Source organism: Telmatherina bonti, assembly GCF_933228915.1.
Source record: "Telmatherina bonti genome assembly, chromosome: 14".
NCBI lineage: Eukaryota > Metazoa > Chordata > Actinopteri > Atheriniformes > Telmatherinidae > Telmatherina > Telmatherina bonti.
In genome coordinates this window covers 26380667-26524845 of record NC_136612.1, presented here as the reverse complement: position 1 = coordinate 26524845, position 144179 = coordinate 26380667, and the positions used below count along the sequence as shown (strand labels likewise).

At 37.6% G+C, this 144179-nt stretch overlaps 1 protein-coding gene across 1 annotated transcript; it reads right to left on the bottom strand.

Annotated features, from left to right (window-relative positions):
• Positions 1 to 64490: 64490 nt before the first annotated feature.
• On the bottom strand, positions 64491 to 143408 carry hs3st4 (heparan sulfate (glucosamine) 3-O-sulfotransferase 4; the record flags this gene model as incomplete). The annotated part of the gene is made up of 2 exons (XM_079252340.1): positions 142783 to 143408; positions 64491 to 65145 (listed from the first exon to the last, which is right to left on the bottom strand). The coding sequence occupies exons 1-2, from the start codon at positions 143370 to 143372 to the stop codon at positions 64491 to 64493; spliced, it is 1245 nt and encodes a 414-aa protein (XP_079108466.1). The 5' UTR covers positions 143373 to 143408.
• Between the last annotated feature and the right edge of the window lie 771 nt (positions 143409 to 144179).

Here is a 144179-nt window from a genome sequence, read left to right as displayed (position 1 = left end):
ATGATTAGATTATGAAACTTTAATGTTGGCCACGTCCACATCGTCAGTATCAACAACACAATTAGGGTAAACATTTCCCGTTGGGATCTATTAGCATAAAGAAAACTAGTAGAAATAATATTACAGATATATGGTGTGTAAAAAGTAATATATTGAAGTCAAAATTACTGCACAAAAAGCATGCAGGGGCTTACATTATTCCATTATCATTAGCATTAGCGGCTCTGTAGGAAGTCAAACCAAAAGAAACGTTGAGTGAGTGCTCATGGAATACATTTTCTAATAATGTCACCATGTACTGATAATATGGATGGCACATGGTTTAGATAAAGAAAATGTGACAGCACATTTAACATTCATTGACAAATGCACATTGAAAACACATTACTTATGCAAGCAGAGCTTCAGAGTTGCCCTGAGCAGAGAGAGCGTTTGCTGACATCCTGCTTCAGCACACTCCTGGCTGGCTGAGGCTGGGGGCAGTGGGGCAGGAAGCTCTGTACAATCTCAAGTCTGATGGCTGTCGGCACAAAACAGAGCTTGAAGTGCTCTGTGCAGCAGCTTGGGAGAAGATGCTTTGTAGCAGGTCAGCACACACTACAGGGGGTGGCAGGTTTGTTGGTTGGAGTGAAACATAAGGTTCTGAATTCAGCAGTGATGACACACACACTCCTCTTGGCATTCCTTTAAACAACAAAAACAAACAAACAAACAAAAAAAAACCTTTGGCATAACTGGCATCAACATATTGGTCAAACCAGGCGTGAAAGCAGGGATCTTCCCTTAAACATGACACATAATTTGGAATGGACTCTGCAGCAAACCGGGATTTCTCTCACACAACAACAAAATAATGATTTGGCTGTTTTGTGGCTTTCGGGCATGTTCGTCTGCTTAGTCTTACAAAAACTGCAGTACTTCAGGCCTTATGAATATGGTTATACATGAATAAGGGATAGTAGCTATTGGAAGTCGCAAACATGAATGGATAAAGCTGCTGTTCCGCTTTAATTCCTCTGTCGGCAAATGTTTGGCACTCAATTTGTGTTTTTAAAATGTTCTCTGATCAATTTCCCCATCTCACTGAGCTTCCCTCTGTCCAGAATTAATACAACATTAGACACTGGGACAGTGGGTGGCCTGATGTTTTATATTAATAAAGTTGATTTTGAATCCATTCATGTGTTGCAGTTCAAATTCTGTGTATAAATCTCCAATAACTTCTTTTTTATTATTATTATTATTATTATTATTAAAGAGATAAAAACAAAGAGAGATTAAGCAGGAATGCAGCAGGCATGGTGGAACCGAGTGAAAATGTGTGTTACCAGGAGTGTGTGCAGCCACAGTGAGAAATTAAAACTGATTTTCAAAGGGCACACAGTTAAAGATGCGACATGTCTTTAATATTCCAAGCTGTATTGTTTTTTCTGTGTTCATAACTTACCGTTTTAACAAAGAAACAAAAAGGAGAAAAAGGCCAGAAGCAAACATTGCATGGTCACTACTTAGTAACAACCCCTCTGGCAAGTATCACAGCTTGTAAATGCTTTTCGTTGCCAGCTAAGAGTCCTTTTAGTTTCGGTGTGTGGGATTTCCCCCCCGTCCTTCCTGCAAAACATTGCAGTTATGAGATTCTTGGGGCTTTGTTGCATTAACTGCTCTTTTGAGATGTATTCACAGTTTTCAGTGATGTTTATGTCAGTGGACTGAGGGCCAGATTGTTTTTTTTTCCAACAGCCCTGCTTCCAGAGTTTGCCAACTCCACTCCCTGCTCTGTTTCAGATTTCAGTATCTTCAACACAAGTTGAAAGTGTCATTTATCATTTCTGAAATGTAAAAGTTTAAAATGGGGCATTTTCTCTCACTTTTGAAAGAAATTTTCCTCAGGGGTTGTCTCTGAAATTCATCAGTCTTGTTTAGATATTTGTTTATTAGGATGGTGCCTGAAACTTCACACCTTCACAGTACACCATGTCAAGCAGTACCTAAAAACAAAAACTGAAATTTGACTAAAATTGTGACCAGAAATGCCCAAATATTTGCATAAAACTGCACCAAGTAAGAAGGAAATCTTGATACAGAACTATGACTTTGATAAATAAATGAAATGACAGATGTATTCCCTTGCAAGACTCACAAAAAAGACCATTTAGAACAGAATAAATTCTCAGAAAAATAATGCTATTGTGCTCGAATGTGCAGACGATGAAATAATTAGTCTCACAGCTTGAGGAAATAAAGTGCTCTGAAATCTGGTGGCATGCCAGCCGATACTTTTGTTTTGCTTGCCAGACGGCAGAAGGGTGAACAGGCAGGGGCGGGTTTTGTGTTTTAGTATTCTTTGAGCTGTGTGCAGTCACCTCACCTCACCGACATCACTAATATTCCATAGATAGGCACTGATGATGTCCTCTTGGAAGCTTTTGATTGCTGCCATGAAGAGGTTTGCAGGAGACCTGGCATGAGACTTCACTTTTCTTTGGTTTTCCAGACAAATTTTGAGTTTTCATCTCGCTTTTGTACGTTAGCTTTGCATCTTAGCTGGCTGTTTAGATATAGTTAGATATACGATGCATCAAAATAATGCAGTTTTTGATATTAGCAAGGCAGTTTCGGCTAACTATTCAATGAAAACAAGATAAACTAGGAGGCCATTTTTGTGCCTCAGCCTTATTTACACTCTGAGAGTCACATTAACTGTTAATTATTCCACCCTACCTTCATTAATGAGTGGTGCAGAAAAAAAATGACAAATTACTAACACACTGTGACATTCAGACACCACGGGTGTGTTCGCTAAAGAGCATTTTAAAGGCTGCAGGTTACCAAAACCTGTTTACCACCAGTTCACAAAAATGCTCCCCTCCTAAATCTAACAAATGACAAAGAGAACCAGTTAGAAACAAATACTGGATATTATTTTAATTCAGCTTGAACAAACAAAAAAAAAAAAAATCTATTTTAAATAAGTAATGAAAAACTTAGAGTGTTTTCTCACACTGACATGGACGTATAAATTATTTAGTATCTATATTATGCAGGGAACCTTCCCTCATTTTATCAAAGGTGTTTTCAATTTCAGTTAATGCAAAAGGTAGAGCATCTGCATGTATGAAAGGAGGCCCATGCCCTCTCTCCTCTTTGAAAGCGCCAAGACCATAAGGTGGATGCATTCAAACAACATGAAGCCTTTCAATCATAATTCTAGATGTAAAACTGGCTTTGTTATAATAGAATTTCCTCCCAAAGTATTTGTGCTCTCATTTTCACCCCTATTGAATGTGGGTTCCAAACCCTCCATCTTTTTGTAGAGATAATTATGCCTGGATACTAATTTTTTAAAATATATCAGTGACAGAAATCCTAATAAATAAAAAAAAAAAAAGAAGAAATTATGAAGTGAGGTGAGCCGTGCTTTTGAAAGGATTATGAAAAGAAAGCCAGCCATTCTCTAAAATACTCTGAATCAATCCTGTGTAATCAGTGCAAATGGATAAACTAACAATATGAAACAAACAAAACAGTTTAACAAATTGGGACCCTTTACAGTTTCGAGGTGATTCTGAGCTTCTTGCCTTTGTGGTTTTTATGATAATAGAGAATGAGAGAGAGAGTAAAAAAAACAAAACACATCCTCAATTGCTTGAATAAACTATGGAGATGATCAAAAATAATCTGTGAGGATAGAAAGGGCACATCTGCACACCATGAGATTTCACAGAATATGGTTTGACAAACCTTTTCCTTCACTTGTGCATCCAAACAACACACAATCTGCTCCTTAATTATCTAATTACCCACTATTTTCCTCTCAGGTGTGTTCCCAGGGAGACATGAAAAGGTTTGCATTTGCATTCTTACCAAACGTCCTCAGCTCTGTTCAATAACCTGCTGCTAAATTAGAAAATCCTCCATTTCTTTACTTTTCTCTCCATTGCAAAGCCACAAACTCATTTCTTTGGTACTGCGATTAAGTTCTTGTTTAGTAAAATAAATGTAATGTGTAGTAAAACAGATAAAATGGCAGAATCAAATGAATTAAGCAAATGTGTTCACCCTTGCTGTTAAATGATGCAAGTCATGACCAGTAATCATTTTTTGATGCTTGTGTTAACAGTGTAGATGCTCCAACCTTGAATGCCAACAAATACTAAGCACATGGCATGAATTAAAGAATTAACGATTTATTTTGTGAATGTGGGCACATTTCTAATGGTCAAACTAACGTCCAGATTATGAATTTCCTTATTATCAAGCATCAGTACTGTCGTTATGTTCACACTTTTCAGGCGTAATGGCACATTCTGCTGATATGATGCTTCCTAATATGTTTTACTAATTCGATTGATAATGAAGATTTTTCAGCATTATGTTCAATAGCAAGTGTTATGAAACATAAAAACTGAGGATGGCACATGGTTAGGTTTTTTGGCTGAGAGACGAAACAGACAAAGTGCAAAAAAAAAAGAAAAAGAAAAAAAAGAAGTCCTCAAACTACATGTTTGTGTGAAAAATCCTTTACTGCACAATAAAGAATCTTTTTTTTTTGGAGCAGTATGAACAAAATGAACGGTCAATGAGAAGATAAAGTAATATATAATTATATTATTAGTATCTAATAGCTTTAATACACTAACTATTCTGCTTTTAATTCTCTTTAAAGGAGCTGCTTATATCTACTTAATGTGGGTCCACATGCATAGCAGCTGCCATATTTATACCAGCATTTTTACTTTGGTGTCTTTGAATGGATAAGTAACACCTTAAACAGCACATAGAAGATGACAGTACAGACTGTTTGTACACAGTTTTGAAGTAGTTGCCTGTAGTGGAGTCATTGCTGCATTCAAGGCCACTTGATCCACTCACAGATGAAAACAACTTTTGTCAAAAAGAATTTTGGCCATTGACAGCCACCGTCCATTCATAGCTGGTTTCTGATCTTTACCACTAGATGTAAGTCATTCCTGCACACTATAACTTGAATCACAATGCCTGACCTAGAGTTATAACTCTGTCAGGACAAAACACAAAAACACGCATAGACCCACTGAATGCTTGTTCATTTTCTCGAAAATCTTCTCCAGTTAGGGAAGTGTGAATGCACAACCGGCCTCTCCTGTGCATCAAATAAGCAAACTACAAATCTGAAGCATCTTGGTTCTTTTCAAGTGAAACAAACCAGGAAGTAGACTACTACCTTAGTGGAAGGAATGGAAGTTTCCCTGTATCTCTCAACACACATGCAAGTTTTCCTCATCATCGTTTGTTTTGTCGCCTCCCACAGTGATGCGGTGCTGCCTCAGGCAAGGAGGGGGAATTTGCTATTTAAAAGGATCGGCTCATTTGACTAAGTGCAGTCAAAAAACAAACTTGGACTGGCTAAACGTTGCAATCCCTAATTGAACTAAGTCCCCAATCTTACAGTCCAGCTTTTAGATAACTGAGGAAGCACATCTTAAAAAGACACCTCCCATTCACCTTTTTTTTTGGTTTCTTTTACACACCCTTTTACTACTTTTCCTCTCAAATGCAAACACATGCTAATAATTTACATACATATTTCTAAAGCCGCTCACACCAGGCACTGTTGGGGTTTACTGTGCACCTCCAAACTCTTTAAAGGTGAAAACAGCTCAACCGTTCCAAGATAATTTCACCAATTACATAAATGACTTTGAATGTACTGTGTATTGAAACATCTTCAGGGAAATTAACACCACCATTTTAATTACTCTATCATTCTCATTTATTCATACAGGAAACCAATTAATACATGTAATTGTACTTGCGAAGCTTCTCATTAGCTTTTATATGGTGTCCTGTGAGAGCTCTTCATGGTGGCTGGAATTGTAATGTTTTATGAAAATATGTTCCTTTTTTTTTTAAATCAAAATCAGTAATAGCTTCAGAAACAACAGGAATGTATTTTTGGTCATGGGGTTTTTCAGCTTAAGAGGTGTGGTATTTTTCTGGTTGTTTCTATATATTTTAGTCCAGTGAAGTCATTAAATGACAATTAAATAACTACTTTTAGTTTTAATGATACTATTATGAGACATAAACATTGATATTTTCCATTTTCTTACATCATGCAACATTAGCAAAAGAATTTTAGTAAATGTAAATTAGATGTATCTTACAAATGTAAATAAAACTAAATTTTATTATACTGTAGTTGTTTTACTAAATTTGTTTCACTGACACAAGAACATTTCTAATTGCAAGTATTTATTACACAGTTTACCTTTCCAATGCATTCTGGGAAATGATGTTTTAGGGTTGCTCCAAGTTAAAGGTAATATTGACTTGTTTATTTTCTTTCTTTTTTTTTTTCTTTCTTTTTATTGTTCTTTTTACTTTTTACTTTTTAAAAAGTAAAAAGACTTGTTTATTTTCAGTTTTTCTACTTAAACTTAGGATCCACATGCGCTCAGCTGCTCTTGGTTTCAGTTTCCAGTTAAGAAGAAACAATAAAGCTGTGAGTCTTTGCCATTTTCAGATTTCATGAGGAGAGCGTAATGGGATGAAGCCTAAAGACATAACTTACTCAGTACGCACAAACCAGTCCAACCCCCAACACCATCTACTGCCCTAAAATCACAGAGGAAGTCATTGTAGGTTTATATTTTGTCTGTTAACTTAAAAACTAAACAGCATGATGTTATTTATTTGCTACATGTCTTAGCTGCTCCCTGTGTCTACAATGGCTGTATCAGCATCAGCTCCGATGCTGATACATCCGGTTCAATAGGCCTGCATGTAACTTACTCATATTAAACTAAAGAGTCAGAACAGACAAACAACAAATATTAGTCTGTTTTTGTCAGACTTGGTGGTATTGGAGCTTCTGTGTTTGGTCACACCAGAGGCCTGCACTACAAAAGAAGATTAACATACCTGGGATTTCTCTCCGTCACCTGGGTTGACTAACTGACCCATTGGTGATCCGGATAAATTGTACTAGAAGTTGGTTATCAGCTCGTCCATTCAAACTGTTTTCCCATGAAGATCAGTGGGCACTCACATAAAATGGGGGGTGTTTGCAGCATCTGACCACTTGTGAATATGGAGCAACCTTGCAGAAGATCAGAAAGGAACACTGGGAGAAAATTGCTGCCTCTGTTAATGTATAAATTTGTGACATAATACTAAATTATTTTTTGCCAATATAAACAGGCAACAACCTGATGACTCATTTTCAGTTTATTCTGGCCCAGATGTTTCTCACAAACTTCAAAGCGGTCAGTGACATGGCTTTATTCCTTCATCAAAAAGATGAAGCTATCCCTAAAAAGTCTTTCTCTCCTCAGCCTCCTCCGAAGATCTGCACACCAGTGTCGTCAGAATGGGCACAGCGGTTTCAATGAAACTTGACTGGTCAGGAAGTGGTTATTTATACTCAGCATACGCTACCAAAGCTACATAAGCTACATAAGGTGATATACCCTGATAAGAAGTGGACAAGCATTGTCGTACAGGCATCAGAAGGCACTTTTCATCGTGAGAAACTTCATTCACTTTTCATAATGCAAAAACTCAAACAGGTGACAGCACTTGCAAATGTCTGTTAACCAATAACTACCAATCGGATTCATGGCTATGAATCACATTTATGCTGAAGCAGCCCAACAGTCTTGTTTGTCAGTTGTGTTTTGAAGTTTTTATATCTTGAATGTTGGTATGAATGTAATAACAAATAGCAACCCTTACACGTCACTACTCACAATGTAAACAATGTAAACAACAATGGCTGTGAAATACAATTTTTCAAAATGATCAAAACTAAACAGAGGATAGTATTTATGATATCACATTTTTACAGCTGAAACTAATGATAAAACAAAGTGTAAAGTCAATATTCCTTTTAAAATTTAGTTTTGAGTCACCTTCGTTTCCTTTTTTTCCCCCATATATACAAAAATAATGAAATCATCTTTGAATGGTTTGATCTGTCACTTTAGTCATCTCCATGAAATGGAGTTTGTTTTGTTATCCCAAGGCACAGAGTACTTTTTTCCTTTTAATTCTTTCCTCCTGTGCTAAATTACCAGATTAGATGGTTAGAAAGAAACCCAGCAGTGTTGATGATCAGGCATAGATCCTGTAGCTTTCCTGCTCCTCCTCCAGGAAGTCATTTGTAGCACAGAAAAGCAAAAGTGAAGCAGCAGAGAGGAGGCAACAGGGGGAAGTCAGAGCAATTTGGCACAGTGTAGGCTATTTTCTACTCCATCATTAAACATGTACATCATTTATTTATGAACTCATGTAGCTACATTGTAACTCATGTAGCCCAAAACCAAAATACCCCTCTTAGCTAATTAACTTTTTATCTAATTCATGAGTTTTACTCTAAGGGGAGCTAAATAGTTTAACACACATGCATGGATTGACCCTTTTCCTAATTCTACATTGAGCATGCTCTTTCTTTGAGGCTGTTCTGACCCCACCTTGTTAGCTAACTCTGCTATTGTAATATTGACCTCTCAGTATGATATCAAGTTATCTCCTAAGTTCACAGCATGACTAGTTGAGCATTAGCGAGGAGCTTTCACAGGTTCTTTTTTTTTTTTTTTTTTAACTTTTTAAGTTAAATTATAAGCTAAAGGTAGTTTATGTGTTTATTTGCTGTCTGGGCATGAAACGATGTTCAGAGTTTCACTAAAAGCAAGTTTTAGATTTGATTTTCTAAAAAAAACTTCAAGTAAAATGAACAAATTCTTTATGAGTATGCTCTCTTTTCCTTTAAACCCTCAATAAACAAAAATAAATATGAAATCAAGCAAAAGTAGATCATTTTTATGCATTCTTCCTGCAGATTGGTTCTTGTTCTGTAAGGTTCTGTATATTCTGCTTGTCTGAGTTCACTTCTCCCACTTTCTGATTATGTTAAGCTCAGGTGGATGTGAGCTACATGGCAAAAAGCTCTAGATTCTGTTTTGTTTAACAAGTCCTCCAAGTGAAATGCTCATAAAGGTATTTTTCTTCTACCCCATATTTCTGTTCTGCAGGTTATCATTGCCAACAGGAGTTAAGAGGAAAATATATAAATAATTTAAATGTCATATCCTTGAAAAATCGACAATATCCACACAATAAAGAGGGCTTTGACTGGTGTGACAGCATGCTGCACCTTCAAAACTGAAATATAATCAGTGGGTCTAGTGTTTATAAATCTTAGTTTGCTGACTACTCAGTTGTCTCATAAGATTGTCAGATCTACCTGTGATGCTCTTCTTCATTTTTCAAAAACAACCCCCCCCCCCCCATCATTATTGGCATTCACAGCACTATTTGGACCTAAGCTGCACCCACAGACTTTTCAGTGGTACGTTTTCAACCCCTGCAGCCTTGACCGTGTCCAGAAACTTTCATAAATACAATTCTGCTTCCTTGACCTCGGTAAAGTTAAGCCTCAGAGTTTTCATCTCACACATTCTTCAGGTATGTTGTATTTATGAACAGATGCACCAAGGCCTCACTTTCACTGTTGCTAGACGACCAGTTGTTATCTGCTACTCCCGTCCAGTATCAGAGATGGCTAATAACTGAGAAAATACTTTATTAACAGGAAAAAAAAAGTGTTTTTATATGATGCTATTTTTTCTCTAATCCACTCTGCATCACTCACAAATGAGCACTTCTGCATTGGCTCTGTGTGATGCTTCCAAATGCAATTTCCACTTATTTAACCACTTTCATCCCTTCCTGGTTGGATAGAAATAGAAATTTTTGTTTGTGGTTACACAACAATAATTTTTGCTGAGTGTCTAAGTTAATTATAAAGATCAGACATTTTGTTGAAACTTTCCAGCTGAGTTTAGCTAGAAAAGTTCCGGATTTAAAATAAAGTTGCTGTGATGATAAACAGCGATTCAAAGATTATTTTATTGCCAAAAAGCCTGAAGTGAAATGTGACACTGCCTTCCCGGTAAACAATTATTTTTCATGTCTGTTTGTTTGCTGACAAAATTATATTAAATTCCATCATTTGTGGAAGGATTTTTTTTTCTGACTTATTTGGTTCGAAGGTGTGTGTGCTTGCCAGAGAAAATTTCTAGCTTTCTGCTTTACTGGCTACTGCAGGGTCAGCTTTATTTTGGTCATCTTTCAGTTTGTGGTCCTTTGAACATTACCACACACGCACATTATTTAGCTCAGGATTCCTCCCTGCTGCCCTAAATACATTTTTCTTTATTTCTCACAGCACAAAGAAGATGTTGCATGTCAAAAAGCTTAATTACTGCATACACTCCCACTTCCAAAGTTCAGTTTTTTTCGTTCTGAACCTAAAAAAATACTTAATCGCTGCACACAATTGCTGCTCAAAGCAGCCCACCCAGTATGCTGAATACATTGATTGATAAGAAGCATAAAATGTAAAAGTTTCTAAATGAAAACTGGGACACTTAAGAAAAAAAAGAGACCTTAAAGGATAAAAATGATATGACTGAATAATAAAGCAAATTTTGCTAATTTATTTTAATAGTTCAGCTTAATGCTTGATAGTTATTCATGTGGTTATCTAAATTGAAGCTTGACACTTTGATTTATTTACTCTGCATAGCCTTTATGGTATTTTAGCGACTGAATATGTGGGTGTCAAATCATATTTTATTAATATTATCATTTTAAGGTTATTGCTTTCAAAATGTCATGGATTTTTATTGCATTGTACTCCATGAAACCTGACTTTGAATATAACAGGAGACCGTAGAGAAAGCAAGTCATGGTGTCATAACCAAAAAATGCCTTTGCAAAAGTACATACACACAATATAAGAACAATGACAGACGTTAAAAGTAGGGAAAATACAAAACATAAGAAAGTCCTGCCAACTCTTTCATAGAATAATGGAACTATCAGCTGTAATGACAAGGCCTCTGCAGAGGGAATATTCAGTCTGAAGGCTATAAAAGACCATTGTCAACCCTGTTAACAGCCGACCCCTAAAAGCAATGTCTAGTTACATGTTAGGACTTAACTTCCTCTGTGCACTCCATCTACCCCAAGGAGATTGAGTGTGAAGATAATGCACCAAGAAAGATGTCATAGTCGCAGCTTAAGCCTCCACTCTCATACCAATGTAGTCGTACTCTGGAGACATCAACAAGGTGTAGGGACAAGAAAGTGATAAATCTAATACACACTGACTGAAAGCTTGCACAGTCGGATGCTATTAGAGGAGATTCATATTTCCTCTTTTGGTGCATGTGTTGAATAAGAGGTGCAGATTCAGGCTTATTGAAAAAAAAAAGTATATTTTTATTCCATCCATTTCACCTTGAACACGAAAAAAAGCATGCCTGGGGACTACGGCCACCGTCCACGATTGTAGACGACGTTAAAGATTCACCAAAGGCTTCTCGCTACAGAGCGTGTTGGCAGCCTCACCCTGATGACCTTGTGTGACTGAAGACGGCAAAAGGTCATAAGAATAGATTGTAATATTTTTTTGACAGGGTTATTTCATAGGGTCGCATGGGAAATGGAGATGTCAGCATACAGTTGTCAAGCTATAATGTAAACAGATATTTTACATGCCTGTCAGACTGGAGCAGACGTCAAGAGACTCCAAGTGAACAGTTGCCTCAGGATCGCATCTCTGGTATCAGGTTTCCAGCAAACGGTTTGTGCCAGGGAACACCTAAGAAGCAAGTTTATTCCTAAATGCATCACTCAGGAAGAATAATTGCAGAGTTTACAGCCTTTAGATGATGACAAAGTGTTGAGTCATAAACTATTTTCTTTGTAATTGATTAGCATAGGTGTTGCGGATTATTTGGCTCTTTGTGTCTGCATGGTGATCCTATCCACACATTAGCAATCAGGCGGATTTAAGTCGACTGTAATGAATTCCATCATTTTTAGGGACAACAGCAGGGTGCTGGCAAAAGTGATGCTTTCCCTAAATTGTTAAGACGGGCATGCACTTCCACATCATTGCAGTATTAACAATCTTCCGGTGATTAACAAAGGCTCCTGTTTACAGCTGACACGTTTGAAATTGTAGCTCCAGATAATTATTAGTTGAATGTTTTCTGCTGACGCGCATGACAAATTTTTGTTGTGACATTTTAGGAATAATCAGTCCTTCACAATTCTGCTTTAAACATAGTCAACTGTGTTGGTGTGTAGTCTCTAGTGCAAAGCTGTATTTTCAAAAGAGATAAAGCAGTATTGCAAATCCTGCAACTCTTCTATTGATGAAAAACCGTGCAGAAGAAGAAAATGGAATCTTATAGCATATAAGAAATGAAAGAATATTTTGCTTTTTTAAAACATATGTCTCATTTGAATAAGATGCCAGCAGCACAGTTGGTAATTTGTTTCATCTGCTTTTTTTTTTTTCTTTTTTATTGAAACAAAATATATTTGAGAACTATGGAGAAAAGCCAAATTATTATTTTTCAGCCACGCAAGTTTATCTTTTCACTCAAGAGCCATGGTGTTTAAATAGGGGCTGAATGCAGCTTGGCATTGTCTTACTGAAATAAACACAGCCTTCTGTTTAAAAGAAATTATGCGGATAGCTGTACATGTTGCCCAAAACCTGTTAGGTTGTTAGGTTTACTGGTGGTTTTTCAGATGCAGAAATGTACTTGTATATCTCACAAGCCATTTGATTCCATAATCTGATTTATACATAATTTACCTTTCTCTAGTTATATAACTTAAACGGCGCCTTGTTGCAGCTCTATGCTAAACATACACGGCAGGTCTCTTTTTGACAGATAATGGATCAACTTCAGCAGTTTAAATGGAACCAGACAGGAAATCAGGCACTCAAGCAGTGTAAAACATTTGGTAAATTTCAAAATAAAAGTCCCCTGTGAGGGGTTTGCAATCACTGAACTCTGTTAACATTACATGATTACTGGTGAGATCTGGTTAGAAGGTGGTGTCAGTGTTTTTTTTTTCTTTTTTTTTTTTTTTCATCATGAACAGCGAGACATTCATCATGAAAGTGGAGAATCACAAGATTTTATTCACCACCATACATACTTTTTACATGGACAACAGAAGCCATGGCGATATCAGCAGGATTGGGATTGAATGGTGAACATACTTATTAACATATAAACATCTCCTCTCCTGCCTGACTGCCCATTCACAGGGATGCTGTCTCTAAAGTGCCATTAAGTGTGTTTCCCTTTTGGCTTGTCCCTCTGAAGGAGTCGCCACAGCAGGTGAATTGGCACACGTTTTACATACATTTATCTTCTTCTGCATTTATCTGGGCTCATGACCGGCCTTCAGAGAACAGTTCCCCATCGGGACTGCAGGACTCAAACCTCCGACCATCGGGTCACAATACAAGCTCGACCACCTGAGCCGCTGCCACCCCCTTGTAAAGTGCCATTAAGTAATCCCTATTGGTGATTTTGTGATCCTGCAGATGTAGTATACAGATCACACCTGTGGGCGCTTCTGTGTCTTGACATGCTTGATGTGAATTGGTGCATCACTCAAACTGGAACAAAACCGTGTTGCAACCGGAACTCGACAAGCACAAATCTGGTGGAAATTGGGGCTAACACACCCATTTATTGCTTGTTGGTCAACATCATACCAGTGTCACCCTGGCTGTGGTTTTTAACATAACTAGAGTAGGAAACTGTAAAGATAGTGGGATGCTAAGTTGCACTTTTAAATATTGAAGGTGATTTATGACTGTGGCAGGATAAACTAACAAAAGAACATGAGCAGATATTTAAACAAGCTAAACACGTTAACACCCCCATACCCCCATTTGACCTAAAAAACAAGATTATGAGATCTTCAAATTGTTCTCAGACAGAGAGACTCATTTCTAACCTGATGAAGCACTCCACTGGGAATTCAGAGTGAGAGGTGGACCAAAGGATTGAGGTTTCATCAACAGTAACCCTGACATTGCACAGGATCCATCTTCTTTCTAACCTTCATTCATAGCCATAACATTTTGAAATGACAGAAAAGTTAATGAGTTAAAGAATATCTTAGAGCTTGAGCGTTGGTTTGAGCTTAGAAAAGAGTCAGCTGAGGTGATTCAGGCATCTGATTAGGAGGTCTGTTTGTCATTTCCCTTTGGATGTTTTTTGGACATATCTAACTGGGAAAAGTCCCAGGGGCAGACCCAGAAACACTCGAGGGATTACATATCTCTCCCAAGGATCTCCCTGCAGGAGCTGGAAAGAATCACTAGGGAGGTGGATGTTTAGACTATTCTGTCCGTCCTCGACACGCTCCTCGCTGCTTCTTCCTATAGACCAAATGAAATGAACCGTGGCTTGTAGCCACCGGTGTTGACGAAAACTTGATGCGTGAAACTCATTTTAGCTCAAAGGCCACATACAATGCAATTCGATCTTAAATGTACCAGTCAAAAAAAAAAAAAAATAGCATCATCAACCCCTTGTTTTCCCTTTGGTTTAGTGTAAAGAAGTACAAGAACATTATCAAGATGTGTACATTATAAACAGGTCTTTCTGTGTGGAATGTGCATGTATGTGTGGGTTATCTCCTGGTTGTCCCATTTTGTCCAACTAGCAGATAGAATTGCAATGCATAATTCATCACTTCTGTTTTGGATAAAGACGACTGCCAAATGGCTACAGGACAGAATAGATATCTACAACTGAAAAATATATATTATAAATGCAGGTATTCAGAAACTGAAGTAAGATCTATTCAGAAAGACATATGATACACAAATTATTTCCATGCCTTGTAAACCTTTTACACCTAAGCATGAGTTAAAAATCTGCACAATTATATGGACAAATTAGCTATCCTGGTTAATTTGATTCAAGTATTGCAGTTCATGTTTTGTACATTATTTTCATATTTACCCAATTCATCCCACAGGCCGGTTTTGGTCCCTGAGCCATATGTTTGACAACCCTGATGTGAACAGTGACAGCTGGCTGAACTAGCACTACTGTATTTGCAAAAGCCTTAATAATTTATCAATAGCTTTCACCTTTCTCATAGTATGTTATGCCTTGTTGATATAAAATATAAATTAATACAGCGTTACTGTAAATGCCTGAACCTAATAAAACATCCAGAGCTAAGTGTGTCACCTTTAAACATTTAAAAGATCATGTTCATCTTTATGGCAAAACCCATCCATCCATCTTCTGCCGCTTATCCGGGGTCGGGTCGCGGGGGCAGCAGCCTAAGCAGGGAAGCCCAGACTTCCCTCTCCCCAGCCACATTTGCCAACTCTGCGGGGGGATCCCGAGGCGTTCCCAGGCCAGCCGAGAGATATAATCCCTCCAGCGTGTCCTGGGTCTTCCCCGGGGTCTCCTCCCAGAGGGACGTGCCTGGAACACCTCACCAGGGAGGCGTCCAGGAGGCATCCTGACCAGATGCCCGAGCCACCTCAACTGGTTCCTCTCGATGCGAAGGAGCAGCGGCTCTACTCTGAGCCCCTCCCGGATGACCGAGCTCCTCACCCTATCTCTAAGGGAGAGTCCGGCCACCCTGCGGAGGAAACCCATTTCAGCTGCCTGTATACGAGATCTCGTTCTTTCGGTCACGACCCACAGCTCATGACCATAGGTGAGGGTAGGAACGTAGATCGACTGGTAAATCGAGAGCTTCACCTTCTGGCTCAGCTCCTTCTTCACCACGACAGACCGGCGCAGAGTCCGCATTACTGCAGACGCCGCACCGATCCGTCTGTTGATCTCGCGCTCCATCCTTCCCTCACTCGTGATGGCAAAACAAAAAACACAATAGCACTGATATTTGCAAAAAAATCTGTCTTTTATTCCTATTTTTTTTGTTTGTTTAAAAAAATATATTGATCCTTATTCAAACCTCTACGAACTCAAACATTTGTAAAAAAAAAAAAAAAAAGTGTTAAAACAATCCTGGTCAAGCAGAAGATATAAAGCTTTTCTACTAAACGGTAAGTATGACATATGACACCATCAACACTTCTGCAACTACACTTAAGAGCCACTTTACGTACGCACCCCCACTGCAATGGTTCCAACCTCGGAGTCCCACTCGGGAATATGCAACCTCTTGCAGAATCACTCTTGAGGTCTTGAATATGGAAATGAAGGGCAAAGATCTGCAACATCTGATTTTACCAGATGTTGTTTGCAACTGAATTATGCATGGTGATCAGTCCTGCTGACAATTATATAACATATTATAGTAATATTTTATTGATTTTTTTGTAAATGGTAATTGATGCAGATTAGCAAGAAAATCCTTTCCAGTGTCTCTGCTCTTCTCAAATTTTAGGACATTTTTCATGTGTATAGCGCCACAGATAATTTACTATCATGCACACTGTATTTTTATTTCATTGCAGATGACAAAGTTTTGTGAATCCATATTTAGAGAGATACAACACACTGTTAACTGGATTGAAATACATTAAAAAGGGCCGTGAACACCAATGAAGTTTCCCGATGAGCGTTTAACTCTGATAGTTCGAGTCAACTTACATGTCAGTTATATCACTGAGATGTACTACTGTGCTTCCTCTGAGCCATGTTCATCTAATTCTGTGGTCTGGAAAATATTCTACCTGAAAGAAAAATCAACAGATTGACAGCATCTGATTGGCCAGCTGTCCTGGTATATGCTTATGTGTCTGCATGTTTATCAATTTTAAAACAAAACGAGCAAATGCAATGGAAAATATTTTTTTTATAAGCCAACACTGAGCTGCTGAGGCACCTATTTCAGGGAATTGTTTCCATTTTAAATCATTTTATTCTGTCTTACAGTTTTATACAATTAAAATCAAATGGAGAAGATCCAAACTGAATTCCTGAACTCTTTTAACAACATGCAAAAACTGTGTAGACCTTCATATAATATGCAGACTGAATAATTTAGCGTTGTTTTAACTGGAGACCTTTTTCACTCTGAAATTGTTAGAGAGTGATGGAGTAACTAAAGGACTGGCAGTGTTGTGTGTGATGGATGCAATCCCCATGTTGACTTAAAACAAGCCTTACAGTATTTCTTTGGATGACTTGGTTGAGCTCCCCCTATGAGCTCAATTAAATCTGCATGTCAGCCCCCCTCTTAAATTCTTATATGGGTGGAGGGCACACATTATACAATTAATATTTTACATGCATTTTCTAATTTCCCTGTGGTGAATTATTTTTTTCATTAATGATGACGCCATTGTTACAACTTACGGGCATCAGAGACTGTTGTCATTTAAAAAGAAGCTCAAGACCAAGTTTTTAGCATAACTTAGCTTAGCTTACAGCTGAATTAATCTATATTTATTTAAATATTTGTTTGTTTTATTGCTTCAATTAGTTTTATTGCTCTTGATTTTTCTTTGTGTTTTTATGTTTATTTTAAAGCTTGTTTTTACTTTTTAGCTCTTGTGTTTTCCATATGGGGATCTTCCACATCTGGACTTATGCCCATATGGTTTGCAGAGTTGTTGCTTTGGACATATATATATATATATATATATATATATATATATATATATATATATATATATATATATATATATATATATATATATATACATATACACTACTCACAAAAAGTTAGGGATATTTGGCTTTCAGGTGAAATTTATGGAAGATGCAATATGTTCATGCTCCAGTGATATAATATCATAAAAGTAAGACATTTAAGTAGAAGGATGCACTACTGATTTCCTCATCTCAAAAAATTCATTCAACACAAAAGGTAACAACAATGGTAGTTACACCACAACAAAACATTTGAACGTCTCAATATCTCGTCATGTGCCCTTGAGCATCAATTACAGCTTGACAACGACGTCTCATGTTGTTCACAAGGCAACTTATTGCCTGCTGAGGCATGGCATCCTACTCTTCTTGAAGGGCAGCCCTCAGGTCATTGAGGTTCTGGGGTGCAGGGTCTCGAGCCTCTACACGACGGCTCAGCTGATCCCACAGGTTTTCAATGGGATTCAGGTCTGGAGAGAGTGCAGGCCGTTCCATTTGAGGTACACCAGTCTCCAACAGCCGTTCCCTGATGATGCGGCCTCGATGAGCAGGAGCATTGTCGTCCATGAAGATGAAATTAGGCCTGTGCTGTTCATGTAGGGACACAATCACTGGATTAATGATGTTATTCAGGTAGTATGGGCTTGTCACTGTACCATTCACAAAGTGTAGGGCAGTTCTGTACCAAGTGGACACCCCTGCCCACACTGTAACACCGCCACCACCAAAAGCTGGCCTGGTGACAACAGTGGCTGATGCATAGCGCTCTCCCTGACGTCTCCAACATCGTTGCCGGCCATCATTTCTGCTCAGTGTGAATCGACTTTCATCAGAGAACAGCACTGAGGCCCACTGGTTCCTCGTCCAGCGTAAATGCTCCCTGGCCCATGCAAGACGATGATGCCTGTGCCTGGTGGTGTGGTCAGGTACCCGTGCAGGTCGTCTAGCACGCAGACCACGCTGATGGAAACGGTTTCGAATGGTCTGACGTGACACTTGGGTGCCTCTCACCTCTCTTAAACGTGCCTGGAGTTGAGTGGCATTCATCATCCAGTTTCTCAGGGCAGTGTTCACAATGTAGCGGTCATCAGCATGGGATGTGGCCAAAGGACGTCCACTTCTAGGTCTTTCTGTGACTCTTCCAGTCTCTCCATATCTCTGTTGCAACCTGCTGATGACACTCTGTGACACTCCAAGCTCAGTGGCCACTTCTGTCTGAGAACGTCCTGTTTGAAGCATCGCAATGGCAAGGGACTGTTGTTCCATTGTTAGGTGTCGTCTTGGTCTCATGATGTCAAAATGTGAACAGCATGATGAGGACAACTGTTTAAACACCAGCTCTAATTGAACCAGGACATTTATTGGTCAATTCAAGGATCACACACCTGCCGTGATTTTTGCCATTAAGCTCCTTGTTAGAGAACAGCAACTTGTGCAAAATTTATTGAAACATTTAACAGTTGGACATGTGCATTTAAAAGCTTAGAGAAGATCACATTAAGTTCACCTGTACAGGTTTGAATGCATTTTAGGCTTGTTGTGAAATTTCACCCAAAAGCTGAACATCCCTAACTTTTTGTGAGTTGTGTATATATATATGTATATATATATATATATGTATATATATATATATATATATATATATATATATATATATATATATATATATATATATATATATATATATGTATGTATGTGTGCGTGTGTGTATGTGTGTATGTGTGTGTATATATATATACATATGTGTATCATCACATAAAATTTCATTATTTCTTTTCTATTCGAGATAATTTTGCTTCAATTCTTTCTGTGGAACTTTAATGAGTAGATTTACAAATTCACTCATTTGATGTGTGTTATTATGGTCAGTAGTAATTTGGCTCATGTGGAAAGCAACAGTTTCACAGCACAGTCCAGGCTACAGTGGCCTTTACTAACTTAGGGTAGGCTAATAAATGCAACTAACCTTAATCCTATTCACCATTTGTGTTTTTCATGATTTGTCCAATAATGTGATTGTGTTTCGGAGCTAGGATGTTTCATTAAGACTGACTCTCTACAAGAGCTGTTATTTTACTTGTGAGATGTGAGCTCCCCGAGCAGTGACCACTTAAGTGGCTTGCTTTTTGTGGTTGTTAAAGTGTCTTTCCCACTTCTATACATTTTTAATTTTGTTTTGCATTCGCACTTGCACTGGTGCATATGTGTGTACATTTGACTTAGAAAGTCATGGTGCACACCCGAAACTACGGCTGCCCTAACAGTACCATGGCAATTCAAACTGTGCTAAGGCTGACACACAAATAACATAGTGTTGTGACAGAAGTGTCAAAAGCTCCTTGGCTCTTATGTAGGCCACTGATTGGATGAAAGAAGACGCTACTTGCAGAAGGGGGACGAACATCATCTGGAAAACAGCACAACGCACGTCATCTAATAAAAACACAGCATATTAACCAATTTAAATTCTAAAATGTGCTATGCACCTACATCAGTCACTCCCTCCGGGACAAACACCAAGCCATAGTTCTTTATCCACTGATGAATTTATTTAGATACACCTTAACAGGTATAAACAAACCCACAGGCAAACATACAGAAATATAGAAAAAAAACCCATCACTTAACGTATCAAATTGCTCTATAAATGTAGACGATTAAAGATAAGCACTCACTGGCTGCACATGACCAAGAAATGAAGTAGTTAAAAAAAAGAAAGGAAAATCTTCATACTGACACCATACGCCATCTTCCATCCAGACAAAATGCTTCTCCCTCGTGCTTTGAGAGCAAGTGCACATAACACAAAAGGTTACTGTGCAACAAGTAACGTCACTTTGGTTCCGACCTGATGTTATTGCAAAATCTATTTCCAAAAGAAGTCAAATCAACAATACAAATCATCCAAAAACATAAACAATGACCTAAATAATATTTATTGCAGTTAAAATATCCTACACTGGATGCTCAAAGCTTTCTTTTCATCGCTAAAATATTGTTGTTTTTCAAAGCCTTTAAATCTGCCTTTAATGTTCAACATTGTTAATATGGTTCACAAAAAGAGATCAAGACAACATTCAGACAGACATATTCACAGGATGTTCAGAAATATTATAACTAAATGATTCAAGATAAAAGGCTCCAGGAGGATACTACTATATTTATATTTGCATCCACCAAAGACCTGTTTAATAATAAACTGATTTGTTGGTTTGAAGAAATGTGCACTTGAAAGACTTGGTGACAGTGTTCCACTGACATTTCCAGCAGTCTTGTCACAACAACAAATAAATTCTCAAGCAGAGATGTTTCTCAGAATATTACATTTTCATTTTTACTGGATACTCATATTAAAATCGTGTTATTTTAATTTGCAGTCCTTTGTTTTTTTTCAACTTGTTACTTTGAGTTAATTGAGAATTGTTGCTGTGTTGCCAAAGAGTCAAAGGTAATACAAAAGTTCACATGCAGCTATGCTAAATCCTTGGAGTTATGATTGCAATTGCTATGCACAACCGCATTTTCAAAGTCTAGAGTCTCTCTTAAATGAATGCTTGGAATCTGGCTCTGGGGGTTAACAAGGAGGCTCCATACACTGTTTAACAATTCAGTCCGTGCTTGCCTCACGTGACGGCGCATGCAATAGGGCCTGCACTTGTTTATATCTCTGGATAAAGCATCCCACTAGCCACAAATTAAGCATTCAGGCTCGGCATCCTTGTTGTGCTCCAGTATGACGTGGCTGGAGTACTAAAGCGGAGTCTGCGCCATAGGTACACTACGATCTTGTTTATAAGCTTCTTGCATGGCTTCCTAAGCTTTTACATCCTTTGGTTTAACTTCAGTATGCACATTTGGCACTTAATCTGGAAATGAATCTTTTCTTTTCTCTACAGAGGGATTTATTGATCAGAGATGACTGTAGAATAGCCTGACTATAAGAACAGATTGGGAACATGGAGAGAGATATCCAAATGAAAGTGTAAAAATTAAATTAATAAAGCCTTTTTTTTTTTTTAAAGCAAATGTTTTATTTTTTGAAAACCCTTTCACTTTTATTTAAAAGACAAACTAAATTCCTTCTTTTTTTATGACAAGAAAAAGAAAATCTAAATAAATGTTAAACAGAAACAGGAATTAAATTCTGCAGCTGCTCTCATGAACTCATATTTAAAGAGTCAGTATAATCACACTGAAGTGAATTTCTAAAATTACTGCTGTCTATCAAACCAGAAGTAATCCAACATATTCGTCTGAAAGTGAGTTAAAATAGCTGCGGCAACGATAAGTTCACCGAAGAACCATTTACTCTTTCTGAGCCTGAGAGTTAAGCCTGCTAAGAATGAAATGTCAGCAGAGAAAAGCAGATCAATGAGATGAAGAGATCGACTCAAATACATCTCTATGATATCTTCCTGAGTCATTCATAAAACTACACTGGATGAAATAATTTTACATCAATCAAAAGTAGAAGCTAGCAGCATTTTTCAAAACTATTGATCCAATTTGTTCCAACACAACATCTTATATTATCTATTATAATGAAAGAAACAAATAAAATCTGTTCACATTTTAACTGAAACTGCTTCACACACTTTGTTCTGTTTGTATTCAGCCTACTGAAAAAATTTTATCAGTGAATTCACATACTGGATATCAGGTTTGTATGAGAGCAATTAAAAGATGTTATCTCACAGCGGCAACCAGGAAAAGCTGGATCACACTCTTTAGAGACAATTCCTCTGACAATATATTAAAGCATAATTAAGCGCAAGGTCTCAGTGAAGTGTTGAGAGGTGACTCTCTGAGGATGGTACAAGAAAAGATGCATGTTCCTATTTGATTCTGTGTTTTAGCACTTGACTCTCTGCTTTGTATGTAGAAATGCACAATACAGAGCAGAGACAAACTAATGCATCAACTGTCTTTCTGTTATAACTCCTTTCTTAGATTAAACTCACACAGAACCATGCAGAAAAATCTGAAAAAATGTCAATACCTAAAGCATAGACTGCAGCTCCAGAGAAGCTCGAGATACTACAGCATTCCCCAAGTGTATTTGCCTAACAAGTTCCTCGCTTTGAACTTAATGCATGCTTCCTTTGTGAAATACCAAAGCATTGATTAATCCATCTGTACTGATCTGAATTTTTCTTTGAGTTGTGTTGCATCTCTTTGAAATATTCAAAGCAGGGCTCTTGGAATAACCATTATATGGACCTCTGCTCTCCTAGGGGCAAGCAACAAAAATGGCTGCATACAAATGAAGTATCAGCAAAGCAAGAGGGAACACAGTGATTGAAACCACACTTGCATAATCATGCTTTTGGTCAAAAAACCAGTAAGTCATTCTTTTCAAGGCAAACTGATTGTTTAATTAAGAACTGCAAAGGTAGAGGAGAGACATTTGCAGTCCGTGCTGATTGGTTGAATATCATATCTGTTGGGTTACAGCAAGCAGTGCAAAATGTTGTGAACTCTCATGTCTACCCAATGAAATATATATATATATATATATATATATATATATATATATATATATATATATATATATATATATATATATATATATATATATATATATATATATATATGTATATATGTGTGTGTGTAATACCCTAAAGCTTGAATATAATAAAATGTTGACATTTTGCATGCCTGTCTTGTAAGGCATGAACAGCAGTGTATTTGCAGGAATATTATTCTTCACTACATGACATTATCCAAACAAAACTTCATCGATATTTTTTCAGTCCATAGTGCCAAAAATGGCTTTCACATAGATAATAAAGTTGTGAAATGGCTTGATTATAGTCTGACTGTCTTGCGTTACCTTCACTACCTTCATTACTATTTAGTTACTTGCTCCGGATGAATAATCCTGCAATGTCCATGTTAATGGCTGGAGACTGTTGTTTTTCTCTGTATAAACTTTTACCAGGACACAGAAATTTCTGTCTTGCCTTGTTCAATGAATAGTTTTAGACACATTTTTTGTCAGTCTTAGCTTACATCCCCTCCTTTTTGTATGTCTTTACTGTTTTTACTAAGTTGCTGTTTGGTTCTCTAGGCAACAAACTGCCTGGTTTGGTTTTAGAAAAGATGATGGTTTGTGACAAAATGAAGGTCATCAAGTCATTACATTTTTGAAGCACAGAGAATCAGTTGTGCAGGTTATCACACTGTATTTTTCTTCAGTTTTTATTTCTATTCTACCCAAATGGAAAAAAAAAATGTAAATGCACAGTTAAAGATGGCCGTTTCTGGGTAACGCACCAGGAAGTGGTTGTCGTGCGATGTGTGTGTCTGAGTAATTGCCTGACGGATGCAGAAGGAGAAGAAAAGGCTGCAGCTGAGAAATGCTGGCTGAGGTGATTAAATTACTTGTTATCAGCCTTTTAATGTCTATATTGGCCGCATTTCAGGTATAACTGTGACATTGTGCTCAGTTTCTCAGAGGTTGAAATTAAGACCTGACTGATGAAGTTTCATTCTCAGGTATCTGGAATAGCAGCCTGTTCATTTTCTGGAGGCTGACATTGTTGTGTCTTTACTGAGCAACACAGAGCATCGTCTGTTGGGTATTATCAGGGTACACAAAGTTGATATAATGCACATTTAGCTTGTGTGAATTATGCTCAAATAAGAAGTACAGTACTGCTCAAGGAGTGAATAGATTCAACGTTGGCAGCAATTTCATCTTCCTGATTTGTATGACTGATGGCAAACAACACTGCGGAGCATTGCCATCATGATCTGTAATGGACTGTGAATCAGGAATCTAATCATACATTCTTTCCCATTAATGGTCCTTTTTATATGACATAGAAGTAAGATTGCTTTAATGTGTTATTAACTTTGACATCCCCAGTTTAAATAGATCTTTGTCTGACTTTTATGTCCGAACAAACTTTGCTTTTAATTACAAATGTTGGCAGAGTGACAAAACCCACTTCTGACTTTTTTGCACTTTAAACATGCACTCGGTTAATATGATGGGATTATGGAGCGAGTTTTATTTGAGAATGGTTATATGGTCAAACAAAATACTTTGGATGAGGTTTAGAGGTGAGGTTTGTTGCCCCAAAACATGCTTTTTTTTTTTTTTTTTTTTTTTTTTTACCTAGCTAAAATTAAAGTAAAAAAAACAAACAAACAAAAAAAAAAAGAGGCCAGATCTGACAGGCAAAGTCATAATTAAGAATAAATATTTTAAATTATTTTTATTTATGCATTTATTAGTTTTATTAATAAAGAAAAGACCAAATTTTTTTTCAAAATTGTACATGCAGCTCAGCAACCTCCATGAACCCCCCTCTTTTCACTGTCCAAATTACAATGAACTGACAACTGACATAATTCTTATACTTTATCTCTTCAGCAAATGTATCATTTAGCACATTTGGTGAAATGACAGATGCTGATGATAGTGCAATTTTTCTGGAAGGGACAGCCTCATGTTTTCACCACATACTGCATCTTGATGTTCATAATCATGGGCTGACACACATCAGCCGGTACTGCTGCCCTATTTATCATATTTTCACTCATAATTGGCAACTGTACTGTAAAACTTTGTATCCATGAAGCAGCCAGGTTTTTTTCTTTGTTTTTCTTTTTCTTTCTGCGGGCATTGATGGATGTGTATTAAATAACATGATGCTCTCCAGTCAGTTGGAATATATTTCACTCTCTGTCAACATTTAATTGGTATAATCAATATTACTGTGTTGCAAGTAATAAACAACAGCAGCAATGTTCTGTTTACATTCATTAAACAATATCTTATCACACGGAGCATGCTGATGAAATTGAATAATTATGCTAATAGGGTATGAAGCTGTATTTGAATTAATTATGTCTGAAAATAGATTCATTTTCATTGTATGGGTATATACTTAATGGGCAAATAAATCTTACCTTTTTGGGGTCCCCTTGCAACTCAGAAACACATTGATATTCAAAACTAACGTTAATTGAAATATTCAGGATTAAGGGGGTTGCATTTATTTGCAGAGCATTACAGAAGCCTGCAGGGTGGCGAAGAGATATGCAGAAAATGAACGACTAAGATGTTTTAAGAGCAAAAACAAACAACAAATGAAGAAGGACAAAATAAACTTTCCTGGATTTGCCAGAAATGACTTGAAAATCAACGTATAAAGAGGCACTTCATATCCGTAATGCTCTTGGAAAAGCAAATTCCTGCTTGCAGTGGAGATGGACGGGACAAGCTGAAAAGGAAAAAGAAAAGGAAGAAAAAAAATGACCCAAGGCCTCACACATCCACTTCGAACATTTAGTCTGGTTGATTTAACAGCAATATTTGTCATTGACTCACTGTCAAGTCCATGGGAACGTTCACATAAGTGACAAAATACTGTTCAGCGATTTTGCAAGTCTTATTTCTTTGAACTGATGTTGAGTTTTCTTAATATTTGCCTGACTGACAGACAAACAGTTGACTAATTGACTCTTCATTCAAACTTTGTATTACAATGAATGAGCATCTTTATTTCTGCTTCTTTAAGCTAGGAGCTGCTGAAGCAGATCCTCAAACTGTCCCTGACAATACGTCCTGAAGTGTTTGTGTTACAGCTTCAGCTCCTGGACTGAACAATTAAATTCCCCAAGCTCTCCTCTCCTCTCTAGAATAAAATGTAACCAGATCGTTCTGTTTTCTTTTCCTTTGCCGTGTCAGCATGATATCGTTGCACGATGTGGAATCCAAGTTTGTTTTACAATATTCATCATTTATTCAAAAGGTCCCAACAATTTTGCATCACACTGGTGCATAGACAAAAATGTGGATATTTCGCCTCTGAAATATTCACATTGTCTTGGTGTGTAAAGGCCTTTACACTTAAGAAAAAACCCCAGATGATTCTTCATGTTTTGCTAATTTGATTTATGACATACATCAGTAACTAGACTAAATTCTCATCATGTTTTCCAATGAGATAACTGAAATATGACCAAAAAATGTTGATTTCACTTTGCACGAACCTGAAAATATTTTAGTTATGTATTTGAGAGGGAATCATTGAACCTCAGTAACACCAAATCACTGGGATCCAAGCTGGCACAAAGCAACAATTTACACGCCCTGTTGGATTATTTGTAGCCCTCAGGGTGAAACTACCTGGATGCCGACATCCCACAGGCAGCCCGTTGCCCTCTCACCCCAGGCCTCCACGTGCTCCAGCTGCTTTCTTCTCCAATTCTGCCTTTAAATATGCAACAGTGCTAAAATCTCAGCTGTTATCAGCATGACGGACTGTCTCTGCTGAAATGCAGGGTGTGTTTGACTTTTTCTTGAGAGATTCTGCAACAGGAGCAAGTGTCTCCTCTGGCCTCACTGTGTTATCTCTGGCACTCTGCCAGTGTGATACGCTGCTCTGCACTCGGCTGGTTTCATCACATTAGAGGCCGACACAGTTGTGCCACGATAGGGGAAATTAGCAGTTACGGCCAGACACTGACTGTCTCACATGGGAGTTCACTTGTTCCAGCTGTGGACACAGTGTTGCACAGACTGACTTCTGGTAAACTTCTACAACCTTCTTGGATTCATTTACTCCCCTGACTAAACCCATTCCCTTAACCAGATTTGGTTGGCGCCACTCTAAAACGGTGGCCTTGAGCATGCTGATTAATCTTACACACTCAAGTATTCATCCTCAGTGCTTATTATTCATCTGCATGTGCTTATTCAAGCCTTACAATGGTGCAAAACGATTCAGAAAATGTTTCAGCAGGAAAAAAAAACAAATAAGATTTCAGCACATTAAATTTACGATTGAAAGCTACAAGGCCATCGATATTGTAGCATTACGATTGAGTTTAGCTATGTTTTCATAATCATGTAAAAATCCCAATATATCTGAGGTCCCAGATTGTTTCATAAAAACTAACAACAGTTTTGCTTTAGTACATTTCAGATACTGATTGTTGCTACTTCAACGAAACACTAACTCAGAGGGTTATAAGTGGATATGATTATTACATTTATGATACAAAATTACAATGAACAGATTCTAATTAAAATCTGTAATTAGGTTTTTTAATGAAGTCTCAGCCGACAAAGAGCAAATAATGCGAGTCAATGTACTGCACCACCTTAAGAGCACTGGTTGTAATGCGCAATGTTAATGAAGAACTCATTCACAGCCATTTGCACGACAGAAAAAAAAAAAAGCAGCTTTTCAAGGAGCCCGTGGAAAAAAAAAACAAAAAACAAAAAAACTAATGCAACATGTCCACATTTTTAAATCAAGCTGACTTCTGGATTTCACATTTAATTGACAGCGACATGCGTAATGAAATTAATTTGGAGTGGCACACACTAAATTTTCTGTTGCACCACCATAAGCTGACTGCTAGACCTCGGTTTTACAACGTCATATATTTACCCTTATACACACCAAGTCACACACATATATACTGAATACTGCAAAAAACTTTGATTGACAGTATTCTTTCACCAGATTTTGCTTCTTGAAAGCTCTTCTTGACGCAGCTGCTATTTTGTTTCAGTGCGATAACAGGAAGACGACAACTTGTCCTCTCTTTAAAAAAGTATATAATGCATAATAGAAGCATATTAATGTGTCAAAAAGTGTCAAAACAGCATACAAATTCGAAGATCTGCTTACAAACACAATGTATCATCATCCCATGTTATACGCATTCCAAACATTTTCCATTGTGTCCACATTTGACCTGAAAATGATGATTTTAGGACATTTTTAGATTATATTTACTTAATGGACAAATTGTTGCAAAGTAAAGCCATCTTTCCCACTCCCTTTTCCCAGTTTCATACAGAGCCTGACATTAATGTAGGAATATTTCAACAGTAAATGATTCAAACATGATCATCTTGCATGTGAGGAATACAGATCAGAGGGTGCTCTGAAACTACTGGGATCTCTGCTGCTATGTGGCTTCTCATGGCATTTAATATCTTTGATCACAATGTTGCACCTTAAGTTTTCCTCAATGGCAGGTGAGCACCTTGTACAGGTAACCAGTAAGATCACTAAAATACAGTCCCTTTGCAATGTTAATTGGCTAAAGCAATTTGACAGTATTTGCAATCAATTTGCAGGGCTAAAATAAAGGGTTCTAAGGAAGGAGAGATTTTTTTTTTTTTTATTGTAAGATATTTGACATTATGACTTCTTAATATATGTTTGTATTTTCTTTCTTATGAACTTGAGTTTAACGCTGAATTGATACAGCTTATGACGTGTTGAAAGACTAAATGATCTTTTGCAGAGTTCTATAGATTTTTACTTTCATGTTCTCATGTTGAACTGAAGTATAGAAAATGTTAAGAGACAACAAAGTGTTGTGTCTAGATAGTATTCAAGGGGTTTTGACAGTGTGGAGGAGTGCACATCTGCACGCACAGCGTTAGCAGCAAACAGCGAGTCACAGGAAAACTATTCTGCTGAAAGACATTCAGCCAGCATCAAGTGCAGTGATAATAAGAAAGCTACAATGTCCAGATTTCCCATTGACAGGACAATGCTTGATGGCCTGCGGTCCCAAGGATTACATTTTGTTGATACGTGTCAAAGTGAAATATTTAATTGAGCAAAGTTGTCTGCTTCACTGATCAAGGCCACAAATCACATTTAGCTTGTTCTCATCAAGCCCCTTTTGCCTCACAGTGCAATCTGAGACCTAATGAGACCAGGGATTTAAACGCTACCTCGTTTACAGCCACATTTTGATGAGTGAAGTATTCGTAGCTTGAACACCAAACACAACACAAAGCCACGTTAACTTGCTGCACTTTATTACAGTCCTGTCATATCGTTGCCCAGCCGGAAGCACAACAATCTAACCTTTTCCCTTGCTAGACTCCCATGGAAGTGACATGTTGTACTGTGGCATATAAAAAGGGTAAAAGATTGGTCTATTCCCCACTGGCCATTTGAACTACTGAAAGACTGTAACACTGCAGCCGGTAACTATTGCCCATGAAGGTCAAACAATGATACAACTAAACTAAAGCGCAGACTTTTACACCAACCAAAGTATCTTTGAACATGAAATTATATCCTACTTTACAAAATTATGTTACAATAAGCTTATTGGGTATGTTTCATGTGTAGTCATGTCACATTTACTGAAACCAGTTTGATCTCTCAACATTAAACAAGTTATCAAATGCTGCAATGTGAAAATGAGAAAATGAGAAAGATACCCAGAACACAAAAACTGTTTTTTATTTCAACCAACTTCACCTCATGGTCCAGTTTTTGAACAGGCTGTGGTAAAGAATTCACTTTGTGCAGCACTTTTAGATTTATCAGCAAACTCTCATTCATGCTGCTGCAAATTCTGCTGTTCTGTCAAATCGTGATGCATCTCTGAGAAATGTGGACAACATTAGCATCCAGTAGCATCAAGCTGTGTAGACAAGGGCTGAAAATGTCTCCTGTTTGACTTTAATGTTATACCATTGTTTGCTTTACTGGTTTGTACTTGTTTCATCTGGCCATGGAAGCATGAAAACCTAAATATTGTAATATTTACATATTACTTAGAACAAGTCTTGACTCTATGCAGTCACATTGACATTAAATAGATTCTTCCATTAATTGCATAAATGAACTTTTTTTTTTTCTTTTAACACCATGATTTTTTCGTGTATTATCAAGTACAGCCCCTAAGCACGTTCTCACAGTGCCTGCACAATCTGGACAAGCAAAAATTATACACAAGCCAACATTTATTTATTGCATTTGCAGTCTTTCCCCTCACGGACAGAAAACAAGGAACTGGCAGGGAGATGCAAAGCCTTTCAAGACTGAAAGATGCATTTCTTTAGTTAACTATAGATGTTCTTCTGTGTGCAGCATAAATTCCACAAGTAAGAGGCCAGTAAAAGTTCTTTATCTATATACTTAAACATGTTGAAAAGTGATATTTTCAACCACCACCATCTATAGTTAAAAGAATAAAGACTGTAGCACAGTTACAAGTCTCATTTGAATTGTCGTGTTAACATGACACAAAGGAAAACAGATTTGACATAAGGAAGAAAATATCTCTTGCTACACTGTGCAGTCTAATGTGGAAGTTTTTAATGCAACATTACAGTTGCTGTCTAAATTAAGCTGCCGATTTTTCATAAATTGTTGATTATGTATTGTACATCTGATCTGATTTGGTCACACTGCATTTAATTGCCTTAGACTGTGTGGTTTGTCCATTTTTCAAGATCTTAACTTATAAATCAATCTAAGCTATCAAAATAAATTTTTAGTACTATTGTTTTTTTGTCTCTTTCTTCCTTAGTACATGGATGCATACAGATATGTGACATTAATGTGGTGTTTTAATAACTGAAACATTGTATGTTATAATGAGTATAGAGCTGCAGTTGAAAAGGTCCTTAAAAGGCAGTGGTATGGGGGGAATGGCATAGGCTTGATTTCATATCCACCCAGCAGTAAATTTTCAAGGCCAAAAAAGCAACACGGTTGATAACTTTTCATCCGTTTTTCTTTGTTTTCACAGGAAAAGGAATAAAAAAAAAGGGGGGGGGACTTAATATGGCAACTAAAACAATGCACATTAATTTAGAGTATTGTTGCTGTTTAGAATGATTTGCAAACTCTAGGCTAATAAAAGTGGACAACATTGTATTAACACCATTGCCAGTAAACAATATCATAATTAAAAACTCATTGTGTATCCCAGACAACATAGAGCTCCCATGAATCACAGTGTTTCAGACATGAGACCTGTCAACATGTGGATCATTAAGTGAAAAATCTAAAAGTGCAAAGCTTCTTCATGCACCTCCGTATTTCTGCCCCTCTATAAAAATGTTAAACTCCTTTCATCTTCTCTCCAGGGTCTGGTTGTCCCGACGACAAGGTTATAATTCAAAGGGGGCTGCATGTTTGCCATCTGTGCTCTAAACCTTCAAAACAGTTACTCCCTTGATAATGTTCAGATTAAGCAAGCACTAACATTTTCATTCCATCCCTCTAAGTAGCTTGTAAACCTTTAAGTTCAGAAAATTGTTTTTCATGTACCCTCCTCCTATTGTTGAAGGAATTCTTCACCTTAACCCTTTATAGGGAACTCATAGGAATAACTTGAAATTAGAAATTTCAACCTAAAATTGTCCTTCTGGTATGTACCAAAACCTCCATTCTGCTGTTACATTAACAAAATAAATTGTTTCATGCTGAATATGAAAGAAAACAAGGTGATCAGAAATGGTCACTTGCCCCATAAAGGGTTAATGACAAATGAGAATATCCTGAAATATAAATGATAAACTAGAAGTTGTTAAAATAGTCCCGTTTTCTGTCATTTTGTTCAAGTTTTAGTCCTGAAACCAGCAGCATCTTACGGAGCATAAATTAATCTAAAAACCTGGGGTTTGTGACTTATGAATGATGCGATTTATGAAGGAGTCATGCTGCATGAAATACAACTTTTAAAAACACACATAAGCATGCAGTCCTGCACACTTCCCCCACAGAAATCTGTTCTTTTAAAATTTTGCTTTTTGATTTTGTTGCAGTGAATCTCTGTGACATTTGATGAAAAGTTAAAGCTATATGTTTATGCTGCTTTGTTGATTATCCAGAGAGAGCATCACATCTGTGAACGGCACCTACACAGAAATGGCTGCATCATTCAGCTCTGTGTAAGTAACGGGAGGATGAATCTTGTTGAATTCAGATGGAAATTGTTGCCCTCAGCTCCTGAAAAAAACAACAAAAAAAGTAGCCAAATGATTCTCCTTAAACCATTAATTGTCAAATGTAAAAGTATTTTTTATTGTCCTACTAAATTAATGCAACACACAGCAATGGTTTTTTCCATTTTCACAGCTACACCGACAGGCTTTATTTTTGCAAGCTAACAGTATATCACTTTTAGTTATAATGATCTGCTATATTTATACTGACTTTGCAAAAGGATACAAAATTCAAGCTTCCAGTTGTACGTCAAAACATGAAAATAATGTGCAAACGATGGTCGGCCTCTTACCATCTTGTATTGTACAGCTGATTTTTCTGTCACTGCCAAAGATTCAACAGCATTTAATTTGCCTGGTGGCTAGTCCTGACTTGTCAGACAATCCTGTAATCATCGAGTCAGTCAAAGGGACTAATTGCAAAGGACTAAGTATTGAACCTACCTCATTTGTGCTTACTGATAGACAACCACATAATGAAACTTGTCATTGTGATATAAGAAAGAGGAACACATTTGTCATTTAGCAGAATATAATTGTGATTTAAACTGAGTATTAAATTAGTATGTTGTTAATTATGACTGGATAAATATGTAAAATCTATATAAAATATATGCAGCAGCAAATTCTCGAGAGTTTTGTTTTGCCGTTTTCTTTGTAATGGAGGAAAAGTGCACTCTACTGAAGAGCTGTCTTGTTTGACCCATCTCCTGCAGAGTATCTTTCACCGTCAAGCCCATGTGTGAAAAGCATCTGTAGAGAAAGTCTGTACCTGATGTTACTTGTTTTTACTTCTCAAAATGGCTTGACAGAGATACAACAATTATCTGGACAAAAAAAAAAAAAAACTCTTTCAAAGAACAGGCCTTTCAAGTAGTGAGCCTACACCTCTGCATACATCTGTCAAAGTGACTTATTAAGGTAAAAAGCACAGGCCTGCTTGGTTTTCAGTGCTCCCTGGGTGTTCCACCTGCAGCTACTTACCACCTCAGGTTTATTTTTACTTAAATTGCAAATTGCTTTTAGCACATGTTCACTGCTTACATGGATCCAGAGGTCAAATTCCTGTGTTTGGGGGAAACAATAGTGGAAAATGTGGGATTGAATAAAGGATTGTTGTTGGAGAAGTTTACTCTCATTGCATGTCACAGCTGAAATCCTCAAAACCTGTTTTTCAGATGTGCCGTCCAACTCCCAAATGCCATGTGTCGCCGGATGGTCACGGTTATTAGGTTTCCAAGCAGTCTTTGAGTAAGGCCAAATTATTTTTTCCTTATTAGTAGCTGGATTTCTTTGAGTAGGAGCTAATAATCACACCCATGTGTAAAAGTTCTTGGTTCAGTGCATCATTCTTTTATTTTGAAAAAAAAAACTGTCTTCTGTTCTCCAAGTTGGTGAGCTTTTAGACTGTTGGCTTGTGTCAATTTCTAAAAAATCTGGAGTAAAAATAAATGAGGCCTACATTAGAAACAAGAGACTATAGGTGTGTTTCCATTACACTTGGAATTGCGCAAAAACTAAATATGGCAAAAAAACAAACAAAAAAAAAACGCTAATGGAAACACACATTTAAAAAAAAGAAGTCTCAAATATCAATAAAAAGTTAGTACGCTCTCATGAGGAGACTTTTCAGTCGTTTCCATATGGAAATATATAACAAAACTGTAATGGAAACTCTTTTTCGCATTTACTGTATGTGTCCCCGGACGTGACGTAGGGGGTCGTGACCGGTTAATTTCCAGCAAAGATTGCACGGTGTGGAACAAACAATTGCAAATTTTAGATCTTTAGAAAGAAAATGAAGGAAAAGCTTTGAAAATCCTGAGCAAATTCTTTGCAGTAGAAAACCTCCAAATAATGCTACGTGGCTACCTTGTATACGCCGCAATTCTTGCAAAATCTCATCACTCAGACGAGATTTTATGAGGAATCTGTTCAATGAAACACCCACAAATACAATTGCTGTTTGTTGAAACTTTAAAAAATGTCTTATTTTGCAAAAAAAAATGTGATGGAAACGCATCTTAAGTCATATTCATTCATGTTTTCTTTCTATTTTCAAGGTGACAGTACATACACCCTTAGCACCCACCTGTTGGATTTGCAGACATCTTATTATTTGCAATTTTTTCTCCAGATCACCTTCTGTTTAATACCGTCTTTTTATTTAATCCCCTGCTTGCATCGTTTTTTTTTTTTTGTTTTTTTTTTTTTTCATAAATTTGCTTCCATATAGTGTTAAGTGGCATTCAGATTCTATTTCTGTCGGCCATGCTTTTTCCTCCAAACTCGGCATGCTGCAAATCACAATATGCACAAAACCCTCGTTTAAATAGGGAGTCCCAAACACCTGTCACCCATTTTCGCAATCACCCACGAACCGTGGTTCAGCCCCACGTGCAAAATTCATCAATGCACATGCAAGTAACTACTCAGAAATAGGGATCTTAGTATATCTGGTCCCATATAGAGTCTACAACAGCTCTCTACTTGAAGTGGGAGCCTTTGTAATAAAAAAAATTGGCATGATGAGGGAAACAACAATATTTGTAATGATTACTTTATTGTTCCCAGTTGGAAAATTCAGCATGTGAAACATCTCTACATGTAGAGAGCAGTGGGCTACCATGTTTTAGCATCCGAGTAGCAGCTGGGAGGGTTTAAGGGTTTTGCTCAAGGGCCAGCAGTGGTTCCCTTCTGTTGGCACACTCAAGCCCATTCTCCAGACCCAAACCCGCCTCTGTAAAGTCTGTTAAAAAACTTCTCCTACATGTTCTGTGTGGATTTTTTTTCATTGTGTAGTTTTTTGTCTAATTTATTGCTGCAAGAATGAATTGCGTAATTTTATTGTTTCTCAAAATGAAACAAACTCAAAGGGCCTGTGTTTCTTTTGCACAGGTGTCTGCAAATGCATTAGCCAACAACAATGTAGGCTCAATCTTTGTATTAGTATTCAGCTGAGTTTTCCTCTGTGTTCTCTTAAAAAATTCTGCTTTATCACAAACAAATCCTGAAAAGCGGTCTCTTTGGTGCATCTAAATTGCAGTCATGGATTTACAGTGGATTTAGCATTGCAGCCCTTACAGAATTGGTTTAAAACTCTACATAAACACAAGGAACCTAAAGTATTCTTGATTTGGTATTTAAATAAAAAAAAAACAAAACAAACAAACATTACAGTGTAAACATGTAAAGATGAGGCCATACCCTGTTTGAGTTTACATTATGCATGATGCTTTATTGGCTTATGTAATATTATGCCTGACATAGTTCATAAAAATAACCTGCACTGAGCAGACAGAACAAAGCTCCTGAAGTTAGGAGCACAAACTATATTTGCCAGAAAGGACATTAAGGGTGGGAAGGAAAGATTTCAATCCTCATTTATTGTACCTTTTAAAGAGGGCCGTACAAGTACTTACACTGATGTGGAGCATGTACTGTTATATAAACTATACATGGAGTTGTGATCCTTTACTGAGGATGGAAAGGGGAAAAATGAACCAAGAGATTATTTATTTTTTATTTCCATTTTTTTATATAGTTGGGCAATAACATATGCGGACCTCTACCAGAACTTAAAATGACAGTGTGTAACTAGCTAAAATTCATGTCTGTATTTGTTTAAGCATTATCCTTGGTTTATTATGACCACTGCTTATCTGACACATTCTCATATGTGAAGAATTTTAGATTCATTTATATTTACAGCAGGGAAGCCAATAGGGAAAAGCTCCATGACAGTCTGCCATCTTGAAACTGTAGCTGCCAGTAAAGGACAAATATCCCCAACGTTTAAAGAACATGTTTTCCCTGTCAGCCAGTGCACAATGATAGAGATGCCAGAGAAGTATGAGAAGGAAAAAGATTTTTAAAAAAGGTGCTGAATTTGCCAACTTTCTTCTCAACAAGTCAACTGTACAACATAGCATCTCCTGCTAAGCCCTCATTGTTACAGAAGTGTATGTTTATGTAGTTTCTGTGGCTTTTAAAATAAGTACTGTTTTTTTGTAATGGTATGACAGCTTATAAAGCCTTCGCACTTTTAGTCTGGCTTTAACGCAACTATGAAAGCTACTGAAACCATGTAAGCATACAGTTCAGTTAGAGGAAAACTGGCTGTAACCAGACTAATGATGCAATGCAGTTTGCAATATTTATAAAATCACAAACCTTTTCACATGAAGGAACACTCCTTTAAGTATCAGATGACATTCATCAGTGTTGTCGAGGCTTTTTCAGACACGGCAGCTACCATTGTTGCACTAGGTGTTTGAAAAGGTGTATCACATTCACTTGAATGCAATACAAAAATTCACCATTAGAGGGGAGTAATTCTGACACAATGCCCCTTTAATTTGCTTTTGTTAAATCACATATTCTTGTTTGTAAAAAAGGAACCAGAATCTTCTTTTCTCTTTATGAAAAGAACTTGTAATTTTGGCTTCTTTGTCTCCTCCAAAGTTGCATTTAATAAAGAGGAGTCCTGCGGAGAAATGTGGAAAAGCAACAGCCCAGCTGCAGAGTCCCCAGCCCCTGTCAGCAGGCCAGTGGAGCGAACCCACACGCCGCTGTGAACATTAAAATCTGGTCTCTTCAGTACTAAATTAGAGATCAAAATCGTGGAAGATTCAACATCAAGCACTTAGTTAGAAACCAAAAGTGTCAACATCGGTGATTCTCAGAAACAAGATTCCTCCACAGTGATTGCTGTAATTAAACCATTGTTGGAAAAAAAAACAGATATTATGTAGGAGAAATAAAACAAAATGTCAACATATTTTATCTCTCTGTTAAAGACAGTTCACTTATTTCCTTATGTGTATATCTGGGGGGATTCCAATGAAATCATAAACTGCATCATTTATTGTGTTTCTTTTCTAAGATATATGGCATCTTGTCTCAGTTTTATGGCCAAATGTAAAATTATACAGTTGTGTGCACTTGAGAAAATGACAAAGCATCACGTATACTTGATGACCCAGCTCCAAACATAATTCTTTCAGCGCTGATCTGTTTGTGCATTACACTGTCGTACCATTAAGTAAAAAGTAAAATGATACTCCAGCGATCGCTTATTCGGCCAAACATATATTAAAATCTGACACTATCAGTTAGTGACAATTTTTTTTTATTTTTATGTTCATTACATATTAAAATAGCATTGCATTGAGTCAGGGGTGAAATAGGTTTGTCTCCTGTAGAGAAGGACCTATATCACTTTTATTAAAAACGGCACATCCTTTAATATTTTCTCACTGGTGCTAACACAGGGGTCATTATCAGCCTCACAACACGCTTTGTTATGCTTCTCTCATATTACATGAAGTTAAAGAATAATAAAAAAAAAAAAAAAAAGAGCCATGGATCATCAAACAAAGAGCAACTCTGTCCAAACATACATACAGCATTTTTGCCACTGTCTGTAGAGTCATTATTATAAAGGAGAACTTCTGAAACCCACAGCTGCAAATGACAGTACACAAACAAGTAAGGCTTTGTTATCCGTCCTTCCCCCTCCTCTGGATAGGATTGTGCAGCTGTGTGTTTGCGAGGAACTGCTTCAAAGAAAAAACAGTTTTATTCTGATAAATTACAGTTATTTACTCTTACCGGTTAACTGCTGCATTAACTGTTAATTTACATGCATGTGACGAATGTCTAACTGTAGTTTACAATTACACTGAAATACAGTAATATGCTGTTGTAAATCCACGGTGCATTTATAGCAATTCACTACACTGCTATATTTATAGTCTATACCACTGTCTCTGCTGACAGCATGCAGGGAAGGCCTTTCTTATTTATTTCCTTATTAAGCATCAAAAAATGTCTCCTTCAAAGTGGAACTGGGTGATATCCAATAGAAGATTTTTTTCAAAAAAATGTTTGCTTATAAGCAGAGACTAAACAAAATGAATTTACACATCTAAAAGTCAAAGAGCCTTGTGTAATATTATCTTAACTGCTCTCTCATCTCTCCTAACTTTAAAGTTCACAGAGCGTTTCTGCCTGTAACTTAGAGGATGATACCAGAGTTGCATCCCAACGTTGCTGTAGGTATACTGCACTCACACATCTTTGTTTTAAGCATACTCCATGAGTTTTCATTGGGATTGAGGTCAGGGAATGATGTCACACCATAAGTTTTTGGTACAGTGGTATTTTTTTGCAGCAGGGCATGGTGAGTCGTGTTGCAGGGACTGCAAATGCTGATTTTACTGCAGAAAGCATGGGTCCTCCTTTCATACCACAGCAGAAAGTGGTCAGGTAGAAATTGTACATATTCTGTAGAGGTCATTTTGACACCCAGAGGCACTTTAAATGGACCTATCATTTCACTCCTCATTATTCCAGCACAAAAATTCATCCCACCCCTACCTTGCTAATGTTGCAACCTTGCTGGGACAACGTGGCCATCCAACTATCATCCAACACTCCACCCATCCAGTGTGGCTTGGCTTCCATCAGCAAATAAAACTCTCAAAATGAGGCTTTGTGTATTTCTGAGCTTGGGTTTTGATTAAAATAGGCAGAAGTACAGCTTTAGCACATAAATCTCTGAAGTATCATGCATAGAGATGTTCTTTGGATTTCAGAGATACCTAAATGCTCGCTTGCTGATCACAGGGGGCTTTTTTAACAGCTGCTATCTTACCATGTATTTGCGAGATGAAGACATCATGATTTTTTTCTGAACTAACCCGTTAATGATTGCTTAAGTTTTTATAAAATGTCCATTGTTTTTATTTCTTTTAAACGTCCTGTACCATTTCCCTTGTTTAATCTACAGAAAGATCCTCCTTTGTCCTCATTCTGCTTACAAACTGTGGAATAACTTGCCTAAATAGTTTTCAACTATCAAACCTGTCTGATAAGAATTTATCAGGGATCCAAACAGACAGGCAAAACAGCAAAAGTAAAATCTTTCACGGCAAGCCTGAAACTCAGTTGTTAATTAACGGAAATCCTACACGCAGATTTTGGAAGCAGTCTATAGTTATTTTTGTTAAGCTGTTTAAAATTTATGATGAACCTGAGAGACAATTCCAGACTGCCTTGTCTCTCCACCATTCTGCAAATACCATGCTTGTTGACATACCAGCTTTCAAATAGTGAAACCATCTCATTAAAAACAATGAGCTTACAACACCAACAAACTGTCAGCTAATGATTTACCCTTAAAAAAACAATCACTAATAGGGTGAATATTTGGGGCCTTTTCCTGAAACTTAATTTGATGGCAATCATTATAAACTTTTTAAACTTTTTTTTAAACAAGTAATTGTCAGAAGAACTTGGTCACAGTGTTTTATGTTTTAAATATGACAAAACTACACTGTAAAAAAAATAGATAAAGTAGAAAAGTGAAATACTTGAAAATAAGTTAAAAAGTAATGGAATAATGACTGTGAAAGAGCCTGTGTCACTGTCCTTTTTCTTCCTCTTTGTATGTAATGAAAACCACATTTTTGTAACGTTTTTTTTTTTTTTTTTTTAAAACTCTGTTGTGATTGGACATTGCTTGAACTCTACACACAATCTGTCCCATATCTCATTCCACATAGTGTAGGAAAGAAAGATTGCACTGTAAAACTATTTTATTTGATTAATTATTAATTATTTAATTTATAATCTCTTTTTATTAAACACAATATTTATAATATTTCCAGGAAGTTATTCATTTATCACTCACAGTACTTTAATTTTACAGTTTGAAAATAGAGACCGAAAAATGTAAATTGTAGTAATTTTATGTAACTAACTTCATCATTTAGTATAGTTTTGATAATGATTGTAGTGAACAGTATCATACCTAACCTCCGCACACAAATTTAGGTAAAATCAGTTAACAATATAGAATATGGAGTGATTTGTGGTTCAGAATGTATTGTTTTTCTCAGCTGAAATGCTTTTTGATAGTTCCAATTTATTTTATCTTCTGCAAATCCTCCCATCTGAGCAAAATGAAAAACATTTGTGTCATTTGATATATATATATATATATATATATATATATATATATATATATATATATATATATATATATATATATATATATATATATATATATATATATATGTGTATATAGTAAAAATGGTTTGGGGCTCAGTACTGACCCAATGGGGATGTTGCAAGCAATATCCACACAGGACAGTTAATACTGTTCCAACTTCATGAGGTGTTTCTTGTCTTTTAGGTGAACTTTACCTGTTGTAATACCACACTCCTGCACCCATACTGTTTTTAAACTGATAATAGATTGTAAACTCAAGGTTGTAGCTTGACGTCACAGCTAAATTTATACTTACTCAACACCAGAGCCCACTAGCAGAGTTAAAAGACAACATTTATTTGTTATTGTCTTTTAAGCTTCTATCTGTAATGCTTAATGTATTTAATGTAAAACATTGAATTATCTTGTACATGAAAGGTGCTGCAAATATAAACTTGTTTTCACTTAACTCTTTAAAAACAACTGTATATAAAGGTTTAACAAAATGACTGAATAAATTTGTTAGGAAATAAGATAATAAAAAAAAAGTTAAATTCTCATTTAAAAAAAAGAAAAACGATTTGAGTATTCTTACCAGAGTATAACCTGCACACACCTGCTGCTTCGCTGCGAGACCTTCCCTGAATTTCTTCTCTGGTAACTGTAAAAATAAGTCAATTCATTCCAAGGAGGTCAATATCAAGACAATTTTAGCCAATGATGTATTCTCACTGGTGTAACTGAGCATTTCTCAATTGTCATCGCCATCCCAGCTCAATAACTTTGAATGATTGTCGTGCACAAGGTCAGTCCTCAGTCACTGTGTCCCAGTAGTTTCCAGCTGATACTAAAATCAAAGAAAACAGAGAGGACCCAAAGATCCAAAACTATGCTTGATATGTTACAGCAAACAAGCTTAATTTGGACAAATAGTGCAGTTCTCTTTAGTATAAGGACAAATGTAGTACTTGCTTTGGGAGGAGAATAAGCAGAATAATACAACAGGATGTCAACATGTAGTGCGTTGTAGTGCCCATTATGGCGAACCATACAAACACATACTGTCACCATCAAGTATACTGGCGTGTAATACTGTAGTATGACACAGATAATGTTCAACAAAACTCATGAAAATACTAATGATGCCCAGACATGTTTCAATCTTTTTCCTGAAAAACAGTTTATTCCTTGTGATCTGTTTGTATGACCTGACATACGATTGTTAACAGAGCTCCAACAATAGGATGTTATCTTAAATAAATGTCTCTACAAGCTCCAGCTGAATAAAAAAAAAGATTCATGTTGGGTTCAATGCAGGAAAGCCATAGAATTCCTGCTCAGACTAAGAGAGAGCCGGGTCATTTAGTTGCTGCTCATATTGCAGTCTGTTTTCATAAACACTCAGCTCCATCTCCTTTTGCTGGAAATGAAAAAAGACGATCCTGTCAAATTGTCAGATGTCTCAAATCGGGGCAAATTATAGCGACTAACGTGAGATAACTTCAGCCCGGTCATTTACAGACGCCACAGCTTTTAAGCATTACAGGTCACAATGCAGCGTCCACATCCATGCAGCCAAAGAGTAATTAGTGAAAATCTCACAAATCTCATGCTTAGCTGTTGTGTACAGCGTAAAAGCACGCTCACATGCCGTGTCAAGATAATGCTTTCAGACGGGAAACAAAACTTAGCGAGGAGAGGGTTTCTCACTTGATGTGATTCATTGGTGGAACAAAATTCATTATCAGTGTTGCACTGAGTCATCAGCTTGCTATCAAAGATGACAATCTCAATTATTTTGAACACAACATCACTTGCAACGTGATAATTTGCTCCATCCTACCATCCATCTATTATCTTCTCATTTTACCCTGTAGAAGTGATCATTCACTAATATTGATAGACTGTGCAACAGTGAGAAAACATAAACATCAACAGGAACAATGCAGAACACAATACGCATTGGAGCGTGAAGTACCATCTTATGTGAAACTGTGCTTCATCTGACAGAACCATAACAAAACAAACACATGAGCCTTTGCCTACAACTGTTTATTAAATATTTGGCCATGCAATGAGTATTACTAACAAGCACATTTTTTTTTATTATTGCATGGTATCTGAAATAAGCATATGGCCCAAGAGGAAAAATGAAAGTATGCAACTTTTTGGTTATAGATTCAATTATTCAAATAGTTACAAAAACAAAAGTAAAGGAATTGAGGATGGGGGAGGGGGGCTCATCAGAGAAAGAGAGCAAAGCAGGAGAAAAGAGGGCAGAGCAAGGAATAAGTCAAGACTCGAGAAAAGTTGGTTTACTGGCTGGAGCGAGCTCACGGAACAGGTAGGATGAAAGATGAATGCCGAATTAGCCAGTTGGAGGCTCTTCACCGAGGAAATCTTCACATTTTCGTACTTCTTTAATTTTCCACAAACTGTCACTAACTTTAGCAAGACATTAGATTGAAATAACTCCAAAATAATATTATACATTCTGATAATAATTTGATAAATATTTTAAGAAACTTTCAATAAATGTTTGTCTAAATATTATAGGTGATTCCAGCCAAACTTCCAGATTTAGACTTCATGTTTGCAAATAATATTATTATATTATTATTATTATTATTATACTTTAAATATGCTCACATTTTGTGTTCTGTTTTTTTTTTGGAATAACCTCTACTTCCATGTCATCTCACCCAAACCCTCAGTGTCAGTTTTCAGCGCCCGAGGTAACAACCGCGCTTTATTCTTTGGAATACAGGGTAAAAGCAAATATTGACATTTAGCTAAAAGAAAGTACATATGTTGAACTTAATAGGGTGTCAAATAGAAAGTTTATTTAATGTCAAAGTGAATATAATCTATGGATTTTATCTAAAAGATCAGACTTGAAATAAACTGTAGTACCTTGAACTTTAGCTCTTGTTTTGTCTTTTTTTCTTTCATATTTTTAGTTCAGGTTGAGGAAATATAATAATCAGTTACATTGTTTCAACAAGTTAATTTTCCCAAACAGTTTTGTTTTTTCCCTAAAAGAGACATTGAATTACATAGCAGAGCAACATGATGCATGCTGCTGCATGCATCCCACTGCATCCAACTCTTTCAGTGAAGTGTGTCTCAGTCACAGAGTGGTTTTGCCATCATGTAGGATTTCCTTTTCCTGATTTGACTGATTTCTGTTTTCCAATCACTACAACCTGCCCCATGTCAGTCATTGGCTCTCCCTTTTTATACTACATCTTTTATTTATTTAGTATGTTCACTACGGTTCAAGTTTTCTGTTGTTTTCTTTCCTTCAATATAGTTTTGCAACACCTACCATATTCATTGTTTGTGGTTTCGGTTTTTGGAATTCCTGCTTTAGCAGGACCCTTTTGGTTTCATTTTTGGATTATGCTCAAAGTGTTTTTATGCGTGTGTTTCCAGTCTATTTAGTTATGCTTAGACTTTCAGTGAAAGAAAGCAGTTTAATTTATTATTATTATTATTGTTAGTATTATTATTATTATTATTATTAATATTATTATCAGTAGTATTAATATGAATGCATCTTATAGGCATCAAATTCTAAAAAAAATGCCAGAATTGGCTAGTGGCTCATTTCCAGCTGTTGTCTCTGGCAGGTCAATGACATTTAATAACAGTGTCCAACGATAATGATGGACAATGATCATTCACACAATCACACTTAAAGATGAGGAACACTTAGAGATCATTGGTGGTTATATGTCTGGTTCCTCTCTACAAATTGTAAAATGTATTGCACGTGAGTTTTTTATTTCTATGTCATTCCCTTACTTTCTTCAATTTTCCTTAGTGAATGAATGAATGAATATATTGGCCAGTAAAGCAATATAAAACTTGACTTGACTTTTTTTAAAATATAATTTCAAACAATTTTCCATACTAAATAATGATTTTGTCATCAGTAGAAAAGGCATACAAAGGTGCAGCATGGAAGAATGGTAAGAACATGAGCAATTATGAATCCATTTACTGGTGGGGCTTTTATTTTAAACTCCTACGGTGAAAGACAAAACAAGCTTGTCAGCCCAATATGATTTTAACAAACATGAACAGTATTTTGGGGAAATGAGGGCAAAGCCAAAACTGTTCAGGTTCAAAGGAAACATTTTTTTATTGGCAGGAAATAAATCAATGGGCCTTTCAACATGAATAGCACACTATGCCTCCTGTACAAAGCAAAACACTCAAGTTCTCAGCAGTGGCCTGATGTGGTTGGTGTGTTGCAGCACCCGTGGGGAATGATGGTGCCTAGTACTGTCCATTAGACAAACCCAGTGAGCATTGGTTGAATATAGGGATATTCTCTTACATGATCTGAGTATTTTCAGGAAATTCTATTCTAAATTGGGCCCAGATGGCTTCACCATTTCACAATAAAGGCCACAACAACTGCTCTCTGAACTTTAAGGGATATGTTTTTAGAAATGTAAATGTAGCAGAAAAAAGCAGATCAGAATTCCAATGAAATAATATTGTATAGTAACATTAAAAACAATACTGTTTAAAGTCACCCCCCTCCAGCTAAAAATAAGTAACCCCCAGAAAGACAACACAGAAACATAGCTTCTCCAGCTCTCTGGAAACTGGAACATAGCGTCGGTCTTGTGATGAAGATGACAAGCCATGTGATATCAGACACGGTTCTTGGAACTATTATTGGAAAATATTTGGAAACAGGCCTGAAAGCTAACTATAAAGAGGATATAAAAAGAGATTTGGTATTAATACTTTATTAATGATGTTTTTTTCTATATATAGCTGAAAAAAAAAACATGGGAAATTAAACAAATATTGTTTAATTTCATATCAGTGCTGTTTCTATAAAAGAGTAAAGTTGGTTCACAGAAGGGGAATTTCACACGCTGTTGCTCTGCAATCTGACCATACGTAGCTTTACAAAGACACAGATTATAGTCAGCATATGAATTTTTGTAAAAAAAAAAAACTCTGGACTTCTTTTTGTGAATCTATTAATTGATACTTAAAGGCTGAAAAATGTTTACCAATACATCATGATAAATAATTGGAAGAGCAACAAAACTCCTGTCTTGACAGACAGCAGGTCAGATTGATCTATTAAAAGATAAGCTGGTTTGTAAAACAACAATCTACCTCGATGTATTTTTACACTGTAACTTCGCACATTAGGGGCAGCAATAATTTCTTTTTTTTCCTGACATTGAAGGCAAAACGTGGGTGCATTCATTATGTGGTAATTGCCCTGCTGTTAGTCTTCAGGTATATTATTCATTACATGTGCTCCCTACACACCGTTGTGACAGGAAAGGTAAAATGAATGAGTGCCATAGATAGGATCAGCTACAACAACCTCCTCTCCCGTCATTAATACTCTGCTATTGCCAGAAAGTAATCTGCTCTCAAGGCCACGGCTAAGTGACCGCTCTCACACATGCACGCTAAGCCTTGTCAGTTTAATGCTAAAAACACACGATGGCCTGTCCAGTTTCAGTCCGAGATAGAAACTCATTTCTAACAGCTATTGTTCACAGCATGCTGAAAAGATACAACGCCAGTCCATTACTGTGTGCACAGGTGGCACTTCATTCTTGGAGGTTTTTCATTTTGATACTGGAAAGCACCAACAGCTGGAAAATGTAATGTTTCTGTAAATGATGCTCCGTGCTTGATGGTGAACATGATGCTTGTTGACTGATAATGTTTCAGGGTTTGAAAATGGGCCAACTTAGAGGGATTTGGTTGGATGTAGAGAAGCGACAGCACAGTGAATCACTCTGTAGGGATCAGTGTGAAGGGGAGCAGCTCACCTAAAGGCAAGCAAAGCTGAGACTTCAACACTGTCTCATCTGTATTGACTCCAGCAGCGAACAAAGAATCCAGCACCACGGCAGGCCTCGTGGCAACACTCCACACAGAAAGGGAAGGAAAATGAGATTAAGAGTTCAGTTGGGAAATGTAGGAAATCTAGTGTGAATGTCGCACTTATTGTAGACAAGATGAATGTTATATAAAATAATGTGTTTTACTTATGTAAGCCTATAATGCAGTGAGATTTCCATGACACAGATACCCAAGAGGGGAAATATTTGTCCATAAAAACATCCATAAGAAACATAGCAACAAAAGCATTTATTTTAAGTGAAACCATTTACTGTGGGAGTTCAATATTTACTCTCCTTTTACTGTTATTTGGTCTTTAGCAAAGCCAAAAACTGGGTTTTTCGCTACAAAATCATTTATGTTCATTAGCGTGTTGCTAACAGTCCCCGGCATTAATCAGCATTAATTCCTCATTTACACAAAATACAATCCTACATTAGGAAATACTTTTACTTAGACTTTTATTTCATCTCAAACAGTATAATACTAAGTTGTTTTTGGGTCATCACCTTTACTCATTTGCTTTTCTTTACTTTGTTAATATAATATAAAGATATTTTCCCTTTAAGCCTTCAGCACATCCGTATAAAGGCGCATATAGGGCTAATGGGCAGAAATACGTTGGTTTTATGAATAAATGTTGGAAAGGGATTTGTAATCAGAATTTGCCATGTCAGTTTTAATCAATGGCTGAGTCTATATGGAGAAAATATGGGCCAAGGGTCTGTAGTTTGTCAGCAAAAGTGTAAGAAAATGATCAACCTGTAGGAACGTCTCAAGAGGTCCAGTCAGTGAAACCCACATTAGAGCAAAGAAATATGGTCATATTTATTTGTTTATTTTTTTAATAGAGTAAATAACTGTGTGATGTAAGTACAGAAAATGTGCATTGTAAACTAATTCATTTAGATCCAATACTTGCATGTTAATAAAGATCATGAAAAACAAAATATATAGAAAAAACAAAGATTGTTCAAACGTGTCTAATCAAAAGTCTCAAGTCACTGGAAATGCAACTCAAGTGCGACTCTAGTCCAAGTTCCAGACTCAAGTCCTCGTCTCTGGGAGTACCACACATTTCCAGTTCAGAAAAACTGATAATCAAGACTTCTTTTGGGAGAAATAAACACTATTTGCTCTGGATTTAAGACAAAAAGCACCACCCAGACTCTTACTAGTAAAAATCAGGAGAGAACGTTTGTTGTGGCATCATTGCTCTTTACATGAATGAACACAGAAAAAACATACATGACACATTTATCTTCTGTCTTTTCCAAAGGAATTCATGTGTTTCCCAGTAACACAAAACAAGACAATATGTTAAGACACATGACAAAGAAATAGCTGGAGAGGAAAAGTGGAAGGACATTGTACTGACTTAATAATAATAAGAAAAAAAATGCACGTGAGATGACAATAACAGTTTAGTTTAGGATACCTTTCATTTGTTTCTGTAGTTGAGTCACATAAAACATCCAGCAACCTGTGAGATGAGATGTTATTTTTCCTTCTTTTTCCCTCTTACCCCCCCATTCTACGAAACGTTGTCTTCACTGTCCCTTTCTTCATTGATCCAGTGTTCCCCATTTAGCTGTTTGGTTGTGCATGGTGTCGTTGCAGAAAGGAAATCAATGCATATTTAATTGTCGTGGCTGTTTTATGGCTAGCCGTCTTGATAAAAATTCTATCTTATTCATCTGAAGCTGCTATTTAGCAAAAGAACATTTCACTTTAAACAAAGCCTTTCAAGCCTCATAGTTTATTAATCCGCATACATAATTGCATTTTTTTTTTCTTCTTCTGTTCTTTTTTGGGGTTGTCCAAAATAAAAGAAATCAAGACTTTTGTTAAAGAGAGCGAAACATTCCTGTGTCCAGACGACATCTGTTGAGACATTTCAGCAGCCAGGCCGATCAATAAGAAAATGACTACAACACATTTATCTTTTCAATGCATTTTTTATGAAGTACTGCTGTGAATTTAATATCGGTGGAAATCTTTTGCAAAGCTTAATCGGAAAGTGAAAGAATTTCACATAACATCCAATTAAATGGCCTTCGTAGTTTGTCTTTTCTCTATGTGTCTCTGGATAACATTCAAAATTGATTCTGCTGCAGGCGATCCAGAACTGTCCAAAGGAGTGCTCACCCGTACATTTTTTCCTTGAACCTGAATTCCCACTCGGGGGTTTGATTCTGGCCCTCATCCTGTGCCTGGGTCTAGCAGAGTTTCTGCAACACAGCAACATTTATATTTCAGCGGCTGAATATGAATTATGCACAATAAGCAGTGAGAAGGAATTTAATGATGCCTCGCTGGTACAGTCTGCCTCAACAAATGAAGAGTGATTCCCCCTGTCTTAGCTGCAAGGATGGAGGTGCTGATTTGAACAAATCTTTGACCTCATCCTTCTTGTTGCTTTAAGTTTGCAGTCAATGCACAGGTTTGGAGCACAAGAAGGGAATGAGGGTACCTCACCCTGTCAGAATATTGATCCACTCTGACATCTAATGTAATGATTCTTTGTCAGTAAAGAAATGACTGGACAAGCTGAATTTGGGTCATATCACCAGTGACTTTTAATTAAGACTCCTCTGCCATCTCCCTTTGACCTTGTCATCCGTAGCACACCACAGCTGAGTGAGAGTTGATCTTTTGTCACTGCAAGAGAGAGCGCTTCTCCTACAGAAATTAAATGATGTGTTTCCTAGGCACAGAGTAACCTTGCTTTTTTATCGATAAGACCTCAGCTTTGAAATAAAGTATTATTTTGCAGGAGCTGAATAGAAATATTTTTGTATGCATGAGAGGCTTTTTCCCCGCGAGTCTGGAGAAGATTTGCACTTGTATCCCTAAGTCTGATAAACAACACAGAGACACGTGGGCTTGTTTCACAAATAATATGATTTAAGCTTCAGGACTAAAGAACATATTCAAGCATCCATTGTTTTCCAGACACAAAACTGATTACTTATTTGTAAAAATATGTCATTTTTGTTGAAAAGATTTAAATATTGATTGGGACTTTGTAGAATTTAATTCAGCTGCATCAGACGTTGTATGTCTTTTAGTAAACCATTATTGTTCTTGTGATGATTGTTCATTCTTTCTGATATTATATTTTGCCCCTTATTCATTTATTTAATTTTTTTTACCTCTTTAACCTGCTAAATGCATTTTTCTTCCCTGATGCATCCACGAAAATTACACAAAACAACCACAGTTTTTATCTTATGTGTGATATTCTTCATATTAGGTGATTGAAATGATACTAACAGTTAATTGAGACAGATAAAACATAGGATTTTTTAAATTATTATTATTATAAAGCTTAAGCAGTTGTAAACCATAACAAAAATATGCTGAGTCATCCTTTGGAGTTTGATGGTGAGACAAATCAAACCCTAAATGAGAATTTTCTTACAGGCAAGTAAGTAATGAAAAAGATGAAAATCTACCTGTTTGCCTTTACACGTGTGTTCCACCTAGTTCATAATTATTAAGTCTTCTAATGACTTGGAGAGCAATTATCTCAGTATAATTATTAATTTTTAACGAAGGGTGAAAGCATGCTTTATTAGTGCATACTCATGTAGCATAACACACATTCTAATAGCTCTGTTCTACTTGCTTTGCCAAATTAAAAAAAACAAAAAAAAACAAAACAGGAAGAGTGGAAGGTATGTTGTTGAAGTTCTTAGTTTTATTTATTTATTTTTATTTTTATTTATTTATTTATTTATTTTTTACAAGCCGAAAAGGTTTTCAGAGTGTTTTAGTGTCTGTATGGCCTCAGGCTTTCGTTTGAGTTAAGTGACAACACTATAAATACTTTTGGACAGTCATTCATGGCAGCTAAATTCAGTTAACCACAGATGAACTTTCTTCAAATAAGTTTTATCTAATTTTTTTAAAGCAGATTATTCTTGTTGAAGCCTATATCCTGTTTGTATATGATGGAAACAACAAAGAGCGTTTAGGCTCACAATGAGACTTTCTATTTTGTCATGAAACAGATAATTGATGTTCATGCTGAAAAGATACAGATTTAAATGGAATTTAGACGTAATATACTCTTTAACTACTGGGAAAACAGCACCTGACAACATATTTCACCAACAAATAAATCTGGCAGTTATAGATCACCTCAGATTTCCCATCCACATGAGTCACACGTTACGTTATGTCTTGCGTAAAATGTTTCACGTCTCACTATGTGTTTGTGATTTCTGCTGCTGTCACTTCTTTGTTCAATTAAATGATAAGACTTTTTTTTTTTTCTGCGATTCAAATGAAAGTACTGTTCCATCAAGACGAGATGTTATTCTGTAGCAACGTTGCATCTTTCGTGAAAAAGAAATATCCTCCTCAAACCTCTGAACTTTTCTTTTTGCTTTTACCTGTGCATGCTTTGTACTATTTGTCTCTCCAGAAAAAGAATAATCAATATGTTTACAGAATGACTGTACATCTTTTTAAAAATCCCCTTTTTTTCCAACGACAAGCACACTCTTTGCAAGCTGGTGTCTGAGGTAAGTTATACAAATTGGTATTTCCAGCAGGCGGGGAGTAGTCCCATTTGTCGGATATATATTCACAAAGATGATTGTTCTTTTTGTTTTGTTTTTTTTAAGATAGGCATAGAATTCAAACTAGGAATACCTATAGACTGTTGTGTAATCCCAAGAATGTTCAACATAAGAAACCTTGATTTGCGTCAGAAACACACAAATATGCAAAAGCAGCCTCCTTTACTGTTTAAATACTTAAAATCTTACTTTAAACATGGGTTCAGCACAAAGTCCTCTAGACTTGGTCCGATTCGGGACTTGGCTCAATTGTAGGGATGTGTAACCATGAGGATCGGGATTGTGTTCACGCTGCTCTTTGATCAAATGAGTCAAACCATTAGAATAATGTATCCCCATTCTCACCAAAGGTGGCTCTGCACTCGTATGTCAAAAGAGATAACAAGACCGTGTAGAAGAAAACTCAGTTTCCTCCACTTGGAAGCTAAACATGGAGCATGAAACTCGCTGTTTTAGGTTTTTAGTTTGTCTTCTGCAAGTATACAGCAGAAATACACTGCAACAATATATGCAGTGTGAACAACAGACGAGGCCTAAGAGGACTCTTAATGTGATCACTGTATTTACCCACAATGCAATGCTACGCCAAATGCAGGAAGTGACTTTTTTTTGGGACTTTGTAGTCCGAGACCTGCGTTTGTAGGTGGACCGAGTCCGCTTCTTCAGAATTTTTTTGGGTGCATTCACATTTTCCACAACGAAGCAGACTTTCCAAGCAAACAGAGGATTCGAATGAAAAAGACTGATGCCAATGTTCCCTAAAAGGTAGAAAGTAGGGGACTAATGATAATGCATGCCTTATGTTTTCCTGCACCATTTTTTCACCTCAACATGGAGTTGGATTGCCAGAGGCTAAAACCTGACATGACTGTGAGTCCAGCATTATTTATGCATTGTCAGCATCAGCATGCAGTGGTTGCAGAAGACTCAATCCAGTGAACAAACATATTGACATGCTGCAAACACTAAAAGATTAAATCAGAGCCATTGTTTGTTCTATATGGTTCCAAAGAAAACAAATATTTACTCTACACAAACAGATTGACATAATGTACAGGAATCCATCATTAATCCACAGTTAAAAGAAGCTAGAATATTGTAAGGATGTTTTGGTCTTTTAGCTGACTCCTGACAAATTTAATTTTAAAGCCTGGGGGCCAGAATAAACTGAGTGCATTGAACAAAATCAGTCACTTAAAGTATAGAAGTGTGACCAGTCTTATGGTAGAGGAATAAATTGAATCTTAGATCAAAACTGCAACTATCTGGACTGAAAAAAGGTACATTTTAGATTCTGCTCCATGCTTTACTGAAGGTATGATTCTGGTCTTATTTGCATTCAGAACTGGGACACTTCCCTCCAGCATTAGATTTCTACCTGCCACTCGTTGGGTCAAGCGTATTTCTTCAAACTTGATCTCCAGATTGGAAAAGAGTGCTGCTGCAGGAGAGGATAGTTTGTCACTGAATAGCAATTAACAGGCATATTTATGATGATAGTGAAGGTAAACTGTTGTCATGAACAGATATAGATATGGTGAGAAGGGGGTAGCTGCCAGCTGCCCCATCTATCTCTGACCAGGGTTGGATTTAACACAAAGGAAGACATATCAACATGTATTTTATTTATATTTTATATGCCACTCCACTGTGACTCTTACATCCACCCTCATTATATTACCCAAAGCATTGCTGCTCCACGTCCCCACTCTCATTCTCTGAGTTATTTGTCAAATGTTATTTTTTTTCTTTAACTTTCAGAAAAAAGCCACATCCGTCATTATAAAACACTGAACATTTGAAACCATATACTTTTTGCTTTCATGCAATGAAGTAACAGAAAAACCCTTACTTGTGAAATATTGTGCTGTCAAGAGATATGTTGAAAAATGCGGAGATGTTTACCAGTCATTCTTTAAACCCAGTGGATGTAGCAATGGAGCACATTTTCTGTGTTTGTAAAATACCTGTAAATGTACATTAAAAAGTAGCATCGGTACTTCACACTTGTACTAATATGCATGCATGGTTTTCCTAGAATTCTCTTTCCTCATCACCACCACCTTCTTCATCTTCATTTTCTTCTTCTCTGTCTTTTATAATTTTTTTTCTTTTTTTTTACATGCAGGTACACCAACTACAGCAAGCAAAGTGAGTCATTTCCCATTGGTAGTAGTAGATTGTTTACCTGTGGTGCTCTGAGGGCTACAATGAACACCAGATTAACTCAGTAACTATCCCCAACTGCTCAGAGAACAATCACATAAGCAACAATGATATTTAGGCCATGCATTGCACCGTATCTGGCATGCTGTGTTTGCTCACAGTTTTAGGGATACACATTTTTTTTATTTAATTTTGTTTTGTTTCTCTGTTGACACTGTCAGTTTTATGCAATGATTTATACTCAGTAACTGTATGTGCATCATTAAAAGAGTAAGCTGTACATATTCGTGAAGCCCTGAACGCAACCACCTCAGTGATACTTTGTTCACTGAGGAATTTGGTTTCCATTCCAGCCAGATCTAATAAATACTAAGTACTACTGTAGAGTCATTTGATACAATACTGATTGCTGATTAAACATGTTTTATCCTGAAGCAAGATGTTGGTAAGCGATGGCAGTTTCATTTTAGAAATGGTGTATCTGCTCTCTGGGGCATTGATATGCAAGTTGCAGAGTATGATATATGGTAAAAGTTGTAATGTTGATGATTTAACTGGAAAGAGCTTGCTCCAAATAAGATTATCTTGAATCTATAAATTGCGCACCCATGTGGAAATGTTGAAGACTTTGCAACAATTCCTGCCAATTCTGCTTTGCTGATGAATCACCTGACCTACAGTCTTAGTGCAAATTTAAAACAGTGTGCTGCATTTCCTGCATAAGCCTCCCTGTATTATAACAGACAAGAGCACTCTGAGCACATGAGAATATTTCTGTGAATCATCCTGCCTGTTGTTGGTCATTCACATGTAAAATGAATGACTGGTACATTCTAATGTGGAAGCCCATAAAGTTCACTGAAAGCAAAACCTTACTATTTAATTCATCGCATTTAGTTCTGTAATATCTGATATCCATGATAGGTGAATAATGAATGGGTCATTAGTATGAGATCACTTGGTTATGGGGGGCAAAGCTTCTGAGAACTAAAATATCTGCAAAAGAAAAGCTTTTTCAGGAACTAAGTTATGATAAAGTAGACCCAATCCACTAAATTAGCATAATAGTAGCCCCCTGATTATAAGCCCTCGTTGACCACAACAGTGACAACTGCAGACTGACTCTATGGACCTGGAAAAGACCGTTGGATCTTGTTTTAGCCTTGTGAGCAAAATCCCAGCCATAATAGTAAAAGTATGGTCCTTTCCATCCTGTATGGCTACAAAGTCAAACCATAAGCTTTTACTCGTGTAAAAGTCCAGTTTGGTGCCATCAAAAGATTCAATCAGACCTGCTGGACAGAAGAACACTGGATAGTCATCTTAGCATAGGAAAAAAATAAATAAAATCTGCTACTCATATGTGATGAACCAGTGGAAGCAGGTGAGGAACTAAAAATAGCAATGATGGTGGGGTTTCTTAGTGTCACCATCCTTGATTATGCCCTGACATCCTGAAGACAGCTTTTGGTCCTAAATTTCCCAGTAAACAAGACTGCATAGTGCAGTTGGATGAAGCCTGAGGGTGAGACCTCTAAGGGTTTTGCACCACGGAGTGTAAACCCCGAATGGGGATGAAGGGTGGGTACTAGGACAGGTAGTCTATAACGCATTGTATTACAAATATTCTTGCATTGGAGTACTTCCAAATTGGGGACGATTCTTGGGACACCACAATCTGACGTGACAGTCTCCTGAGTCACAATACAGCTGGAATCATCCAGCAGAGCTCTTCAACAGAACAAAATCCAGTACCTTTGCGTTAGAAAGGGAGAGGCCGACGCTGGCTTGAGCACCCTGAAAGTCTCACACTGCTGCTAATACGACTGTTTCAACACAGCAGCTGATCAACCCAGTTTCTCCCTTAAGACAACGGAAACTGTAACCGTCCCCCAGCACTTGGACGGGAATCCATCTAAGCAGGCGTGGGCCAAAAGCAAAAACTGTTATGTGAAGCTCAGACTCACTTTATCATGAATATTTAAGGTTCTTTATAGGGTGAGTGGAGATGTCAGAGAGATGCAATCACAGGGTGATTTTTAGAAAAATCATGAAGTGTAATTTGTTTAACTTGCACACCACTTGCCATGTCAAGGTCTACTTACAGTTTCCAGTACAGTTAGCATCTACAATTCCCCCCTCAAATAGAGCCTGAATGCAGCTTCATGACTTAATATTTGATGGTATCATTGTTTTATATGCCAATTAAAAAAAAACAAATTAGCAGTTTATTACATTCTGTTTCTATTTTAAAGAGTTTCTTAACCTTTTTGGACATGAGGATGTATTATGATGCTTCCTGGGATGTGGGAACCAGGTGGTTGAAGGTGAATGCCCAACTAAAGAGTTTTGAGTTTTCAGAGCATGATAATTGTCCTCAAAATGCACGCATGGCTGGATAAAGCAGCGCGAATAATTCCCCTTGTCACTTCTGGGCCAGAACTCGCCCTGCATGAGGTAAGCGATTAGCAACTCTGGTGATTGAAGTGTAGTTGGATCAATAAATCGATCATATGAGTGTAAGGAGTCAGCTGGACATCAAGAAGGACCTCTGCTGTCGGGAGCCTATTAATTGTTTTGTTTATGCGGCTCCAATCACAACACAGCGCACCTCTCCCACAGAGAATTAATGATAACTGGCAAAAGGTTAATATCCACTCAGCTGAAAATGAATCAACAGTGAATTAATGAGATCATTACCTGCATGGATTGATAACGAAATTAGTCTTGTTTCAAAGCAGGACTGTCTGGGATGTGGATGTATTGATTTGAAAAATAATGCATCTGTTGGCAAAGCCCTTGACCAGATGGCTTGTGCTAGAGATCCTTGATGTTGGAGGTCAGAGCCAATTAAAGAACTGTTTGCAGAGGAATGAGACGCCCTTCATATGAGAATGCAGTGCTTTCCATTTAAAGATATTTAACTGACCTCAATAAATCCAGCATGTTGCTAAAGTTTCCTTTTTAAGAACTTGAGGACTGAGAAGGCTTGAGATTTAGCTTTTCATCAATCAGTTTTCAGAGCACTGATGATCTACTTATCTTCCTTTGTCAGGCGGCACTTAAATCCACTTTCGATTTCTCAGACAATTCTGTTTGTGATTTATTAATATAAAACGCATACTACTAAATACATTGTGTACAGCAGACTTTAGTACAGTGCATGCAGGTGTAGAAATGCATTGCATTCTACAGCTGCTGCTTGCCTCTGTCTTTTCAGCAACTGTTTGTCTTGTAATTATGTAAATAATGTAACAGTTCTGACACTGAGCAGCAGCTGATCGGTGGCAGTGCTGCGACTTGAGGGGGGGGGGGAGAAGGAAAAATATGTCATCATGCTGTAATAAATAACTCATAAAGAAATATGAACAAAATTGCTGTAAGATGATTTCATTTTATTCATGTGCATGTTTTTCATTTTCACTAAATATTTAGCATTAGTTTAATGAGGTATGTTATATTTTATGGATTAAAATGTAGCACTTTGTTCTTGGAGACTGAGTGCTTTACTATGCGGTTTAGCTGTTTTATTTCTGTACTGCTGAATTTCTGCTTGGATGATTCTGCAATAAACATCCACCATAAGAAAAAAAAAAAAAAAATAGCTACCCTATAAATAAAAAGCCTTGCCGTTAGTAGTTTTAAGATTGAGATAATTTTATCCCTTCAAGTCAGATTAAGCTTTTTCTCCACACTCTTCATCAAATCTTTATGCTGATTACACTGAAGAAATTCAATTTCACCTCAGCAGCATTTGTGATGTCCAAACCACCCGTGGGATCCTGCTTTTTGTGAGGCAAACAGCTGACTAGTTCATCTAGGGATCAGCATTCATAACACTGATCACACATCCCCTTGATGTGCTTGTAAATCATTAAATTTGCATCTCCTTTTTAGCACAAAAAGCTTAAAAAATAACTGTGTTTGTGTCACTGATGTTTATCCTCTGGCTTGGATTTTTCACCAGAGCGCATGCATACTTCATTGTTTCTGCAAGTGCCTATGTTCATACACATCAAGGCGCTTTTTCTGTTTGAAAATAACACTGCCCCCCTTTATACTGCCTGCACAAGGGTCAGTGAAATCAAAATGAACAGCAATACATAAATGTAAACATATCCTAAAAAAAAAGCTGAACTATGCAATTTCTTTTGGTTTAAACCTCTTAAAAATGTTTAATCTAACAGAAAATATTCTGGTTCTTTTAAAATAAACTGAATCTTATTTTTCCACATAGACTGCAAATGATTAATGGAAATAATAAAAAAAAAAACAGCATTTGAAATCGCTCCAATACTGAGTGACAACACTGTATCCGGCAACTGTGAAACAGCTACAATTACTTCAAGGGGCACTTCACTGAGCTCTGGTAAGAGCGCTTGTTTGTGCCATTATCCTGTCACGCTTACATCTGCACTGTTTCCTGAAAAATAGTATAACTATAGTAAAATTACCTCTTCTCTGGTTGCAGCAGGCCTCTCTGCTGTGGGAGCAGCATTTATCTTCAAGCAGAGCTTTGCTATGGATTTCTCTTTATATTTGACTGACAATGGTCATCCTGGTTCTAACGGTCACTGTGAACTCAATAGTCTGCAAGGCAGACTGTATGGAACGTGTTTGCACCTCCCTGCCGAAGAGCGTGTCCAAGTGGAAATGAATTTGATTTTCTTTGTACAGTTTAGAAATGTTCAAATATTAAAGCTAATGACTGTTTATTATAAGCAAAGACTTTAGCTTGACAGTTCCATCCTTCTCTGCTGGGCTCTTTTATCAATCATGTTTAGCAAATCTACTGTATTGTTGTTAACAGACTCTCATATCATTGGATTATTACTGCTATATTTGAACTGCCCTTTCTAATGTAAAAACGCATGTAGAAGATCAACAAAGAGAACTTACTGCTACCAATACTTTGTAGAAATAACACAGAGATCAACGGTGACCAAGCTTTCTCTCACCTGCATGTCATTTTCTTTAGTCCTGACTTTCAGAAGGAGACACTATCCCATTAAAACAAACTCCCAATAGAAACTATTTACATGTTTACATGTATTGAAAACAGGTACATAAAAGTCTTTTATACATTATATTTTTTCCTCCTGATGCATTTTGCTATACACAATTATTTAAGCTGCTATTTAACTTCAATCTCAACAAAAAAAAAACTATAAAACATGTTTTTATCCCCTCACATGTCAAAAACAGCTACATGTTTCATTTCACCCCCAGAGGACCATTATTTTTCTTCTATTTAGACAGACATATAACCTCCTTGTCACTTGATCTTTGGCTGCTCCTGATTGGACATTCATGTCAGCTATCCAACTGGTCAAAAGTTTGACAGTTAGGGGTGTTATCATAACTTCAAAATAGACTTATTTTAGGAATGGTGATCACAATCTTTATTTTATTATGAAAATGTGATGACAGTGTGTCCTTGGTGATGCATTGTGGATCTACCATATTCTCAGAATAAACAAAATTTGCAGCTGGATTGCTAAAAGCTCTTGCATAGGATGTGCATTTCTCAAACATCTGTGGATTAGCTTGAGGGTAAACTATCAGAATTTACCCCACAGACCTACTTACCTGAGAAATTGCTGACAACATAAGCACCGACGCACGGGGGCGTTCAGTGATCTAGCAGAGTTTTAAGGGTTGAACAGTTAAAACAACAGAAAGAAAAGAGAGCCCAGGTAGAAAAAAAAGTATTTTTTTCTTTATTCAGTTATCTATGATATTTTAAACCTCAAATCAGCAGCAAATATGTTAGCTGAGCACACATGAACATGTATGCGCAGCTCTAACGGAGGAAGCAAAGTTGATAGAATAACAAACCATCTTTGGTCAAAAATATTCCCTCAAACAGACAGAAAACATCTCAATCCATATTAGTCTGTTTTTATCAGAGACAAAAGAAATGGATGGAAAGCTGCTCCCGAGGCTTTATTTTTAGTTTTAAGAAATGTTGGTTCTGGTCTGACCAAAAAGCTGCTCCTTACCAGTCACACAGGCCTTGCAATACCCCCTTTTGAGCTGTAATTTGAATAATTATATCACCAAGAACATGAAAATAGCACAAACAGTACAGATTAATGCTTCATTTCCAGCTGAACAGGAGCTCTTGAGCCTACACTTAAGGTGTTTACTTGTTCATGACATATCCCACGATGTCACCAGTCAGCTACTTAGCAGTCCTGTTCAAAATGTCAACGTTCGCTTCTGAAAATTATTAAATAAATATGTACCAAAGCGTTATTTCAAACTTAAATTGTTGAGTGAACATTTTAGAGATATGTTGTTGTGGAGTTTGTTTTTACAAGCTTTTACAAGCAAGCGGCAACAGTGGGGTCACCGAGGTTCTGAAAAAACTTGTTTACCAGCAGTTGTTTTGCTTTGATTAATTTTTGTAAGTGATTTTAATCGATTACTAAAATGATGAATTATTATACAGTTACTGTCAGTGCTTCTTTTAAAGAAATGTCGCAGATGTAAATCATAAATCTGCCTTATATGGATTTATTATAGTGTTGTGAAGTGATCTTAAACACACCAGTAACCTTGTACTGTCCATCACCTTGGCTTTGGCATTTGGCATTTACCTATCCAGCAGATAATTTTGAAGTACTGCAGTAGAGTTTTAAACGCATCAGAAGCTGGTTACTTTTCTTTCATGGTTAATCCTGCAGGAGGTGTGTGTGAGTGTGTGAACAACCTGAAGACAACCTCAGTTCTTCCCCCAGAAGTCTGGTATCCTCAGGGTTTCTGATCACCCCACTGATCCTCCTTTATATGCAATATTCCATTTTGGGTGGCAAGTAGATAAAGACCAGGTTTCCTAACTGTCAGGGAGGATCAAACACCAGCAGCACGCTGGCCTTGAAGAACCAGACTTGTGAATCCTTAGCAGGAAAAATGGCTCCTTACTGCAGTGACAGCGTCTCCGTTCAACATGGCATTTTGTTTGCATGTTCAAGTCATGAAAAGATCAAAGTACACAATAAACTGTCTTTTATATGCTACTGAAGATAAAAGGGAACTCGCCAGGGTGAAAGGGAGCACCGCAGATCGCTTTGATAAGTTATTATGCTCAAAAACACTGTGCTAAAGAGTGAACTGGGAATATGTAGAAGTGTGAACCACTTTGGGAGGAACCAGCAACCATATATTATTTTACTATTATTCCACTTTGATGAGAAAATGGAGGAACGGTAGGAGAGAGCGAGTTCAACATGTTGCACGAGCAGAAATGGGACTGTTGTGCATTTAACCACCTGGTTAACTGAAGTCACCTGGAGCTCTCATTAATCCGCCATCGCTCCTCAATTAGATTAGAAGTTGCCGCTCTGGGTCACGTCGACTCCGCAGTCCTGCGTCGACTGTTGATTCAGATCTGACACGATAGAAATGTGCGTGTTAGAAAAAGCCAGAGTCTGAACTGCTGCTGATATTGTGAGACTAACACAGGTTGGGGGGAGCAGGGAGAAACCAGTGGGTTAATATCATTCAGTTGCAGATAAATTATTGCACATTATCGTAGAACAGTTTGGGGAGCCGATGCGATTTTCTGCTAATTTCATTAAACATACATTAATTATGTATGCCTAATTTATTGGTCCACATTATAAACATGTTTATCTCTCACTGATTACTGTTTAATTGGTTATTAGATGATAACTGTGAGCACTGATACTGAGTGGCATTTTTTGCTTTTGATGTCGCCGCTGTTAAAGCAGACCTCTCACAATACCTCCAGAGAACACACAGAACCTCATTAATTAACACCACGCAGAAAACTGAATTAGTAATTTGCAACACAAGGGTAAAATAACAGAATATTTATTGTAGAATGCCAGACTTTAATGAGTGAGTAATGAGTGACAGAGAAAAAAAAAAGAAAGTTTTAGTCTTCTTTGTAACTATTGGTCTGTATTATTCATACTGGAGAGGAAGTTCCAAAAGTATTGGACAGCCATGCAACCATAGCTACATTTATGTGGAGACATAAGCTGATTAAGATCTTAGTCATTGTCAAGACAGTGTGTGTGAGGAAAGTCAGTCTGTGGGAATATTGTGGGGCAGCAGATGTGGAAAAATCACCCATCACAGTGCAGAGGAGAGAGCTGAGTCAAGATTTATGAGAGGATGCTTTTCCTCTCCTGAGGTGGCTGAAGACGAAGATCCTGACTGTGGAAGAAGTGCTAGATAAAAAAAAAAAAAAAGATTACTTCTGGTACTGACTCAGGTCTGTGGAAATTGCAGAAACTCCTGGTCCGAGCTGATTGGAACCATGTGTGATCGAAGATTGTTTCTGAAATTACTTTAGGCCTGTTATTATGGACTTTGTAATGACTATTACAACTGCCGTGGTCCTTGTGTCAACATTGGTTTTTAACTCTGAGATAAGGAAATTCATTTACTACACAGAGCAGGTCAGCATTTGAATAAATTCAAGATGGAAATGTGGAGTCTAGTTGAAAACACAAGAAACATGTTTCGAATCACAGTTGGTATGTAGTAACTCCCCCATTTTCACTTGGAGAAACAGAAAGTTAAAAATGAGGAAGGGAAATATGTATATAAAAAAAAAAAAGGGGGAGGGATTGATCTCTAATTTGGCTATTGACATTCCAGTGCATGGATGGCAGCTAAATTCAATAAATGTTTGCAGGCTACTGAGGGAAAATCTCCATGCGGCTACAACTGTTGTGTGGATAAGTGATTTCCTTTCAGATTTAAGAGATGAAGCAACCAAGGAGTGTACAGTTGCATTTCATTTTCTGCTTATTACATTTGCTTTTTCCTGAGTTTTATGATGATTCCACAGGCTACAAAAAGCCGAGATTTTTGTTCCAACAGAAAATTACAGAAATTAGTTTTGTTTGTTTATTTTAACCAAACCTAAAAGAAAACTTGGATTGCAGCAGAGCAAAGTTGAAAAACTTGACACCGTTGTGCCTATATATGCTGCTGTTAATCAATCACTCAAATGAAGTGAAAAACTAATTAGCTGCTATTCATGGAGTCTATATATTTACATTCATGTTTCGCCTGTTGACACCAGTTTTGTTTAGTCTGAGCTCATATTTGCTCTGGCCTTTGATTAAACCGTTATAATTTCAGCTCATTAAAAAAAAAAAAAAGAAAAAAAAAAGAAAAAGAAAAGTTTAAACAACACCGTCGCTTATAAATGAAATCTCATCACCATAAACTGGTGTAATTTGGGGCCACATCCACATGGCTTTTCACACCACAAGGCTCAAATTGCCTTTAATGGCTGACAAATATGAGCTTGTATTTCATTTCTAAAAAGATGCTGCTCGAGCAGCGACAGCTGGGTGAGCAGGTGATGTATCGTTAGACTTCTTTTGGTGATACTGGAAACACTGTTGAGCCACATATCACGGCACGGCCCCCGCCGGGAGGAACACATGAAGGGCAGCTTAGCATGTCTTTCATGCATCATAAGCCTCGCAGGATGTATCACGGCACTCTGCTTGCAACTAAAGCACGCTAGATGTAAATAAGAAAAAAGGTGTGTGTGTGTGTGTGTGTGTGTGTGTTTTTTTTCTGTTTTGGTTCGTGAGTGGTGGAGTTCAAGTTTTCACTTTGGAGAAATAAAATCCCTCTAAGCAAAGGATTTTGAAAATGCAAATGATAGCAGAAGTGCATATTCATAGATGAAAAATGGAGGCCTCGTGTGTGGTGATAACCCTACAGGGGGACCTTTTGTGGATTTCTTTGAGCATCTTTACGGTGAGTGAGATGGATGGAAGATGGGTTTCACATGTGCGGATACTAGGAGAAAAATAAATTATGTTAAATTAATTGGAATAAAACTTTCTTTATTCTCATAATTGTGTGATTAACATGTCCTGTTTGTGGACACCTTGTGTGTGCGGTCTTCCCAACACACCGTTTTGCCTCGTAGGCTGCCGTGTGAGCAGACAGAGAGAAAATGAGTGATGGGAAGAGAAGTCAAAGTGGAGAGAGATTGTCATAAAAGAGAAAAAAACAAAAAAAAAACACCAATGGATGACTGCACAGAAAAGCCTCAAATTGGAAGTTGTGACTCGTGGATGTCGTGACTCGGAGGTAAGTGTTCAGGCTTGGTGTTAGAAAGGGCAGCATAGCACATACTTTGACTGAATCAGTTGTTCTGTGTAAGTAGCTGCTGGTGTCGGCCTCCTTGGGGTGACAAAGAAGTCTTCGGAGAGTGAACCGATCCGGCCATCCGTGGAAAGCGAACAGGAAGGATTAACAGAGCAATGCATCATAGCTGTAGCAACCAGTGATGTGTAGCAGACTGCATTTATTGACTCATTGACTGTATTGATTGTCTCAATTGATGAAAAGTTCAGAGACAACAGACAGACACAGTGGATTATGAAAAATAATATATAGAAAATAATATCTGATGGGTCACGTTACTTCATATTGGGAGCTAATGAGACCTGAACATTTGTTGGTGGCGTTAGCTGATAAACTTTTTCGTTACACCGCATTTCCCAAGGAAAAATGGTCTCATTGCAGTAAAGCGCATACAGTAATAGCTTGGTAATTTACCTGGGCATGTATGTGGCTTTACCTTGACAGCAAATTCTCTCTGACATTGACTTTGTTCCAGCGGCAGCAGTTTATTTAACACACCATTAATCTCTAATGACAGAAGACCGCGTTGCAGCAGATGTTTGGCGACAAACTTCTGTTTGGTCCCGCGGTGTTTTTCTTCACCCTCATTGACATATATTACTGTGACAAGAGAAAGGTCACGAGGCAAACAGGACCGTAACAGTTAACAGACATTCTCATAGCTGGAAATGATCTTTGTCCGAATGCAGAATTGTTTGATGTGCATGGAGTGGATGGGCTCATTTGCAAAATTATACCAAAGCTACTGATACTGCACCACATCAGAGTGCATGGTCATCAGTATGCTAATGTTCAACTGTGCTGTGAAACAATCCAATTATTGAATGATGGCCAATGTACATCAGCTCTCCTATTGAATATGTGTGCAGTTAATGAGCGCAGAGCAACTAGAACAGTGACGCAGAGTAAATGAACACTTTGGTAAACTTAAAAGGATTGTCTCCACTCAGAACATGGACAAATATAAAAAGATGACCTTGTGTCAAAGGATTATAAGACTACATAGGTCCTCCTTTTCCTATCACCTAAACTGCATTGAAAGAACTAATACATAGCACTTCATGGCCACAGCCATTGGAATAGAATATCTTTTTGTACTGAATGCTGGTGAGTGGGTGTGAGGGCAACAAACTGCAGGAAAGTAAAGGGAGAAGAAACAGGCTGAGTTTACCCTTAGGGCTCATGAGGTAAGGACACTTAACTCATCGCATGCATTGCCATAGTCAACATGATTTTTTTTATCGGTTCTATGCTTTAGAAACAAAGGGAATAAATCATCTCATTTACACAAATATAAATATATTTTATGTTAAATATACACAATAATGATTTGCCATCATCAAGGAAAAGCATGTCAGTAAACTCTGGCGAATGGATACAGACACTGCAAGGACAGCCATGATTGATTGGCGTGCTCTAGCACTCTTTCTTAAGATGAAGCAGAACAATAGTAGTTTCAGTGAGGAAGGCTGGTGGTGTGGCTGAGCGGTGCCATGCTAGTCCTGAGAGCTACGGGATTCACTGTCCTCATCGAGCTCCCATTCAAAGTTCTGGCCAGTCATTTGGTAGAACATCATGTTAAAGGGTTTGTAGAACTTGTGCAGCCGGCGAATGACGTCCGGGTCAATTTTAGGGTGAGTTCTCCCTTTAGACTTGCCGAGGCATCTGGGAGTGCTGCTGTCCTCTGGCTTTTTCAGACACGGAAATCCTTTTGTTTTGTTAAAGTAAAAGTGTTTGTCTGTGACGATCCGCTTCAGTCCCAGAAAGTCCTGCACTTTGGCCATCTCTCCCGCCGGATCCACAATGAGCCTCTCCCCGCTGACAAAGTGCATTTGGGAGAGAGGGAAATACTGCATCCAGCTTTCCAGGTGAAGTGCATATATTCCTATACGCAATGCACTCCAGGAGGCATCTATAAGACCCAGCGTCCTGTTTTTAAAAGCCAAAACCTCAAAGGTGGGGATCTCAGGTTTCTTGGACAAAGTCTGTGTGTAGTCTGAAATGGCTCTCGTGACAGGATTACGCACCACAATAATAAGCTTGATGTCCCTGGCCATGGAGTGGATGCGCTTTGGGGCATGGTTAGTCACAAAGTAGCTGGGTGTCTTCTCCATGGTGATTTGCCCCTCCAGCGTTGAAGGCATCAGGTCTCTGGGAACAGAAACAGCACAGGGGAAAAAAAAAAAAAAAGCAGCTTAGGACAGTGTTATCCTCAACACCTCTGCTGTGCAAATGAAATACCCAAGGACATGGTGCAAGCAAATTTGGTACATTTATTAAGCAGGGCATTATTTGAAATTACAAGTGAAAATAACCGTTATTATCACTGGACATTATGTTGCGAGGAGAAACATACAGCTAATTACATCCATGGAGTAATATGCAAGAGATAAAAGAAGGAAGATGAAACGGCAGGCAAGCAAGTATGCTCATTGCTTAATTGACTCCATCTGTGTTACTCCAGGAGCTGTTTTGGAACTTTAATAATGAGTTCACTGCATATCATTAATAGTGGGGTGCCTGGGGTATTGTTTTGTCATACATTTATTATGCATGCTAGACTCAAACTCTATGCAGGCAGTTTTATTTCTTATCCTTGTGCATTTCCACTGCAATGGGCCCTTTTCTTTCCCAATTTGTGCAACATTTAAGGTTACAGGCTGCTCGTTGAAGGCAGCTATGATTAATTATCTGATTCAAATGGATCATTTGTACTATGGTAAAAGTGTCCCCAGTTTGAGATATTTATCTTGGGGGCAACGGGAAGCCGTTGCTACAAATGTTAGGTTCAACTTGGTGGGCCTGTGTGGGGAATAAGTCGTACAATAGGAAAGTGCAAGTGCACCGCATGCACTGAGGCGAGTCTTGTTTCTGCAGTTTATATTTTTGTATCAATAATAAAGCATAGCAATTGCCTCCAGCGAATCCTTATCAAATGTTTGCACTCATGTTCATTCCAATCCGTACTGTTTTCTTTGTTTGTAGGCTATGTGATTCAGTGCTAAATTGGTACATTAAATCCTCTGTGAGACATGCAGATTATTTAACTACTAACAAAAACGAACACAGAAGCTCTGCAATGTAATGCAAAATCAAGCAGAATCCAAGCACATACAGTGCTTTTTATTCCCACCCAATTAAGTAATGTTTGCTTGAAATGTATGTATAAACAGCAAGCCAAATTCCCAATTATTCAATCCGGACACACACACACACACACGTAAGGGGACGTCTCTATAATTTTGGAGTTAAAGCTATTTTCCCTCTCCCTGCAGTATGTTTTTCCATTTGACTTCCCTGCACCACAAACCTACAGTTGTAACGATATAGTCACATCAATCATTTGCATCTTGGACATATTCTAAATTAACTGTTCTCCAACAAAGAATCCAATTTTCTCTGCTAAACATAAAAGCTGTTATGCACATATCGACCGCCCTCTCACACATGCATCCATGGACACTGGGCTGAAAGTCTCACAAGTGGCCTGGTAATTGCATCTCAGTAACAGTATTGCCTTCCTGATGGGTAATTTCCCTCTGGATTATGTTTGTCTCTTGGCAGTATAGAACTGTGGTTACTTCTGGGCCTGGAATGGGATATCAAACATATCTACAGATAGCTTGGTGACTAGGAAGAGTATTAGTTTTCATTATATTCCTTCACTTTCCACACTTCCCCTTTACAGTAATGAATGGCTAAAGATTTTTCTAACCTTTCAAGGACTTCAGCTCTGTCTGCCATTTAAGTCCAAAGTACAGTGGGAGGTCTATGGGTGCAACACCATAAAATAAAAAATAAAAAGAAAAATGTTTTAGAAAAAATAAATAAATAAAAATGCCTTCGGTATATCACCTCAAATCACCTTGAAGCAACCAATATCCCACAGTGTGGAGGCTACGTGGAGTATCTCAGTGGCAATCTTTGGAGCATATCCAATTGACAGGACAGATGTACAGTGTTCAAGGTTACTTTTTTGAAAGCATGCGCATAACAAGTCCTTGTCCTAATCATGCTGAATGCTAATCGCCCAACATTTAATTATACAACAATGGAAACAGCACAAGCGAGTACTTTGTTATTGTGCCTTTGATTGGGGAATCAGTCATGGATCATGTACGTCTAAAATGTCAGTGGGAAGGCAAGGCGGGAACCAAATCAAAATGCTGATAAACAAGCTAATTTCTCCATGCATGGTAAATGTCCCCTCTGGCCTTGCAGTCTAGTGGAACTGAAGTAAACAAGAGCAAACAGTTAACTCTAACTTTTTTTTTTTTTTTATCTCTCTCTCTCTCTGCATCAGCTGTTCAGTTTAACACAGGTCATTCAGGTGGGTAGTTACATAAAAACCATAGCGCTAAAGAGGCCTTCCAGACCATCTGCTGTTTACTGCCTCACATTGAGAACTAACTCATGACATTAACTTTCTTGCATTTAACACGTGTCCAAAGCCTTATTTAGCAAACAGGAGTGTGAGGACTCAGTAAAGGTGTCTTATACTTGCTGCTAAATGATCTGTACAGTTAAAAGCATAAATCAGCATGCCTGCATTTAACTGTTATAAGAATGAAAGTTAGTAATACAGGGTGTAATAGAGGGTAATTAATAAAAAGGCATGGGAAGTGTGAATGTCTCTACAGACTGTCTCACTCTTAACAGTATAATCTTAAAATGTAACAAAACCGTCAAACAAATAAGCCAAATAAATAATAAGAATGTTTTAATGGACATTTTTCACCATCGTATTGAGGTTGTGTACAATAACTTAGACAGGAAATCCATTTCACACCCACGCTATGTGAAATTCAGATCTGGAGGATGCCCGCTCGTCTTTAAAACTCGATTCATTGTTCAAAATGAGCAGTTTACACAATAACTTCACAGTTTTGTGTTTGTTAAGGCACAAACCAACCTTCACAGATAATCACAACTCCTCATGCCTAAACGCCCCACGCAAAAGTGCTCTGGAACATGCCCAAGCATTTAGCTCAGTGTTTTAGTATGTTCTGTCAGATGTGTGCTTTGGGATGATTTTGAGGCCCGATGAGGTGAGGGATCACACCAATTTACATGCTCAGATACTAACAGGTCCAAGCTGTTTCTGCAGCAATTGAGTTCCATCAAAAAAATCTTAGTTGTATCTAATAAACTCTGGCAGAGGAATGAAAGGTTCCTTAGTCTCTCGTTTGGATTTATCATACAGCGGCTGAGTAGAGTATCAATCAGCTGAACTTCCTCCATGCCATGTCAAACACAATCAATTATTCCAAAGGAGAACACTCGGAACAAGCTTCTGAGTCCATGGGGAGCAAATCTTGGAGACGGTACCGTTAAAGTGAGCAGTGATCCTTTGAATAATACCTAAAATTTGATGCTAATCTTGAGATGTAAATTGTGCATCTTATTATGTATTGGCTACCAGTATTAATTCTGTTACCAAGTGTCAGAATACTGTCATGTGCGAGGAAAAAGGAAGAGGAAGAAGTTCAATGACAGAAGCTACAGTTAGTTTTGTGTAAAAAAAAACCCAAAACAAAACATTAAGCTTTTTTAGTAAATCAGTGCTTTTGCTTTGGCTACAGGCAAACAATAGAAACGTAATGAATAGCATTTTCATTTATTGTATTACTCTGTAAGATTGCATACATCAATCAAGGCTGTAGGCGCCTATTCATCAGTACTAGTCTGGACATGGGAAGGGAGAGATACTGGGGTCAGTTTGCAATGAATAACCCAATTATTTCCCCCTGAGTGACATGTTTGTGATTAGAGCCACACAAAGCAGAAATACATGGGTTTATTGCACTGCAGAAAAAAAAAAAAAAAAAACAAAGCATAAAAATGAATCATTCTGTGTTCTCAACAAGTGGATTTGTACATGTTTGGCACGCATAACAACAAGCCCGGAGGCTAAAGCAAGGGGTCCTAGTGGTCTGTTGTGGAGTGGGAGGCTTTGTTTTGTCACGGTGAAGGTGCAGTGCAAGTTTCAGGAGGAATATAAACAGAATACGCAACCATCCCAGGCAGCGCCAGCAAGCTGAAGCAACTGCAGATAATGTGATTTGTTTTTGTTTTTCCCAACTTGAACCCGACCTCACCAACACAGTGTAGTGAAAGCATCACATTGGCGGTCATGCCTTTGAGCTATGCTCTGAATATGCGTACGTAATATACTATGAAGGCAAAACTGCAGGTGATAGTAACCGTCTGCAGTCTGTCATTACGTATGGAAAACAAACATATGATCTGACCAGTTTTTTTTTTTCTTTTACTTCAAAATTTTTATTTTACATGTTTGGCTGTGTGCTTAACACAGTTTTCTCAAAAACTCAAAGTGCATATTTATTCCTGCTTTACTCTGACCTTTAAAGACAGGTAAATAGCAATATGACAATACGTGTTTTTTTTAAAATATTTGAATATTTTATCAGCATGGTACAGCTTTGGATCAACAGTGATTCAGAGGTAAAGAAAGCTTTATCATGATTATCACATCAGGACCACTGTGTCATGCCTCAGTTACAGGCACTTTATTAGCTTATATTTTTATGCATTTTACACGCTCTGTGTTATGATGAAAATCACTGAAATCAACTATTTGAAAAGAATACAGCTTAGATGAGTCCCTATAATAAATGCATCTATTATAAATAAATGTCACTTTTCTAAGGCGAGGGAAGTTAATTTATACAGCACAATTTAAAAACAGGGCGATTCTTGAGATATTAAAAGATTAGAAAATAAGAAGCATAATTTAAGATTAACACTAGAAGGAATAAAAAAAAAAAAAAAAGGAAATTACCGATAAAAACTATTAAAATGATGATCAATTCCACTATAAAAGAAACATATGCAGATTTGGTCTGAAATTTAAAATAACTTCATATAAAAACTACTGAAATGGAGCTGAGAACAGGAGGGTCCTAAACATGGATTTAAATAACCTGAATGTTTCAGCTGGTCTGAGGCTTTCTGGGAGGGTTTTTTCCAGACATGTGGGGCACTGAAGATGAATTCATCATGTCTGGTTCTGACTCTGGGAACTGATGAAAGACCAGAACCAGATGACCTGAGAAGTCTGGTAGGTTCATGCAGGGACAAGAGGTCTCTGATGTACTTTGGTCTTAAAGCATTCAGAGCTTTATGGACCAGTAATAGGACTTAATAGTCCACGGACCCCCCCATCAAAATGAGTGTTTTATTAATGAATCCATGTCAAAAGCATTCAGCAGATATATGGCACAGACATTGCAGGAGGTTTGTCTATTTATATTTTTTGCTGTAGCATTTATGTTTGCACATTGTGCTGCAATTGCACTTCTAATCTTTCTGTTGTCCATCTATGTTACTATTAGTTACTTTTTGTACTTTAAACAATGATAATAGTAACTGAGACAATCGTGTTGGGGGGGCTAAGGCAAAAAAGTATATGGCAGTTGCTATATGTGGATTTACTATGATTGGATCTCTAAAAAAACACATTACTTCTACGCTATATGATTTTACTTATAAAAGGGCCTGATAGAATTAAATTATCCTGCCTTATCCTGGTTAGGCAGCAATCATACTAATCACAGGTTGTCATGTATCCTAGTTTTCAGATTGTTCCATAATTTGTCTGCAGTTCCGCAGTATTGCTACATTTCTATATAATACCTGATTCTGGCTTTTACAATAAAGAATATTGTATTTATGTCCATAAAAACCTAATGAATCACATATTTATTTACCTGCCATAAAGTTTAGTGTGTGATTTCTGGTTTCTCTGAGCTTTTCTCTTCGGTTTGAAAAGGGATGAGCTCGGCATGACAAAGCTGATGTCAAACTTTCTGGTGCATGCGTTAAGATTATGTTTAGACAGCAATGTTTCTCCGATCTGGTATTTAGGACAGATCTTTGTTTTTTCGCCATGGTTTTTTTTTTTTTTTTTTTTTTTTTTTTTTTTTTATCACAAGCTGCATTTAGTTCATCATGTCTTCTCAAGTTCACCTTCACAGCAGTCTTTAATTACACATAACATTTTGCCTGATGGTGGGATTTATATCTAATTAATCCAGCTGCAAAGTTCTTCGACTTCCCTGCTAATCTCTTCTGAGCAAAGTTTCCTTCAGTGACGAGTGTGTCTGTTGCACGGCCATAAGAATAAAGTCAATGAGACTAATTAAAACACAGCACGGCCTACTCTTAACAAGCCCATTATACTTGTGCTTCTGCAGGCCTGTGGACTTCAGTAGGATAGTTGAGAACAGACATGACAGCTGGTCCTAATCAAAACCTTATTCCCAACTCTCTTTCTAAGATCCCCCAAAGACCATCCTTCTTCCAACAGTGGACAAGCCAGGTACTTCTCTGCATCACCAGACTGCAGAGCTGGCATCTGTAGCCATGCTCTCATCGGCTTTGGATATAAAACTCTGTAAAATAAACTGTGTTAGCGAGGAAATCTATGAGAATCTTTAAAATGATACAGATTCTTGCGTCTTTAATTTCTAACGGTATTTACAAGCTGCACCTATTCCTTAACAGTATTAAAGTGGAGGCAGAGAAAGGAAGGAATCTTATCTGAAATCAGAGACTCCAATGTTTTTTTTCATTTTTTATTTTATCTCAACGTCAGGGTCTAATCTTATCATCAGTGGCTTAAAAAAACAGGAAAATACCATTATTTTCTGCATAAATGGAGAAATATACAGTCCAGACCTTGATTCTAAAATATTATCCTTATATAATGGCTCACAGAATAAAATCACTTTACAATTCCTCTTAAGGATGATTGTCTTCTTTTATTATTTTCTGCTTGTGTTTCTATTTGGCTTTCACTGAGCTGATGGGAGCACTTCAGGCTACACTCACTCAGTTTGATCAGTATTGGCCTCAATATTCTCTTATTGATGTTGCTACAACAAAAACAAGCTGTCCTAACATGCTGGTCCCAACACTGCAGCAGCAGCAAACACTCACAGATATATGGCTGCTCATCTTACACATTCACCAAACGGGAAACAGCTTCCTGAGGCTAAGCTATACATTGCTTTATGTGGTGCAAAGTATCAATGGTAACAGGGCAGTCAATAGAAAATGGGTTTTTATGCTTTATGCTTAAGATGCAGTAGCGCTCAATACCTGTTCCTTGGTATTTTAGTGTAAAACTACACTGTACTGTACTTTCTTCTATAGGCAACCAGAGGTTGTTTCTTTTTACCATCTCTGCATCTTCCACCAGTTTCCACTTACAGCGCAAACGCCTTATCAAAATGTATATTAGTTTAAAAAGAAGCACAAAACAGCCAATTCTAATTGAAAGTCACACCTGAGTACGTCAGAGTCAAAGGCTAAAATTTACATCCTGGAAATGTTCCCGATCCGGCTCAGTTGAGCAGAACCAATTAATATGACAGTTTGAACATGATAGATTTCCTTGTGCTTGAGAAAAATGGCTGCTACTTCAGGATTCAGTCATTGTAAGATGACCGCTGACAAAACTAAGCACCTGTTTATGCAGCGTACGGGGTAACATTTGACACGAGTTCTCCTTACTTCATTCTGTGCATCTAATGCATCTCTTTTCCAGCATGTGTTGTGTTTTGTTTCTTTGGGAGGAAACCTTTCCAGATGTAACTTTCAAATTTTGTGAATTTCCAGGATTAACAGTGCTGCACAGATCATTTCACACGATGACAAGACTAAAGGGCATCAATTATGTGTGAATAAACAAGTGGGCACAGAAGATATGAAGGGCTGCTTTTCAGCAGAGCGATGCCATATGGCGGAAATCATTAACAGAAACAAATGGAATAAAACAGATCATTAAAGTCACCAAACTGAAAAACAGTTTCCTCCTTATTTCTTGTCTGTTACAGAATAGATTTTTGTTTTTTGTTTTAATTTTGACTACAATGTGTAAATAAAGCCTTGTGCATGCTGCTCTGAGTTGTAGCCTTCTCTGTCCCCCCTGATTTACAGTTACTTACAGCTGGTCAACGTACAGCGAGACACATTGCCACTGCTTTGCGTGTGCAGAAACGTCACCACAGGAATCAGATTTAAGACCCTGATTTAACTCTGATGAGCTTAGAGCTGTGTGAATGCGGCTGGCCAGAAGCTCAGCCTTAATTCTCACACATTTGTCTCGGTGCAGAAAAAGAAAAAGAAAAAACAACACATATATATATATATATATATATATATATATATATATATATATATATATATATATAAAGTCTTGTATATATGTGTGTATATACACTATTCACAAAAAGTTAGGGATGTTCAGCTTTTGGGTGAAATTTCACAACAAGCCTAAAATGCATTCAAACCTGTACAGGTGAACTTAATGTGATCTTCTCTAAGCTTTTAAATGCACATGTCCAACTGTTAAATGTTTCAATAAATTTTGCACAAGTTGCTGTTCTCTAACGAGCTTAACGGCAAAAATCACGGCAGGTGTGTGATCCTTGAATTGACCAATAAATGTCCTGGTTCAATTAGAGCTGGTGTTTAAACAGTTGTCCTCATCATGCTGTTCACATTTTGACATCATGAGACCAAGACGACACCTAACAATGGAACAACAGTCCCTTGCCACTGCGATGCTTCAAACAGGACGTTCTCAGACAGAAGTGGCCACTGGGCTTGGAGTGTCACAGAGTGTCATCAGCAGGTTGCAACAGAGATATGGAGAGACTGGAAGAGTCACAGAAAGGCCTAGAAGTGGACGTCCTTTGGCCACATCCCGTGCTGATGACCGCTACATTGTGAACACTGCCCTGAGAAACCGGATGATGAATGCCACTCAACTCCAGGCACGTTTAAGAGAGGTGAGAGGCACCCAAGTGTCACGTCAGACCATTCAAAACCGTTTCCATCAGCGTGGTCTGCGTGCTAGACGACCTGCACGGGTACCTGACCACACCACCAGGCACAGGCATCATCGTCTTGCATGGGCCAGGGAGCATTTACGCTGGACGAGGAACCAGTGGGCCTCAGTGCTGTTCTCTGATGAAAGTCGATTCACACTGAGCAGAAATGATGGCCGGCAACGATGTTGGAGACGTCAGGGAGAGCGCTATGCATCAGCCACTGTTGTCACCAGGCGAGCTTTTGGTGGTGGCGGTGTTACAGTGTGGGCAGGGGTGTCCACTTGGTACAGAACTGCCCTACACTTTGTGAATGGTACAGTGACAAGCCCATACTACCTGAATAACATCATTAATCCAGTGATTGTGCCCCTACATGAACAGCACAGGCCTAATTTCATCTTCATGGACGACAATGCTCCTGCTCATCGAGGCCGCATCATCAGGGAACGGCTGTTGGAGACTGGTGTACCTCAAATGGAATGGCCTGCACTCTCTCCAGACCTGAATCCCATTGAAAACCAGTGGGATCAGCTGAGCCGTCGTGTAGAGGCTCGAAACCCTGCACCCCAGAACCTCAATGACCTGAGGGCTGCCCTTCAAGAAGAGTGGGATGCCATGCCTCAGCAGGCAATAAGTTGCCTTGTGAACAGCATGAGACGTCGTTGTCAAGCTGTAATTGATGCTCAAGGGCACATGACGACATATTGAGATGTTCAAATTTTTTGTTGTGGTGTAACTACCATTGTTGTTACCTTTTGTGTTGAATGAATTTTTTGAGATGAGGAAATCAGTAGTGCATCCTTCTACTTAAATGTCTTACTTTTATGATATTATATCACTGTAGCATGAACATATTGCATTTTCCATAAATTTGATACGAAATGCATCACAATTCAAAACTTGTTGTGCAAAGTCTGGTCTGATGCTTCTTCTCTCATCATTTGCATTATCACCAAACTGGTAAAGATACTTTTTACAACTTTATCACCGCTAAACATCTGTGAAGTGTTGATGTGATTTTTTAAAAAAGGAAAACATGCAATTCCAACCTTCTTTGGGGGGGGCTTTAATATCGCTTAGGACAGGTACTCAATGAAATCAACAGTCAGATAAATCTTTACTAATTTATCTTCATATCAACGCATTATGTGAAGAAAAACAGCATTGCTAAGGTTTTGTTCACCTGAAAATAGTGCCAGACAAATCACATCCATGCGACGTGTCTGTGAATACTCTGCAGCATCCAGTCTGACTTAACAGCCTGATTCCAAGCGTAGTCTTATTGAAGTGAGATTTAATGTTTCAGACTTTTTTCATGCATGCAACGTCCACGTGCTCAAAACCCACAGGGATTGGCGAACAGGTGCAGGCATGATGCCTGAGCAGAGCAGTAGCCACTTGGAGAAAGAATGACTTATAAACAACTTCAACAGACTCTTCTACATGTTGAACCTGTTTTCCTGCTGCAGGATAATAAAAATGCAAATGAACTGAAGCTTTGTGGATTTTATTTCTCACCGATTGTTTAATGAAGGTTTCTCCACGACAACAGCAAACACATTAGCACCTGAAGCTAACCAAGTGAGACCTCCAGACCAGAGATGCCTGGCTACATTCATGCTTTCAGTCCCTCGGAAATCAATGCTAAAAACTGGAGGTCAAGTCCCTAAGCTCGTTGATGTAATCAATAAAATTATCAGATGATTTTATTGTATTTTACATAGTAAGTCTGTTATTAAGCACACATAAAGTGCATATATAACATTGTGTCAGAGGCTTTTGTACGTCTAGACTCTTAAATGGAAGCAAGCCAACCCCCTCTAAGACAACAGTTTCTTCAAAACACACTTATAAGATCATCAGCGCTGCTGTGTCCCTCCCTGCTCTCCTCTATTTAATTTCTTTCACTTTAAATTGAATCATTGGGGTGATTTATGATGAGCAGTAGTGGACTAATAACTGAATAAAAATGTAATTGAATCATAATTCTTCTGCATTCCCACCGCTATGGTGTCAGTGGAAGTGCTCCCAGTACCTGGTGACTTGTGTTTGACCCTTGTGATAATGTCTTTATGAGCAGCAGCTCTGACATGGAGGAGTGCAGGAATGTGTATTGATTCAGCTTTTTTAAGTTGCGGCGCAACTTGTACGGGGTTTGAAATAAATCTTATGAAGCAAAAATGGACAGACAGTGAGATGTTTACTCAGCAATTTATAGCTGCGACTGGTCAGCAACTAAATGTGACAACCAGGAATGATTTTCTCTCCTTAAAGGGGGCTGCGGGGTGGGTGAATCTGCTCTCGTGGGTGAATCTAGAAGTGCGGCAGCTTGCTGGTGCGTGATTTCAGACGTGCATCATATTTTATGGGACTGCGTTGATAGCCCTTTGTAAACATTGTATTTCATTTTTAATATGTTGTGACTCATGTATGATGAGTTATGGTGAAACATGCTGCACTGACATGCTCTCTTTGCACTGCAGGTGTTAATCCTCTGCATGCTACTCAGGCTTTTGGTACCTATTTAATCATACATATTATATTTCTGTGTCCTGTGTGTGTTTGAAAATATGTTGTATGTCAGTGTTTACGTTTGAGAATCCTTGACAGTATGTGTCCCACCTGACAAATAAGTGAAAGAAATAAAGAAAATGAATAAGACAGCATGAAATAAACTGCATCTACTATATTTTTAGACAGAATTAATAAACTACTCGTCTCTATTTGGAGTGTCTGCAATGCAACAGTGTGTCATGTGCTGCAAAGGCACCTTTACCAAAAGTCAAACATGGTGGCACAAGTTAAATTCTGTGGCAGGTCATTTAGTCCATCTTACTACTCAATGTAAAATATTAATGCTGGTTATGGGACCATTAGTTAGAAAAAAGGAAAGACATGTTTCCAGTGATTCTGAAGTAAGGCAAAATGTGGTGAAGCTGACATTGGAAGGAAATAATATATATTTTTAGAACTTTTTAGAACTATTTTTTCATTTTATTTATTTATTTATTTTTAAGCAGGTTGTTGAGCCCTTAACAGCAGGTTAAGTCACGTTCAGCTTATCAATCAGTACTTCGTGTTTTAGTTTGTTTTCCCATGCAAATGAACTTAAGCTATCAGGGATGACATCGGCATTTGGTGGTTTTAAGATACTGAAAGAAAAGAAGCAGCAGAGAGAACATAAACAAGAAAAGTAACATTCCATAAAAAATCTCAAATATTTGGCTGATAAAAGGTTTCAGAAGTTGTATCAATCAGACATTATAGTCAAATCTTCTATGTGTCATTATTGAAATTACTATTCCTAATTAGTTTTATACTTCTGATTCCAGATGTTGTCTCGTTAGCAGAGCAGCGCTCCACTGTTTCCACAATGGCTGAAAGTCACTGATTATTATTTTACAAACAGCTAGAAACGGCACCAGATTATGCGGATGAACCAGTGCAGGATAATCCCGGTTTTTCTGAGCCTGTGGAATTACACAGTGGAAAAGCCCAGTATTTATCTCACTGCATCCTGTTTTCACAAAGCTCTGGGCTGCCCTGCAGCAATCTGTTGGAAAGGTGTTGCTGCTTCTGTGTGTGTGTGTGTGTGTGTGTGTGTGTGTGTGTGTGTGTGTGTGTAAGCCGTTACTTCAGTGTCAGAAGCATGTATTTTAAATTACCAGCGAGAAAGAAAAAAGAAGAAATTAGACGGCCATGAACTCTTAATGAAAACTTTGTTGTGTATAGAAGATTAGCTGATTTGAATGTATTTGAAAAGTCCCCATTAATACTGGACGTGTTGGCATAGATGCGTTCAGGTTAGATAAATAATGAAAACCGCTTTGCATAATAGCTGTCTTCAAAAGAGAGCGGAGCACTTTGAAAATGACTAAACCACACAAGAGTTTGCATAAACAGGGAGACTGTCATACGCAGGAAAAAACTATTGATTTTTTGTATATTCTCCCTTTCAACTAATTTCCATCATTGACAGCACCATTTATGAACCTTCACAACCTCTAACCCTGTCTTGGCCTTTTGTACTGCTATTGATGCTGTTGTAGAGCCCCTTACTGTGCTAAGCTGAGAATCATGATAAACTACTACCAACAATACACTCTTTCATCCAGAGTTGGTAATTGCAAACACATGCACAAATAATGACATTTGAAATATGCTGATGTAAATATACTGAAGTTGAAATTATTATTATTTGAATGCAAAAGGGGCACAAATATCTGTGCAGCTAAATATCAATTAAAGCATTTCTCCTGCCAACACAAAGTAATGATGTGTCACAGCTGAGATGCCCGCCATGTCTGAAGTAGTTAATAAGCTGTTAAAGTGCACTTTATTGCACTTTGATTCCAAAAAAAAAAAAAAAACAGATGATGCTTCAAAACTGTGTCAGAGATAACAAGTTTAACAATTATTTAATTATAGAAAATAAAGAAAAAACATTGCTTGAAATATTGTACAGCTCAAAGCTCCTTCTGAGGTTTTATGAATGCGGTAGCAGCTAGAATTAGCTCCCTTGTCAAAATACATGCAAAGACATTCAGATGGGGTGCATCATTTTATGTCCCTGTGATCTAAATTTGTGTTGGGCCTAAAGGCACGCAGAAATGTTTGTGCTGCAACATCTGGATGTAAGAAAAAAAAAAAAAAAAAAAAAAAAAGAAAAAAAGGCTGCTAAGAATGTTATAATCACGTAGACAAGGCCTAAGCCGCTCCATTACGGGCTAAGCTGACCTATCAGTGGGGCTTTTGCTAATCCAAATTGTGCTTTTGCTGGCAGAGATTGCTCAATTCAGACAGACTGTTGGGAGGGGTGAGAAGATGAAACAGTTCACCTGCCATGTGCGCTTCTATCACGTAAGAGATATTTATCTGTCAGTATTATGCATGTGCAAAAGCTGTTTTTTTTTCCACCCAGAAAGGCTCATTTTTGTGATGGATGTTGTACTTTCTTTCCACGTAAACACCAGCTATGACCAGTTCAATGTGCCTTAAGCATGCATTTATTTGACAAGCTTAATAGATGTCATACTTACATCATATACAAATCAGCTGAGTGACAGCTTTATTTATTACTAAAGACAGGGACAAGCATGAAAAATGTTTTTTTTTTTTTCTTTTTATGTGGTGAGTTAGCATGTTTGCTTGTAGCTGCAAATGAATGTTACTCATAATTTCCATGGATGCAGACACACAGTTTCGCTGCTTTGAATTCTTCTGGTTGGTGTGGGTTCTATTTATTTGTTTATTTTATTTTCTTCTGCATTCTGATCAGAGGCCAGGCATCCGGTTGGCTGTTACACGGCAAGCCTGCATAGCATGACTGCATCTAATATTAGCAGCACGCAGTTTGCTCCATACATGGAATGTTACCCAAGCTGACATGACACCGGGGAAATTAATTAGCTACAGTCATATAATGGTCGGTTATTCAATCACTGTTAGATTTAATCTAACACTGTAATCTCAGTGGGGAGCTTCTCTTCTCAGAGCTTCATCGTGGCAAAGACTGAGGGACTAAGAGACAGGATCAGACAGGGAGTCCACTCTGAACAGAACTCGACTCTGCAGCACTGAGTTAGTTCGCTGTGCTGTCAGAGAGAAAACATGAAAATAGCTCCTAAACAAGCACTCTACTAAATGTCTCTCTTAGCAGAATGGCTTCATATCATGGCTTCTGAGCTTTCTGGTTTCTGTCATGTATATTTAATAATTTCCAAGATTAAAGCCTGACAAGTTCCTTCCCGCTCTCATGAACTCAAAAGACACCCAACTATAATATTAGCTGAACGCCATCCAAAGATTTCGCTGCATACAAAACAACTGCAAGACCTCTAACCTGTTTATTATGGCGGTTTCCACATTATTTCAGTTGGGTACGGCTGCAGCCCAAAGGAAAGATATTCTTTATCACTAGAGGAAATGGACAGACAACACCTCAGCTGTGAAATGGCTGTTGCAATTCATTGAACATCTCGCTGGTTTTCAATACTCAAGATGGGCGGCGATATGAGGATGTAATCCTTGAATGGATCTCAGTGTAGCCCTCAGCCCTTTCAGCAGCTTCTTTGAGCACTTCCAGTAAACCCCTGCACACACCCCTAATCTCCCAGCTGAGGTAGTTCGACACAGCAAGTGAATTTGCCGTAAACACACATCACCAATGCAGGATAATGTTTTAGAGATATACAGATTAGCTCATGTAATCCAGGCTGCCAAAGGGAGAGCTTAAAGAAAAATGTGTCAAATGTTTATAGATAGAATAAAAACCAAATATTAAACCTTAATCTCTAAAGGTTCTTTTCTATTGTTGTCATTCCATGTTCTATGCTGTTCTCAGTATATCGAGGATCACTTATATGTCATTCAGACAGCGATGAAGTCTTAAAAAGGTGTTTTTACTTTCATGTGGAAATTTGTTAAGTTTCATGTTCTGATTGTGACACAAGGAGATTAACTCCTTAGGCAAAGATGTCACACTTTATCGCACCCACAAACTGCGTTGAGCTTCACAAGGTCTCATTTTCTCTTACACTGCGTCAAAAAGAAAAAAAAAGTCAAGCCTAAATTTAGGCGTATTTAAACCCAGATAACATGATTTACTGATGCTGGTGTCAGGTCAGAGCTGGTGTTCATTTAGCCCTGTATATTTTGAGTCATATATCTGCAGTCAGAGACATGAGGTACCTTGAAGTCTGTGGTGGTGAGGCTGTAGCACTAAGGAAAATATTTGCTCCTAGATAAGGTATGGTTTATGTTTGGGAAATGACAAAACCTTTCTGGTACGGCACCTCCATCTGCCCAAAAAAAGATGCCTTTGGTTACCTCTGTGCACTATGCAGCACCTACACCAGCATCCACCGGCTGTAGGACTGGAAATTGAATTCTGCAGAAAGCTCTGGTGCGTGTTTGCTGCTGGTCATGGCAACAATAATGTCATGGTTCAATTTTGGCTGAACAGATACAAGCCACATTTGGGGTCATCATTTATCCCCAAACCTGTGCCAGCGCTTGGCTCTTTATTTGAACCATATCTCTGCCAAAGAAAACTTGCTGACTGGATAATGCACTGAGACACACACTGTGCACCGCAGCTTCCCAATGCACATATTAGCTGATAAATGCATATTTGTAAAGCTATGTAGTGTGTTGAACTGAAGTTGCCGTTGTCCTTGCATAATGTTTGTCAATATTTACTGTGTTAAAATGTAAATTAGCTGTATATATTTCAGCCTCTGCTACCCTGCTAATTTCTGTTCTCTAATTGTAGCCGAATAGTTCCTATAGGCCCAGGTAATTGCGCCGATTTCATTATCTGATGGAAAATATTTCAATAGTCTACCTGGTTGAAATCTGTTTAATTATAAAACAGAACAATCATTGCTTTACTGCACAGTTCACTGCATATTAATTTTCTGAGGAGCAAATGCACTGCTGACATGAGAATCTCTTATCAATAGCCGGGCTACCTCTTAGAGCAGGTACACTTTCAACACAGAGCATAAATGAGTTAAAGCAAATTATCCGTATAGGCTGAGTAGCATGTTTTAATTACTTGTGAAACCTGCTCTGGTATCTCCTGCCTTCTGCATTTCACATCACTATTCAATTAGGCCTTGTGATCAGATGATTTGGCAGAGCAAGCTGCATTGCAGCTTTCTGGTGCTTCTCCTGCTTTTTTGCAAGTCTTTCTTTGAAGGTATGCTTAAAGGAGAAGCATTTTTCTAATTAATGTAAGCACATATGGATACGTGCAAGCAAAATAGATCTTTCACACATCCAACACTTTAAACACTGGGTTCTGTTTTATTAATTTTTCTTTTGTCAACATAAAAAAAGAAGGACCTTGCACCATTGTTTTATCTGCCGATGGTCAGATTTCACCCCCTGGAGTGAGTTCTGGGACATTATTCATCTTTAAACACTGAGCTCTTTATCAATTTATCATCCTTATAAAACAGACTTTAGTGTAAACACCACTCTGACCAATCCTTGAACTCTCCATGCTCTGCTGCAGCGAATCCAACCCTCCCTTTCAGGAAATGGAGCTTCAGTTCATTTGAAGAATCTAATTTCACAATCAGCCAGCATTAATAAATCAAACTGGACACCGGGGTGTGTAAAGTTACACAATGAATTAATTTCCCAACAACTATTGTACATGTTATCATTTTATTCTCATGAAGGCAGCGATGAAACAGATCCTCCCATACTTTACTTGGCAGAAGCGGAGAGGAGCTTTTTTCTAGCTTCCTGTTAGCAGACATCTCTTGTTATCTTGTAATGGCTGTTCATTTATCACTCAAAAAACACAATGTTCCTTCATATATGGTTCAATAAGAATCTGTTAAAGCACAAAATGCGGGAGGAGAGTTCAAAACATTTTTGCCGGAGGCCATCTCCAGTGACTCCTTCAGCTCATTCCAATTCCAGAAATGTTTGTAAAGGATCAGTGAAGTAAGATCTAATTATCCTCGGCAGTTTGAAATTAGCGTAAATGAAGTTTAAATGCAAAGAACCGAAAGGAGACAATTAAACTGATATTTTATTTATTAAAAATGAACAGATATCTCTAATATTGTATCTTTTTTTTATTATATTGGAGAAAAATAAAGGTGTTATTGCATTTCACCATGGATGACAGTTTTCCGCAAGCATAAATATTTTTTTTCCCTTTTTAATTTAATTATCTTTATTTATGTTTTTTTTTTTGTTTTTGGTTTCTTTAGTGTATTTAGATTTCAGTCAAGTGTTATCTTTATAAAGTTAGTAAAACATATATTCCAGATTTGCATCAGGATTCTGAGTTTGAATATAAAAGCAACGCTGACAAGTCCACGAACAAACAAAGCTGGTTCCTTTGACCGCCCGGAAGCTGTTTGTCACATAACTATAGTACATGGGTTTTTTTTCTGTATAGTCCTTGTCCTGTCAACACAGCTCTGAGTAACAAGCCCCGCTCATCATGTCAGGAAACAACAAGGAGAACTTTGCTTTATTTTCTTCTCATCTGTAAAACAGAGATTTCATGTCATTGGATGATGATGATGCTCAATGCTTTGATTTTGGTGTGATCAAAATGTGATGCCAGAACTGCTGTTGGAGTGCTAAAATTGCTACAGTCTTCACGGTACTCACTATTGAGAAAATGACTCAATTGCAGCACATTGCAGTAGTAACAGGCAGAATAAATCATTCAGGAGGTAACTCAAACAACTATAGTTTCTTAGCAGGCCCCCTAACCTTGTATCGTCATGCAGAAAACAATAAGATTTATTTTGCCATATTTAGATATAATTATGCATTTTAGTCAGGTCTTGTCATTGCACGGAGCAGATGCGGGGATAATATGCAACACAGACCACAATCATCTTTTCCGTGAGGATTATGGCTTTCTTTGCTTTAAGTAGAGACCAGAACTGCTGTCTGTTGGCTGCTCCAACCACTTAGATCTCAAAGAAATGGCAAAACTAAAAGTGGTTTCAACAAGGATAATCTCAGATGAAGTAATATGGGCACAGAATTATAAGTGATTTTAGCGGAAGGTTTATGTATCGGAGTAGATCAGTTAAAAGCCTGTCAGGAGGAATTTTCTCAATTAATCCTCTGCAGCTGAATGTTGTGTTGAAAACCTGGGCAATTTGCATGAATCATGCTAACATTCACACATTGCACAGGGATATAATGGATTCTTGCTTTCCTCAGTTGTAACAATCTCCGGAAGAGCAGCTGTATGTCTGCAGGGAAGCTTTGTGAGGCAAGAAAATTTCGGGATTTGTTATGAGAAACGATATTATCGCAGGCTCCACCTGATGATTGCCTCATTATAAATGGTCTCCACACTGACTTGTACCTCAGTGAGACAGAGGGCTATTAAAGGATGCTTTATTCTCCCTCCGCATGTTCATTATTTGTCACAGCTCAAACGAAAAACCCAAAGTGACCAGCCTCTGGCCTGTCACAGGAAATTATATAAGCTCAAACTGCACACACTTTTACAACATTTATTTTGTTTAAAATAACAAAAATGTCACCATCATGATGATGTACCTTTTGCAAGCAAACGTGCTTATTTTACAGACAGTGTGGTTTAAACAGATCTGTGGCAAACCAGGCAATAAAGAAGGAGAAACAAAGCTTTTTTTTTGTTTTTTTGTAGGCTTGTTGAGACGTTTCTGGGACAGAATGATTAAGTCTGAAAGAAACACTTATATAATTAATAAAGATATACAACAATACTTATTTGGCAAGCTCTGTGTTTGTGATGATTTAATGTGCAGCTTGACAAGCACTAATTTCATGACCATGTAGTCAGACATTCCCAGAAAAACTTGTAATTATTCATGTTGCTTAAGTGCTTAAAAGGAAAGAAGTGTTTAGTGTGAATGATTTTATGAAGGGTTTTGTTGAAAGAATTTAAGCTTGTTTTCTATTTCAACATAGCTGTGCTCTTTATAAACTATAAAGAGCCTCTTGAGACAAAGCCAAGGTGCTAGCATATCCAGGTGGTGAGGTGTTGACAAGCACAGGGGCAAAGACTTGTCTCTACATCCTTTAAGGCAATTAAAACGTCTAACTTGTATGTTTGTGTATCATAAAGGTTAATTTTGTTACCCTAGACTGCAGTTTTTTTTTTATGTCCCTGGCATGTGAGCGATCAAATCAGACAGTTATTATGGGGATTTGATTACTGTACAGCAACATAGCATACCCATGATATTTCCCCATTATTCTCACAACAGATGTTCGGTGCAATCTGATGGAGCACAACAGGAATGTTAAAGAAGCTGTCAAAAACAAATATTAACAGCATGCTGCACATTTACTGATTCAATTTTACGACACTATAAGATAAGAAGAAATAAAATAGCTTGTAGTAAATGTAATCACACATTGTAGCGCAGTTGCCTCAATATCCATTAGACACAACAGAAGTCAAGTTAAATTTCAGACTTCACGTGAACATTTCAAGCTGTTCTTTCTCTGAGGTCTGGTTAAAACACAATATGGACTGCTATGTTCTGTGCCTATTAGAGCCCATACAGGCAGGCGCTACTTTCTATCCACTTGACAGCAGCTGAATGTGTCAACTGGACGACTGAAAGAGCCCTCTAATGCTTTTCTATAAAATAAAAAAGTTGCACAGGCAGTCTTACTTGGTCAGACGTTCACGTACCGCATGCAGCAGGTGTGTGGATAGTATTGATATATGATTTATTATTCAATGGACAGATCACTTGATCAAATATTATATAATCGCACTGTCCAAAACCATCCAGCTCCATGTTTTTTCTTACCATTAAGAACTGAATCACACAACTGGGTCATAAAACTTTATCATGTTTCTTTTAAGCTGCCCCCAAACTATTAAAAATAATTAATACAAACAACAATGTATAACATTTCATAGTTATGGGAGTGTGCAGTGTAATGGGAAAACCTCACAAGGGCTTTAGCACAATGCTGACCAGTCTGCATCACTGTTGTGTTTTTGTCCGAGTGGCATACGGCAATATTGAAGTCCAAGTAAAGCTGAAAATAACATGGCTCTGAGTTTATAGCAGTAGAGATGAAGACAAGTAATTAACCATTTAGCCAAACATCACTAAAACTATCAAGTTGACTGTCAAAATAAAAGTAGCTTTCAACATTTTAGGAAAATGAGCCAAACTCTGAGATGATGGAGATGATTCTCCTAAGACATGCTTGGCAAAGCAACTTACACATCTTTTTCTTTTAACCTCAATCAACTGTTTTCATGTGAAATCACAAATGTTTTCTGCATATGTTTAACAGAACATCTTGCATTCCTACAGAATTTTCTGATGGAAATTGCAAACAATGACGGATTTTAGATGAAAAATGTTGAATTCATTGAAAGGGAGATGAAGTCTTTGCTTTAGTAAAATCATGTAATGTGTGGGATTGCCATTTAGTAAAATGGTTTTATAAGCACCCCGTTCATAAAATATTAATATATGCTATTGGCTTCACTTATTATTAGAGAAGACATAAACTCAGATAACTTCTAGCAGAAACCCAAATATTGGCCTTGCAATTCATTCTAATATATTTTGTCTGTGTCATCTTCTACTTTAAAAACATTGCTTCCCCTTTTGCAGGCAGTGTTTGGTGATGTTTTGATGATATGACACTCTCTTGCCATGTTTTCTAGTGCGTGCTTCTTGGCCCTAAACAATCCTCCAACCCTGCTGCAAGCTGATGTGACAGAGAGTCCCGTCTGGCTGTCATTTGCCCTGACCATGACAGAGAACCACACGGCTGTGAGCTGCACACACATCCCCCTGCGCTGAATATACGTACAACATTGACACTTTATCTCAGCTGGAAAAAGCTGTGTGCGGACCCCTGAAAGCCAACACCACTGCCTGTAACTGAAGTAGTTTGGAAGTGGCTCTGAATACCTGTCAAGACACATCATTGTTGCTCCTCTTGGCCATTTTAACTGGAGCGGCAGCACAAAAAAAAAAGAAAAAAAAAAAAAAAAACACAATGGAAGCTAATACAGCTGAGCTAAGCCCCTTGCCCTACAGCTGACAAACTCATCAGCTACATGCTTGTGTAGATTTTTCACATTGAATAAGCAGTCTTCCTTATAGCAAGCCGAATCCCAATGCCATTTCAGTAAAACAGCAAACAAGTCTAAATTTAGATCTTCTAATTAAACAGAATGCCATCGACTTTATTGCTTGTTTTGCTTCATTGCATCCAAACTAAACTTTAAGCTAGTGTTAGCTTAATGTCAAACTGAACTCTAAATGTAATCTACATTAGAAAAATAATCATTTAGAAAGACGGCTTCAGTAATACGAACGTGGTAATTTGTTACGGCTTAAAGCAGGCAGCCCTGCAGCACCTGATTAAAAAAATGGATCCCCGACAGCTTGTTGTCAAGTTTTGCATAAGTCTGTTAGTGATTCATCCATTTGAATAAGGTGAGTTGTTGCACATCTGATCAGAGGTAGTAAGTCCTGGTCCAGAAACTAAAAGTCCTGCCATGTTTTTGGATCTACCTGTATGTTTAGAACAGGTGTTTTCACTCGCAGGCTTGTTTACCTGGCAAATAAACTCTGCTCATTAGATTCAGCTCCTTTGGTGACTGGTCGGAACGGGACTTTTACTTTCTGGACCAGGAATTGCCACTTCTGCATCTGATATATATACTTCCCTCCCTCACGCACCCATGTCTTCTGGTTAGATAGGGTAACTGTTCACCACTAGCTGGGGTCCTTTACCAGCATCCTGGGAGCTTAGCTGTTCTTAGGACTGGGCTCTTCTGGATGGAGATGTCTCATGTTCCTCCAGGGATCTGTTGGAGGCTGTTGAGCTTATAGTATTCTCCGCTTCTTCTGACATGATGTGAATATGACACAACAGATGATCTCTTTTCTCTCTTCTTTGTTTTTAATAGTTCTGAGCAGAGGAACGTAGGTTGTTGTTGGCCATTTTTAAGCGGGGACCAGAAAAAGGAAGTACATCAGTCATGACCTTCAACATAAATCATTGCTTTACACAGCACAAAATAAAAGCACCTGGTAGTTGCTAGAACATACAAATCCAACAGAGCCACTTCCCCAGCTTTGGGGGCACGGCCCCCAGTGCTCCAATGTCTATGGATACTACTATGGCCTTTACCTTCCAGGCTTTTTTCAGTCCTTCCTTTGCTGCTTTTCCATGACTACTCTGTCCAGTCAGTTGGCCATCACCATTTTAAAGTGTTGTCTGCTTAGACTGAGCAATATGTCGATGAGCTCTGGAGACTGAGAAAGCGAAGCTACGTGGAGCTCATGACTGTGGTAAGCAGAACAGACTGAATCAGCAGGAACGCTTGTATTTTGTTGCAATGTTAATTATGTCACAACCTGCATGATACACAGTGAAAAAAAACGAGGAAAGGAAATGCAAAATGCTGTCAAGATATATTTCATTAAGACAAATAGCTCTATTATCAGAGAAGTGTGTGTTGTGTATAAAAGTAGATGATCAGAGGTGTAAAGTGGTTTCAAGTCAGTGTAATGAACAAACCTGTATGCAAGCAGGAGGAGAGAGAGAGAGAGAGAGAGAGAGAGGCTGAAGACTGGACTTTTCTTGCCAGATGCACCAAAAAGTGCTCTGATCAAGAGCATTCGCTTGTTTATCACATCAACCAATGAGCAAAGAAGAAATTAGAACAGCACCAGCACAGTTATGAGAGGGAAACTTGTCTTCATGATGACTGCAGCAGCATGACAGGGATGAGTCAGATGAGACGGGGGTTAACTCTGTGGCAAATAGTTCCTGTTGGGTTGAACCCACAGGACTTTAAATCTCCTCGTCACCAGAAAAGCATGTTGTGTGTGTTATGCTCCTTTTCAACGATACAGAACATGTGGGATTGTGATATTGTACAATTTCATATACTCATAGAAAAGAATTATTGTCCTCTTACAATTCAGTGTCTGCTTCCAGACATTGCTCTTTAGATGTCTACTGCAAGAATGGATAGTTTTTACATATTTTAACAGCTGTGTGGACCACACTTTCTTTTTTAGCGCTTTCTGAGGAAAAAAAAAAAAAAAGTTATTAATTTATTACACTGCACTTTGAGCTGCTAGTTACACAGCAGTAAGATCTATCTCTTGTATCTATTGTTACATATAGGTTGGTTCTCCTGTCAGTTTTACAGTCTCAGTGTACGACAACGGACTCGCTCAACATGTGTATATTTGCATATTACATGTGGTTTCGAAAAGGGGCCATGTTCCAGAATATTAAGGTAGTATCAAACTTAGATGTTTCAATGCTTGTCTTTTCTTTTCAGTAAGCCTTTTCTTTTCACTTCCCTCTACAATGCCTGCGCTTCCATTTTCAGACCAGGTCTTATTTACAATGACAAATTTCAGTGCCGATATGTAAAGTCACCATCCTGGCCCCAAAATATGTGACTGCAGCTGGTGACACATTCTTTACTGTCAGAGCTGCTGACTGTGGCCTTCATCCTTTGTCAACCGGGTTTAAGACTTACATCTTTCCTTGTTAACAGCGTTCTATGAGAAAGGTTCGCTGTGCCAAAGCTAGTTTTTCACATTAGGTGTCTTCCTACACCTAGTTATTTCAGCGCCTTGACTGCACGTCATGGAGATTCATTGTCATTACAACAACAGCCGCTGAGACTGATCAACAAGCTCAGGATTTCTAAAGGTAATAGCACTCAGATTGCCTGAATTACCCTCTGCGTTCTGCTTGAGAATTAAAATAACAGTATTTTAAATCTACTGAGAGCTGGAATGGGGCGGAAAGTAAAACAGCTATTCTCTCCTAACCTTGTCTTTAGAAAATTGTCATTCTCCCTTTTCTATTATATGCAAAGACCATGACTGCTCAGGGCAGCTGCAGCTCTTTTCTCCCATACACTTGCATAAATTGCTTGTTGTGCTTTAACCCTGGAATAAATCTTGTCTAAACAGCTGTCATTCCCCAAGAGGAGGTTTTTAAACATTGGACAAAGAAGATGGCGAGGCTATTACCCTCATTGACAGAAGTGTTTTCATTGCTGTCTTGACAGGATGGCATTGTGAAATCTTGTGAATGAAAATACGAAGGGAATGTCACTCCAAGTAGTTAAATGTCATCGGATGTACGGCGTGAATCAAAGGCCTAAAACGTCATCAAAGCCACTTAGAGATAAATGTGCCATGGGCTGAATCAGTGAATGTTAGAGGAATAGGTCAGTTTTTGTTTCATCACAATTAGTCTGCTGAGGCATCAACATTCGTGTGAAAGCTAAGCTACTAAACACAATCTGAGGAGATCTGTGGACCTAGCATATGGCATCACTTAGTTCAAATCAAAGTCTTTGACCTTTACAGCCAGTGTCATGTTTGCTGTTCCCCGTTTTCTACAGTTACATGTTCATATCGCTGTGAGAGCTGATCAGTCATAACCCCATACTGACTGATAGATTTCCTGTGTTTTCTTCTTGATGTATCTGAGGCAGTCTATGGACTAAAACTCAAGCTAACTGACATTAGCATATATGCTTCTGTTACCATTAAAACTGACCTATATACGGTCATAATACTAAATCATGCACTATTACAACATGTGCATATGTGGTGCCTTCAATTACAAATAAAAAATACAGTTTAATCTTTTTCAATAAAGCTACGGTTTTATTGACTTTAGCAGAAACATGACCTCTGATCAGCCTCATTATTAGAGATCAAAATGCAAGCCAAGTGGTACATTCGGCCCCTCGTTCCATTTTCTGCACTCGATTAACCTTTGCTCACATTTGAAATGTACTGCTAACGTTGTTAATACAAAGATAGCAACAGTGACTGACGATTGCTCAATTTGTACAAAGTAGCAGGACCAGCGTAACATGTACCTTGTGTTCCTCCGCTCCGCTCGTAGATAATGAATGTCACAGACTTGATCGCATATTTACACTGTGTAGCGATTCAAGCAGGATAGGCACATTTTTAAAGGTCTTGTTTATTAAACTATTTCAATATTTGACAAAAAGGGCACTTTGAGCTGTTTAATTTGGGGAAAAGATGTAAAACTGATGATGAAAAACGGTCAAAACAATTACTGGGAAAAAAAACAGGAAACACTTGGCTTATATAAAAAGCTTGCTACCTTAAAAAAAAAAAAAAAAAAAAAAAAAAAAAAAAACACTGGATAATAAGAAGCAAACAGAGTTAGAAGACTAATACTGATACAGGAAAGGAATCCCAATAGAAAGTGATGAACATTTGGTTGTGAGGCTTTGGTTGGCAGTTATGTTTAAGTATACTAAATAATGATATTTTCTTTGACTTTTCAGTATTATACCAAATTACTTAATGTTCACATAGCCTGTAGTATCCTGTGAGTAACATAAAATATACGTTAGGGAAGAATTGTATTGTTGTACATGACTGCATTGGTATGTTATTCAGGATCATCATTGCAATGGCTCCTGCATTGTCACCCTGGGGCTTTGAAGGCTGTTTTGTTATAAAAAAAACTTGATGTTCCCTGCACAATAGCAGAGTTTATGTACTGTATCAGCTACAACTAAACAAAGAATGCAACATTAATCTGCAGCCTGTAGCGTTCAGCGCACTAGAAACTGAATTATTGATGCTGTATGTCAGCTCTGTGAGGCAGTCATCCCACTCTGCCTGGAGTTTAACAGGTTAATCAGCCAGCCACATTAAAGTACAATTTCTCACAGGTTGACACATAAAAAATGCACTTGAATTGGGATGATCTGATGCTATACGTGCAACACACAAGCCAAGATGGCACTCGAGAGAGAATAACAGAGTCAGAAACAAACAATATCATTAAATATGAATGTTTGTCTTCTCTTCTAAAACAGTGTATTTGACCAAGTAATGGATTGTTCACATAGCAATTGAAACACGGAGATGAAGGTTAGTCGAGCAAAACAACGCGGCCCTTTGAGACTCTATGATCACAGCAAAAAAAAGTGTATATCTTATGCTTTACAGGCACTGCAACAGTAGAGGACAAAATGTGCTCGGAAAAATGTAGCATACACACATTAACACACAGATCTGACTGTTTTGTCTCGAGATTTTCTGTAAGTCCTTTTGAGTTTTACTCTGATATACCATAATCACCACTTCTGCTGCTTTAAAAAAAAGCATTTGTCTAAAGGGTCTTCTCTGTTTTCTCCAGTCCATTTTGAGTTTCTCAGCGACTTCATTCATGGGATGAATGGGCAAGCAGGGGGTAGGAAACAAAGAGGGATGCTTGAGAGCTCACCAGACGATCAACATGTGGAACTGCTTTTTTTCCTCTTCAACTGCACAGATTGCAGACAAAGAAAATGTGAATCATTGCAGTTAACTGAGAGAAGCATCACAGTTAACTAAAGTACACAATTAGGTGCGCCTCAGATAAAAACTGCATGTTGTCTTGTTCTGTTACTGATTGGTTAATAAAGATTGCAAACAACCAAATCAGCCTAACCCTTTTTTCCACAAATAATCATCTGTAAACTAATATTACTCACAAAATGAAATTATTTTTGTCCTTGTAAGGCTCAGGCACTGAAGAATACTTGTATGGACTACATTTATAGTATAGTCTGTTCTTTCTGTTTGTTTGTCATTTATTGGAATTTGAGTCTGAAATAAAGTTTTACAGATTACTTGATTTAAGGAATCTACTCTGTTTTGATCCAATAGTCCTCCACTTGAAGGTGTGTGACTTATGCAGCACCAGATTACAAAAACTGTATATCCTGTTTTGGCTCTTCTGCAGCTGGATTGTCCCATTAATGTGTTAGCTGGCCAGAGCACACAGCCTCATATCTGTCCAAATATTTTAAAAATACCAGATTTGTATGGTCTGCTTGAGCTTAACTTCTTAACAGTGATTTTCCATGTTGCCAAGAAAGGACTTTATTCTAATCTTTTAAATTCCCCGTGTGTAAACTATCATGACATTGTTCTCCACCCTCCTGCTGCGTGTACATCTTTGATTGTAAAAGGGAAGGAATTGATTATACTTGCAAATGTTTTCATTTCTCAGTTACTATGTGAATAAAAGGTGTTAACGTGGACAGCTGCTCAAGAGAAATGAAAAAAAAATAAATAAAAAAAAGAAACTTAAAGAATATATACACAATACCTCAAGGACCCCTGAAAAAATATACTTTGTGTGTCAGTCTGCATCGGTACTACCAAGATTAGGGATTAAATATTATTTACCGCCAACTAAAGGTACTCTGACCTTCTCTTCTTCTTTACTTTTAAGCCACAGCTGCTGTCAAGCTTTTCTATCCCTCTTATCCATTATCTGCATGTCAAAATGCTGAAGAACTCTTCATCTGGAAGAGCAGAAATGCAAGGAAAAAGTGAAAAATGGCCCTTTTATTGACAGGCAAGGCAGCCAAGATAAAAGGTTTGTAAATAAAAAGCACTAGCATGTCTACTGGTAAGTGTTGTGACAGTAAAATAAAACAAAATAAAATTAAATAAAATGAAATAAAATTAACACAAAATAGCAAATGTATTTTTTAAAAGAACAATTAATGTACTTATGCTTTATATATAAACAAGCGTAAGAGTCATATTAACCTAGGCCTGGATGAGAGAAATGTTTGCCAATTCAGAGTGTTGTTGTCATGGTAACACAAAGCAAGGATTATACTAAGGCCATCTGTTTATTGTAGGAACAAAGCATGAATAGGGCTGAACAAATCAGCTCTAATAAAGTTTAGACTTTGGCCAGAGTAGCATTCAAACTATAAGTATCTGCCAATAAAGTGTTTAGACTGAATAATTCATGACTAAATGAAATTATTATACATGCCTGAAACTGTACATAATATTAAATATTCATCATATTTAGTTGTTCTTGATTATCAGTGTACTATTATGTACAAAGACAAAGCAGTAAAAACATAGTCTTTAAAAATAAACTGTATATATTTACAATGTGGAAAAAAAAGACATAAAAAAATAAAAGGGCCTTCTGTTGAGTTATATGTTTATGAAGGTCTGTTTATACAGAAAAGATAAGCAATATGAACCAAAACTAAAAGTCAATAAAGTTTTAATAGATAATCAGTTTTCCTTAGTGAAAGATATAATACTGGGGTGGTGTAGAAAAATAAGATTTTTTTCAGAAACAGTCTTTTACCCAAACACAAATAAATAAATAAATAAATACTTAAAAACTAGAGGCTGAATAAGAATTTCATCATGTTTGTGGACAATTTTAGCCAAGAACAGAGTAGACATTTTAAACTTTTTAAATACAAGCTGAATTTAGGGGAAAGTTTTTCAAGAGAACCCTTCATATACATTCAAAATAGTTTATTTTTGCAGAGACCTTAACAGAGAATAATTGCAGAGTCGAAGGAGGCTCTAACTCATACTGCAGGATTCATCACCTGAGGCGAATCTGTTGTGCCTGTCCCTCCACCACCCTTAATTGCTAACTGATGCTTAAATGCTAACACCGTGCATTTTCCTAGAACTATTAATGAGCGAGTGCCTAGAGAAGGCGTCTAATGGACTATCATTAAATACGAATACAAGAGTGACTTTTAGGGATTATCTGTAACGTTAAGTAAGAAACATAACATTCTAAAAGAGAATAATTTCCCATCAATGCCCCAAAGAGAAAAACACTGTTGTTTCTTTTAATGCACCATTATTACTAAAATCATTGTTTCCTCTTATTACTGCACAGTTCATGGTTTACCGTTTTCAGCTAACATCAACTGGTCGCTGCTTTATTGATCTTATCATTTTACTGCTTTCGTCTAAGCAGATAAGAAAAAAATGATGCAGTCTGACGTTTTCCTTTCCAGTTACTGGAAGGTTTCTTTGCATGGTATGTTTTATTTCTAAAGCAATGCCCTACATTTTTGGACACTTGTCTTTGTTTTTTTTTTCCATTATGATGCCCATTTCCAGGTATTTGAATTGAGCCACAGATTTGAAATGGCTGTAGGTATTACAACTGTAAAATCTGAAAATACTAAGGCAGCAATGAGCTGCGTTCTCGCTGGTAATCCTTTCAAGCCGGCCAAATTCAGGGAATTTGGGAAACTAATGCCATGCTTGACCACTCTCTTATGCTTATACTGCTGTGGCGTTAACAGCATGCAGCTGGTTTTGACATCTAAATTACAGGATATCACAGTCAACTGTGATGTGCAGCTTCAGCAAGCTGTTGGAAAATGACCTCTGGTGGGGATTGCATGCAGTCATCTGCTTCGCTGAATGGCTGTGCTGGGTAAACCATAATTATTGCATGTGAGAACGAAGCAGGAAAAAGTCCTTAGCAAAATGAAAGGTGAAAAAGACAAGCTAATTGAGAGTGCTAAGTGTCCTCAAATCAAATGAGCTATGACTAAATGTATCCTTGATAATATGAAGCCACATAAGATTTTAGTCTTTGCATGTTTTACCAAACCCACAACACAGAAGCGCATGGTTTCATGCCAGTTTAAAACAACAATCAGCAAAATTCAGAACACCAAGGATCGACAGCATGATTTCTAAATGTATTACAAATCCCAAATAAGCTCGCCTGTCCTTCTCATTAAACTGTGATGCGTAGTCTGGTATGTTTGAAAGAAGCAACGGCAATCAGACGCAGAGGATATAGATGAAAATGCATATTAATATAGCTCATGTCAGACATCTCAGATGAGCCTTCATTCTTGTGACAAAGAGACTCTTTTCCTCCAGATTTCCGTACTGGAAAATAGTGGTCTCGTGTTCTATTAGTTTCACTTCTTGGTGACAATAAAAGACCTTAAAAATAGACACAGTGATCAAAGGCACATCTGGGACCGGTGAGAAGAAAAAGAATTCATCAGCAGTCGGAGAAAGTGGGTCTGTCTGTCTAAAAGCAAAGTAGGAAGTGCACAGCCGCTCATCGCGCGTCTCTTCTGAGAGCCAGGTGCTCGAAATCACCTGAGGTCACCAAATGTCCTCCTACGTGGAAATCCATGCCCTCTGCAGGCGCTATCAATGTTTAAAAGCTTTATAAGCGTGGAGAGACTGCGAGGCAAAGAGGAGGGTTTGTCATATCAAACTAAAAGCAAGAGAACAACTGAGAGGATCGGGGGGAAGAAAACATCGGGTGGATGGCGAAAAAGTTGTCATTTTTCTTCAGTTTCCAACGACTCTGAAAACCGACGTGTGGCAAAAATTCAGTGTGCCATTTGGGTCGTAAGATTGTGTCTCACAAATTGCCTGGTTTCAGTCTGAAGTTGACGGGTGACCGAGGCAGGAGAACGAGACATGATTGAAAAAAACAAAACGATTGTTTCTAGAACGTAAAGTTAAATTGCTGTGATCTAAAAACCTAAAAGCACTCATTAAAGCAACACAAAGCTTCATCAAAACACTGGACGAGAGTTGTGCATCTCTTCATGTGTTTATTTATGTTGATGTGGCAATTTTTAAGATGACATTCAGCTTTGGTTGCTGGCCAAGTCAGCATGTCGCTACATAGCAGTGCTTTGTGTGTGCGGGCCTCTTACAGAGAGTCACTTTCAGCATAACTGAGATCCAGAAACCTGCAGCGTAAATTACAACTAGCACAGCCATCAGCCAGAAGTTGGCTCAGAGGGAAAGTCTTGAGATGATACGCGTCATTACAAAGTGCGAGGGTATTCTTGGGAGCAAGCAGCATGTGTGTTAATATGTGCCCCTGATTTGGGAAAGCAACATGGAGACGAGCAGAGGGAGGGCTGAAGCCTGCTGTATGTTTCCTGTGACGGATTCTCTATCACGACTCTCGCTGCAGATTCTCAGCTAATGAGCATCCATCCTTCAAATAACACACAGTATTTTCACTGTAAGTTGGGATATAGATCAATGCAGAGATGTGAAATTTCTCCAAACTGGTCTGAAATAAAGACTCAATTCCTTCAAAACAACACTACCTAAATAAGGAAAATAATTTGAACATAAGCGACTCATGTCAACAATTTAATTATTCAATTTTTTCCTCATTTTAAAAAGTGGAGTCTGTTGGTTATCTAACATGAATTCAATTCCCATTATTCTATATACTACACTAAACTCTTCAAAGGATTCAGTACCATGGATTCTAGAAGAGGAAGTCCTTTTATCTCATTCATAATTTATTTTGAGATTGTTTAAGTTTCTGGCAGATTCTGCCTGAATCTTAAATAACGGCACTGTTTGGCGGATGTTAAACAGTATGTCATCAAACACAGTCTCATTAACTGCAACATCATTAGGCTGAACTGTTATGGAGCGGTACTCAGCCAAGAGACAGCGCTGTCAGAAATGTGAGGTGTGACGGCACTTAATGAAAAATTTGCATCTCAAAACAAATCCGTTTCCAGTGGGCAGAATGGTATGCCGACTCTGGCTGGGTTTTTTTTTTTTTTTGGTTTTTTTTTGTACATTTCAAGTTGTCACCGTTAGCCATGTCACATTCCTGAGCACAGCACTGTGAAAGCAACCCACTGTGCTGTAAACGAGATGAGATGATTCCTGTTGAGAGATGAGTGCGAGATCTGTCTCTTGTTGGGTGCCTCTGACCTTCTAATGATCCAGTCATGGGCCCAGGATGGCAACCTTGTCTAAAACTGCAACTCAAGCCTGAGTGCGGAAGGAGATATGAGCGGTTCAGACTCCTGCTCGCAGACTCTTTCCATAGCCTAGCAAAAGTGATAACGAAATCCTTCTGACATTAGGGGAGGTAGCTGCCCTCCCATTTTAATTACCTGGGAAACTGCAAGCCAGACATTATTAGCATAGCCTCTAGATTCTTTGATGGCATTTGTCATTTTGGAGCGATAAGAAAAACTGTCAAGTAGAGCTAACCTCTCTCCAAACTGGAACATAGATTTACTGCTAATCCAGGTGGGACGGGCAGACTGAATGGATAAACACTGAACAGAACTAAGCAAGCAAACAATTTTAGATGCTTCTCAAATCGTGTCTTAAAGTAAACAGCCCTGTCAAAACATAAGAGCTGTTCCTAAATTGTCTCCCTGCATAACACAGAGTGTACTAAAGTAGTTTCACTTCAGACTGGAAGGGCAAACTGAATACCGGTATGAGGCTTTATTTATTTATTGCACTGGGTTTTTTTTTTCTGACAGGGAAAATTTGACCCAGAATGGCTGAAATACCCCTTTCATAAGACTTTTATTTTTTTATTTTTTTTTAAAAGAACTACTCTGTTCTGCTATTGTAAGCAATATGCCTTGGGTGAAAGGGCGCTAAAAGCTAAGGTTTGCTCAAAGGTCTTGCCTGATCTACAGCATGCTTAATGGCATGGAAACACTTATGCTCATATGTTTGTGTAGATAAACAGTAAAAAGTCTCAGCTGATATGACTAAGAGTAATTAAGGAGGTGAAAGAGTCAAAGTTTATCTTGGGTGTTATCCAATGTGTTGCTGTGTGAGGGTTTATTGTCTATTTATTATATTACTTATTTCAATGTGTTCATGTAAATTCAAATCAAGTCAGATTTGGAAACTACACGTCTTAAATTGTTTCGTTTTAAGCTCATGCAGGTCTGTTTGTCTTTATTAAACATGCAGAACGAATGCACTGGAGATCCTTCAGCGTTTCTGAGAAGTGCTCCTCCTCAACAGCAGTGTTGTAATGTTGTAAAGACATAAGTGAGGACATGACTGCAAGAGATTAGTATTGAATTAAATCATTTTAAGTGAGTTGTATTTCTATCATAGATGTTTTAAAAGAAAAAAAAAAAAGTATTATTGGCTTTGTAACAGTTATAATCCTGCTTTATGTTTGACACCACATTGCTCTCTCGGACACACGAGGCACCGGTTCATAATGTCTCCCTCGCCACAGCAGGCCTTGTGCCAGACTTGGAGCTGAGCATTTTATCTGCCTGACTTATCTGCACAATCCATGTTCATTAAGTAGGACAAAAATCACATATTTGTCTAGCAGCCTATTAATAGGTTGGTCAAATTTTACTCCCGAAACTCCTGCAATTAAATTTCTCAGTTCCTCAAATCTGTTGCCAACTGTATTAGGATTTACGCTGTCGTATTGTTGTGTGTTTTGTTTAACCTGCGGAGTGAACCTCTTGTCATCCACAGTAACAATACTCTGGTTAACTTCTGGACTTCTGCCACCTGTTATGTTCATGTAATAATGTGACATATGACTGGGATTCTGCACAGATTTGGAAAATTGACCGGATGCTCGAAGCCAATCTTGTGTCTTAATTCGTGCCAGGTTTATTTGCTCCGTGGAGGCTGATGTGGCTTATGTCCAAAGTAGACTAGGCACGCACTTTTAGTGGGATGGAGCAGAAAATCTCTTCTGGGCCATTTCTAAAAATGCACTGTGGTGTGACTGGTGGCATTACAAGCATTGTTTTGAAAGGCTGCAATCATCTTCAGTAGCCTCACTGCAGCCAGAACACGAACCTGTCCCCACTGATTCTCAGGGCTAATTCATTCATATGCTGATAATTATGCTATCATTTCCAGTTTGAGATTGAATTGTCAGTGCCGCTTTTCTATCCTTTGCCTTTTTATTAATACAAAGAAATTGGCCGTTTTGAACAAATGTAAATGGTTGGCACTACTTTTGTAGAAATCCTTCCCCTAAAAGATGCTCCTTTCATATTTTTTTATTATTTAGTTTCTTTTTGGAACAGATTAATGAATGTTATTTAAAAATCTTGCTTTGCTATTTATCTCACTTCCTGTCTCTTTTCTGAGTTCCATCTAGCAAATCAAAGTCAGTCCAATGTTAACTTTTTTTCTGATCTCTTGCTCTGTCCCTTTCTTCTCTTCTTGATTTATCCGCTAATCTTAAGTGGTTTGTAATGTATTAAACAGTGATGGAGCAAGGAAGCATAAATAAAGGTACAGGGAAACAGTGACTAAAGTATCAGCAGCAGATTAGAGTTCCTTTGCAGTAAGCTGTGCAAAGCCATTTTCCACCTCTAGGACCTCCAAATATGGTCTTTTCTGGATAAACATTGCAGTTAGAAGTGCTTTTTTTTTTTTTTTTCATTTTTATTGTTGAACCAAGTATTCTTCTTTTTTTAAGGCAGTTCCTGTCATGGAATAGACAAGTACAACCATTTAATTATTCTGGTTTCACATACAGTGTAGGCTTCAAACATTGTTATTTGAGACAGTAATCACTGTCACAAATCTTTCAGAGCAGTCTGGACTTTAAGCATAACAAGGTGATGATGAATGACGGAACAAGGATCATATTTTCCTTCCTGAGCAGAGTGATCTTCTCATCTTTCTCTGATATTTTCTGCTCTCTGATCTTGTCTGCTTACCATAAATCTCACTTGAGATAGTATAAGTGGAAGGGTATTCGGAGTACTGTCACACCCCACTGTTCTTGAGACACTCCTTCTCTGTCATCAAGGATTCAACAGACATAGACAATCAAAAGACATCCGTGGCCATCATATATATGGCTATCTGACAAAAAAAAAAAAAAAAACCTTGAGCACATCATTTGCTGGGTTTTGGCAAAATACACAGCAAAATCTAAACAAAATAGAATAAAAATACTGCTTTGCATATTTATTTAAATAAATGTATTTTTTTCATGACAGATTTCCTCCCAAGCTGCATCTCTACTGCGGTAAACAAGAGCCTGAAACCCTGACTAAACTGTGTGATTTCAGAAGCTGAAACAGAATATGTCTCGTGAGAATAGAAAAAAGAGAAGTGCTCTCATTTGATTTACTGCAGAGACCACAAAGAAGAAAACTTGAAAGACATACGTTTACCAGTGTGAATCAAGGCTTCTCCCAGAAAACAGTAAATTATCTTTTTTTACTTTGAAATTTAGGAGCACAGCTAAAGCAAACAGCCTTTAGGGAAGAGATGGACATCTGTTATTGAGCGATACATTCACTGCAAAAAAAAAAAAGAGAGAAATATTTACAAGAGAGGTACGTTTAAGAGTCATGTATGAATCTCGTAAATCTCAATCGGAGCACATTCCAGCATTTAAAACCGTTCCGACATTTTCCTTCAGTCAAGCAAATTACACAGCTTGTTGTTGTCGACCTATTTTGTATGTACTTGTATTTTCTTCCAAATCACACTGTGCTTTGATCTGTAAAATATCGTTTCAATATTTTAGCTACATATCGCAGGGACTGTTGCTCTGACATTTAGTGAGTTTAAATGCCTTCTTTGGTATCTGTGTCTGCACATCAGCAACTATTAGACTGGCCTCACTAATTAGAGCTGAACACCAGCTCACACTTAGACACTGGCTTTCTTTTCAAACACTCTTTAAAATTAATGTAACTTTTATTTGAAAATAATAGTAAAGGAGGAAATATATTCTTGTTCAATGTGCCAATAGAAAGGTAAGATACCTTTGTGGGATTAATAATCTTCTCTTTCCTAATGAGTACACAATATGTAGAGATATCACAAATGTAAGATAAATTTAACAGTTATAATCTGTTTTATAAGAAGCTTTCTGTGGAAAAATAAGCAAAAAAACAAACTAAATGACAATTTAATCACTGATCCAAATCCAAAAGTAAAGAAAGAAAAGACAAAGGCTAAATTTACCTTCCTGGCTTAAGCGAACAACGTTATTCTCTAATTATTGCAGGTAGGTTGATGTATAAACACTGAAAGATACAACTTAATCATGAATTCAAAGTTTTTTCTTAATGCTAACATATAGGAAAGGAGAAGAAAGCATGAATGCCACATTTAGTCTTACCTCCGTTAAGATATTTATGGGATAAACAGGTCGAAGGACAGAACAAGATGAAGAGTTTAGTTATCTTCAGTCAGAAAAAGTTCACTTGATCTAAATGTGTTGAAAGTCAAATATTAAACTAATTTTTTCTGTAAATATTGGGGATTATTTAATCAAAATCCAGTCAAAGTGAGTCTGGGGACTGAGTTTTCTATCAGAACATTCAGCTAACACTTTTGGGGGTGTATACTGGCAATACTTCAGTCTAAATGCTATCAGCAAGCTGCTTACATTGACAATGTTAACATTCTAATATGAGTACAAGTTAGTCACCTCACATCTCTATATTTTTGAGTGTTAGTGTGTGCGTATGTGCATGCACATTTTATGTGTGTGATTTGAGAGTCATGTAATTAAAAAGCAGCATGTAGACTCAAACCTCTCATGTATGATAAGGCTAATTCACTTGAATCTATCATTTTACATATAGTTTGATGTATCATTAATTGTGTCATCTTTATTAACAAACCCTATTTACATATTAGAACACAACATCTCTGAAGTTACAGCAAAAGATGCAACATGGCAGCACTATAAACATGTTATTTCTCTGGTTTTTCTACTCTACTGTAGTGTCTATGTGAAAGCAAAAGACACGTCTTTGTTACTGATACAACAATAGTATTATTAATGAAACTGAAGTGTTTCATTAATAAATATTCATATACAATGGGAGCCTCACAGAGAATTATCTCTCAAGCAGAGGTTTCCAGGTACGGTCCACGAGATTTACCATCCTGCAACGTTTGGATGCAACCGTTGTCTAACACATCAGGATCCAGTGGCTGAATTCCCTCATCTGTATGTCATCCAGCTCTATAGAGACATTCATTTGATTCAGGTGTGTTGCATCTTAAAGTTGCAGATCTTGAGGACTGGACTTGGGCACCCCTGCTGAGGATTCATCATCCAGGCAAAGATGGATGTCTCTGTTATACTATTTCAGCCTGTCTGGACCAAAGCAGTGATCTAACCAATGAACCAATCAATACTGTGATCCCATTATGTCATGCTGATGTGGATTGTTTTCTAGCATTTTGAAATAAGTTTCCACTGTGTTTCAGTGAAATTCTTGTACTAATAGGCAGCTTGGACATTACTTTGGAATTGACACTTTATTTTGAAGAGATATATAAAGTTAAATTAAACACTAGTGATTCATTAAATGTAAAACGTGTATCTTCAAACAAGTGGGTTGCATGATGTGCAAATTAAGCTTCACGATTCAGGCTGTAAAAATGTTGCACAACTGTGCAGGATGGAACTGAGTGAGAGTGTAAAATACTTTCGGCCAGAGCCAAAAAAAACCCAAAAAACACCAAGAAATCTTAAGTTTCACCGATGATGTTGACTGTTCACCTCTGTTCGCTGCTCTCACAGCAAACTCAGCTCAGAGTGACTGACACTCAAGTAAGCGATGCTCCAGAAAGCAGGCCTTGTTCACTCATTGAACACTTTAGCAGCGTTTTAAAGCACTTAAAGAGGTTTATTTTTTAACATACGTCTTGATTTATTTATTTTCTACATGTGTGGTTCTTCTGCCACATCCACAGCAGATTCAAATGAGCTGCCGTCCTCACAGCGGAGTGAAAGCTGTCAAGCAGTGGGATGTCAAGGTGCTGCAGAAAAAGTAAACTTATGTGACAATAAGATTTACATACATATATTGAATCTCTTAATACAAACAGGAAAAATGACTTTGGTCTAAAGGATTTAAATGAGCTCTCAACAGATGCCTTGATTATTGTGCCACAATAATATGATCATTTGTGAAGTTAGGTTAAAAGCATCTGCTTCAATGATTTCCTTCCGTAATGTGCAAATTTGAAACGTTAATGAGACCTAATGCATTTAAAGGCACTTTGACAAGGAAAGAGCTGGTAATTGTGATCGTGGCGCTTTTCACATAATAACAGTGAGATAAGAGAGACCCACGCAGGCTACCAGGATCATACAATACAGAAACAACTCATTTTCCTTGCAACATTATCCTAATTTTGTAATCATTATTTTCTCTTTAGCTAATCTCTCCTACATTAGCGGCGTTATTCCGGTTAAAAGAAAGTGACACATTGAAAAATAAATAAAATAAACTGATCAATCTAGTCACTTCAGAGCACAATAATTGTCAGTCATTGTGGCAATTCAGACCAGGAAACGTGGGACGGGGCATGCGTAAACTGCATAGAGCTGTATCATAAACAGCTCATCTTGCCTGTTGTGTAAGGCTGTAATTAATTGTCACAGAAAACCATCTTGTGTGCCTTTCCTCACCGGATGAGAGCAAAAAAACAAAGGCATAACTGAGCTAGTTGTCTCCAATATTGGATATTACTCGTCATGCTCACAGAATTGCTAATGAACTCCATCCTCTTTCATGCTAATGGTTATCAGGGTGAATTCATTCCCTCGGCCTTTGTATTTAATTATTGATTTCCCCAAGAAGGTGGGGTGTATAAAGCCCAGTAAACAGCAGGTAATTAGTATTTCTGGACCTTTGGCAGGATAATGTCCTGCGTTGCTTCTATTTGTATGCATGAAGGCAGAGAATGTGAGAATTCTTTTCACACCCCCAGATAAGAGAAAGTGTCCACAAAGAGCGGCTACCTGAAGCTTCATTTTATCGCCACTCTTTTAGGTGTTAACAATTAGATTTTACAACTGGACATTACTAATGTTTTCAATTAAAAGTCTGAAAGATAAACAATTTTCCATGAAAATGGCCGCGGCGGAAGAAAGAAGTCTTTCCTTATTCCTTCGTGTGCCTGAGTGTGGGAAGGAGTACTATTTCATCTCGTTCCAAAAAGCCGCCATTATTCTCATTATCATGATTCATCTGAAGCTTTTCAAGAAATACAATGTGTGAGTCCTTCTTTCCCAGAGGATAAATGGTACAAATTAAATGTAATCTAGCAAGTAGGCTCTCATATTCATACAGCGTCTCATAGCTGAAGGATCTGATGCTGATTCCTGGTAGAAGTGATGCCGGTGAAAGGACGTACAGGTGAAAAAGAAAAGAAAAAAAAAATCACTTTCCCATAATTTGTGAGACTTTCTTTCAGTATCACATCTGAACACATGACATGATACAAATTCTCCTTTAATGAGCAAATTTAAATTTAAATGACTAGATAACTGTCGGCAATTATTTTTCAAATGCATTTTGTGTGTAAATTAATCAATCAATACATTTATTTCTTGGTCTCACAATTGTGAAAAAAAATATTCCAGAGCCCATTGTGTCATCTGGGAGTGGCTTTTCTAGAGCCTGAAGACTGAGGCTGTGAGTTTATGGAAAGCAGCTCGAGCGACTAATTCACTGAAATGCTTTTTTCTCAGAACAGCTGTTAATTGGTCTTCCCTTAGATAAGCAATTTATTTATTACGTCAACGTTTCTGCCCATCTATGAACCCGATCAAACAGCGTAACCTTGTGTGATGCAAACTGACGGCCATCTTGCAAGTGAAATCTATGTCACATCAAGCAAAACAAATTTGATCCATTTCTGCTGAAATCCGTGCCACTGTGTGCTTTACCAAATTTGAGTCTTTTGGATGAATGTGTGTTTAATCATTGCTTGAATTTTGCCACAGACAAATTTGTTTGGTTGACAGATTTAATCATCGTCTCTCCTCTCCTTTTTTCTGCAGGTCTTCCTGATTAAGTGCAATTGTACATGTTGTTCTGTCTTTCCTGTCTTCTCCACCCCAACCAGTCGAGGCTGCCCTCCCTGAGCCGGGTTCTGCCGGAGGTTTTCTTCCTGTTAAAGGGGAGTTTTTTCCTTCCCACTGTCGCTGCGTGCATGTTCAGGATGGAGGATTGGATCAAAGTCATGACTCGATGCAGTCAGTTGGTTTCTATTATAGGTTATGTATCAATTGGCTCGAAATGATGTGTATGTAAAGTGCCCTGTGACAACATTGTTGTGAAGTGGCGCTGTACAAATAAAGTTGAATTGAATTGAATTGGATGTTTGTGAGTCACATGTGCGAATTAGGACCATCATATTCATGCAGCGACCAGAGACATCGTCCAGAGAGCTTTGGGTTTGAAGGTTTTGGGAACTCTGAAATTAGGAAGTAAATTATGTAGGCTCAGGGATTTCCTCCCTAGTCAATAGTAAAAACACATTTCTGGAAGTGATTTTTGCAACAACCCATTTTCTTAAAGGACAAAGGAACAACAATAATATCTTGTTTCATATCTATTAACTATAATGACGCCTTTTTTCAGCTTTAATTGATTACTAAATACTCTGCAGGTGGGATGCACGGCGAGACCACCAAAGCAGTGTGAGGCCATGTGTATTTTGTTTTCTTGTTCAATGCGAGAAAAAAACATTGCTTACATTTCCACTTAAAAAAAAAAAAAAAAAAACCAAAAAAAAAAAACCCAGCCTTTTATGAACCAGAGTCCAATTTTTAACAGCATCTGTCATGCAGAGTAAAATGAAAAACTGATTTGTGCTGCTTGGTGGAGCATCGCCTCAGCTGGTATGCTGCGGATGACTTGTGTTGGACTGGAAGAATACAACAGACTTGTGTGAAATCCAACACACCATTAATGGATATTTGTCGTGGATCACTCACTACAAAATGTCAGTGCATTTCCAGCCAGACTTTTCTTTTTTTTTTTTTTTTCTTTTATCACTTTTACTCCTGGGAGTGTGGCGACATAGGGGCAGTGTTAGAGAGCCCCTGCATACCTACAACTGTATCATTCATGTGCTGGTGACAGCATGCACACAGGAGAACAATGATTCCTGAAAACAGGAACGTTTTAGGTGTTTGTGAAAACTGTAAATATTTGAAAGTAAAAAGATTCCGGTTTGCTTTTTGTGTTGAATAAATTAAATGAAAAGTGTTTTCATATATAATGAATCTTTCAGCCTTGGCTCTGGTCTAAACAGTAAAATATCAGCTGGGAAAAGTTTTAAGTGCCAAATTTCAGAAGAAACATTCACCACCATCCCCACAAATCAAACCTTTTCCCAAACAGGTGGTAGAAAGGAAAAAACAATGACTGTAGCTTTTTAAATGTCTGACTTTCTTCCTGTTTATTCACTCTTATGTGCATTTCCTGCTGATTTTAAAGTTTTAGGAAATACATTAACAGTACATTAATTTAAAAGGCTGAATTTGAAACCACAGTTTTGCATTCTTTTTTGTAATATGCCTTCTTAAATGTATCCAACAGAATCTGAAAAGATTCATGCACAAATATTTCCATTGTCTGTATGATTACTTTTAACAGCTGCAGTGATAAGATGTTTGAGTTAGTATTTGCCCAATACCAACAAAATCAAGACTAAATTTTGATGGATTTACTTTTATAGACTTCCTCTCTGGTAAGTTTACAGCAAACACCACCTGCAGTGGCATATGCTGTCTCTATCCTCCTCCTGCTACAAATGCAATCAAATCCAATAGTCTCAAAATAGATCCAAAATAAGACCACAACTTTTACTGCAGTATTGGCAATAAAATACGTCTGTATAAATCTACTGAGTAATTATTCTGGAGCGTTGTGTTGGCTCTCCTGTGACTGACTATTGTATTGTATTTATTTATTTATCTGTTTTAAATTGTACTGGTGAATTGGGCTCTTTATTCTACTCCAAAGGGGCATTTGAGACATTGGTCTTTATTCTTAATAACAACATGCTGTAAATTAGTGAGCAAACAGAAGGAGGGAGTGAAGAGAAATTTAGAAAATTTCATTTGGAGTAATAGCCTGGGTTCATTTGTTTATTTCTTGTTTTGTATTGGCTGTGTTGTCAGAATGAGATTGAGTTGGACATTTCTTCATTTAACCAGAGGTTTTGGTGCACATTAACCTAAAAGTCATTACATTGGTCCACCAACATATTATAATTATCCGTTTGTAGAATACTGTATGAAAACTTGTGTGGAAAATTGCATGTGTTTATCAGAAAATTGTAAATGGGGGTTAGTGTGGATCGTATGCATTCACTTAATGATGGTTATGAGCAAATAATTATAATTTCTTGGTAGACGATAGAAGTTTTCCTCTTTAATAATGCTGTTTGGTGCATGCAGTGTCAATTCACCATTTCCAATTTCTCTGAGGCCAAAGCAGGGAAACAAAGAAGCCCAGATGACCCTTTTTTATTGGCAGTTTCATTCATTTTGTCTGGGAGGATCCCAGGCAAAATAGATGTTGCCAATTTCATGTCGATTATGAAATTGCCATGTAGTTATTAAACTGGACACAAAACTTGTGTTAGTGTTTTTCTTGTGCATAAGTAATTAGGTAGTACAGTGCTGTGGTTTTAGTTCACTTTGATTAAATAGATTAAGCTAAAACAGGAATTAATTAGGAATATGGTGTATAAAAACTTGTAAAACCGATAATGAGCATGTTTTTATAGTGATAGTTCAAAATTTTATCTGCATACACATACACACACACACACGGTTTTTCAACTGTCCTTGTAGGGAAGTGTAAATTCCAGTCATCCCCATGACATAAAGTGCTTGATGAGATCCTACATAAACAAAAAAAAAAAAAAGGAAAGAAGAAAGTCAAAACCTCCTGTATATTCCTGAAGATAGACATAGACAAAGCCTATATAACATCTAATACTACTGGTCGACGGTCATTTGAAATGGAGCAGCCCATTCATAGCAGACAACATACAACAGGTAACAGGATGCCTTGCATCTAACGGTGTCCATAGCAATCACATTAGCGACAATCTCAGGAGACCTAAGAGAACCTGTTTAGATTTTCTATTTAGTAATTTAATTTGTTTTGGGTCCATTGGGAATGAGAGGCCACCTTTTCATTGTGGTTCTGCTCATAATCACAATATAAATGTCCTAATTTTACATTTTTTTTCCTGTTAAGGTGCCATAATGCTCAGGATTTGGGGGACTGGATGCCCGTCGGACAGAACCAAGAGTCTTCCTGTTTCGGTGCATCTGATCAGCGATATGGATAAATGCTAATGACCCACCGTCCCATACAAATAGACTAATGACTACTGATAATGCTGATTCAATCAAGTGAGTCTGACTCGGGGTGTATTCAGTGGAAGCACCTCACTGGTTGTTCAGCGTCCTACTGAACATTGTGCTTTTACCAGTATTAATGTTGAACTGATAAGAGAAGAAGATGATGATTTCAATCATGAAAGCATGCAAAAGTCAATGGTCAGTTTTCATTCAAAGTTATCCAATGACGTAAAAAAATCTAATACCAAAAAATGATATTGTAATAAAATAAAATAAATAATAATAATAACAGTTATAGCATTTTCTTCCTTTGTTGTTGCTTTGGAATCAGAAAGGTCCTGCAGACATCCCAGCAAACAGCTGCACTAATTTGCCTGATAGGATCATAATTTTGCAGGACATGTACAAATATCTGCATTATGTTTCATAAGCAATCATACAAACCTTTTGTGAAAGTAGCCTGAACCTCTACGTTATACTATGTTCCAGCAAAAAAAATTGCCTCTGTCTGAACTCATCTCTTTATAAAAGCTTTGCAGCACTGAACTATTAAATCTCTGAGAAATGTTAGTAAATCTTCAAAGTGGTAGTTGGAAAAAAAAAACACTGCTCTTCTCTGTGTACTTGCCACATTATTTAACCCCTTTCAATGATTTTAAGAGTCTGAAAATTGAATAAACATCAAGCATGCACCAACTAATTTAAGCAACCTTTTCATTTATGCCACGTGGACGGATAGCGGTGCAGGTAGATAACACTGTGGCCTGAGGATGGCTGCCACGCTCCCTGATGGACGGGCCGCCTCTGCTCTCTGTTGTCTTCCCTTGACACTAGATGACCTGATTGATTACAGCAACTGCCAGTCTCCCTCAGAACTGCCAATATTCAACGTCTGGCCAAAATGAAGGCATCAAGTGTGTTACAAAGTTAAGATGCCCTGCAAGTCAGCTGCACAGTCAAACCCACCTGGTGCCTGAAATTTCTTAGGCTCCCAGCACCATCATTCTGGTGAAATTGTGTCTCATCTTTTTTTTTTTGAAAGATTAAAGTCATCAGCTGCTTGATGCTGTGTCAGGTGGAGTTAAAAGAGTGCCAGATAGAGGGGGACATAATGATAGGAACCTATCCACGGTATACAACAAGGAAAAAAAAAAAAAAAAAATCTACTCAGCTCCACAAGATATAGCGTACTTACTCCACTGCAGTGTTAGATGTTGCCTTGGTCAGAAAAGGAAAAAGAAAGATAGCTGAAATCCACTTCTGTATCCTTCTGAATTTCTGGATGCCGCACAAAGCCGAGCATGAAGATAACGCCTCTCTTTCTATCATAAATGTATTCAAACAACTACTTTAACATCTCAAATTACACAAAGCAAATTGCTCTGTAATTGCGCGCTAAAAGTTGGACTATTACAGCTGTTCTCTTCTGTGCAGTAATAACCCCATAATCATATGTAAAAAAAAAAGAAAATGGAGGTTGTTATCACTTACCTTTGTGCATGGCTTGTTGAAATCACTAAGGATCAATTTAAATTTTGAAGCACTTATTCTGCTATTTAAAAAATCAAGACTTATACACAGAGAATGATAGAAACGATTCTTTATGCACCAAACACTTCTTATACTTAGAAATAAAATGTAAGGGATGTGATTATAGCAATGATACCACTGTGTTCTCAAAATACTGAAACCTTTTCTATTAACAGCCATTTTCTTATTTGCTACATTTAATCCCCTGATAGTTATAATGTGAAAACATGGAGCAAAGCTTCGGTGGGCAGTCATCTTCCTGTAACTTTTTTTTTTTAAAGGGAAAAGGAGGCTTTCTTGACCAATCCAGAAAAGACTTCTTTTCAGTTTCTTCACTGCAGTACCTCCTGGCGATCACTTATCAGCAGGCAAATCAGCTTAGTCATTGACCTCATGCCCTCTGGCTCTCATTAGTGCAGCATGTGACAGTGATGGAAGGGTGGGCTTGTCCTGGAGTACGCAGCTCACACAGGGAATACACTGTTCACAACTAGTGGGTGGCCAGATTAGTGTGTACCAGAGAGAGCTCTCTGCTGCGCTCTGCCCCAGGCAAGCTTTTTTTCTTTCTTTGCCTCTCTCCTGCCAAAACCCCTATTCCACCTTTTTCTCTTTCAGTTATTCTATTCTTGTTACCCTGGATATCGGAAAAGAAACTAGAATTGGAGAGTGGCTGCACTGAGTGATGTCATGTAGCTCAGACATGCACTCAAGGCATTATGGGCCCAACGTGCTGAGTGCACTGAAATGAGAAAGGATCAGTCGTGGCTTTCTAACTCTTTCTTTAGCATCATGGGCCGTGCATAGTGTGCCATCTTTGGATAACCCCCCCAGGACTCCTGTGGCAGTACATGTGTGGTGTGGTTGGCTAAAGCCTGGCAAACACCACGGTGTGCAGAGCGAACACAGCAAAAGTAAAAGCTTTAAATAAATTAGTTTTCACTCTTGGCAAAACATTTGTCACACTTTTGTGTCTATTGGGACATCTTAAAGGTTCACAATGTAAAATATTGTCGCAGAACAGAAATATTACCTGTTTCTGTTGCATAAACTTCTCATAACTATACAGACTAATCTATGTATTTATTTTTTTTAAAAGAAACGTGAAGAGCAATAAAATCCATGTAGAAGCTACTGCCAGACGTTATAGCTACATAATAATCTGCTGGATGAGCTACTGAATGCAGGACCAGGCCTTCAGGTCATGGGAGTGAACAAAGTAGGGCTGTTTGTGAGGAAGCAGAAGTGAGGCAAAAAGAGCAACGGGGAGTGCTAGAATTAAAAACAAAGATAGTCAGCCTAAATGGCCCTGCTGCAAATAGCTGAGGGATGATCATTAATAATAATGAGAATAGTGTTACCTGATTGGTATTCATTTAATTCAATTAGGCATAAGAAGTGAGATTAAGCATTGCTTCTAGGAGCTTCATTCATCACTGTATTTAATGTTTCATCCTGTTTCGTCCTTTAACAAGACTGAGGTTGATGAGCACGAATCGAAGCAGGATTTAATCACTGATTCATAAAGTGAAAACATAATCTCTCATCAGGGCTGTTGTTTTTACATATATTGTTCACAGCTGTAGTAAGTACTGTATTTTCAATCATTTTGGAACTAATTTGACGTAATTCACCTTTAAATAGACGTTGCACAAAACGATTATTTGTTCTTATTGTCTCTAATATCATGATCCAAATAATGATCTAACGAGAAAGGTCTTTTTGGTGTATATTTTTACAAATCAGAATTTTGTTTTGGAAAAATGAATTCATGATGTAGAATCACATGAGAACAAGCCTTTATTCTTTAAGATGAGTCGTACACATCCAAAGTTACTGTTATCCAAACAGTAGCACAGATCAGACAAAAGGTCCACGGTTTCTGAAAAGTTGTTCATCCCTCGGTGCCAAAGTAGGATTGTGCTAACACACATTTAGTTCTATACATAGACCAGCTTCCCCCATGAGTCATCTGTGCCAAAGCTTCACATGAATGGGCTCGTATTCAATCTACAGTCTATAGCAGAGGTGTGGGAAATGGCAAGTCTCTTCATAATTTCTCCTCAAAACCTCCAATCTATGTTGCTGTTCTACTTTTGGTCTTCTAATCAGATAAATTTGTTTTGCTAAATAAAGCTTATTCCAGGCAGATAGTTGCCAAATTTAGTCCATACAATTACAACTAAATTAGACTTAATGAATCCATGTGAACTGGTATTAAACTTTGCATCACCCAACTCGTTTGACTGAGGAAAGAGCAAAAAATGAATGACTAACTTTGGCAGGCTTGTCCATTTTCTTTATGCAGTTTAGTGTTTGATTACGGATATTTCATCAGCTGGAATGTATTTGATCTACAACATTTATCTGATTTGAATAAGAAATAACCCCCCTGCAGATTGAACCTTTAAAAGCATATGTAGGAGAACGAATCTGTCCAAATGTGACATGGCATGGACCCTGATGGGTAAGATAATAGAAATTTATACTATAAAATTTTACTTTGCAAAAATTGCTATAAACACAGGAGAGTTCAAATTGAATAAGTTATAAATGCAGTTTTTTAGCTTGTACTAAGAGTCATACTCAGTGATTCATTCAAATTTGCACAGTACTTTTTTTTTTTTTTTTTTTTTTTTACCATTTCTCTGTAAGAGATATATTTTAGGATCCACACATCCCCACCCACTTCTACCAGCTCCACCTGTGTACTGTAATTTCAGTGCCAATATTACTGTGGGTGTAGCCACAGATGCATCCATGCAAATCTTTCTTTAGGTTTTAGCGTCTGTTTGCTCTAAATAACACAAAGATGTGTTAATAGAAAACTGTGAGAATTACTCTTTATGACAGAATCACATATAGAAATTGTTGAGAAAGAAAAGGCTGAAGACTGTGGGATGTGTGGCTAATTTAATTCTTTGGCATAGGCGTGTGTGAACACTATGGAATACTATGCGCCCACTTACGATATTTCCTGATTAGACTGGTTGGACAGAAGCTCCCTTGGTATTTAATCAGCTTCCCCAGACCATAACCCCAGTATGGGGGAGTGCAAACACCCTGTATTGTCTTTTCTCTAATACCGCACCATCTCTTATTCAACCAGCATGACAAGAGCAGACGTGGAAGCAGTGGTGGTGGTGGTTGGTGTGTGCATTGATGTGTGTGTCTGCAAAGTGGTGTACTCATGCAAGGGTGTACGGAATTACAAGAGCAAGAAAGTCCACAGAGAGAGGGTAAATAAAAGAATATTTCAACCTCTAACAAGGATTTTAATTGGCTATTCAACAATATAATTACACTGACTGAGTAACAATTACTTCAAATATATGACCTTCAGTGCTGTTATCAGTTACCAAATTGGCATTGCAACTCTGTGGTTGTGGTGTCCTTATTATACATAAATTAAATTAGACTCCACTAAAAATGATAAAGGACATGTTGTAAAGATGAGGAGAAAAGGGAAGTATGTTTTGGATCAGTTTGACTTCACTTCATTTTGCTAGTTGAAAACAAAAATGCCGAAGTCATTCAACTGCTGTTAAAATTTTAAAAAAAAAAAGAAAAACTGAAATAAATTCGAGAATTAGATGCATAATTTTGAGTGCAGAGGGAGATACCCTCGCTGAATGGGAGCTAAATAATCAAATCCTATAATGGAAACGTCCAACATGGAAAAAGAAGCAAATTTCAACGCACAGCTTCCCTGAAACGTGGAAAAATCTGAAATTTGAAAATAACACCAAAAGAAGAATAAAGTGATGAACAAACTGAGAATTAGCATTTTGGCTCCGGCAGCAGTCAAACGTTTGAGCTCTTCTTTGGTTCTTTATGAAACAAGCACAGATCTGAGCAGCAGAGCAGACTCGGGAGGGAAGTCAGAGGCAGTTAAGACATTCTGGCAGAGCTCACTCAACAGATCAAAGTGCGAGGCTTTGTCCGGTGTGAGATCAGTCGGTAAAAATGGGACTGGGGTCTGGCAGACTCAGCTCTTTTTGTTTGCAGCGATGGGTTAATGCAGTTGTGTCACTAAACCTGTCAGAGCCTGTAACACTGGGGGAGATGTACAACCGGTAGCTCTCAACAGCCACACAAAGATGGCTACAAATAAAGATTGATTCATAAACCTAATGGGTGAAGGGTAGCCTCTCCTGGCAGCACAATGTGTGATTGACTTCAGAGGATACAATAGTTTGGACAGCAGCTTTGTGACTGCAGTCACAGCAGATTTTTTAAAAAAGCGTTTTCCCGATTACAGCATAAAGGGGATGTACTGAATAACATTAATAAAAAATATGAAAAATTTTACACAAATTTGTTTTGTTTTTTTTATTTTGTTTCACAATTCATCTGAAAATCTGAGATAATGAAAAATAAACAGAATATAATAATTTAATTTTTTACCAATATGCAGCAAGCATTTCTATTCTACAGGATATTGTGTGCTGATTAGCTGGAAAAAATGCTGCATTAAAAATGCTGTTGAGAACATAATGTAATCTGTATTGGACAGAAGGCACTTTAGAAAAGAAGATCACCTTACAAAATGTGCATTCTTTCAAAAAAAAAAAAAAAAAGGGTTAGTAAAGAGCTGGGACTTGTGATGTCCATCACAATGGAAACAGAAACAACTAAATCCACACGAAGGTCTCACATTGGCACCTAAATGTCTATCGAAGTGGCAAAGACGGCTTCATTTTCCAGTTTCACAAACTTCTCTGACAGAAACATCCCAGACAGGAAACAACCCAACACTAGTAAGTCTGCTACCTGACTTTGTCATTATTCACTAGTCCAGCAGCAGGAAGGCCATCTCAACATCTGCTTTATAAGCTTTTATACTGTCAGAGAATAGGTATTTCTTCTGTTCCCCAGGGTACAATCTGGATTGATTTACCCACTAATGCCCCCAACTCAACCTCAAGGTAATTTTTCTCTACTCATCTCAGGGCCTTAGAAATGCATTTATGTTCTCAAGCAGTAAATGATACATTTTGTAGTGTTTGGGTTCTAATTCAGGAGATAGTCTGTATTGGGAAAAACAAAAGAAAGAAATGGTAAAATAAGCCTGATGCCTATAAGCTGCAGTTGTCTTATTTGTTCAAGGCCAATTGTAATAAATGGCTGTATAATTGGGCAGTGTTTAAAAAAAAAGGTGTTTTTTTTTTTTGTTTTTTTTTTACATATTAGTGCATTTTCATTTTTGTTTACTATGATTTAACTAACTTTTTAAAAAAAAACTTGTTTCACATTATTCTCATTTTTATCATCACCTCGGTTATAGCTTAAAGAGGAACTGCAGCCGTACATGCCAAGTAAGAAGCACTCAGTTTGTTTTGATGCAAGAAAGACCTGTATATTTGTGGCATCATCTTGCATTCTGTGATATATAGTTATGATATTTCCATTTATTTATCTCCGTTTTCTGACAGGCTCCATGTACACTTGCAGCCCTCTTCAAGCTCTGGCAAACACCAGTCTTTGCTGAGTTAACGCGATGCATTTCCCTGGAACAGGAATGCTGCCACAGATACCGGATTTAAGAATACAATTACCAAGTGATTTACCTGCTGCTAAAAGGCTTTATGCATCGTCTTAAACCTTGTGGCAGAGGCCTGGATTTAATTGGGAGTCATCCATAAGTGAAGCATGTAGAAACAAATGTTTTATGTTGGGACTTTAGTGACAGAAAATGTTATTCTTTCTCTATTTGACCATTTCAGCTTGCACTTACTCGAGAGTTTTTTGGGGAAAATTGTGTATTTTCAAAGCTCTGGTTGCACAGATGCCAGCTTCATATAAAACTGTCAGACTTACTACTGAATTCTGCATTGCAGTGTGATGAGTCTTTGTTGTGAAGACATTGTGAAGATTTCATCTCTGGGTTTTACATGCTGCCCATCATGACTACAGCTCTACCACAGCTGGATAATTTAGGCATTATTTGGTATGGATCCATCCCTGAGTCAAAAAAACCCCCCACCAATTATGTATATATGTTACATTCATATTTAATGCAGACTGAATACTGACACCATTTCCTTTTGTTCCAGTTATGTTCTTGTTCAGAGATCCTCAGAGGAGAAAACAAAGAAGATTTGTCTTGTTCAGTACAATGTAGGCCATAAGCCTTAAAGCAAGGGTCAAGCCCTGGAGAGTATTCTCCGACCGAGTCTGGAAGGAAATCAGAGAAAATCCCTAAACCCCGTCTAGTCTCAGTCTGGTAAGGTTTTTACAATCAGCTGTGAGATTCACTTGTAAAGTAAACAAGCCATGAATAAACACACACAATTACACAGTTTTTTGTTTTTTTTTTCCTGTAAGATAGGAATCATCTGTCTGTTCCTTTCCCCTTTAGGATTTGTAGTTTGTGATCTAATTGTTTTTCTCCAACAGTTATTTTTGTGGTATTCAGATTCTTCTTGCTGAAGCATAACCATAAACTGCTATGTACGTGCTGTGTGTAATTTGAAAGCTGTAACCAAGTGTAGTACCACTATTTCTGTGCATCATTAGATGTTAATTATGCTCTTGAAACAGTGGATTTCCACAGTGATAAAGCTTACATGAGTTTCAATTGGAAACTTTGTACATTTTTTTTTTTTTCAGCTGTTCAAATTGTTTGTCTTTGTGTCTATGTGCTTTAAAATCATATTGTATGCTGCTTTTTATTATATTTTTGGAGGAGGGTCTGAGATGGGCCTATGATTTAATACAAGTAACATCACTTCTCTGTAACTATGCAAGTACATACTGAAATAGTTTTATTGGTACCATTAGTTTTAATGGGAAAGTGAAACCAAACTTTTAATTAGCAGTGTATATATTTCAGGATATCTTTTTTTCTTTTTCTTTTTACTTTAGCTATTTGCACATTTTCCATATAATTTTTTTTTTACTTTAAATAATTTGAGGTTAAATATAAAACACACACATATGAAGATCAATGTTTCTTTGCCATACCATGTATTTGTTACAATACCCTGCTAAAGGTTAGCAGAAATGCAAATCAACTGAGTCTTGCTCTTCTGTTGACAAGCCTGTTATGGGGGGGGGGGGGTCCTGGGAATTGTCAGCACATTTTGCATTTATATGCAGCATCATTTACCCATCATCATGGAGTAAACAACACCAATATGTTTGAGCTGGTAATGCTGTAAGCAGTACGACTCATTACTTTCCCTGATTTAAGGTTGTTTTGCTAATCTGTTGTGCAGTGTCGAGAACTGATTAACTGGCTGACTGAAAAAAAACTTTGTGTTGTGAGAAAACAGTGTTTCCCGCTGTGATTTTCTTACATTTTGTCACCTCCTAAAATCATGGCCTAGAGTAAAAAAAAAAAACTCAGCCAGATATCTACAAGGTTTATGTTAAAAAAAAAAAAAAAAAAACAACTTGAAAAGGTGACTCACGGCATTCTTTGAAGAGAGTGACAATTTCTAAACTAGATTTTGTCAATTTTAAAACAAAATAACAACAACTGAGGCATATTGAATACAATATGTGGCTGTAATGCAGAAGAACAATGACACACTTTTATTTACTTAGTTTTTATATGTACCAGATTCAATAAAACTGACCAGTTATAGAAAACGTCATGCAATCAGCAAAGTGCACGTCTCAACATGAAACCTGCAATCAGAACATTCGCTTGTGTTACTCGAACGTGGATTGTGTACTTGAACAACATCTGACCCATGAATCATTAATTCATCTGGATTTTTCTTTTCTATTCATATAGCTGTTTATTAAATGATGCATAAGAATTGTAATAAATATTAATCTAAAGTACAAAGAAAAGAAATTAGTTTTGAGATTATTATTTCCAAAACCAGTGTGGCCATAATCTCATCATGACTTGCTGTTACTGAACTTTATTCCAGTAATCATGTTCAGTTTTGAAGAATCTCATGGTAGGAAGTTGAAAAGTATTTCTTTACCCTATAAGGCCAAATGTATCGTATGTAATACAGTTTCTGAGACATCTTTTCATCACTTTAGGGGTTAAAAAACAGTAAGCTCCCTAATACACACCAGGAAGCAGAAGACTACTTTATAATAACTTTAATCTGTCACATGGTGATAAATGGTTAAAAAAAAAAAGTTAATTTCTTTTCCAATGTTGTCAGTGTCTTTTTTTTGCTTTCAGTAACAGATATCAGTGATGAAGCTGCATGAAAACTTAACTATAACACCTCTTTTTAACATCAATTATTACCACTGATGTTTACAAGCAATGTGTAAAACGTCATCTTTGGATTCAGTGACTGTATTATCACTGATTTACACATTACAAATCACTTTACTGAGTGTAGCTACTGTTTGAATTTAAGACTGTTAATTGTAATTTTAAATAATTGCATTTTTTTCTCCCTCGATTACTGGCGGTCCAACAAACTTAGCTAATCACACACACACACACACACACACACACACACAAACATAGAAACACATACAAACCACTGAATCAAAAGTAATAAAAAGCTGTTGATTCTATTAATTAAAAACAATGGCATCACTAGACCGTTTATAAAGTTTGAAAATAGATTAACATCTATGTATTGTTTATATAGATATAGTGCATCTGTCACATTGCATGAAAAATTATTTATCTTCACTTGATACTGAAAATGTGGTTTCATTTTGTATGGAACCTCTGTGCCCACCCCCCTCATGTATAAAAGTTTTAACTCCACAGACACCTCTGTCTCTAACCTGGCAGTGTTTCTGTGAACGGTGACTTAGCAGGTCTGCCTCGATCAGGAGGGATGCAATGGACATTACCATGGACAGGTTTCACTACAGCCAGGATGAATGAGGACAAGGATGAAGGTGGATATTAACATATTCTCCAATTAGCATATTAACAGTGTGCATGAAAATGTGGCCCAAGCACTTACCTCAATTAAGTTACAGTTGATTTCCAAGGTCACTTTTAGATTAATCCTGATACTTCAAGTCAATATATTTAAGTACTTTAAAAGAGCAATGTCACATACATCTACTCTTAAACACAAGGTCAATGTTGTGAGATTAGTGCTGTATGTGGCATTTTATTTGATTTTTGTTTTGTTTTGTTTTGTTTTATTTTAGTGGATGTTGCTAAAAAAAAAAAAAAAGAAAAAAGCAATCTTTATGAAATATATGCATCTTCATGAATTTTAGACATAAGTAAAGTTTTCTGCCAATGAAGAGGATTTCATTTTAATAGGGATGTGCCTTCTGAAATAACAAGTCATTGTTTCAAAACATTTAACACAGTGTCACAGACATTTTTGCCCTTTTACAGTCTCGAATAGCTGAATTTGACAGATGGAGAGAAGTAAGCCGAGTGTAGGTTAATATTCTCTATGGAAGGAGGCTAAATCCTATTTTTATACAGACAAACTGTTATACATAACATTGTAGGGGAAGTTCGAATCCACATACTCCATTCTGCTCAATATACAAACCTCAACTTCCAGATTACTGGGTATGTAAACAGCACGCTTTAATCAGTGATCTATATAGCATATAAATAAAGCATGAGTGTATCATTCAGGGAGGGTTAAAAGGTGCAGCTACAGTTCGTTTACATGCTAGAACAGGCAGGATGAGTGACTGAAATTTTTAACATGTCACGACTTTATCAGCTTTTCAAACAGCTGATACACAGGATTTACTGTGTCTAAACAGAGCAGAGAATAATATCATGAACTGAATGGACATTCGCAGAGAATTAGTGAATTAGCTTCGCTCTCAAAGTTGGTTGACGCGCTCACCGGACGGATGATTCTGCTAGAGGCATTAAACAATGTTCACATCTTTCTTTTGAGGAAAAATGTCAACACACACTACTAGCTGTGATTACATAAAAATGTATATAGTCTAGAGACTGCAATTGAATAATTTTACTAGCTTTGCAAGTTTTTATTGGTGTCTTACGATCTTGATTGTGTTATGTTGAGCAGGCACTCACCTACCTGTGCATTTAAATGATCATTGTCTGCCTACCTAACCTTTGAGGTCATGACACATGCCTGGTTTGCGACTCTAACTGGCTAAATATTTTGTGTCTGAGTGGACTGCCTTCGTATACACTTATTTTTAAAGTAACTTACATCAAATTGCACATATTGAACAACTGTGCCATCTCATTTGGAAAAAAAAAACAAAAAAAAAAAACCTTTTGTTCACTATTTTTCCTTTGCGTATTAATCTTCAAGGGTCGGTTAATGACCGGAGCCGGTCATGAAGAAGAAAAGCTGTTTTAATATTATCTTTATTACTAATATTGTTATGAGCACAATTATAATGCAACTGTAAACAAATGTTTCATAGCGACACTAGAGCTGTATTTATATCAAACATGTCTCATAACCATTACTTATTGAGCAGAATCTCTGACAGGGTAAGGGTTCAGTGTGAGCTCTGTTAATGCAAGGCATAATTGCTTTAATTTTCTATCGGTAAACCTCCCCATTCGTCTGACAGACAGGTCAGAACGAAAGCTAAAACATGTTTCTCTTTATATATATATATATATATATATATATATATATATATATATATATAAAAATGTGACAAAAGCAAACACAGCGATGATATATTTGTAATTCTTAGACAGAAAAGAACACTGCAATTATAGACCCCTCTTCCAATTTTTCCACCATGTAATTTTCCCCTCGCAGTGCATTTTATTTGTTTCATATAGCCAGTGAAATTACACAGTTGTCGATGCGCTGCCACAACGGGCTGTCAGTTTGAGGAATGGCTCTTCATAGTCATGCCCATGGGCAGTGTGAATTGAGTTGCACAACTGGAGTTTTGTTAAACGTAAGGCAAAGTGACAGAAATGCTAATCAAGTATCAAAACTGACGCTGCATTTCCATTGATGCACATCAGACATTCAATGATTTATTAGCCAAAGTGAATGCATGTGTCACTGTGTTGAATGGTTCAGTGGTAAACACAGCTCACACCAAGGTGCACCACTTAGCACCCCCCCCCCCCCTCCGCTTCCCCTCAAGCATGAACAGAACTCTCCACAAGGGGCACTGATAGCACAGCTGAAGAGTAACTTTCAAAACAGGTAAGACATGTGCAATATATCTTAGCAAGTCACTTAAGAGTGTACTAAGGGGTTGTTATAAGAGCACAGTGTGAGTGTGTGTGTGTGTGTCCCAGCTTCAAATAGGTTCTTCTGCTGAGTAAGCTCGGCTTTTTCCTCCTCCCTGACTTCCATTCCTTTTTGTCCCCAGATCAGAGCAGGGATGGAGAGTTGCAGCAGACTCCAATTATCAGACCATCACTCACAATCCTCCATTTGCCTCCTCAATCGCTTCTCACTCCAGAGCATTAATTTTAGTTTGGAAATTCCTGCTGGAGCCCTGGGGAAGTGTGGGTGGAGTGGTAAAACACTCCACAGAACAACTGTGTTTTGGCATTAGAACCAATGGGATGAGACATGAAACATAGTGAGCTCTGCTTTTTCCTGTTCTGGATATTATTTGCATCATGGCGAGAGGAAGAAAGTTGTCTGTTTACTGTGACTCTACTTTGGTGTTGCCAATTAATTCTGAATTCTTTGTGAGTGGATTGCTGGAAGAGGGCCTAGTTTGATGGATAAACAATGCTCCAGTGCATAATTTAGCTGAGCATGGAAGTGAAAATATGAGATCCATTCGCTCTCGTTTTCCCAGTTGCATTCTTAACATCCACTTAAGTTGCCTGCAGAGTTGTAATGTGACTGAACAGCTAAAGAAATAGATAATCATGCACTGTTTCTACCATTAAAATATTTGGATCATCAGCTATGAGCAATTGGGAGAGCAAGCTGTAGGACGTTGTTCCCGCTTCACCAAATGCAATAAAAAAAACATCATATATAGTGATAAATATTGGAATAGCCTCTCACTGCATTCATACAACCTAGCATCTAAAAGAATGCCCACCCACTCCAAGAGGTTTTATTGGCTGCCTTGCAGATTATAACAAAGTTTCTGCTGCCATGTTTTGCAGCTATATGGGGTTTCTACATTTTTCATACCAAGATGACGCAGAATAAATGGAATGGCTGGGAATCCCAATGCCCAAAACGGGCAAAATGGGTTTTCCTGTTAAAATACATGCAACCATCAACATTGTCACCATTATGAGCATCATCATCCTCATCATTATAATCATCATCACCACGCGTGGCTCCTAAATCATAAAAAGTCCTCTTGTCAGCAAGCATATACGCATATATTCATAGTTATTCTCCAAGGATCCCATTTGCATCAACTTCCGCCTGTAACTTTGATGGTGTTTATCACCAGCAACAAGATTCCTTTGTTCATTTATGTAATTAATGCAGAGTCTTTGATTACAGCGGCTTCATTTCTAGAAGAGGCTGAAATTAATATTCTGCCTTGGCAAAATGCATTTCCACAATATCATAATTATGTATGGGAGAAAAAAAAAAAGTCTTCTACCACGGTGTCCTGCATTTCTCTCTGTGTTTGTTTATTCATTTTTTTCTCTTTTACTCTCACGCTGCAGCATTGTGTGAATGTGTTCGCTCTCCTCTGTTACAACTAGGACAGTATGAGCTGCTGTTGCATGTGAGTAGCCTCAAGCAATTTATGCTTCCATCTGAAAAGTGAGGGGAGAATGCTGTAAGAGATTAATGGTACATAAACAATATGTATGACTGTGTAAGCATAGAACCAGTGTCCTATTTTTTTTTTTCATCTTTTTATACATTTATTCATTTTTGCAGTCAGTCCCAGTCAATTCTTTAAAAAAATAATCCCTGCCAGAAACATTGCCAAGAGGTACACATCTCTAGCGTATATAGAGCTCAGCTGTTTTGCAAGTCTTCACTTCATTAATTCAAAATACCTTTAAAATACACACCTATAAAAGTTATTATGATAATTTTATATGCATGTTTCAAGCTTAAGTCTGTCGAAAAGTACATGTTTTTAATATACATAACCTAAACACGAGAAAGACATAAATAAGTCAAATACATGTTTGATGAAATGGTAAACATATTTCATCATTAATCCATTTATTATTTTGTTGTCTGAGATACATATGCAGCTGTAGGATGAAAGCTGACATCAGTGCAGAAAATATTTGGCATTGAAAGAAAATAAAGCTGAACTGAGAAAAAATAAAGTTGCATAAAAATACAAACATTAAAGGATGATAATCTTGAATAAAAAAAAAGTATCTGCATTGATGCAACAGTGCAACCCTTTCCTTTTCAATATTTTTTCCATGTATTCATGTGATTTCAAAAGTGCAAGGGCTAATACAGTGTTTTCTCTTTCCCTTTCATGCTTTACTTTCCAATGCCAAATTTGATTTTCAGCATTAACATTAGCTGACATTGTTGTGCCCCCCCTGGATACACAGTTTTTTAATGCAATGATTCAAACATGCTTTGCATCTGAGCTACAAAGAAATTCACTAATCAGGCAACAGGAGAATATTTTTTTTAAGTTCAATCTGAAGGCACACGAGGGTTTCTGATGTCACATTTGCAACTGAATAAAAACAAAAGGTCCTTGCAGGGTAAATGTGATTATACAGGACCAAATCAAGATAAACACATGCTGACAACATTAATAATTCTTCTGTCAGACCACATCCGTATCATTGGATGATAAACGAAAGCTGATATGTGAAGAAAGCGAGCTGCGGCAAAGCAGAAACTCAACCGCTCCACTGTTTGCTGAAAATGACTCATTTTTGCTTTTTGTTTCATTGGAAACGTGTTATTGACAAATCATGCTGGGTTACATGATGTTCCCTATTTATGTTTAAACAAAACATCTCGATTTGTGCATTTGTCTGGATTCCTTTGAAAAATATACATAATGAAAAAAAACAAAAACGTAATGAACAAATGATAGCACACATATTTTGCTGACAGAGAGCACTGCATCTGCTACGGATCAGTTTAAGGTCCTCAGGGGATTTCTAATGAAACCTCAACATGAGCATACCACAGGGAATAGTGTGTTTAATTAGTGTGGACATGGACCACATGTTGAGACTTGGGACAGAGGTGTAAACAGATGGATTTGCAACATTATAGTGTAATTATTACATTTCTGCACCAGTTCCAAAAAGCTCCAATATGTAAGTGAGGATATTAACACGGTGCCGTGATTTATTTGCTGCTATTAATGGGCTATGTGGAAGAAAGCGGTCTGTGGCTGCCAGAACAATATCTGATCTCTGAGAGGGCATTAAATCAAGGCATTAGGGAATGCAGTAATAAAGAGGCCAGGCGAGGCACTGAACCAACTCTCAAACAAACCACAACACTTACTTAGAGGATGCTGAAATTACACCGAGCCTGACCCCATACAAAAATAAGTCAACATAGAAACAGATTCAGCTTCTGTCGGCTCACCTTCAAATGTTCAAAGGTGACGCATCAGAGATATAAAAAACAACATGTCTTCAGCTGGTAGTTAAATCAAATTTGAACGGCGCAACACTGAACAGTGATGTCTTTGTCTATTTACTGTAGAAGCTGAATATAGTTTTGTTTTATCTTCATCATGGTTATTTGCCTTCCAGACGACAGTGTGTGCGTTTCCTTTACACCTAGAAATGTTCAAAAACTAAATATTGCAACAGAAAAAAAAAAATGCTAATGGAAACGCATTTCGAAAAAAGACTGAAATATTGCCGAAACGTTTTTAAAGGTCTCATGAGGTGGTTTTTCAGATGGTTCGATTTAAAAATATAGAGCAAAAGTGTAACGGATCCACTTTGTTTGCATTTACGTGTCCCCGGACGTGACATATGGGGTCGTGACCAGTTCATTTCCTGTAAAAGATGGCGCAGTGGGGAACAAACAACAGCAAATTTCAGTTTTAGAAAAGAATTTGAGAGAGAAAAGCTTTGAAAAGACATAGCAAACAAGTAGAAAATCCCAAAATAAGCTGCAATTCTCCAAAAATTTCATCAGCTGGGCGAGATTGTATGAGAACTGAGGCGCATGCGCAAAACACTGTTCGGCAAATTGCAACTGCTGTTTGTCGAAACTTAGAAATATTGCTTTTATATTGCAAAAAGTGCAGTTTGCGTTGTTGGATGGTTTGTTGTTTGTGCCAGACTGGGAGATTTACGTAGCATCCCATTTGCTTTTCAGCCTTTTGTGGATGCTGGTGATAGCTTCTCAGGAGTACGTCAAAATGTGTAAACATGTGTAAAACAAGTGGAAAGTTAGCATGTCTTGTGTCATGGAAACGAAAAGCAGCACTCAGTAAAGAAGACGGCCAACCTGAATTCTGGAAAACTTAGGATTTTTTTTCATTTGAACAAATGAAAATAAAAAGATCTTCTCATCATGTAAGTCTATATTTTAGTCATAAAAGAGGCATAACATTATGGACATCAGAATTGATATATTTTCTAACTTTACACATAAAATGAGCTCATTTTAGACGTCTCATGTTAGCAGACCATTCTTGTTTAGAAAACAGATTTAGGGCAGGGATGCCCTTATGTGAGGGTAAAAGGATTGTTTAGTTTGGAACTTTCTGAAACAGAACCGGACTCCTTGTCATTGACAGACGTTATTCCACCACTCTGGTCCTAAAGTAGTTGTCACAGAGGCAACAAATGAGTGGAAGGGCAAGAAATTTTAAAACTTTTATTTTGTTTTTTCAATCCTTCACAGCTAAATATGGTATATTCTTTCATGTACAGATGTTATATGTATTATTTTGAATAAGTAAATAAGTCATCTTTTCGTATAAGAGAAATTTTGGAGCAGCGGTGCCTGTGCAGCACTCACAGGCACATGGGACATTTTCTCTCTCATGCAAGAATTGCTTAATCAGTTCTTTCTCAGTTCTGTAATAGAAAGAAACGTAATGTCATCTGTAAAAAAAAAGTCAAAATGAAATATGATGGAGATGATGGTTTTCACAAAATGATAACTCTTAACACACACCTGACAACCTCAGCACATGCACGCTGAGGTTTTGCCGTGGACCTTGCTGCCTCCTAACAAGCATCATCAAAAATTTGTGCCGTAGTCAAAATAACAATGTGAAAGACAGCCCAGGATTCCCAGTGAACAAAGAGAAATTTGCTGAACGAACGAGTCAGGCGTGTTCCTGACCATTCACTGACCAGACATTTATTTACTTCTTTTAATATTTTTGAAACATGTGCACAACTTCTATATGTAGCTAAATAAATTCAACCATCACTGACAAAAGAAAAAAATTAAAATCCACCAACACAGCAGATAAAACGGAACGAATGCACCAGTTTGTGTTCAACTGCAGTTTTAGTGAAATAATGGTCTTAAAGATCTCCGCTCGCTTCCTGGACCTGACATTTTTCCTTCTTTCTTAATTGTAGCAAAACAACAGGAAGTTTGATGATTGTGTTCATTTTCGCCGCATGGTTTCTCCGTCGACATTTAAAAAAAATGACAGAACATGCAGTGGACATTGTTGTGCTCTTTAGATTTTGAGCTTTCAAAAGCCAAAGGGAAAAAAAAAAAAGAGGGGGTCAGGAAACAAAAGGCAATGGATTCATGGGGTAAAGAGCCATATCTGGCTCTGTGGGTTAGCACTTATAAAGAGCAGGAGGCAGAGCCTTTTTCATGTCAAATGTCTTTGCAACACACTGTCTCATTATACATCAGAATAATTTGCCTCTACACCTCTGCAGACATCCCTCTGAGAGGTAAAAGGACAAAAAAAAAACCAAAAAAAAAAAACCTGACATTGGACAAGCTTTTCATACGTGACGTTACACTAAATGGTTCTTTCTGAAAGAAAACTTTTAGTGAAAGCAGACGAGGCAGTTAGAAAAAAGCAATCAGGAGGTAGCTGACACCTGAGACACAGGTGGAGGAAATTACCTGCAATCAACAACCTGGGAGGTGAAGCAAGAACTTCTTTATCATCACAGGCTGCTTTTAATGTTGACCAAGTCATCCTAACCCAAATAAACCGTTTCCCATGATCAGAGTTGTGCAATGACTCTACTGGAAGAAAGCAGCTCCTGTTTTTAAGCTTTTCCAAAACAAACTAATTCTGCATCAGCTCTTAAGAAAGGGAAAGTGTGTAAGTCAGGGATTTCAATGCATGATGTAAATGCATTGCTTCTGGTGACGGGTATTCCAAAATATACACATTTTTATCCCATCAAGATTAAAAATCTCCCAAAAAACAATATGAGCGAAATAGCTGCCTTTATGCAAGTTTGTACACCGTAGAACATGGAGGCTGTGAAATAATGTGAAAGAACATATGCGCATTACAACCAAGGACAATCACACCATTCATTACTGAACTCAAGGTGTGAAATATCCGTCCCCTGGCATTAGTGCATTGCTTAAGTAATTATCATGGTGCATTAAATTTCATAACCCTCAAGCCTTTGTTGAGTTTATCCAAAGTGCAGAATGTGTATGTTTATGTCTGTTTAAAGAGAGAGAGAGAGAGGACATAACAACAGAAGAAGCACAACAAAATGCTGTTGGCTTTTAGCAGAGACAACACAGTGGGTGTCAGACTACCTCATTTATATTCTTTAGATCCTATCAGAAATTTGGGAAGTGTAAATTGGAGCTTGTGTGTTAACGGGAAGATACGATATGACATGAAGCCACTATAACACTATGAGATATTCATTAAATTCTTCTGTTATTCTGAAGGCAAGAAGAGCAGCGTCATACTTAACCCACAAAAAGAAATGACATGTGAAAAAGAGAGCAGTGAATGCTAAAACATTTGCCCAGAAAAATATTGCTGGAGTGCTTTTCAGCTGACACACTGAAATCAAAAGACACTGTCTCCCAGCTTCCAACAGTGGACATGTTGACAAAGCCCTCATTTATTCCAGATCCCCAGCCCCGTGAGCATAGCAACAGCGTGACGCTGATTAGAAGGCTTGTGCAAAATAAGCTTTGGGAGCCCAATTTCACCACAAACCTATATTAATTTAGTTCTGCAGATTTATACATCCAGCTATCTAGGCACAAAAATTCACCATGACATGAGAGTATACGCTGCCCTTTCTGAAAAGGAGGTTAATCTCTCTTTCTTTTATGAAACCTCAATCTTACAGTGACCAGCATGTCTCATATGATGCAGCAGCCCAAGCCAATAAATGGAATTAAATAAACCCATTAGTTACAGCAGCTACCTACTCACCTCGGCCAAGATACACTTTCATGGTAAGTCGGTCCTTTATAGAGACCAAAGGACACTGCTTAAGTCTGTGATGACAAAATGACCTTGAGTCAAAAGGCAGAAAGCTTGTTCATTACTCAAATCAATTAAGACAACGTGTTTGCAGCACAGCACAGCCCCAGTGTGTTCTGCAGGTGTTTAAAAGTAAATGTATGCTCATTCAAAAATCAATCCATAGTTAGGATTCCACCTCCTCCTGTCTTGTAGACATGAAACAAACTAGAGGTCGATTAGACTAGAAAGCGGCGATTGGGAGATTCACCTCGGGCAGACTTGAGATGCATGTAATGAATATCCAACTGCAGTTCACATACAATCTGACAAAAGAGCCCAGAAGTAGTCAAAGATTCCACCACTAATGATCTTAATGGGAGCCTTAAAGCAGACCAACTCTTTTTGTGTTCATAGATGTATCAAATAAACTGATGGAGTTACAACTTTACATGAAGCTTTTCTTTTCTTTTCTTTATTTCTTTGGTTAAAGAATTTTTAATACCAGGCTATGATGTTGTAGAAAACACATAAAAGGGGATTGTTTCTGCATCAGGGCTCTGTGCCATGAAGGTTTTAGTGAGATTTTGTAGTTTAGATAAAGTTATTTGATCTTTTTTATGATTGTCATTGCAGTGAACACAGCCTTTTTTTTTTTTTTTTTTTTTTGCAGCCTGCAGAGCTTCCAGAAGAGCACACACCCTTATATGGCTGTAAACTCACATTTTTGTGCTTGGGTGAGTTTTTGTGCAGGTGAAGCGACAAGACCTAACTGACACAGCTGTAACAAAAACACACAATGGTGTGTGGTGTTCATTTTCGGCAAGAGGATTATATACCAAGAGATTAGATGGAGTACTGGGATGTAGAAGCCAGAACTGTGTGGGACTGGTAGCTGATAGTAGTTCTCTCCGGGAAGCCACTGCTATGTTTATATTGGCAGCAGCCTGCTTGGACACGTATGTAAGAGAGTAATGGAGACAGAATGCTAAGGGATCTGGCTCTACACGCATGGAAACGATGTAAGCCAGTTTTAAAATGTAGTGTTTGTAACTAAATTAGTCTGATAAGAATTATGCATTTCAAACTGATCTTTTAGTATTAAGTTTTGTTTTTGGTCCTTAACAATCCCGTAGTATCATTTTGTTGTACCCTCACAGCTGATGGTAGACTTCTCTTGAGAAATCCTTAATGTCAATTATCATTAGCTCTTGTTGCTAACTCAGCACCACACCCATGTCGTTCCCCATCACATGAGAATAAATTGTTATTATATTTTTCTGATGGAAGTTTCTGTCAGTCACTGTCTTTTTCTGGTCTTTGTGTCACAAATCAGGCTCATAACACAGAGCTGCAGTGTGTCAGTTTCTCCATGTTTCCTTTAGCTTCCACTTATTTGCTCACAGTCAGTGTGAAATGCAGGCGTTGTATATGATGCTTATGAGTGCAATTTTCATTCATAGAGGATAAAATATGTTTGTTGTTACAGATTTTGCTTAAGTATTTCATTAAAAAAAAAAAAGGGGAGAAATAACTTAAAGGGGTCCTATTATGGTATTTGGAGTTTTCTGAGCTTTCTACAGTGTTACAGTGTTGAATCCTCATCAGACATGTGAACAGCACTGCTTTTTATCACCTAAACTCATGTTTAAGTTTGAGTTCCAGCACTCTCTCCGTTCGGTTTCCATGGCGATAAAAAATGCGTCATTTTAGAGAGTTTTTCCTTCTTGGAAATCCTTGTAACGTCCCGGGGGATATGGTTCGATGATTGGTTACCTTCTACTGGTTAACAAGGGCATGTACAAATACATCAGGCGGGTGGAAAACGTCGGATAAAGTTATTTCCAACGATGGCTGGTGAGTTTACCAAAGAGAGACATCCTGCTGCGTTTGTTGCTGTGGGTTGCTGTTTTCCACTTTGTTTTCAGGGTCTGATTCAGGTTCCAACATGTAGCGCTGTATGCTATGTGTTGACATTGTATTTTGTTTTTTTTATTGAGTTTATAATAGTCTAATCCTTCTGTTTATGAGATGTTACAATAACGGCGAAAGCAGGTGCGGTGCGTGCTCCCGATGTAGTGCAGTGGCAGCTGACCAATGAGTGGCAACTTATATCTGGCGGGAGGCGGGGCTTAATGCGGAAGAGTCTCAATCCACTCGTTTTGCCCACAGGCTGATCTGACAGCCTGCGGAGAGGGTCAATCTGAAGTAAATAAAGCAATTTATTCCCAATCCCAGCCCTTCTGGGCTCAGAAATAAAAATAAATTAGCCTGAAATGCACATAATAGTTCCACTTTAAGCAAAATGTAAAATTTCCACAGTGGACAGTTCTGGAAGGCTAATACATTTTGTTGTTGTTTGTTTTTTTGTTTTTTTTAAACCACACATGATTTTTCTTGTTCTATTTTTAGTTTGGAGGTTGTGGATAAGGTGGGCTGGAAGTAGGCTATCCTGTGAAGCTGGGTGCACAAATATGGCTTTACTGTAATACATGCCATCATCATTTCCAAAAAGTGCACTGACGCTCAAATAGCTCAGCGGACGTTTCTGCAGCAGCTGCTAGAAGAACTTGGAGTTGAGTTTATGGAGGAGAAATGGACAGCAAGGCAGGTGGAAGAAGGTGGACCACAGCAGGTGGAGCATAATTCAAAGTTGCAGGAAACTCCATTGTGGTGGGGGTAGTGGGAGGCTGTAATAAAAATAAAACCTCTAACACAGGCAGCATGTGCGGGTTGCTCCAGGAGCTGGAACTATTTCTATCAGCCTCATTGTAAATAAGTCAATAATACCTCATAGTAAATAGTGTAAATACTTATGATAGTATGAATATAATTGGCTTCATATTATTGCTCGTTATTGATTTCTGTGTGTATGCTCTCCATCAATACATTCCAACCTTTTTGACTGATGTTTAACTGTTTAAAAGTACTTAGGCTATACAGATGGTTAGATTTTGTATATTTTTTAAAATAAATATAGCTGTAAATGTTATTTTCTAGTTTGTTTGTTTTTTTGTTTTCATTTTTTAGAGTTCTGAAAAGAAGGAATCAAAATAAATTGCTTCTGTAAGTATGTTAGAAGTTTTTTGTTTTAAATATTTTCTGCAAGAAAACAAATGCGTTTAAATGTTATAAATTGTCTAATTTAGACTTATTTAGTTTGGTAAAACATTATTTAGCTAATTAATTGTAGTTTTACCATAGCTATATCCCTATGATGGGAATTAATTTAGGTTTAAATGTGATATACTCTCTTCAGGTAGCTTTACTAAAGAGACGAGGTGATCCATTCAGAAGACTGTATGTAGAATTCATAGCAACAAATTAACATGTGAACAAGAGATGAAATCCATAGTTATCTGTGCTAACTGTGTCTCACAAGACAATAAAAAAAAAAAAAAAAAAAAAAAAAAAACTGAAAGTTTGAGAAATGTGCAGCAATATCAAGGTAGAGATCTAATAAGTTAGAAGGAAATTTGGAAAAAGAAGAGAACACAATCATCCATCTTTACAGCAGAAGGTTTGTCATCTAGAATTCTACTGTTTTAAATTTCCCATATAGCTAAATTACTTACCCCATCAGACTGAGCTGGTTTAACAGTTACCATAGCAATTATGTTTACAAACTATGATTTGTTTTGAATGAATGACATGACACATTTCTGGCATCTGTGTCATTGCAGGATGTGGTTCGGATGGATAACAAGCACACAAAGCTGTCGCAGTAGACACTGTCAAACCTCTTTTGTTAGTTTTAAACAACAATGAGAGACCAATGTACCAGTAATTATCATTTACTGCTCAGAGATAAACATTGACAAATAATTCAGAATTTGGTACTAATGTAAAGTCTAAAGAGACTTCCAAACAGTCTTCAATTGATCATTTAAAGAAAGTTCAAAGTTAAACAGAGCTGTGTTTCTTAACACCCATTAGATTCAGGATTTGTGTTTCTGGAAAGTGAATCTGTTGGTGAAAAGGTTAAATAAGGCCTTCTATTGCTCCAACGCACAGAGCCCTTTTTTATTAAAATAACAATATATATATATATATATATATATATATATATATATATATATATATATATATATATATATATATATATATATATATATATATATATTATATAAATGCAATATTGAGAGTCCAAGTCTGTGGAAATATTACCGAAGACTTTCTGTGGTAAACATAGCAGATGCATGACTATCCAGCAGCTTGATATAGAAGTAATGAAAGTCATAATGATTCCTTCACAGTGGCCCTTGGGAATCACTGATGCTGCTGGATGAGCGCAGCTTTTTGCGTCTAATCTCATCTAGAATTCACAACTGATCTTATTGTGCGCGGTTTTTGTTGTCAACTATCTATAATGCTCACAAACAATGTAACAAGCAAGTTAAATGTCGCATAAGGAAGAACTGGCTTCTGGGTTGAGAGCAGGTAACAACCCCATCAGAGAGGCAGAACACGTCAACTTTCTTCTAAACCTCTAATGCCAATAATCCAAATTACTCGAGAAAAACAATCACCTTCTGATACAGCAATTAGCAATTAGCATAATCCCTAAAAGCACCCTTTTGCATTTCATTGGCTTAATCCAAGTCACAGGAGAGTTTGGCAAATGCCACAGCTCGTGTTAATGACTTCCAACTTACCAGTCGCACTGAGAGTGTTGGTGGCAACAGCGCCAGCAATGTTTCACTGCAGAATTGTAAAATCTGAAATGCATTAGGAAGATTTTCTCTTCAAAATAGGCCCAGAGCTGCAGCGTGTCTGTTGTATGTAATATGAGCATTGATTGCATGTTACACATCTAATACTCAGCTCTTACAATGTTTCACACTGTGCTAAAATTATACAGAATACCCCATGGTGATTTAGGAGAAAGAGCATGAATGAGTAAACAACATAAAGCGATGAGGAACTTCAAAGACTGTGGGACAATCAAGGCACCAGAGATCCTGGAAGCCAGCGAATGTGTTTGCCTTTGTTTGCGACAGTGACTCAGGGGTGTAAACAGAGGAATTAACTCACACCTCCGGAGTCTCAGCACATTGCACATCCATAATTGAATTAGGTTTGTCAGATTTTTGCTGAACTATAGACGTTATGAGGGAAATTAGATGCATTCAGGTCCAAAGACCACCTCTGTTCATTTCCCTGACTTTTCATTTTCATCAAATTATCGACAAAAGAATAACTTGTGAAAAAATTTACAGGCCTGGAAAATGTCAGAAATGGACACAATATTTAGGAGCCCAAGAAGAAAATGTACTGTAACGAAATGTCTCAGCTTTTTGTTCTGATAAGAGAAAAAAGCTCTGTATGCACACAAGCCGCCGCATCATACTTAGGTGATAATGCTTCGTGCACCAGAGGGAGACACCATCATTTTCATTCCACCATTCTTCAGCATACCATTCTACAGAAGCACCTATCAACTCCAGGAAACACATTTGAAACATACTCCCAGAGGTCCCAGCATCTTGGCTCCATGACCATTCCTGTCAGGGTTTTCCCTTTGACTGAACAAATGCATCAGCTTGTGTCATGAGACCACATCCCTCCCAGCCAATAAGGAGCACAAGCAGCAGTACTGCTGCAGGAGATGTGGAAAGGAAATTGGAATCCTGACAAGTATGATTGACATGCGTATTTGTCCCAAGGTAGTCTTATTTGCAGAGATTTAAAGACGTCTGTAAACCATCCTTCTTGCTGAACAGCATCATTGTTCCCGCAGACTAGAAGCACGTCACTTCAACTCTGTTGCATTCAAATAATCTTTTGGGAGGAATGAATCCCTGTGAGCATAAAATGACTTCAGCTTTTACTTTATTTTGGGTCCAAGATAAATAATTTAACAGATGAAGCTGTGTCTTTCATTTTCAGACAATCTGTCCATGTTGTGGAACAAAAAAAGAGAAGCCCGAGTCCTTCCTGCTATCCCAGCAGCAGCAGAGGAGGAGGCTGCTCTGAATTCTATCTACCAATTTTGATAGACACAAAAGAAAAGATACGAGACTTGATGTTGAAGCACAACCCACGGCAACTTCATCGCAATGGAAAGTAGGGAGGGGAGATTAATTCAAACCATAGTAAAATAAACCTCCACTTGAAAGCACTGAAGTGTAGATCCAGCAGGGTAAAAGAAAAAAGATAAACGTGTGTGAGAGAGGGGAGGAAAATGTACATGATTTCCAAAGGCAGGGTGAAATTGGCTATACCTTTTAATTGTTCCGGAGGTATTTTTTTTTTCCTCCACATCCAAAAAGGAGGAAGCATTATTACTTCTTCCAATGATCGCTAGAATAAAATCTAACCAATCTGTAATCCTGGAATGAAAGGAGCCTCTATTCACCCAAAACAAGCCTGCAGTGAAAGACAAACCCTCCTGAAAGGAGGTTTGGCGCTGTATTCAGCAGTCTGAGTTGATCCTCCATACCGGGATATTCCCTGCAGAAAATGGGAATTGTGGAAAGCAGCCTGGTTGAAATAGTTGTTCTAATTAGCAAAACTGAAATAGTTGCAGCTTTGTTGCTGTACTTGTTGAAATTTAGAGGTTTCACCTGAGGTTTAAAGAATGCAAAATGTAATATTTGTACGTTGTGCATAAATTTGCAACTTCACAGCAAATGTGTTTAGCAGGGAGTGATTTTGCCGCCTCAACAATGTATTATGCTTTGTAATGAGGTAAAATATGAATGCGGGGAGAAACGATGACATTAACTCAACTATTCCTTCCTTGATACAGACATCACACCTTGTAATTTAAGTCTAAGTTGCGGCCTTGTAGAAATACATGTAAAGAGCAAAAACCTGTAGACACAGGATCGGGTAAATGTATGCCTGCAATACACAACACAGAATCAATAGGTTTTACTCATTTCATACACACACATCATTAGTTAAAATGATGCGTCTGTGCCACAGAAAGTGACAATATTCCCCTTAACGGTGCAATGGAGTCGTTATCATTTCATATAACAGTCAGATGTCGCTGCTTAGTAGCATAGCTGATAATGAGTGTTAGAATTTTTATATTTCCTCTACCTCAACTGGAAGAGAGAATCTAATGGCTGATCCATGGGTGTAGCGTTGTTAGGCAAATCAACCAGATTACTGCTGGTGTCTTAGCACAGCCGTTTGGGAATTCATTCATTAAATATGTCTGTTTTAACAGTAGCTGATGGCTTGTCCACTTTCTGCAGGGTGTTAGTTTTCCTTTTTCTCCAGTTGACTTTTTATGACACAGACCAAACTTTTCACAAGCAGTTTAGCAAACACTAAAGTAGCAGAATGTCAAGTAGTGAAATATACAGTGTTATAGTTTATAGTGATATATCTGGTTTCAAGCTGTACACGTAATCCTCTGATGCATCGTGTCCACTGCAGTGGATGCCTATTTTCCAGCATATACATCAGTGATGATGGTATATTTGCTATTTTGTCAGTTCAGTAGATTTTAGTAAAGTCACCCAACACTCCACTACTCACTGAAAAATAAATTAAATTAGTATAAATGTTCACATATACATACATGCAATTACTGACTGTACCTCAGTGACAAACTGGACAAGAAAATGATACGTTGATATGATATGTTATATAAATATAAAATCATATTATTTTGTGAATATTTCTATAGAATATATAAAATAAATTAATAAAAAGTCAAACGGTAATAAAGAAAGTGTTACTGTGCATGGCTGTAGAAGTAAAAGATTGCATGTAAAAAGATGCGGCACTGATTTGTGATAATTCTTGCATCAGAGGGTAAATTATTTAATTTTTTAATTAGTTTATTTATTTATTTACAAATTAGTTAATTTTCTATTATTTCTGGTTTATCTTCCATTATTTCCAACTTCTTCTATTGTGTATGGACCTCTTCTAATGCCACCAAAGATTATGATGACAAGGGATATGTCAGTGTACCAACACATTATCTGAGTGCATCTGTTCTACTTAAATTTCAGATGCCTTATTTTATTCAGACTAATGCAGTTGGTCCATTTTTATAAAATCACACAAATGGACATGTTCATCATGACAAAGTAATTCTTTGAGATTCAAATATTTAACTTGACTTGAATATTTGAAGATCTAACGAATGTCACGGTCTTACCTCAATGTTAAAAAGTGCTGCGGATGTGTAAACATGAATAGACAAAACGAAGATGTGTACCTACAAGATGAACACCAAAGCTCAAAAGCAAAGAATAAAATATAGGTGTAAAAAAAAAAATCAATTTAAGAATTGATATTCTGTCCAATTATACCTGCTTTTACATGAATTCATCAATCCGCTCAGATTTCCAGTTACATCATAAGAAACCAGATGTAATGCTATAAAAAAAAACAACTGCATGCAGTGCATGTTTGATGATGTCCATATTAATATAATCCAAATTAACAACTCAAATTGAACTGATCATAAAATATCTGAATGTTTTTTCCAGTTTCTAGTGATTGAAATTGAATAATTTCACTTGGCACCCACCTTCATTTTTGATAATTCTTCTGAAAGCACATAACATTGCTAAGCAAACATAATCAGCACAAGACTACACTGCGGCAAACCTACAGTTGGATACATTAGTGTATATGTTGTGTTTGTCCTTGAGCAGAGAAACAGGCCACCCTGTATGTCTGTATAAATCATAAAGTCTTTGTGTGTTATGCTAAATTTGTGAGGATTCTTGAGCAAAACATAACCATGATTACCTCTGTGGTAACTTAAATCTCGCTGCTCTGTGATGTTCGGTAGGTAAATCAAGTGCAAAAGAAGGTAAGCAATGAGAAAGACCTGAGTGAGTGGTCCATTCTCTTGACAACACAGAGCTTTGCTGCTAATTAAAAAGTTTAATTCCACAACTGCAGTACTGGCAACAGAGTACTCAGAGGTGCGTCCTCGTGAGTCTTGGCGCTGTCTTATCAGGCGTAAGCAGATTCTACCATGTTGGGAAGACGCAGGGCGGGGAGGTGCTGCAGCAGCACACAGGCCCAGCTGGAAGGGATGGCATCCTTCCTGCTCAGGGATCTGGCCCACCTTGCTCTTTCCCATCTCCCCACTAAGTGGAGTTGTGGGCTTCCAGTCAGTGGCAGGAGTCAGGGGCTAAGCTGCCCCATGGAGCGGCTGAGAGAAGGAAAGACGGGCTAAACGAGGGATAAACACTGGATTTAGGTGTTTTGGTGTTGGGCTTGACCATGAATCCACATCTCTATTTAACACCTCCTGTCACCAAGTCCTGCCTTATGGCCGAAGGTCACAGGTACACTTAACTCTGTGCTGAAACACACTGTTCCCACAAAGTCTACATCAGTCATGATACACCGACATCGCCTCCATAAACACACTGATATTTCTAAAAGAAGATATGACTTTCTTTTAAAAGCCCAACCATTAAAAAATAGTAAAAAATGTTTGTTTTTGTTGTTTTTTTTTATATGAGCTTTTTCCTTGGCCTCTTAAAAAATGCAACAAAGAACTTAACCATTTTTTTTCCACACGTGATATGTCCAAATTTTTAGAGTAATCTTCTGCCTTCCTGGAATCTATTAGGGGGCAGAAGACAAGGATCAGATGGGTTCAAGAGGATTTTAAGCAAAGTTTTTACCAGAAAGTGATCTAAAACGTCTCAGAATCTTTGTGTATCAAATATGATACGTTTGGCTCATAGGGTTAAGCATAAAGAAAGGATGTCATTTGATCATTTAAACCAAAGAATGAATCCCCCCTCACAATGTATGGCCTTGGTGGAGTTAGAAGTTTTTAACGGTGAAACATCTACTGATTAGAAAACATTAGAACTCCCACAAGCTTAAAAATCCTTGTAAAAGGAAAGACTCATATTTTGACATCCTTTTGTGAAGGCCAGCTTAGCTCAGAAAGAAAAGATTGTTGAGACAAAGAGCAAGAAAAACAACCAAAGTATAGTTTGAGAATTTGCCAGAAGAAAACCGGTGTTTGCTGTAAGCAATCATCATGAGGATAAATGCCGTTGCAGACAGCGCTGAAGGGGGTTCGAACATCTCTCCCAGAGATTTATGGCCACATTCTCCTGCCTTTTATTGGAAAGGGGTTAAGTGTCATTTTAATAACACAAAGATATTAAGGCTTACAAACCTCGGTAAAACATCGGCACTGCTCAGCAGGTTGACAATTCATCTTCTGCTCAAATATTTTTACACAACATTAAACTGAGACACGAAAAGTGAGCACAGACATTTGCTGAGGCGCTGATGTGTTCATGCATATATTCATCCACGAACATCCAGGTGTTATACATAACATGAGTCGGACTACTAAATCCAAATTTTACAAAGTCTTAAAAAAGATTTTCTGTGTTGCCACATCCTGACCAGTACGGTGGTTTTACAAGTTATTCTGTAGTTTCCTGTGCAGAGCTTAACAGTATACTCCCGCCCACAGTGCTGTATTTCCTTCTGGCTGCTGTTACCACGCAGCATTGAGGCACTCATAGTGGAGGCTGTTTGATGAAGTTCAGTTCATAAATCGATTTTTATAACCTGTTAAGTCTTATACTGCAGAACTTTATGAGTGAAGGATAATTTACAGCTTTTGGAGAGGTTATCGTGGGAACGGGTAAGAGTGTAGAACTGTGAACTGAATTGTTCGTACACTCAGATTAAAAGGAGGGACTTTTATTGATGTATCTGCAGTAAATGTGTGTTTTATTTTAGCTATTTATGAAGTTGATGTGGGAGATTGTACTCTGCAGAAGCTTCAGTGTTAACATTACTGATATTAATATAATTAAAAACAATATGAGCAGATTTTCAGTAAAGTCTGTGTTAGATATCCTCCTTTAAAGAAGCTCAAGAGTCCTTTGCACCTTCACATCATCTTACTGTCACGAGGATTGGGAGATTAAACATACATCATCTCTCAAACAATTTTTTTTAAGACAATCTTATTTCAACACCAAACAGTTTTAAAGTTAAAATATCAGCATATAAATATTTACTTGGGTTTCAATTAATTTGTTAACAAAGCACACTCAGGCTTTAACATTATTATTACTGTTTATTACATCGTATATTTTTCCACATCGTATATTTTTCTCTCGGTATGCAGAAAGCCATTCATAAGCCCTTTAAAAAAAATGTTAATAAAACTACTCGCACTCTGCTGAGTGTCCAGTACCGAGTCGACTTGAGCCCAGATAGATGAGAGCTCTAATGTCTTCTGGTGTATTATTTGATCATGGCTGCATGTGCTTTTCATCTGGAATTAATCTAAAATGTACTATCCTGCATCTCTCGGTCGGAGTGTCTTTTCTGACAATGTGGAAAGCTAATATTGCCACTAACAGATACTTTGAGCAAAAAAAAAAAAAAAAAAATCTGAAATTATTTTTCTTTTCTAGCAAACAAAAGGGATCATTTCCTGTCTTCTTTTTCTGTCATTAGCTTAAAGTTTCCTTCTCCAGCAAGCGCTCCCTAAAAACCCTATTAACATTTATGTAAACACCATTGTTTAGTATTTCTGTCACTTTAGCAAAATGTCAAACAGCCAACCTCGCTAATAGGTCCCCATTAAGCTGGTCTAAGTAGTGCAAATTCCTGCAACAAATCTTCACCCACAGCAGGAGCAAATCTTCATGTATGACTGATAATCAATTACATTCTTCAGCACAATTTATGAGTCACATTATGTGTCTGCTAAAGTATAAACAGCATGGAGTGGAGAACTAAAGTTCAAAAGTACATTACTGACTCTCATGCATCTAATATTTCCTATATTAAGACAAACTCAATGGAAAAATTAGTTCAATTCTGCAGCAGTGAAGCATCCTCTTCATTATGAAAACACAGCAATTTGAGAAGAGCTGATTGGCTACTGAAAGCTTGCTGTGGGTGCTGACAGCACTACTTTGAAAATGATTTGTTTGACATAACTTCAAACACATTTAAGAAACTAATCTAAGATAGCAAAACACAAGAGCACAGCACTGGTCATCAGTCTGGACCATCTGCAGCAGCTCATCCTGCTCCACGTTTGGACCTCATGTATGACTATTATTGTAAATGTGTGGTATACAAATCTACACTGAAATTCATGCCTTTACGTGAGGCAAAACGTGCAAAAATGACTTATTTAAAGATATAGTTGCCCTGTTTCAACCATTACTTAAAGCGACGTGAATCTCTGTAAGGGCTAAACATCTCCCTCACTGAAAGGTAACATTCAGTGGCAAATCTCCTCTTAGTTTGACAGGGCTTCATAGAGTCTTTATTTGTTTGATAAGAAGTCAGAAGGCCTTCTGTAGGGACTGGAAATGTCAGCTGGTTAGGTTTTTATCCATTAGTCTGTTAATCAGGCTGAATCATCAACTACTTTGCACAATAGTTGAAGCAGGACGATTGGCTACAGTAGACAGGATGACAGACTGACAAAAGCCAGGTTAAAGACGCACTAGCAACCACATTCTGTTGATAAAAGTGAAATTTTAAATATTTGGTTCCCTTTTACATATTTATCATACCTGATCTGATTAACAGTCAATGTCATGTCACAAGTAGGCTGTCCGAGTATTGAAATGAATGTTTTCACCAATTACTGTGAAGCTCAATCATGTTCATTTATTCATCATTTAGATTTTTTAAAAAAAAAAACTACACTGGAGTGTTGCTTCCTGCACTTCCAGCTGAAGTACTTCATGCCCCTGGATTCAGATAAACAAATATAATCAAGTCACATTTAGAGTTCTCTCTAAAACATCCCATGCAGCCACATGTGCAGGGTGTCTTTGGGTTGGAGTCCCAGTTGCTTTCCCATCATATCCATCAAGAAATAGAACAGGTGTTTCTGAGATGGCCCCTAATTCATGAATCATGTTTTATGAGATCAGCGGTCTCATTCAAACATCTGTAAGTGATCATAATTTTGCTTCCATTAAATTCACATTAGCCGGAGCATTACCAACAGAGGAGAAAAATGTTCTGCAATGGATGTTTCGGAAACAAACTTTACCTGAACTAATTTGTGTATTAGTGTAGAACAGTTGCTTGACTGATTTAAGCCACTTAATCTCCCACTTCGACTGTTGTAAAGTGTAGCTCGTCTGCTTGTTCTCCTTCTGAAAAGTGCCATTCTGGGGTGGATGCTCTCAAAGTGACAATGTCAGACGTATAATGAATTTTCTTTCAGAAAATACTTCGCTCAGGGGCATTTAAACACACAAGCCCATTTATTATTATTTATGTAAGCATGTCATCCTCTTGTCTAATGAGCCTTTAACCGTAAGCATAATGAAACAGCTTGCATTAGCACAGGCTAAATGAACAGCCGAAAGCTCCCGTGTCTATCCAGCAAAATGAAAGCAGATGTTTCACAACCCAAACACTGGCATCACAGACTCGCTTCTAAAAACGAGAGAACAGAAGGGACTTTGAGTCAGCGTCGTTCTCATCAGCTCATTGACTCCATTAGAAAAGTCCCCTGGTTTAACATTATTATGTGAGAACAACACCTAACTGAGCCATGACCAACTGACCGTGAATGGGGCCTCAAATTGATTTTTTTTTTCCTCCTATAAACACATTAGTAATGAGCAGGTTCTTCTCCGGCTAATAAAGCTGGAGTCAAAGTGAATGTCAACAACCACACACATGAAAGGTGGCGTAATCAATTCACTCAGACTGGAGAACCAGCTGCACAGCTGAGGCAAAACAACATTTAAAGAAATCCAGCACATATGGAACACTTTGGATGATGCATTGCTCAAGTAAATCACCCGCTGAATGCTCAACAGGAAGGAGAGACTCGCTTTAAAAAAGATAAAACACAGTTAACATGGACGCCATCTCTGATGCTCTGCGTAACAGCCCCGGTGTTTCACTCTGATCTGTATATCAGATAAAGCTTGGCACATGTTTTAGTAATTATTAAGACCTACAGCAAAACACACTTTACTTGAAAATGTATATGTCTAAGAAAAGGTCTGTCCTTCTTTTAGTGCGCGACCATGACTGTGCATTTGTATGTGTGTGTGTGTGTGTGTGTGTGTGTGTGTGTGTGTGTGTGTGTGTGTGTGTGTGTGTGTGTGTGTGGCAGAATGTGAGCACATATGAAAACAAGGACTAAAAAAACATGAAATATATAATTTTGCAGTTTCTGGTGTCGGTGTCAAAAAAGAACAATCTGAGAATAAAACATAATAAATATAAATGAATATTTAATGATTGGATAAAAACAGATTATAATGTAACTCCCTAGTGACTTTTTTTTATGACACTGATATAAAGGGAAAACTTGGGAGGGGAGGTAAAATAAGCCTTATGAAACCCTAAACTGCACATGCTACGCATCTGTGTGTGTTTGTGCTTCCATGTTTAACGTGTCTAAAGAATTATTAAAGCTGTTTTTCTGAAGATTTTTTTTCTTCTGTCTGAACAAAATTTCTTCTTCTAGCATGGTAGGAAGACCTTACATGCTGTGCACCTCTCCACATGAAAAGAGATTTAAAAACTTTGTACTCTTCCACAAGACAAATTATTAAATGACAAAACCATCTAGTGCAAGTCACCAAACCAAGATTGCGTCATGTTTCTGAAAATGTGATGTCATGACAATGACAATGTCTGCGTTATGCTATTTTTTACCACATGTTTAGTTTCCTTGCAGACAGTCTTATTATGGAATAAAAAATGCATTTGGTCTGGACTAGATTGTTATTTTAGTGTAAGAACTGGAAGTATGAGGAAGAAGAGTTTGCATTAACCAAAATGAACTTCACATCAGCCATTTTTATAACTCATTTAGTAAATCACACAAGTGACTTCTTTTCCCTCAGAAGCAGTGAATCACGTGCTGAAACTCTCCTTTTGAAACTCCTAAAATCCCTTCAAATCGCTCTGGATTTCTGGCCACAGCCATTAAAACCTGAATATCATCTTTAAAACAAATGTTTGGGCTGAAACGTACCTGTACCAGTCCAGCCCTTTCTCGTAGTTCCTATCAAAGAAATGTGGCTCATTCCCAACAGCTCTGACGTCCGGGTGCACCCTGAGAGCCTCCAGCAGGGCTCGGGTCCCCCCTTTCTTCACCCCGATGATAATGGCTTGCGGGAGTTTCTTCTCTCCATAATCCGAGGTGCAGTTCACGCTGAGTTCGCTGTCCGTGGTGCTGAATTCCTGGTGCTCCCTCTCCTGCGCGGTGGTGTGACGCGCTGCCGCCGATTTAGTTGGAGACGCCTGAGTCTTAATCCACTCCACTGTCCTTTGTTCGGCCTCAGCATGCTCCTTCACGGTGGAAACCGACGTTGTTCTTTCTGTAAATTCAGTAAAACCCTGCGAAGTGGAGTAAAGTTTCTCCCTCAATGTCACAAAAGTTGTCTCCTCCGTCACCAGCCTCCCTTGGTACACATAGTTTTCTTGCAAGGGGAACTGCAGAGAGTTGTAGCAGCTCATCAAGCTATAGAACAAGTAGGTGACAGAGAGGGAGAGGGTGAACATGAATAAGATTTTCCGGGGCACTTTAGAGGTGAAAACCGAAGTGCTGGACCAAAATGCCATCTCTGACAGCAGTGATCCTCTCAAAGAAGTGGCCAGACATGTTTCCACCCCGAGTCTTGCATGGACACAAAATCAACAGCAATAATCAGTCACTATCAGCGCTGCTCCAGCTAAAAAAGCGTCAAGCTGGACCAAACCATCCTAATCCAACCAAATCGCATATTTATAAGGACAGCGGTGGGGAAACAGATCGTTAAAATTCCGGAAGACTATCGCGTCCCTTTTCGTGAGTATTGATTTCTTATTCCAAGGCTGACAGACAATGTCATAATTTATTGGACAGAACTTGCAGATTTGAGACACTGGAGGTCTGGCGTCTTCCCAAATGAGCAGCCTGGCTTGAAGTGGACAGTGTATGATAGACGAAATCCTGGCATCTTACGAAGGGGCATGAGAAAACAGAAAACGAACGGCAGAGTGTTCAAAGTGGGCTTCTTCTCATTAGTCGCTCAACCCCAAGTCCAGTCCCGTGTGCTGGGGAGGGGGGGCGAAAGTAGAGTGGCTTTCCAGTCATCCAGTGCACCTACAAATCCATTTAGTCTGTCCAACGTGAGACAAATAGAAAACACAGCCCCTTGTGCGTCCCTCTTTTCACTTTGTGCTGCAGAAAGTAGACAGCCCTTGCACAAAAGCATCCACACTTCCCACTGAATGCCAGGCTGCCGCTCGATGTCCTTGCGCCTTCTCACATTGGTAGGATCCTACAATGTGCGCATCGGCTGTGTGAGCTCATCCGAGCTCAAGCGCCACACAGCACAACTAGTGTGTACACCCACATTTCCTCATGTCCGTGCACAAATAGGGCTA